A 144179-nucleotide genomic window follows, 5' to 3' on the forward strand; every position below is an offset into this window, starting at 1 on the left:
ATATTATATTATATGTTGTGTTATATTACATAAGAATTATTTTTTTTTCATAACTTTATGAAACATAATGTGCTCAGGGCCTATTTGTTCATTATTCATGGTACTAGCATTGTCTGTTTAACGAGATATACATGTACAATCATGTTGTACCAAAACGTCCTGTTTTCAAGTCAATATGCACCAAATATATATCATCGCACTTCGAGTTATTATTGTTTTATGTAGTGACATATGCTTCTTTTCATGACTACTTAAAGTGATAGCCCCATTTTACGGTCTGTATATAAAAAAAATCCTTGTTCGTGTTCGCGCTTACGTTCGAATTAGTGGATTGATGAGATTTGTCTGCTCTTCGTGAATTCCTGAAATCGGTCCTTAAAATGTCTCTTTTTCTAATGTAAATATCAAAAATTTTCAGCTCGCGCTTCGCGCTCGCATCATTTGTTTAGTGAAATACGTATGGTCATAGTAGATTCCTACAAACAAGCCTTAGAATGCCCCTCTTCAGATCTGAATTTCCTATATTTTCAGCTCGCACTTTGCGCTACTGAGATGCGTATGATAATCATGATTACTATGACTACAAAAAGCTCTTCATGTGTTTGAATGTGATTCTAACAAAATCAGCAATCGCTTGGCCTCGCATTGGATGACTATGGTGAGATATGTATACTCTTAATGGATTCAAAAAAAGAAATAGTCCTTAAAATGTCCCTGTTTGGGGTCAATATATACAAAATTTTCAGCTCGCGCTTCGCGCTCGCATCATTTTGTACATGAAGTACGTATGGTCTTCGTAAATTCCTACAAACAAGCCTTAGAATGCTTCTCTTCAGGTCTGAATTTCCTAAATTTTTAGCTCGCGCTTCGCGCTCGCAATATTTGATTAGTGAGATGCGTATTTCAATCATGATTACAATGACTACAAAAGGTGTTACATGTTTTCTAACAAAATCAGCAAGCACTTGGCACTCAAATTAGATGAGTATGGTGAGATATGTATTCTCTTATTTGATTTCTAAAAAATAATCCTTAAACTGTCTCTGTTTGGGGTCAATAAATACAAAAATTTCAGCTCGCGCTTTGCGCTCGCATTGTTTGTTTAGCGAGACAGATCCGTATTTTTTATTTTTATTTAATAGCTTATTTTGACCCTTTTTAGGTATGAATTTCAAAAATTTTCAGCTCGCGCTTCGCGCTCGCATCATTTGATCAGTGAGATACATTACATATCCGTTTAATGGCACAGTCCTTAAAATGTCCCTATATAAGGTCAATAGGCCTATACCTGGTAATTGAGCGCGCTTTGCGCGCTCACTGAGCGACTCAAAATTTTTGCTGGTGCCCCCCCAATGCCGTGACCCACGGTACGCCACTGGGAGGGGGTGTTCTTTTTTTATTTACGTTTTTATTTATAAATCATCATCAAACAAATCCTTTACATCAAAGTTCACCGATAAATCATATTTACAAAAGATTGGAGTGATCATAAAAATAAAGAAACAAATAGAAAGCAGAGTACATGCATATCATTCATTAAACAATATCATACTGTTACATGAGCAAGAACCCCTAGAATGGATATCAACCAGCAACAAAATATGAAAACAAAAAATAAGAGATTTTAGGGGGTGTTCTCCTTCGAAAAGGCCCAAAGTTTCGACAGTTTGGGGAGTTGATAACATTATTTTTTGCTTGTCGATTTCTTGATCAGGATCCAAAATATCGACCCATTCTATCACAATGGAAAACTGGGTTTTTGCAGACGAGGATCAAAAATTTAATATCAAATCCTTCAAAACAGAGCAATATGTAATACAGTAATGGTCAGAAATTACTGTCATGATTGCTTCTCTGTCGATTTTGAAAGTTGTTTACAACTTAAACTGAAAGTTTCGGGAAAAGATATATTTCATTTACTGTATTTCTATGTTTTACTTCGTCTTGAATTGGAACTATCGTTTTTACTTTATTGCACATTTTGAGCCGTTCTCATAGGAATTCCGATGCCAACCAGATTGACGAATCGGGATTGTAAGGATACTGACAAATGAGGACGCTACATAGCTTCATTCTCACGCAAAACTTTATTCATGTTATTTGGCTTATACTAGCCCGCATTCATTTATGTTTGTTGTTGTTTTATCATAAAAGAAAATTATCATAAACATCATAAAGATCAGAGAAAATGGGGGGATCCACCATTACAATTGCTTTTTTATGTGTCTCTTTCTTTATTTTGTTATTTAGTTCATTCATTTTGTTTTCCTTCCATTTTTTCTTTCTTTCTTTCTTTTATTTTTTCTTTCTTTCTTTCTTTTATTTTTTCTCTCTTTCTTTCATTCTCTCTCTATTTCTTTCTTTCTTTTTTTCTTTTTTCTTTCTTTCTTTCTTTCTTTCTTTAAAAGGATTGATCAAAATCAATTTGATGAATTTTGTGTCCGACCAAGAAAATGGTCAAAATGTACCAACTCATTGTTGGTTAGAATCTACAAATTATTGACTTTTTTGAGGACACATTCATAATCATTAATAGTAGGTGCTTGATTTTGGCAAGTACTGTTTAAGCGTGTACAAAATTTCAAATTTTAATTTCTTACTGTTTCTGAGGGTTGCGTTTACCCCCCCCCCCCCCCACGCCCCTACCATCTTCTACACTTAAAAAATTATTGAAACAACGCTGTTTACTATGCACAGTAAAAACGCTGTTTAAGATTTTAAACACTTGTTTAAACTGCTTAAACAATTACTGTAAGGTTCATATAGTAAACAGCGTTGTATAATTTTTTACTGTGTGTGAATCGCACGGTAGTTATTTAAACATTTTAAACAAGTGTTTAAAATCTTAAACAACAATGCTTAAATTCAAATATCTAATTATCAATAATTTAAGAATGATTGTTTAAGATTTTAAACACTTTGTCTTGTTAAAACTGTTTAAACAACTATACTGTGCGATTCACATAGAAAAAAAAGCGTTGTTTAGATGATTTTCAACAGTGTAGATGAGCAGAAACCAGACCCCACCTTCCACTTTTTCAATTAACTGGTAAAACGTCTAATGCTTTACGTTTTGAGCACCGGAGATTGGAGATTGCGACTCGACTTGGTCAAAGATCGAGTCGAATGGCAAAATTCGTAACTCATTATTAATCAAAGGATACAATAGAGAAATTGTTATGAGCGTCCTCTATTGTTGATAACATGATATCAGTCAAACTGGGACCCGTTGCAAAAAAAGTTACCATTACGGTAACTTTGCCATGCAATAGTATATTTGCATGGAATCATTGGATGGCAAAGAATGGTAAATTTTATGCAACGGGGCCAAGATCACTGGCACAGAAAATGTAATAACTGCTTATGGGATCCGTTTCATAAAACTTGTTATATAATAACACAAATGCAATTAACAGTTTAAAGTGCTGAAATCATTCAATTTGATGGACTAAAAGTAAACTTGTTGAAAATTGTGACTCAAAATAAGTCTGTATAAAAACGGGAGCCTGTACAATGAGTGACACGACATTTTCTCCGGCGACAAGTGCTCCAGGCTTTATTTCGTCTAAGATAGGGTTATGGTTGCAACAGGGCTTTATGTTATAGGTTTTGGGTTTAGATTTAGGATAGGGTGTATAGTGTTAAATCAAGGGTTGAAGATGGTAATACCATGGAGCTATTAAGATGGTAATACCATGAATACCGTTATAGCGTGTGGAATTTACAGCGGAGCAATATTATTGTCGCCGGAGCAAATGTCATGGAACCGTACGATTGTCATACAGCAGATAGACACGGCGCGTTTTGGATGGGGAAGGTTTTTTCCGCTCTTTCTTCCTTCGTTTGTTCTCCCCATCCGTTTCTTTCTCCCATTTGATTTTTTTCATCTTCATTTTCTCTTCCTATCGTCTCCTTTCTTTGTCTTCTTCCTCCCTTTTTATTTTCATGATCTTACCTCATCTTGTTTACTTTATTTCATTTTTTCTTGCTTGCTTTTTTTTTTCTTTCTTTCTTTCTTCATTCCTTTATCTCTTATGTTTATCCTGATTTCGTTATTGCTTTCTTCATTTTCTTTTCTTTTTTTCTCTTTTTCCTCTCTCTTATACAAAATAGAAAAGGTTGTCAGGGTTTTGTTTCTCTGGTTTTATTATCTGTCAAATCATATGATAATATTTTTAGCCTGAAGTAACCCTTTAAAATGCAGTATATGTCTGCCAAGATGATTCGAGATCAAAGTAAATCCAGAGTATTATGTTTGTGATTTTCAGATAGTGATAAAGAGAACGAAATGCCCCCCTTCTATAATTTTATTTTCATTTGGTCCAATGCCAATTCGTCCAATTGCCAACTCGTCTACTATCATTTGGTCTACCATCAGTTCGTCCAATATCCACATGGTGTACTTGCCATTTCGTTCACTCACCATTTCGTCTAATAACCAGTAGGTCCAATAACCATTTAGTCCATATACCATTTAGTGTATTCATACTAAATGTTAGTGGTTGTTAACGAAAGGTTGATGGATGGAATGGCTTTAGAATAGATTAAAGTAGAAAATGTGGTGAGTGGACGAGTTGGCAGTGGACGAATTGGCAATTTACCCTCCTGATTATCCCCAGCGTTCTGCCATTTCTAAGAATAGGGAGCTTTCGCAATTGCAACGGGGACGGATTCTGTAACATAGTAAATCTATTGAAAATACTTGTCAAATCACAACAAACATCTGCAAGGTCTTTGTCGAAAATTGGTGACCCGGGACGCGAAATTATTTTTCCCACCAAGTTCTGGACCGACATATGAATATTCATGACTTGCGTCTTCGGATTGAGAGGGCGCATGCGCGTGGACTTGGCCTCGACCAGTGCTGATCGTAAGCATTCACGTTGCTCAGAATGAATTAGCATCGTCAAATTACCGGTACCCTTACATAGTTACATAGGCCTTATAGGCTTAGATCTATATACATCCAATTCTTAAACATTTATCAAACTAGCTGCCATTAATGGCAAGACATGTGCTAGGGTAGGGCTAGCTTAGGCTAGCGCATTAACTTTACCTCAAATCTGGACATGCCTAATACTAATAGGAATAGCCGACTAATGCCATGGTTAACTTCGAACTTGTTAATTCCGAACTTTACGTTTGATTAGGTTTGGACCAATATTAGCTTATTTACCATGGTTTAATATGTCTAGTCCGTATACAGAACCAGTCCTAGATCTAAAATAAATATCTTAGTTCTAGTCTAGTCTCTAGATCTAGACTCTGATCTACGCGCTATCAGCATGGAACCACTACTAGTGTACCAAAGGGGGGGGGGGGGCAGACTGCCCCCTGACGAGTCACAACTGATCCAGGGGACGTGCCCCCCCTTGAGAAGCCAAATTAATAATTTGTAATGTCAAAATGCAACGAAAAAAGACGTATGTCCCCTCTTTTGAACATGAAGATCTTTTTTTTTTTCTTGTCAAATTTTTTTAGCTACGAAATCCTTAATTCTGGGTGAAGACGGGGATCAAGATCACTGACGTTAATTTGTGCCTGACGTTAGAATACGTTCCATGCACGCACTGGTGTACCTAGAATTTTCCAAAAGGGGGGCAAATTTTTTAGAGGATATTTCGTCCGCGAAAAAATGTGACAAGCCCCCCCCCCAAAAAAAAAAGGGTCTTCACCCCAAATTATGGATTTCTTAGCTGAAAAAAAAATTGACAAGCAAAAAAAAAAAAAAAGATCTTCACGTTCAAAAAAGGGGACATACGTCTTTTTCATTGCATTTTTACATGACAAATTATTAATTTGGATTTGGCTTCTCAAAGGGGGCACGTTCCCTGAATCAGTTGTGACTCGTCAGAGGGACAGTCTCTCCCCCCCCCCTTGGTACACTAGTGGTTCCATGCTGATACAGCGTAGATCAGAGTCTAGATATAGAGACTAGACTAGAACTAAGATAATTTTTTTTTAGATCTAGGACTGGTTTTGTATACGGACTAGACATATTAAACCATGGCAAATAAGCTAATATTTTGTCTAAACCTAATTAAACGTGAAGTTCGGAATTAACCAGTTCGAAGTTAACCATGGCATTAGTCGGCTATTCAGTGTTGTAGTCAAGGTTCAAACCTCCAAGGCCAAGGCTTTAATACCCAAGGCCAAGGCTTCAATACCAAAGGCCAAGGCATGGAAACCCAAGGCCAAGGCCTGAAAACCTCAAGGCCAAGGCATTTCAAACTTACGATATACAGAACAATGAACTAACAATACTCAGGCGGCAGACATCACACCTGGTAAAATGTATGTGAGGGAGGGGACTGAGCGAGAAAAAAAAACCTTTGTACATTTAAAACAAAAATAACTTCATGATAGAGACATATTAAAATAATGATATAGTTACCTGTGTACACATAATCCATAATTTTTCTATAGGCGATTTACATTGCAATAATTATTATTACCACGGTCATCTGATCCTGGCATTCTCAACGTATGTTTTTCTCCACTCCCTGGGACAGGGGCAGCAGAAAATTATTATGGGGGGGGGGGGTCAATGCCAAAAAGGCACCCATTTATCAAAATTAGTTTTTTTTGTGCAAACAGATACATGTATTTTAAAAATGAGATTATGAACTGCGTGATATAATTGTGTGTTTTATAGAAATTAAGTTGAGCAAAGGCTTTCTAAAGTGATTTTTAATTATAAGATAGATATTTTGCTTTAGGTTTTACTTCTCAGCGAGAAAGCATAGCGAGCAAGCGGTTTTGAAAAAAAAATCAATTCTGATGTTGTAAAACTTGATTTATGGTCAATTATGGGGCTAATCATTGTTGAAATTTCCTTGCGCGATGTTGCCAGCGCGAATCACCAGCTCAAACTTCTTGACATGTCGTGTAATAAGACATGGAAATTATTTTATTCTGAGCTGGTTTTGTAATCATGAAAAAGATGTGTATCTAACTAAAAATAACTTTGCGCTCGCTAATTCTTTTTATATACTGACCAGTAAAGGAAGCAGTTAATTAAGCAGTTAATTACTGCATTTTAAATAAGATATATACATAACTCACCAATAAAAAATAATGCGAGCGCAAAGCGCGAGCTCAAAAATTTGTGATATTCCAACCTGAAAACTGGACATTCTAAGCATTTTTTTGTGAACGGGAAGAGAACGAGTACAATAATTGATGCGAGTGCAGGAAGCGAGCCAAATATTTGTGATATTTCAACCATGGATAAAGCAACATTCTATACTTTTTGTAACCATTAGCAGTACTGTACTAAACAATAATTGATGCAAGCACGATTCAAAATCTGTGATTTTCGAACCTAAAATGTATTATGTTTTATTATTAAAGAAGGTATTTCTTTTTTTAAAAGGGCATATTTCATTTGGAAAAAAAAATCCTACAGGGATTTTTTTTTTGGGGGGGGGGGCAAGAGAGCACAAAGCGCAAGCTAAAATTTTCAAATGCTTAAACTGAAAATGAGTTATTTTTAGGACTCTTGTCAGTTTTCATATTTTTTTCTGCTTACAACCACTTTTATTAAACAGTTAATTAATCATTAATTATTTATACTTATTGATAATATTAATAATTATTAATTTTTTAATTATTTTTGTTAATTATTATTTCTTGAAACCATATTGACACAAAAACAAATACGTTGTTTATTTCCTTGAAACTGTAGAGAAATGAGATTCAATGTTGAACGATATATGATTAAAAAGAAGTAAACATTTTTTCCCCTTTGTTTTGTCAATCTGACCCCCCAAAAATATAAAATTTAGAAGAGAGATAGAGAGAAGAAGAAGTCCCACCACCAAGAATAAACTTAGACAAGGGGGGAAAGGGAAAGGAAAAGATGGAGTAAATGTGATATTATTTTTAAACAATCTATTGCAAAATTAGCTTTTCTTATAGAAAGAGGGGGACAAATTTTGTTCACTCGCTCGCTTCAATCGCTTTCTTCTTTTTTTTGACAGAAATTTTGCTCTATATATGCCATGATTGGCCCCTCAAAGTTTCTGGCTCATCATTCCATTGACATAAACCATTTGGATATGACAAAATTGGAGACTGTTTTCAAGTTTACCAAATCTTTTCAGAATATCATTAAGACTTAAAACATTCTTGTTGGCCAAAGAAAATAATACAAGGAAAATCCTAATGGAATAGAAATCAACCTTGTTATCGTTCTTTAGAGGTAGCTATGTTTAAAGTATGAAAATTGTTGTCAAAATTGCAGTCAGATGTAAAAATTATTCTTGTCATCAAAGCACTATTATCTTGATCATGACCATTATTATTTACTGTCATTATCATCATATGATTACAACACATTACCATTACATAATGCTATTTTTCATAACTGTATTCTTTGTTTGAATTTCTTGATAATGGTGACAATTACAATTGATGACACTGCTAGTACACTTACTACTGCTGCTGCTACTGTTACTGGTGATTGGTAGTATTGACCATTAGTGTTATAAAAAAAAAAAAAAAAAAACAATTGAAACATTTATAATTACTTATTTAAAACAAATGAAAGTACAAAATACAAAATGCCTTGAAAGCCTTGAAAATGCCTTAAAATTTCAAGGCTCATAATCCTCAAGGCCAAGGCCCTCTCAAGGCCAAGGCTTTGAATAAGTAGCTAGGCATTAAGGCGCCTTAAAAGGCGAAGGCCGAGCATCAAGGCACTACAACACTGATTAGTACTATAGACATTAATTAGATAGGTCCAGATTTGAGGTAAAGTTAATGCGCTAGCCTAAGCTAGCCCTACCCTAGCACATGTCTTGCCATTAATGGCAGCTAGTTTATTAAGTGTTTAAGAATTGGATATATATATATATATAGATCTAAGCCTATAAGACCTATATGTAACTATGTAAGGGTACCGGTAATTTGACGATGTTAATTCATTCTGAGCAACGTGAATGCTTACGATCGGCACTGGTATGGTCGAGGCCAAGTCCACTGCGCATGCGTACTCTCAATCCGAAGACGCAAGTCATGAATATTCATATGTTGGTCCAGAACTCGGTGGGAAAAATAATTTCGCACCCGGGACAGCAGTTCCGTCCTAAGTGCCGGAGCTGACGAAAAAATTGCGAATAAGCCGTTTGCCTAGATTCCCCGGTAGATTCCAAGACGAAAATGCTGTTTTGGTTCACAAATATCGACAAAGACTTCTTAGTGGTTCATTGTCAATATATAAGGGTATTTCACAAGACATTCTCTATATTCTTGAATTCGTCGTGCGCCGTGCAAGTGAAAACCCCCTTTTGAGTGATCAGACAGAAGACAGTTTGATTACCAACGTATTCACGGCCTAATCTGGGTGTAGGCCAATTTGGTATAGTATAAAGTATTGCGTAATCCATAAGGCTTTTGTTACATGCAGAGAACACAGGCCATTCCCTATTCTGATATTTTCCTTTAATTGGCTTCCTTTGCCAAATATGACAATGTGGTCGCTTTTCTTTTCTCTTTTCCAGAGAGTGGCTTCTCCCGGGCCTCGTTTTTGTATTTACTGAATCCAGGGTCGAAGCTTTTTTGGAGGGCGTGGTTTTTCATAATTGCATCGGGAGTTAATTCTTGATATTCTCTTGGCCCTGATGCTCATCTGCACTCACCCCCCCCCCCCTATACCGCAAAGTGAACCTTCATAGTATCATTCAGTCTGAATATGATTAATTAAATTCAATCCCATAACTCTCAAAACATTTATTTATGCTGCATCATGGCTTTGTGTTTCGTTTTTACCATTAAACTATAATTTCGCCTTTTCCAACAGTGTCGGTGGCAAAATGAGACAAAACGGAGGGGGTTATTCCTATTCTTTAAGGGTTTGATGATGAATTGTTATTACAAAAAAATCGAGCAAACCCAAAACTAATTACAATCCTATCATATATAGTAGGGGAGAGAGATAGGGTTCCCATGCACCCGAATGATATATTTTTTTAACCTACATTTTTGTAATCCGTAAGATGTGTAGTGAATGAATTTTGATGTTCCCAAAACGAAATATTGTCCCATGGGGTTCAAATTCAAGATGGCGTCCAAAATGGCCGCCATATTCATGGGATTTGGATTTTCGTACATAGATTCCGACACAAACATTCATTTGCCACAAAATTAGTGTCATATAAAAGATAAATAAATTTTCTACAAGTTGATACTATTCATGGGTGATGAAATGGTAATTCGGCTGAGATTTTAGTAAGAAAAGTGCAATTTTGAGATTTTTTTCCCAAAAATTAAAAAATTGCGAAATACATGATTTACCATAAATCTAAAGAAAATAAAGAAATCGCCTCAAAAATTTGTAGAAAACTTTCCTAATATACAATTATTAAGTGGACGAAATTCCAAATCGATGTCGTTTTTAGTCACAAACTTATTATGTCTCAAACTTGAAAATTCAATTTTCAGAAATTTAGCTTTTTTTTACTGCATATCGGAGACTTGGATATATTAATGTATATTGTCACATTTTCAACCCAGAAAATGGAAATAGGCCTTAATAACATTCGAAATTATCTATTATTTTGTTGGTAGAATTTACTACAATCCCTTTATTCTTCGATTTCAAGTCGGTTGATATAGTTTTTAAAAGAATTAAGACTTTTGGCCAAAATTTGTATGTTTTTGGTTTAAAAAATTGCACATGCACTGTTATTGATCAGATTTATTATGAATATCAGTAATAAATGCACAATCTCAACATTCGATATGAAAGATGATGTATCAACGAGAATATTGGCAGGCTTCATGCCACCATGAGTATCTTCATTTGCTTCAGATAGAAGGAAAAGATGCTGAATGTATTAAGCGATTTTGCGCTAAAGTGAAGCCAAAAAGCAACGTCGGTGTGGCAGTCACACCTATGAAAACGATTGCAAAGTGATGAATGGTATGCCATTCAAATAATACAATAGCTCTGATCAGCCTTTCGCATCGATTGTGTTGGTATGACTAACACACCGTAATGTACAGTATATAATGTGCATGGTAATAGAAATGTATCTGATTCAGAAGGATGTAAAGGGAAAAAAGGTGTTTCTGTTACATCATAAAGAAATTTATTTATTGAAGTCTTTTGGAAACATTTATAAGACACACTAGCACTGCAGGTAATAGAGATGAAGTTCTGACATATCAATACATAACTGAAAGGAACATGTCAAAGCTACCCCCACTTCATCTGTATTTTGAATCTATGGCCTGTATTCCTAAATCAGGTCTGTCTTCGAACACAAAATTAGTGTCATATGAAATATGAATAAATTTTCTACAAGTTGGTATTAATTATAGGTGATGAAAAGGTAATTCGGCTGATCTTAATAAGAAAAGTGCATTTTGAAATTGTTTTCCCCCCCAAAAAAAATTAGCAAAATACTTGATTTACCATATATCTAAGAAAAATAAAGGAATTGCCTTGAAACTTTCTAGAAAACTTTCCTAATATACAATTATTAAGAAATTGATTTTTTTACTGCATTTTACAGACTTAAATTACTATATTGTCATTATCTTTACCACCCCTTTTCACCACATTGATAAGTTTTTCTAACCTTCACCTTTTCAATCCTGGAGTCGTATACTAAATGAATTTATTTTGATGTTCTGAAAACTTGAATATTGTCCCTTGGCCGCCACTTTGACGGCCATCTTGGATTCTGACAAAAGAACTCTTACAAATATTTTGAGGGTATTCCTAGTATGAGAAATTAATTGAGTGGGTTATCTTTATTCTTACAATTTAAATCAAACAATTCTGATACATTAAAGTGCCAAAAACGACAAAAACCTCTTTCTGTTGACCAATGTAAAGAAGGGAAGGCATTTTTGGAACATTGAGATGTGTATGGCTGTGTTATTAATCTATTTAATATTTTCAAAAGTAGAAAATGTGGTGACGAATCTGTACCACGGAAAAGGCCTCCTGTAAATTGCATTTTACAACTTCCAACAATTAACTTATATCATGTCAAAATGCAAGCTTTATGGTTCTTAGGGAGGACTTTGACAAACAGACAGTCAATCTTAGAAGTCATTGGCAGGCTCATGTGCTACATTTGAGCGATCTTTTTTAGCTAAAACTTTGTGCCAATGTGATCTTGAAAGATATATTCCTGATCCAGAAGTTGTAAACTTTGGACTGGAAAAGCAATTTTGATTGCTGCAAAATTCAAGAGAATTTTATTCTCTTTGAGAAAAAAAAAAGGAATTTTCTTGGTTGCCATCCTGGCAACCATGATGGCAGTTTTGGTTGTCAACGTCACCCGGGCGACCGCTAATTTCGATTCCTGCTTTGGAGTGGGGATGGTGGATGGAATTTCCCTCACGTGTGATACGTTCCTTCTCAAGATTCCTCCGTTTGGCTTTGATACTTCGTAAGACCTAGGTTCCTCACAGACTTTGGATGCTTTAGCTAGTATCCAAGTGTGTTATCTTGGATGTATAACTCTCACTGGCTGTCCTACATGCAGAGGTGGTAGATCAGAACTTGCATGTCGATAATGCACTTCCTTCACCTTGCCTTGCCTATTCAAGAGAAAATCAGTGGCAGTAGAATCTCTCGAGAAATAGTGACTTGATAATGTGGTTCTGATGGGTCTACCAAATAACATTTCTGCTGGTGATCTAAAGTAACTTTCGACTGGTGTTGCTCTCAGGTTCATTATTGCTAGTTGACTGTTTTGGCCAGTCTGAGAACATTTTGTCAACAGATTCTTGACTGTACGACCCATCCTCTGAGCTAATCCGTTTGATCTTGGATAGTGTGGAGAAGAAGTAATGTGCTTGATATTCCACTTCTTTTTTTTCTGCTGCCTTGCTTGATGTTTCTGGCATGTTTCACTCTGCTTTATCAACTGGTCGATGTCCTCGTTGATGTTTGACAAGAACACTGTCTCACGAGCAAGTCAGCTGGTACTTTCGATTCCCATGTGTCCTAGGTGAAGCTGTCCAAGGATATCATTCCTCAGTGACTTCGGTACGATGACTTGACTTCCCGTGAAGAGTATTCCATGTGATAATCCGATGTTATCTCTATACGACCAATACTGCATAAGGGATTTCAATAACTCTTGGATTGTTTCAGGCCAACTCTTAGTAACTATCTGCCATAATGATCTAGGTATTGGATCATTAGCTGTTTCTCTCTGAAGTTCTGTCCTCTTGTGTTTTCCGAAGAGTAATAAGTCGATCGCATATGCAAATCTTTTTCCTAAGAGCAGATGGATTTAACTCTGACACCTAACGGTACATCGCATGCTTCCTTGGGATTACAAAGTCAACTCAATGAATCGGAAAGAATCATGTTGTTTCCAGGTCGGTAATTGACTTGAAACCTGTATCCTTGGACTTTGATTAAAAGCGATCGCTGTAGATGCGGCAGTGCACTTGTAAGAATTTTTTCCATACAATTTCCAGTGGTCTGTAATTGATTATGACTGTGAATTCCTTCTCGAACTGATATTACAGAAGCGTTTGATACCAGACATTAGGACTAAGATTTCCCTCCATGTTTGAGTAGTTGGACTGTGCAGTGGAAAGACTTTGGATGCAAACGCAGCAGGTAACCATCCTGAAGCAAGGCATGCTCCTAGATCTTTCATTGATGTATCCATCTCGACAGGCCTCTCTCTCTGGGTCATAGAACTATAGGCATGCACCTGATGATAATGCACATTTCAGGCTGTTCAAGGAATGTTCATGATCATCGTCCCAGATGAACGGTACTTCCTTGTGGAGAAGTTATCGAAGTGGTGCTGACATTTCCCACAAATTAGGAATATATGCTGCTAGGTATTTGAACAATGTTAGGCCTTTCTGAACATCATCCTCTTCGTCCTTGGGTAATAGTACTTGGGTAATGTGTTGGCTTCTACCTTGCTAGGATCTGAGTAGATATCTGATCTAGTGCACTTGGAGCCAAAGAAGTTGATAGCTTCTTTCTTGATTGTGCACTTGGAGCTGTTGAACACTGAGCCTTCTTGCTTTGCCGTCTCCATGAACAAGTACCGATTCTTGTCGTGTTCCTCCACGTTGATCTTGTCCTTCAATTAATGTGCTGCACTTGCGTGGTGCGTCTATGGTAGGTTTAGCGATGTCCTTGACATGAAACATCGTTTTTTCCTTTGAAACTACCAATAGCATCGAACTGCTCTGGAAATGCTTGTTCGAGATCCTCATCACTTGTGATAAGTATTTGTTCAGGTTTAGGGTTAGGTGTTGGTGTGTCATAATTGTACATTGTGATAATTCCAAGGTCAGTGCAACCTAACAACCCAATGATAGCTGAAACCTTGACATCTGGTACATAGAATGTCTATGTTTTGGACTGTAACATTTTATGTCAAATTAGTGTACCTTTACATTTAATTGGAATCTCACCATAAGCTTCAAGTTTTACTGGTGTTTGTTTCACTAATGATTCCCACTTTGAACTTTATATTTCCTTGGCGTACGGACTATGATAGTGTTAGTACTTGCACTTGAGTCAACTCTTAGGTAGAGCTTATGTTGACCGGCTCTGTGGGCATATGTAAATGTTAGCAAATGCTACTGTGCCTTCTGAATTTACAACTGTGTTTGGTCCATTGGTATGTATTATGTCAAATTATGCAAAGTTGGATAGACTGCCTTTAGACTGATAATGATCAGGATCTGTGATAGTATCGTGTGCTGTGTCCATTTCGCTGATTGGTTAGTTCTTTCGACGTTTTGATTTTGATCGTGATTTCTTTTGTTTTGGTAAACGACCATCACATACCATGTCAGATCTTCGGTCCTCTGAACTACGTTATGGTTTTTAACAATGATTACTTTTTGACTGTCGACAGAATTACCCCCAATGATTTTTACCGTGGAGAGCAAATTCCATTAATATTGACCCCCAAATGGTTCATAGTTGTCTGAGAATGATAATTGAGGTTTTTTCCTTCATTATGAAAGCAAATGGAACAGAGTTGTAAACATAAGAGATATACAATAAACAGAATATTGGCTCTTCATAAATTTAGAAAAGAGTTAGAACGTGTTGGAAAATAAACCTGATTTTTGAATACAGGCCATAGATTCAAAATACAGATAAGGTGGGGGTAGCTTTGACATGTTCCTTTCAGTTATGTATTGATATGTCAGAACTTCATCTCTATTACCTGCAGTGCTAGTGTATCTTATAAATGTTTCCAAAAGACTTCAATAAATAAATTTCTTTATGATGTAACAGAAACACCTTTTTTCCCTTTACATCCTTCTGAATCAGATACATTTCTATTACCATGTACATTCTATACTGTACATTACGGTTTGTTAGTCATACCAACACAATCGATGCGAAAGGCTGATCAGAGCTATTGTATTATATTGAATGGCATACCATTCATCACTTTGCAATCGTTTTCATAGGTGTGACTGCCACACCGACGTTGCTTTTTGGCCTCACTTTAGCGCAAAATCGCTTAATACATTCAGCATCTTTTCCTTCTATCTGAAGCAAATGAAGATACTCATGGTGGCATGAAGCCTGCCAATATTCTCGTTGATACATCATCTTTCATATCGAATGTTGAGATTGTGCATTTATTACTGATATTCATAATAAATCTGATCAATAACAGTGCATGTGCAATTTTTTTTACCAAAAAACACAAATTTTGGCCAAAAGTCTTAATTCTTTTAAAAACTATATCAACCGACTTGAAATCGAAGAATAAAGGGATTGTAGTAAATTCTACCAACAAAATAATAGATAATTTCGCATTTTATTAAGGCCTATTTCCATTTTCTGGGTTGAAAATGTGACAATATACATTAATATATCCAAGTCTCCGATATGCAGTAAAAAAAGCTAAATTTCTGAAAATTGAATTTTCAAGTTTGAGACATAATAAGTTTGTGACTAATAATGATATCAATTTGGAATTTCGTCCACTTAATAATTGTACATTAGGAAAGTTTTCTAGAAATTTTCGAGGCGATTTCTTTATTTTCTTTAGATTTATGATAAATCATGTATTTCACAAATTTTCAATTTTTTGGAAAAAATTCTCAAAATTGTACTTTTCTTATTAAAATCTCAGCCGAATTACCATTTCATCACCCATGAATAGTATCAACTTGTAGAAAATTTATTTATCTTTCATATGACACTAATTTTGTGGCAAATGAATGTTTGTGTCGGAATCTATGTACGAAAATCCAAATCCCATGAATATGGCGGCCATCTTGAATTTGAACCCCATGGGACAATATTTCGTTTTGGGAACATCAAAATTCATTCAATAAACATCTTAAGGATTACAAAAATGTAGGTTAAAAAAATATATCATTCGGGTGCATGGGAACCCTACCTCCCTACCAGACTAATAGGTTAACCATGTAAAATAGGAGTTGGACATGTCAGAAGGAGGGGTTCTAGTCTCCACCCATTTATGTTAGCTGGTAAAGTGTGCAATCCCATTTCCTTTGATAGAATACTCGTATGTCATTCATGCTATTGGAATCACGTTTGTTTCCCTGATTACACAACCATTTTCATATTTCAAAAAATATCCACACACACACACAAAACATCATCATCACTACTATACCATATAGTACCATCGAACCATATAAACCAAGACGTAACATTCGATCATCCTCACAACATCTTCTCACTGTTCCTTCCACAAATACAAATACGTATGGTCAAAGAGCCCTTTCTTTATCTGCCCCTGTACTCTGGAATTCTCTACCATGAAATATAAGAACTGCACCATCCTTCCCCATCTTTAAATCAATGCTCAAAACTCACTTATTTTCAAAATAGTCTTTTTATAATATTAAATATATTATGTTGTTAAATATTGTAAGTTTTCATTTCATTAGTGATGTAACTTGATGTATTGATTTAATTTGTTCTAATTTGTATTAAGTATTTTAGGATTAAGGTTTATTGTATAATTCAGATAAGATTTAATGTATTAGTTATTAAATATATTTTGTAAAGCGCATAGAGAGTCTTGGACTACTATGCGCTATATAAATTTCAAATATTATTATTATTATACCACCGGGAAGATCACAGACACAATAATCATGATTATCATTAGGGGATGCTACGGTCATTTACGAACACCGTACGAACGATTTATTGCTATGTATATGGTTCGTACGGCGATCGTAGAGGTATTTGTGACCGTAGCATTATGATGAACACAGGCACTTTATTTTCATCTGTATTTCCTTCCTCAATACTCGTCACCATTATCATAATTACCACGATCATCGCCACCACCATCATCGTCAGCATAATTATCAACACCATTAGTCATAAACCCTCCTCATCATCACCATTACGATAATCACCATCATTCTTATCATCATCATCATATCGTAAATAGTCATCATCATTGTCATCCTTATAGGATAATCACCATCCATGTATCATCATCACCACCACCACCAAAACCACGAACATCACCTTAACATCACCAAGATCGTGGTAATCATCATCGTCGACGTCATCACCATCACAATCAGTCAACATCATGTAGCCTATCATGATAAAACAATTCCAGTGCTATCTTCACAACCATCCCGTGCCATTGATTAATCATCATAAACATCATCATCATCATCATCACCACCACCTGACCACTTCCATCGTCATCAATATTTTCATCACTATCGACAGGAGCTTATTCAGCAGAATAAACCTGCCAAAGTCGCTCCAAAAAGCACGATAACTCATTCATATTCAGTCAGTGACAATTAGTTTGGAATTTCAAATTCATAAAAATGACAGGTAAAAATGTCGTATAGTTATTTTGGATATGTATTATTTTGCATAACATTGATACCATGACATTCAAATGAGCATTAACACTTGATTTTTTTTTACATTATGTAAAACAAATATGTAAAAACAGTTTGGATATTTTCTTTTTGGGGCAACTTCAATGCGCTTATGTAATTCGATCCGCCGACACCATAATTTGAATGTGTCCGTCCCGTACTTTTTTTTATAGCATATAGTTTTGTGAAAATTTGTTTGTTCTTTCGCCTGTACCCGTTTTCAAGGCGCCTATACCATCTATACAGTATATCATTTAATCTCAAATTAAAACCATTCAAAACTATCAAAGTACATGTTTCTAGTATGAGTTAAATCATTATTCTATTGTGGAATTGACCTATTATAATTATTGTATATTAACCAGAATTTTATTTTATATTACTCGAACAAATTTTCAAAAATTTATTAAACTTCCCAACAATTTAGTTTTGACAAAAACTGTGTATGCATAATATCAATTTGATCATAAAACATATAACTCTATTCAGCAGAATTTGTATAAAAATAACATCAATATCATATTAATTGCCGATTTAACGGCGATGTATTAAAATAAATAGTTTCTTCTTATTTACAAAATAAGACTTGATCGTTACGATTTCCTTTCTTGGAGAATCGTCCGTATGTAGTACTGATAAAATGTTTTTTAATATTCAACTTTCGGATAGTTCTTGTTATCCTGATCTCCCAAGGGCGATAGACCTTCGAATAAATCTTTTCGACGACCATAATGAACGATGTCATCGTCGTTGGCATGAAACCGAAGTTGAGTTGTAGACCAAAGTTCTTGTTATCAACCTCTCTCAAAATCGATGTCGGAGTTCATAGCTAGGTCGAGGTCGGCTTTCGAGTAAAACGATGTCATCGTCGTTGGCACGATTCCGATGTCATCGTCGTTGGCATGAAACCGATGTCATCTGTATTGACATGACACCGACGTTGAGTTGTAGAATGAGAGGTGTTTCCAAGACTTGGATGATCATCATATTTCGGGAGAGGACTATCTTGTTTGTGATTGCGAAGAAGCTTGCCATCTTCGGCAATGTCTTGGAGAGTAAGGCAATTCTTCCATGCCATTCCCCTGGAGAATAAAGAAGAAAAAGAGGAGACAAAATATATTATTGCCATCGCATTTATTTTGAATGTGTACATGCATGAAGTATAAATAGTTAAGACAAGAGAAACGTTAGAAATTACCAGAAGGGTTTTCATCAAAAGATCTGCATTCCATTCCTCAACCGTTCAATATCTTAGATTACAATAAAGAAACCACAATCGCAATTTTCTGGATAAATTTTTCATCCTTAGGATATTACAGAGAAGACCAATGTATTATTGTACTACCTATAACTATAAGTTCGCATTCGATTGATACCAGCTAAGATGACTGTCATTTACTTTGTGGTTAATCGCAATCAATCAAGATTCCATTTTTAATTTTATGAATATGCTTTTTATTCGAACATTATAATTATCGCTTGCAAAATATAGGCGTAATCGGGAAAATAATGGAGCAGTGCCAAAAAAAACTCACCCTGAAAAATCTTCCACTCTTCATCACTTGGGCCAAGTTTCCTAATCTCCTGGTTTTGACCTCTTCCTTCGTAGCCTCATCCTCCTCGTCATCGAATTCCAGTATATTATCGTCATCGAGGTCGAGTGCGAGGCTCGGTGGACCGAGGGCATTGACGTCTACTGCAGTGAACGCTGCTTTGCCGAGATGGATTGAGATCTCAGAGGGTTCCTGTCGTCGTAGAGCACGGATTGAGAGGGCGGCCACGGCCATGATGGAGACTGCGAGTGCGATGAGGAGAGCGGGAGCGATGACGGCTAGTGGTCCAGAGTCAACGGTCTCTTGGTTTTTAGATGATTCGCCAAAAGCTACAGAGATATAGAAAGATAGAAAGGGAACATTAATTTTCAATCATCACAATATTATAAAGTACTAGATGGTGACATGACTGTATGCACGATGGTTTATACTTTTTTTTTTTTATTATAGGTAATATTTTCCGTTAAAGTTTTTAAAAGTTGTAACACACAATGCTAGTTTAACTGTCACGTGACAATTTTTGCGATAATCATTGTCCAAATATATAAAAGAGACTTTCAACAGACTGACAAGTTTGACAAGAAAAAAAAACCGTTGAACGACGAACAGGGAATGCAACGAGCAATGATACAAAATCGATAAATTAAGGTGGGTCAATGAAGCTCCAGCCCAAAGCTGATGTTGAATAAGGATCATTCGATTATTAAATCTATTTGAATTATTTTATTACAAATTACAAGTTCCTAATAAAATCTTACCTTCTACAATCATTGAAGCCCATACAAGGCACCACGTCGTTATTGATGAACTTTCCATGATGTAAGAGGTATTCCTTGATTAGGGATGGATGATGAAAATAGATGATGAGCGATGGGTGCAGTGTGATACCCTCAACTCAAGTTCTCGATCGACAACTGATGTTCCGAGAGCTTGAGCCCGAATATCAACCAGCTATGTACGTCACAAAAAAATATCAAACGTCACAGAACACCTTGACAACTTTGCAGTTGTAAAGAATTTGTGTTGATTGACCCGCTTCTGAACGATCCCACGCCCAAGTGCTTGCCGCGAGAGCCCGCGCGAGAGGTGAAAGATGGAGTTTGGGCAGGAGCGACTCGGGTTCTGCTCTGGCACGAAGTGAGCCCATGCTCTCGCGAAGCAGCCCTTTATATACCCGGACCAAAATAACCCAGAATGGAACAAAAGATGGGACAATAGCAGGAACGTATTTCAATATAGTGATTTGCGAAATATTTGCCTTTCACTAACAGGGCGTGGGCCGACAAAGTTTGGTGGAAGAGTTTGAAAGACCTCTATTGTGTGAATTGCATGGTTGGTGTTCCTTTTGTTTGCGGTTTGCCTGAGCATACAAGTCTCCAGTTCACACTACGATTATATCTCTTTTGCATGCCGATCGTAATTACAATAAAAACGGTCACACTTAAATTATGCTAACCCAACCGACGAGATGTTGAATGAGAACCCTCCACTAAGGAGAGTGATCGAAGCGGATTTGGGTTTCCATCTTTGAGGAGTGTGACCGACAAGGGAAGTGAGAATATACACTCCATATTTTCCAAGGATCAGTGTATCCGAAACTCGGCCTACTCCTAGTTGAACTTATCAGGATGTTATTGGCCCGGGTTATTGGTCAAGCATGACTTGACGTCACCATGAGAATTATTTATCATTATGATCTTGAAATAATGAAATGTCAATCAGTTTATGAATTTCATTTCATGTGTCAGTTTCCACTTCAAAATAAAAACATTTGATGCATTATTATACAAGCATGTAAGTTTATTTCATTTCATTAGTTTCAACTTCAAGATATTATGTGTGATTATGATAATAAAGATTAACAATTGAATTTCATTCAATTAAATTCCATTTATTACTTTCCACACGAAGATAAAACTATTTCACACATAATTATACAACCTGAAAAGTTAACTTTGTTGGAAGGAACATACTAAAAATCACAAAGATGGCTTCTTTGAAAATGATCCATCTCAGACCCTATACTGAAATCATAGAAAAGGTTCTCTATATTCATCATCATAGAAGCTGGAGAAAATGATAAATATAACGAAAATATAATTCTAGATTTAAAGTCACCATTTCTTCCAGCTCAACTAAAATAAAGCTTCCACAAACCTTAACAATAATATAAGCTATAAATTTCAAGATCTGTTTTTTAATAGTTTACCCTTCATATCCTCATCTTATTAATATATCTGTCTCTATATAATCTGGAACGTTCAATGTTATATCATTGTCTTATTTATATTTAATTATTGCGAGGTATTGTATTATTTCATCATTAATTATTTATTGTTTTTTGATTGACGTTACATTGCAGTTAATATTTTGTGAGATATGAAAAATAAACCAAACTGAAACTGAGCTTTCATCCGATCCTCTCAATCCACGTGATCAGTCACACACTCAATTTGATTATCATGATCATCCCCAACCAATGAAAAAAATTTACACTTCTGCTCAATTTGAGAACATGATTGTACAAAAATATATTGGTTACTTAAAACTAATACATTGTTCAGTTCTTTTTTTTTTAAAGGACCTTACATTATTTCGTACAATTTTCTATTAATTCACAATATGTTAAGCTCAGGTTTTCTTTTCCTACTTTTTTTTCATAGCAAGATATGATGTATCAACAGGTTCAAATTGGTAACTTTTATTTATTTTAGAATGTTCTTATTATTTTCAAACCATCTCATCTTCACCGAGGAAACGGGTGGGCACTCTTCTGTCAAAATATACAGTCCCATGCACTAATGTGTCTTTCCCTCTTTATAGTCAAAGAATTATTATAGTTCATCTTTCGATTCCTTTATTTTGTTTTATTATGACACGATATCAGACATGAAATATACCTCAAAGTTTGTTCTTTTCAATTGCACTTAGCTAATAAAAATTCTTTATTTTTGTTGTCCAATCGAAGTCGCACACATGGGTCAATTTGGCCGACTCGTATATTGATGGTTGTTGCGTTCTCAAGTAATTTGTAGAATCCGAAGAATGGGTACATTTTTTATCAGATGTTCCTCCTCTGATAATCATTATCAGTGGCGTAACTACGGGTGGCATGGGGGACACGTGCCCCCCCCCCCCCAATCGGCTGGCCAAAAAAAAGGGGGAAAGAGGGAGAAAGGAAGAGAAATATAGTGGGAAAGAAAATATTATTGTTCATTATAATATAATTATGCATAATTACATAAGAAATATTTTTCCATAACTGTATGAAACATAATTTGCTCAGGGTCTATGTCTTCATTGTTCCTGCTGCTTGCACTGTCTGTTTAACGAGATATATAATCCTGTTGTACTAAAACCTCCCGTTTTCAAGTCAATATACACCAAATACATGTATATTTCCTCGCACTTCGAATTATTATTGTTTTATGTAGTGACATATGCTTCTTTTTCACGACTACTTAAAGTGATTGCCCCATTTTAAGGTCTTAATATAACACATTTCCTGTCCGAGCCTACGTTCGCAATGGTGGATTGGTGAGATATGTCTGCTCTCCATGAATTCCTAAAATCAGTCCTTAAAATGTCCCTTTTCTGATCTAAATATCAAAAATTTTCAGCTCGCGCTTCGCGCTCGCATCATTTGGTTAGTGAAATACGTATGGTCTTAGTGGATTCCAACAAACGAGCCTTAGAATGACCCTCTTCAGGTCTGAATTTCCAAAATTTTCAGCTCGCTCTTCGCGCTCGCAATATTTGATCAGTGAGATGCGTATGTTATTCATGATTACAATGACTACAATTGCTTCACGTGGTTAGATGTAATTCTTACCAAATCAGCAAGCGCTTGGCACTCGTATTACATGACTATGGTGAGATATGTATACTCTTAATGTATTCCTAAAATATAGTCCTTTTTGGGGTCAATATCTACAAAAATTTCAACTCGCGCTTCGCGCTCGCATTGTTTAGCGAGACAGGTATGTATCATGATCACAAAAAATTGATTATAATGTCCCTTTTTAGGTCTGAATATCAAAAATTTTCAGCTCGCGCTTCGCGCTCGCATTGTTTGATCAGTGAGATACATATCCGTTTAATGGCACTGTCCTTAAAATATCTCTATTAGGTCAGTATACCTGGCAACTGAGCGGGCTTCGCGCGCTCACAAAGTGACTCAAAATTTTTGCCGGTGCCCCCCCCCCCTATGCCGTGACCCACGGTACGCCACTGATCATTATAAATAAAATGATTGAAAGCATTGGAGGAACAGAATATAGTGGAAATTATCACTTGTTTCTTACTTGTTACTTCTCACTTTTTATGAAGTTAAAAGCAATTATTAACAGCAACAAAATTTTATGACTACAAGAATAATACTGCTAGTTCCATAGTAATTCTCCCTATTCCTGCTTGATTTCGTTGGTGTATAGTGGAATGTGGATTTGTATGGTATCTGTTTGTGTACTTTGTTACAAGTCGATTATGATGATCACAATACAGTTTTCAGGGATATAATGCATAATATTCATGGAATATTGTGAAAGCGAATGTGCATAGTTTAGAAACCACACGTCAACACGAAATACAGGATATGGTATCTGATTTTTGTTTATTATTTTTTAAATCTTTTTTTCTTTATTTCATGGACCTGGCCACGGAGGATTGTCTATTGTTACTGGGGGTGCTGTGACAATGCTCAGCACCCCCAGTAACAATAGAATAATCCTCCGTGGAGAGGTCCATGCTTTATTTCCCAGTTAATAAGAAAAATATATTCCGGAATTCCGGAACAATTTCGTTAATATCCAAGCACTATTTAGTTATTTTGCAAACCACTGTCCACATAATGTGGTATAGTTCGTCTCGTAATAAACCACCAAAATATATTGTAGTGAATTTCTGTAATTATGCTTTTCTTCCAATATAACTTTTTTTTACAGCAACTGTTACCAAATGCCATTCCCTCTTTTAATTGTTTTATTTCTCCTTTTTTTTTGGGGGGGGGGGGTGCCTAAGAAAACGGCAGACCCATTTTTCCAGTGCAATTTCTTTCCCCATTGGGCATCTCCTCCAAGATCTTTTCTCTCCCCCCCCCCCCTTTTCTTCCTTTCTTTCTTTCTCTCTCTAACACTGGCGCCCAGATGGCCGAGGAGGGGGCGTTGCTTGGGGCCATGAATCCACCCCCCCCCGCCAGAAAACTCACAACCAAGCAAGAAAAAAAAAGGAGAAAAGGAGAGGAAAACGGGTAAAAGGGTGATATATCAAATCGCCATTTTTCTAAATATTTTATGTCAAAATTATGTAGGCCCTAACAAAATTTGATCTTTATTTTTTAAAATATCTAAATTTGCACCCCCTCGCTTCGCTCGCCTTTTGGCCCAAAACACTAATGCTCTCTAAGGGAATTTCTTCGACCTTTATCTACCCGACTCCACAAATTGTACCCCCTCCCCCCCCCCCCCCCCCCCACACACTCTCACCACCCCCCCCCCCCCTCTCTCGATCTCCCTTTCTCTCTCTACTATTTTCATCTCTTCAATCCGGTTTCTTAGACTTTCTCTCTCTTTTTCTCTATAAATATAAGTGTATTCCAATATGAATTACATCTTTTTTAATCCCTTGCCTCCCAAGATATATTCTCCACTCGTCATTTCCCACATTTCCTTCTATCTCTCCCGTCCTTGTTTTTGTCCACTTTTATTCCACCATACCAAACTTACACAGCAGTCTTTTTTAAGCCTCAACTGAACCATGGCCCTGGGAAGTAGTGGTACTGGGTGTCGATACCCCATTTGTGGAGGGGTTTGACAAAAATCGTATTCATTGGGGAGTGAAAAACATTTTTTTTTATTCTTGTCAAATTACTTGTCAAAAGTCACATTCATTCCTTAATGAAGACATTTTTACCTGTCATTTTTTTTAACATACAAGCATCACCTCTTAGAATTATAAAAACGTTCCCATGTCCCTGAACTGATCTCACTCACAAACACATGCTAATCTTAACCAATCCAAAAGTGTATTGTAGATAAAATCCTTTTAAAAAACGTAAACAGACACCATGTACTTCATGAGAACCACAAGGCAAACATTATCATGACATCAAGCGTGAAATGTTGAAGTGTGAGAATTGGAACATAACTGTCGCGAACACGAAAACTGGGCCCATCTACACAAAACTAAGGAATCGATTGATCATTGCACAAACGATTTTCTTGATTGATGGCATTGATCAAATTATTATGTGCAATTATTTATGTAAAACAGTATGATTAATTTCTAAGATGTGTGTATCATGGCCTTAGAAGGAATGTTGATCATCACAGCCACTCGCAGATCCAGGGGGCACAGGCGGCCCGCCCCCCCCCCCCCCGTTTGGGAGGCACAATTAAAATTTTACATTTAAAATGCCGTTAAAACAGAAGTGCCTCCCCCCCCCCCTCCTTTGAAATTGAAGCCCTTTTTTGTGCTTGTCATTTTTTTTCGTGGACGACATACCCGTAATTTTTTGTTAAAACCTTTTTTCTTTTTTTTTGCTTGTCAAATTTTTCCTCGGGAAAATGTGCCCCCCCCCCCCTTCGAAAAATCCTGGATCCGCCCCTGATAACAGCAAAGAAATATTATCCATGGTTACGGGACGGTAGAACTAAAGTAGAAGTTATTACAACATAATAATCAAACACTGTTCCAACCCTGTAGTCGTAATAATATTGTGTGAAATGACCTTCCTTTTTGTTATTATAGGATAATGGTTGATTCGTTGTCAGGCTTCTATTTTCCCTGTTGATTCCATCCATTATAGAAATAGCCACAAATACGTATTTGTGATTAACAGTATCAAAACAAATTTCTGTAATGCTTTTTCAGAAAGTGGATGAGAAGGCATGTTGGCCATGGCCATTTACTGGACCCATTCCTTACCAAGGCTATACGGTCTACGAAATATGTCTAAATCATTTTATTTCTTTCTGTACAGTTTTTCTTGCTTTTTGAAAGTGACAGAAAAATAATTAAAAGTAAAATCCTTTAAACGTTGACTGTCACACAAATCCATGTAGGCCTTGATCAATTTTGAAATAAAAAGTAGTTTTTATGGATTTGGGGACATAACTATTCCTCTAAAAAAAAGATTTAGGTATTTTTTAACCCTTGTCATTTTTTTTTTTGGGGGGGGGGCACAAAGGATATATTTATAATTTGTTGACCTTAATTAATTTTCAATATATTGTTATACTACTTTGATAACTTTTTGACCAACAAAATTGAGCTTTTACACGTACATGTATTAAAGGGATGGTCCAGGCTGGAGTAATTTATATCTCAATAAATAAAGTAAAATTCACAAAGCAAAATGCTGAAAATTTGATCAAAATCGGATAACAAATAACGAAGTTATTGAATTTAAAATGTTTGCATTATGGCCGGTGAAACAGCTCTTGGCATGTTTCTATGAATATTCATATATAGGTGGGCTGATGAAGTCATATCCCCTCTTGTTCTTTTGTATTTTATTATATGAAATTAGGTTTGTTCAAAAAAAATTCTACCAAGATCAAAAACAATTGGATTGACAACTGATTATGTGCATTTATTTAGTAATTTATTGCCGCAACTTATTTCATCATAAAGGAGACACAGACAAATCATTTACACATGTATGAAATGATGAAACATTTGTGATTTCATATAATAACATAAGAAAAAGGAAAGTTAGTGGGGATGCGACATCATCAGCCCACCTAATGAATATTCATGACGATGATATAACTGTTTCACAAAATATTGATAAACTTTAAAATTCAATAACTTCGTTATTTCTCATCCGATTTTGATAAAAAATTTAGCATTTTGGTCTGTGAATTGTACTCTATTTATTCAGATATAAATATTTTCAGCCCGGAACATCCCTTTAATATAGATATAATAATTTAGGATCTTACGCCTTCTTCAGTAAACACAATGGTAGACCTATGTAAAATATTTTATTCTTCACGACAAACTGATACTTGTATGAATTTATGTTTCCAAAAAATGTAGAAATTTGTGAAATGGAAGAAAATAAATATTTATTTGAATTGAATTGAATTTAGTAATTGAAAATGTTGAGAATCTGCATAAACTCTCTCATTATCTACGTTCCCACGGTTACGACTTTTTCTCGCCCGGTCTCACCCTAAATATCTGTGACATTGATAAATTTTGAATAACATCAGAGCCCCGTCTTACAAAGAGTCGCGATTGATCCGATCAATCGCAACTATGGACGGCTAGCAACGTCAACATCTATTATGCATGTTTGTTCAAAATATTTTGAAGCTATGATGTATATTCATGCAGTTGTTTTCTTGAAAGTTCCCTGTGCTTCTCTTTGTTTACAAAGGACATTGTGCAAATTTCCTGTAGAAAAAATTATGATATTGATGAACGTTTTTGTGTATATTATTTACCCCAAGAAAGGATCACCAGTCGTTCTTAAAGTCGCTCTTAACTTACGAACAGCTTTCTGCAACGGCCCCCAGGGGCCCGTTGCAGAAAGAGTTGCGTTTAATTAAAACGCAAGTCAAAAAATCAATCGCAAGTCCCAAATGCGCGCTGTTGATTGGTTGAAAATCAAGTTACGCGGGATTTTTTTAGTTGCGATTGATTGCATCTCTTTCTGCAACGGGCCCCGTATACCCCCATAATAACAACAATAATAATTTTAATAATAATAATAATAATGATAATAATAATCCCCATCGCAAACTTTCAAGCTCATAAAAAGTTTTACTAAGTTTCGGAATGTGGTTTTAAAGTAGAAAGTTCATGGGTCTCATTCCACGTAAAGGCCAATAAATATCTTCCTTTGACATGGGGATCGGAGAATAAAGAAAATGAAAATAATTTGAATGGACAGGAATGGACAGCTTTCAGAAATGATTAGAATGGAATCCCGAAAGAGAAAGAGTGAAAAGGGGGAAGGGGTTGGTGGTTTGCGTTTCAAACGTGAGGGGGAGACATGCTGAAATTAGGAAAAGAGCCATTGATTTTTTTTTACGCACATTAGTAGCTTGCTTTTCGCTCCGATTGACGTACGATGACTCATTCAGCTCCGCCCATACGCCTGACTACCGAACGGCGTCCCCGTTGATACGCTACGACGTTACGAGCGCAAGATATCCGTTAGAATTCCATAACATTTAAATTGTATTGTTGCCTGTGAAAAAAGGGTTTTAACTGTTATATGTTAGGGAAAAAATTTCTACAATGGATTTCAGATGATTCTCTACAATTTGCTGAAGTAAAGGGCGAATCTGTGAATGGAGAATCCTCATTTGAATGGTAAGATTACCGTAGCAGTGAACGAAAGAGAAAGTGTCAGTAATTTTGCTAATCTATTTGGTTGCTGCTTCGTGTGACGCAAGTTGGGAGCCCAGTCCCACATGTCGTTATCTACGTGTGGTGATTGAAGCTGTGACTGTGTTTTTGTTTACTAAATAGGTTCATTATTGCGGACTGAAATAATCGCTAACTTTATAGAGGGTATTCATTTGTCTCGCAATCTACTATGGTCAACAAGGAAATTCGTGATCACTCTCGCAAAAAGTGTTCACTACACTAGCTTACAAATACAAGTTCACGAGCTTTCGAGTGCCGCTGCAACTCTTTATCATTTAATATCAAGTGACGAAAATTATCTGACATGTCTGATAGTGATAACGTAGTCTATTTATATTAATCCCCAGGACCGTACGCGGGAACAATAGGTGGGCACTGATCCGTTGTGTGATTGGTCGGGCGTTTCACCAATCAGTGCATCGATGTACGGGGCGGGCGGTGTTTTTTGTTTGTTTTGTTTTGTTTTGTTTTTTTGCTTTAACTTAAAACTAACAAGTTAAAGGCGGTCGTGGTTGTGATACGTTTTTTAAAGTGAAGAAAATAAGAATGAGGAAATTGAGCTTGTTGAGAAAATTAAAAGAAAGAAAGTGGAGAAGAAGTCTTAGTTTCATTTCAAGAAGGAAGAATGTTCAGTTCATTTTTAATGTCATTGCAAAAAAAAAAAACTTGTCTTTTCATTTTCAGAACTTAGAGAATCAGAATCTTGAGTTCATCATGAGAATGAAATATATGTATTATTTGTATGCGCGTATCGAGTGGACCTTCCTAATATAATAGCAACACTGATGTGTGTTGCTGCCCTCTACGTTCGTTGCATACAATGTTTTGAAATCGGCCGTGAATAATACGTGTGAGGAATTTGATACTGGCCCAAAATCACAAATTTTGAGGATAACCGGAGGATGGACACGGAGTGAAATACGAGTGTAGAGTAAGATATTAAGCTATTTATCTTTCTCGTTATATTTTTTTTCTGTAATTTTTACAATAAACCATCATTTCATCCCACCTTTGTGACTCGGTATATCCGAAATTGTTCACGGTCCCGAAGTTCGGGTAGGTGGAGCGTAGTGTAGCGGTAGTGAAGTGGAGTGGAGCTTGCACGAACTTCGCCTGAGGTAAACTATGGTATGCCAATGCTGTACATTAAATATCACGTTTGTTACCAAAATTACTAATTTCCATACAGTTGGAATTTATTTTTCATTAGTAACTTGGGAATAATTTTTGTATTCACCAGAGCGCTCAAAAACTTAAATTTTGGGCATATTTTTGTGTACGCCCTCTATTAGTGGAAAGTAATATGGCAAGAAAATTTAATTTTTCAATCTCTATTTTTAATTAAGAAAAAAAAAAAAAAACTTGAATTTTGGGCATATTTTTGCGTACGCCCTCTATTGGGGGAAAGTAATATGGCAAGAAAATTTTAATTTTTCAATCTCTATTTTCAATTAAGAAAAAAATAATTTAAAGATTCAAATTTACTTAAGAGCCAAGTTGTATGATGAATAGGTGTAAATGGAAACTGTCAGTGTAAAAAAATCAAGCATTTGTCCCAAAGAAAAAGAGAAAATAAGCCAAACATTGCCACCCTTATTTTGCCACACATGGAGATATATTAAAACCGAGAACAAGGTTATATCATAACCTTGTTCATTGAATGAGTGATTTTGACCAAATTTGTTGTTGTTGTTGTTCGTTCGTTTTGGGCCTGTTTCACGCCCTAGTAGTCTCCTCAGTAGACATTTGGTGTTGCGACCATATTTTTGTTGCTCATAGAAAATAACGACTTTAGTGTGTATTGGCAATGTTTCATCATCTTTCCATCCAAATTCCCTTTGGAAGGATGTTGCAAAGTTTTGAAGCATATATTGAAATTATTTTCTGATGTGTGTATGTAAATGTGTGTTTGGTAACACAAGGGCGGTCGATTATACGATCACTCACTATTGGAAAAGATGAATGACAAGGAAAAAAGAAGGAGGATGAAGAAATGATACAGTGTACCTGATTAAATGAAGGAGATGTAAAAAAATAAAATGAAGAAGGAGATGTAAAAAAATAAGAAAAGACCAAAGAAGTTGGAGGAGGATGGGGAGAAGAGTTTCTTTGATAATAAGTTGAGTTTTGTGTCAGTCTATCAAAATTTGATATATAGATCTCTTGTTGATACCATTTAGTTGTTTTCTCTCTGAAGTATTCGGAGAATATTATCCAATATAATACTGAGTATTTTTTCAATAAAAAAGAATGGTTCATTTTCTTTCACTGATCACCGACTCTCAATAGGGCATGGGTTGTAATATTTCTTCATAAATAGAAATGATATGGCCGTTGCTCCAGCCTCAAGGGTCTGGAGGAAACAGTCCTTCCTTTATGTTTTTTTTTTTGGTTATTGTTTGTTTGTTTAAAGTGGCTTTAATGGCAAATGGAAGAAAGGAAAAGAAGAAAATGAGAGACTATTGAAAAGAGATGGTTTGGTGATCAGTGCATCTCTATCAAAGCTACATGTACCCCTTTTCATTACCATAACAAAAGTGCTCAAAATTTTCATTTGGAGCTGTCTCCATTCTTTTAAAATAAAAATGAATTATGCAATACGGTACAGTTTACAGTATATTCCAAATGGCAAAGCAAATTAAGAATTTAAGATTGGAAATCATTTTGCACGACATAGGCATCCATGTACTGGTGCAAAAATTATAAACTTACCGGTATTACAAACAGATTTTTTAAAGTAAATATTTTATTCATGTGATTAAATCAAAAATTTTAACATTTACCAATTTTCTTATGTGTTAGCTGTAACAAATCTGTTGTCTGATAAGAATTTGCTCAGATCATTCAATGCTCTTCCTTTCTTGAAGTCCTTGAAGAGACAACATACACAAATTACATCCTCCAGTGCCCGAGGGATATTAGAATGATTATGACCAGTAAACGAACAATTTCCTGAACACTGTCCGATATGGCGTTGTGCACTGTTGGACCTAAATTACCCAATTTAGAATTCAATGTCGAGAGCATCCCCTCTTTGCTGGATTCAGACAAGTTGATAGTGGGATCATAGTGAACTTGTTTAAATATTTTTTTTTTAAATGATAAGCAAAAAGAGTATAATTGGATTTTCCCTAGACAAATTTATTAATTGATTAATTAATGGACTGCTGGTTTCATTATGATGTTGAAAATTCTAGAGTCTCCATGTTAATCAAGAGATGAATTGACAGTTTCCTTTAATACAATTTATTAATTGGTGGAGCACAGCATGGTTTCTTTTTGTACTATTCAGAGTCTCCATGTTAACCAAGAAGTGAATTGACAGGTGTCTTACAGTGCATTCTAAAATATACCTTATTTGAATTTAGAGGGCTAACATTGTATGATTATCAGATCCCAAAATTTTATTTTTCTAGAATGTAAAAGAGTGTATGTCCATTTTTTTTTCATTTATACATTACTTGTACCACTAACACCAGGCATGGCTAAGATAAAAGGGACAGTTTCCTTTATATCAAATTTTGGTAAAAGGGAGAAACAACTACCTGTGCTTTGAACAGCATTCAAAGGAGCTCTTCAAATGTCCATGTTCATTTTATACAAAGAAATCTTCCAGTGGAGGAATCAGGATTGAAAGTTTGCTCTAGATAGCCTCAATACTTGCCAGACCTTGAAAAAAAAACATGGAATTCATATATGTTGTCTTCAACATCATTTAGAGGAGTTATGCACGGTGTCAGAAGCACAAGTGAAGTATTAATAAAAAGCTTAGGAGTTGCTCTTTCATATCCAGAGTAATCTTAAATTTTATATTGTTCAATTAGTTCTGCATGTTAGCCCTTAAATTAAGATTTCCTCTTTGATACACTCTTTGCAATTTGTTTTTGTGACTTAATATTTTTCATCATATCGCATATTCATGCAGGAATTCTCTTCTCTTTTTTTTTTCTTTTCAGGTAATATTGTGGATGTATAAAGTGCAATCCTATAGGACCAGTGAGAAAGGACAGAATGCTGTGAATTCAAAATGGATCGAACAAGTTGAAATTTTTTCTACCTTCTTCTAAGGGATATAAACAATGAATGTGAAAAGTTGTTTATGTCTTCTCTCCTTGTAGTTTCCTGTATGGATCCTGTACCTAAATTTTACTTCACAACAATGGTTTCCTGACTGTTATAAGGAGATTCAAAGTTTATGTACTTCACATTATTTTGCGTCAATATTTCAAAATTTTTGAAAAAAATCAATTTATCAACAACAATGCTTTGTGAAAGAACAAGTTCATTGACACAAGCCACGTGTGGCAATATTGAATGGAACCATTCATCGAAAACATCAAGTAGAAGGAGAACTTGGTCGTTTCACAACAGTACTTCCTCAAACACATTTCATTCAAATAAGGAGATGAATCAAAAGAATAACGAAGGTGTAATTTCCCAGAGGACATCTTGTCTTTCATGGAGGAGAAGTTGCGTGCTTAGGTTATACAACCCAGCCATCTCATTATTTGTACTCTTACTCATTTCAGGTAACAATTCTTTCCTAAGTACGATATGAAAGATTTTAGAAAATAATGGATGATGATTATTCAGGGGAAAATATTACGCCGACGCTTAGCACGAGGTGCTCCCAAGTTATAAAGTAATAAGTATAGCCCTCGTAAATATGGAAAGTACCCCAAATGAATTGATATTGGGTTGAATACAAAATGATAATTCATGCATGAACGGGAGTTAAAATATATCAATTTCTATTTTGTAATTGATCGGTCAGAGCAATGGGAAATAAATCTTAAATGTATGAAGGCTTGTTATTGATATGACGGTAATGAGACTCAAATTGCAGTTGAGTTTTGCTCAGAAAATCTTATAAACTTTGAGCTGCCTTAAGCATCTAAGAATTCATTCAAGGTCTTGGCCATTTCAAGAAACTTATGCTCTATTCCAAATCAACATGAATTCTAAAATCAAGCATAAGTCTTTGATTATACACAAATCTGTTTAGATTTGTGTTCAGTTGCAAGTTGCAACATCCCTTTATGCTTGATTTTTTTTAATGGGGTGCCTCACTCACTTGTAATTTTATTCTCTTTCTTCCTATTTAATTGATTATGCAGGACTTGACATTAGTACCACCACAGCGGAGAAATATATTGACATTGATGCCTACATCAGATACAACTCTGTCTCAGACGCCAGCCTTAACCAACTGAGGGGTGCTGAGCAGGTGCTAGAGTTCAGCTTCCGGTACTGCCATGATCCAGGGATGCTGATCTACCAGGAGGGGGGTAACACCGAAGCAGAGAGGGGTCTTTTCTTTGCCCTAGGGGTTAATAATCAGAGGCTTTATCTAGAATGGAAGGTGGAAGCAGATTCACTGGTAGAGGTACCGGCATTTCTTTTTTCTGTCTTGCTTGTAATGTTTCAATAACGTTTGGGTGGGAGAGGGATGGTTTTTTATTTTGATGACCCAGGTTTGAATCCCACTTGATGAGGTAGTACCATTAGTCAGGCCCCTATTGCATAAAAGTTATTATGAAATTCTCTCTAAGAATGTCAAATCCTTTCCTCTGATTGGTCAAAAGTGGTGTCATTGTATTTGACCATGCCTCCAAATTAACAAATTGAGGTGGTTACCAAGGGCAACAGGCATAGTAAACAAGATTTGTGCCCATTACCCCATGATCGTCTACATACATGTACTGTAGATTATGATTGTTTCAAACTTTTCCTTTCAGCTGTATATCGGAGACGGTACATTAGAACCCAACGTGACATATAGCGTGGCCATCTTTAATCTTGGAAGTGCGTTCACCGGAACGACCTTTGCCACCATTAACAACATTGCTGCTCCGGTCAATTACTTGACCCCTGAATCCCAGAGTGCACTGGACATGACCCGAATACTGGGGGTCTTGTACATTGGGGGCTACAGTGATATCACTGAGTTGAGGGTAAGTGATTCAAAGAAATTGCTTTTAATATTTACCATTTTTGTCTGGAAGGTTGATCTTTGAAATGAGTGATTTTCACTGGCAAATCTTCCCTCTTCCAAACATTTCTACATGTTCACAAATAAAGGAAGAAGGTTTTGCCCCTTCAAGATATGATTGCTTGTACAGTTGCCATTGCTGAAAGACTTACAATCAAATCCAACTCTAGAAATCAAATGCAACTTGATTTGGAATCAATCAGATGCACATATTTAGGACTTGCAATTGAGTTTTTGAGTTTCGCTTTAATGCAACTACATCTATTTTTGCAACATAACCCTGGAACACCTTTGTATGCAAATACAGCATAAATACAAACAGGGGAATGGAGGGGCAAGAGGAAATAAAAGAGGATGGCATTAACAAAGGGAGATACTAGAAAGGGAGAGAAGGAGATGGAGGCAGACTGCAACATAAACAGCTTTAAAGAATGTGGGTTCATGACAAGTCATATGATTAGCTTTCCTTTAATTCACCCTTCTTCCCCATGATACCTCTACAGAACAACCCTTCCCCCTCCCCCATGAAAAAAAATGAAAGATTGGAAAATGATGGTGGTACTTCATGGTTTCCTACTAAACAAAAACATCGAACATGTGTGCGTGTCTTGTTCCGACCAACTGACCAGAATTCAACTTCATGTACTTTTATTGAGATTACTCATAACTTTTAGGGCTATCCCTGGGTGATTCAGAAGAGTTGAGAAAGGGGAACAGACTCCATCAAGGTTGACATTTTTCAACGAGATTACCAGCAAACTGTGATTAGGAAAGGAAATGCAATGTTCCCCCTGGGGAATTCACCAACATACAACTTCCACCCTCCCTGAGCAAAAGTGCAGTTACATTCACCTGTGGTAGAGTTCAAGTCAGAAACTGTGGTTTAGTTCGGAAGAATCAATCAAATACATACATGAGGATGCAATGGGTTTGGTTGAGGTTTCAGTTACAGGGGGCATGTGTCTAAAAAACCTATTAGTTTGAATTGATAATTTTACCCTTGTCGCTCCCTTATTGTGAAAACTGCCCTACTTTTTAAACATCTTTTGAGGAGGTTGCTTTTCTGCACCTCCTCCTTTCAGCTCTAAATTGGTGTTGTGCCTCCTCTTTCAAAGTAATCACTTTTTTCCTTGTTGGCCAACAAAAATTCTGATCAGGTTTTCAGGGATAAATGTGCCCCCTCATCTATGAAATAGTGGATCCTCCTTTTTTGGCCAGAAACTTTATTATTAGTTATTTTGTTATTTTCAAAGAATTTTCTTTGAAATTGATCCCATTGAAATGACCAAAACTAGTTCAAGTATCTCTAAGGGAGGAGTGAGGGATATGAAATATGGGTTTATTATTCAATGTCAAGGGGAAACTGCCAAAATTAATTTCTTGTGAAACACAGAGGCGGTTTGTTTGACAAGTTTGAGGTTGAGACCAAAACTTGAGGGGTAGCATTTGCTCACCAATTATAGAATGTGATGATAACGGATTTGACTAAGCAAGAATTACTTGGCATTTAAAAAAAAAAGAGGTCAACATAGACCTTCAGACTGACTCGATCACCAGAATACCTGTTTCTGAGAACTTGTCCATGCCCAAAAATACGTGATAATTATTTTCCACATTCATACCAACCCGAAGCAGACCCTTTCGGGGTATGTTCTCGAACTCTCAAAGTTACAAGCATGCGCAGAGCAAGGTTTGAGCAGCCCACGGTGCCTGCACCCAACTGCTCGCTGGGATGTTAAAGTTCTCATAATTTACTTTCACACTGCCAAAATACCACAACTTTGGAGAAAAAAGTGCCAATAATTTTGCTGAGTACCTAATATTTAGCGCTTATTTTATTTTTGGAATATTACAAGTATTTTGCTTTCACAATGGAAAAAAATTCCTGGTATTTTTTATTAGAGTAAATAGGGTACATTTCCCGACCAGAGAAAACCTGGTATTCTTGAACTTCATGGTGGTCTGAAGTTTCCTATTGATAGACTTCTGTAGGAGAGGAGGAGAGAATTGTGAAGGGGTAGAAAATCATACCTTGGGGAGTGAAGGGAAGAAGTGAAAGGGGGTAAAGAATACAGGAGGGAGGGTTTTTTGGCGAAGGGATAGATTTGTAAGCAAGAGATCTCCAGAAAGATAGATAGAAGCCTGGGGAAAGCAAGTGTGTGTGTTTATGTTTTGATAGGAAACAGTGAAAGGGTGTGTGGGAGAAAGAGAGAGAGAGATGAACAGAAGCGCATGCAAACGAGAGAGAGAGAAACAGACAGACAGCGACACACACAGACCAAGGCAGATAGAGAGAGAGAGAGATTGGGATTATGAAATAAGTGGTGTGCTCATACTCAGTATGCTGTGTTTCAAGATAGAGTTAAGGTAAATTTTAATGGATTGTAAGTCAAAATTTTGCTGTGAATCAATGCAGAGTAAATCATGTTATAAGTAAAGTGTTGTGGCCCAGTGGATTAGGCTTCAGACTTTGAAATAGAGGGCCATGGCTTCGAATCCGTCAGCAATAAAGTGATCTACATTCTTCTGTACTCAACCCAGGTGAGGTACATGTAAACGGGTACCCAGCAGGATTAATTCCTTGATTACACCAAGCGCCTTGAGCTAAAAAGCCAGGTTGATAATTAGTGCGCCGTTGAATAGGCAACTAGATAATCAGTGCCTAATAAATACTGTGAATTAATTTTTAAAATTCTTATTACCACAACTTTTTGCAGCGATGCAAAGTGTAAGAATTGACCAGTCAGGTGATAGCCCTGGTCATGTGACAGTTTTCACTCAGATATGACACCCTTGATCATCTTTACCTGTCAAGTGCAAGTGATGAGTGAAGTCATAACTGGTAGGAGATTGCCAATTACTCAATTTGCTCAACGAGTTAAAGAGTCGTGTTCAAATCACTTGAAAGTTATTTAGTACATGTCTTATATTGACTTATGGTATACAAAAAAGAATTATCATTTTGAATGTTGTATTTGTTCTTATTATCAATAATTATAGGTTTGTTGATTATACTGAATGATTACCTATAGGCCTACTAATAAAAACTAGCTTATATAAAGAAAAATATTAACAGAGTGGGCCATAAATCTGAATAACGAAAGAAAAAATTAGAGATTATTTGAGAATTATTTTCCAAGATACTGTAATTAATCTATTAAAAATCATGTAATATTCACTCCACTTTTGTATTTTGGCTGGTTTGATAAAATTACAAAATTTGTCCAGTAAAATACATTTTATTTATGAATGTCCCCACATGCAGATTTAGGGTGTATGCTTTCACATAAGCTTGTAATGAGTTGGAATAGTGATTAGTGGTGCACTTATGAGGGGATTTACCCAAACTTAAAATAGACTTTAAGAACAGTAATACATGCCATAGATGAGTTTCATGCTTGTATAGTAAAGTATAGTCATGAACATTTGAAAATAATTTTCAAGAACATACACGATAATTGCAAAGGGTATCAGAATAGCTTTAATATCAACACAAAACTCTAGACCTCAAAAGCTATCGGTCAGATATACGCATAATGGAAAGTACAGATGACCACAAATTGGTGTGGAGGAGTTTTTTTCAATTTCCGAAAATTTGATCCATAATACTTTTCCCAGTTGACCAAGATAGCTGTACCAGACCTGTTTAGATATTCAGAAGTCACCGTTTTTCAGACCCAATTATGACCAACCATAATAGGTAACTAGTGACAGATTTACATGTACTCTGGCATCGTAGTGTATTTTAAAGGCATAAATCAGATTTTAGTGGAAACAAAACAATGAGGGATAATATCTTGGGTGAGTAAATGGTACCCTGATTAAGGAAATTATTTTATTACAAAAGCTAGCTAGAACTCCATAACTGTTTTTTCTGCAAAGTTTAGTCCCAAGGCCATGTGCAATTTTTTGTTTGTTTGTTTTTTTCTTTGAATTTATTTTTGTGTGAATTTCATTTTGAAAAATGTCTGTAAATAAGTGTAATGTTATAAATTTTAATCTTCCAGCTCAGCTTTTGTAAGTGGGAAATGTTTTGTATGCAAATCATAAATGTGTACGTATGAGACAGAGAGGTAAATTAAAGAAATGCTGTGATCACATTCAGAATTGATAATTGGTATCAATCATGCTTGATATTCATTTGTTGATGGATGGGCAAGGATTTGATACAGTCTTATATTGGTCCTGATGGAATGGTAGTATACACGTACTTTGCTCAAATTAAAGCATAGTAACAGCTCCTCAAAAGATGAAAAGCATTGGATGGAGAACAAGCAGAAGTGAATGAAGATGTACCTTAATGGGATAATATTGGATGACAGGAACTACTCCTAGTAGTGCTCGATGACAGTATCGACCTTGCACAGGTGACTCAGTAGTGACCAACATCGTACCTCTCCCTGTGTATTAGGAAATTAGAAGGGAAGGGCTTGTTAGTAGGGGACTATATTGATAGGGATGTTGCAAGTTCAATGCTAGAAGGATGTACTTACTCCAGGGCACCAATACTAGTATACTAGTCTTCACATTCACTGTTAGAAGCAGATGGCCACTTCCAGAAGTTACACTCCTTAGCTCTGCCATTGGGTTTTTTGTTGTTGTTGTTCAAGCCATGATAAGGTGACAAACATTGATAGTGGTCATGTTGCTGCAAGTGTTTCCTCTTGCTTGTAAATCATATGATCTTTATCAGGATGGTTTACAGGAACAACGTTCACTCCAGCCAAATGTTTTATTTTCCTATTCTAAAAGAGGGCTTTACATGTAGGTTGACTGGGTTATAGTTAGATGAAGAGAGGAAAAACTTAAATGGGGAATCTTAAATAAGAAATTCAAAAGAATATAGAAAAGGGGGATATCCATACATTGGTGGGGAAAGGGTACCCTCTGGAGAGAGATGGGGAAGGGAGAGGGTAGTGGAAGAGTGAGAGGGTGGAGAGGAGGGGAGGGGGGAGGAAAAAAAACTTTAATTGGGAATGTTGAAAAAGAAATTCAAAAGAATATGGAAAGGGGGGATTACCCAGGCATTGGAGGGGAAAGGGCAAAAACTCCTTTGGAGAGAGACGGGGAAGGGAGAGGGAAGTGGAAGAGTGAGAGGGGTGGAGAGGAGACAGGAGATGGGGGCAAGTTAACTCTTTGTGCACTGGACCATGAACCCATCTGTACTGAATTATTTTCAGGGAGGGAAACAATGCATTGTTTGTTGAGTGTGAAATGCGAAGTTCGAAAGGCACCGAGTGTGCATTGGTGCGAAGTACGCGTGGAAAGGGTTAATGAGAATGGCTAAAACCAGAGATGGAATGAGGAGAGAGGAAGAAAGAGAGGGGGTGGAGGGGATGCCGGGATGGGAAATATGTTGGAGAGTAGAACTTAAAAAAAGAGGGGAATGGATTGAACTGGGTAGAGTTTATAGTCTTCTCTGATAACCACCAAGTAAATGGCAAGTAATATTTCATCTTTTAGAATTATCATACACATTACATGCATGTATGTGCTCTGAATTATGATTTCCCCAGATACTTGTTCCTAAGTGGATGAACTGAGCCAAACAAATCCTCCACTTAGAGAGGATGAAAAAGGGAAATGCATTCTCTTAAAGTATCTGATAGTCAAATCCCATCTTTCGTCAAGGGTACTTGCTGTGACTCACAGTTTGTCATGATTTTATTTTCTTCGCATTTACATTTATACTAAACTTTTTGGTTGCATTGAATAACTTTTTAGTGATCATATTTTCTTGACCCAGAATTTATGATTTTTCAACACATTTCTTGTTAAATTTTTCTACTAAAACCTGTATTTATTTTTAATAACAGAAAAAGAGGGGGGGGGGCAACACATAGGATAGGTTTTTAATGATCACCCCTAATGTTTGGGGGTCTTTTTGCAAGTGGATATTTCATCTCCAACATAATCATTTCACATGGGGTATAAGTAAGCAAAATTTTGTTTGAGCAAAATTTTTTGTTTGAAATAACAGAAGAAGAGGGGACACACATCACATAGACTAGGTTGGGGTTTTTTTTGGTTCACCCCTTATAGTTTGTAGGATTTTTTTTTTTTGCCAGTGGATATTTCATCTACATGTACCGGTATGTATTTTTAATCATTTCACATGGGGTATGATTAAGCTTAATTTTGTTTGAGCAAAATTAGTGAGGAAAGGAATATGTCAAATGATCTTTGAATCCATAGTGTACATGTATGTAGCTTGCTGTAGGCCTAAAATAGGACAAGACCACTTTTGTATAGGGCACATTTTTTATATTACAGCACAAATGGAGAAAATCAAAAGGACACAAAAAAAAAGATCAAAGACCATTGTAGGTGCATTTGGGTCAGTCCATGTTATCCCATGATATCTCCTTTGATGTCCTTTGATTAAAGCCTTAAGTTTCTATTTGTGTTTTATTACTTGTGTTTTTGTACTAGTTATTATCAGTCTGAAGTGAATAGTTGGCATCTTTTATGTTGGCATCGCTCCCAAATCTAGAAGTTATCTTCCAACATCAACCTTTTTCCTGAATCCTTTTGTGGATTTGCCTTTGGAAGCACAAAATAACAGTGAAACATTAAATTGTGATTCTATAGATTCTTATCCGAATCTCGAATGATACTAACAAGAATCCCAGCAGTATTTAATGATGCCAAGACATGATGCAGCAAAATTATCTTATGTAAAAATTTTGACCCCTCCCCCTTCCATCCTCCAAAATATTTTTTTATCTGTTTGTATTGCATCATTTTTTTACATTTGAAATAATAAAGATTTTATCATTACAAAAAAAAGAAATTACTTGTGAATCAAATGTTTTGATAAACTGCCTTTTGATAATTTTTATTTTATTTATGCCCAAGAAACTGTAGTATGGGTTGATTGTATTGAACATCACCAGTAAATTTTCATTCAAACTAAAGTTAGATTAGAACAACATGTAAGAACCATCAAATGTCACATTGTAAGTCAAAAAATATGATGTCAATGGAAATTTATCAAAGAAAATTGTAAGGAAATTCATGTACCCAAGTATGTTTGCTCAGAAAAGTCAATCTTGTGGGGGTGCCGTTGTCTCGTGGTTATGACTCTTGTCTTTCAATCTGAGGGATGTGGGCTCGATGCCAAGCCATGGCATATTTTCCCTCAGCAAGATATTTATCCACATTGTGCTGCACTCAACCCAGGTGAGATGAATGGGTACCTGGTAGGAATTTATTCCTTGAAACGCAACGCGCATAACATTATTAGAGCTCTGCTCTGTTACATGATTTGTTTTTGTTTCTGCAGGTGAATACTGAGAGACTAAATGGCTACCTGGTGACCTGTATCGGCTACGTCAAGACCAGTTCCAACCTCCTGGACCTGGACACCGCCTCCAGTCTGGTCGGTATCAAGGAGGGGTGTCCGGGGGACTTCTGCGCCCCTCCCACCGTCATCACCCTCCAGACCAGCTCCTCGTACCTTGCTGTGGACCAGGATCTGACGCCGGGGACCCACACGGTCCTGACGCTGAGGTTTAGAACAAGGTTGGTATTTTGGGTATTATTCTGTCAACTACTCAATTCTGTGATTCCTGTAGGCTTTGTAATGGGAACAACCATTTCCTGTAGGTAACAGGTACAAAAAGAAATACATCATATGTGTTTGTGCACTTGGTGAAGTATTGTGGCCCAGTGGTTTAGTCTCTGGACCATGAAACTGGATCCTGGGTTTGAATCCCAACCGTGGCATGATTCCTTCAGCAAGAGATTTATCTACATTGTGCTACACTAAACCCTGGTAAGGTAAATGGGTACCTATCAGGAATTTATTCCTTGAAATGCTGATTGCATAGCAGCAGCTCTGCTAAAGCCAGGGTAATGATGCTGCATTTATTGTACATCTATCGCTTAATAGAGACTTCTGAGCAAGTTTTATTAGTAGTATTACACTGAACATTGGATGTTCACTTGCTGAAATATATGTATATTTTCCTATGTGCAGTCTTGGAGGTTGTTTCAGAAAGCTGTTCACAAGTTACACACAACTTTTTTCACACGACTTGTGACTTGTTCTTAAAACTATTAAAGTTACCCCAATATTTACATTTATTTATTAAAATACAACGTGAGAAGTAACCCTCTTCAAGCTTTGACATATTCATAATAATTTTTTTCAGATGCTTGTTACCCCTTGAAAGACTGGCTGATTATTACATGCTATATATTATGCATTTTCCGTATTCCCTTGCTTGCACATGTGGGCTCTGACTCCCAAAGGGTAAACAACTACAAATTTATGTACAAAGATCAGGGCTCCATCTTACATTAAAGACTTACGATTGATCTGATCAAGTTCAATTATATGGAAATCCATCAATGTCATAATTTTTTCTTCAGGAAATTTGCACAATGTCCTTTACACAAGAGGAGCACACCAAATCGTCAAGGCAACGATGAATGTATGAATATACATTATACCTAGAAAGTATTTTTTAAACAATATGCATTTTAGATGTTGACGTTGCTGGCTTTCCATAGTTGTTGTTGATCGTATCAAACGCAACTGTTTATAAGATGGGGCCCTGATTTCCACATGAGCTGATGGGAAGAACTTCATTACAAACTAGCTTCGAGAAACCCCAGCAAGTATCAGAAATCAATTCTACTTTCCCTTTGATTTTATACCCCTGAACTTCACCATCAAGTTCATCTTTTGAAATGGAAGTAGTCATTAGTTTGGGGTGGGAAAGATGTCATCAGTGACATGTAGCGGAATGGCTGTCAAGTAGAAATTAGAATATTATCCCAAAGAAGGGGGAAACATGAATGATGCCAAAACTGAAATGTCAGGGTCAATCATGTTAGGAGATAACTTTTATTTTTTAGGGGCTATTTTTTTTCCCCACATTGGGACGATTGCAGAATTCAGGGGCTATTTCTTTCATTTTATGGGCTACTTTTTAGGGGAAACAAGCAAATATGCAGTAAAAGCAAATGTAATTATTCTGCCATCTATAGTTAGAATATTAATTTTCTAAATAATCTTAAATATTTATTATGACAGATCTTGGGGCGACTCTAAAAAGAATGGTCACCCCAAAGCAAGCATTTTGGTGGAATTTTAGGGGCAATTTTGGCTGTCATGACGGCGAAACCGCCTATCGCCCTCATATATTTCCTACGCTGGGGTCAATATCCATCATTTTGTTTTGACCATTTTGAGCATTGAATTTTGGAATTCAAGAGCTCTGGAAATTAGACTAAAAGGTTATGTGATATAAAGTTATCGGGTGAAGCTTACTGTCGTTGTATTAAGCCACCCTTTATTTCTGATTGAACCTCTTATAAATGTCAGCAGTTTGTACTATTACTCATAAAGGGACAAGAAAATACCCTTAATGTAGTGCAATAATGTAAAAATGAAATTAGGAAACATGGAGTCTTCGAGAATATAAATTTCTTTCTCTCTGCCTAAATAAAGAACATTATTTTCCAAATTTAGTTTTATCAGACCCAGTGCATTAGTAGGTGGTTTCAGACTGCCTCGAAGTTCGTCAGTTCCAGGTATTCTCTGATCAGGAAATTTACCCCGATCAGAAAATACCAGGTATTTTGGTAGTGTGAAAGCAAACTACGCGTAATTTCCCCGAAAGAAAATACCCGCTAAATAGTAGGTACTTGGCGAAATTACGAGAACTTTCGCGGGGATTTTTCCAAGGTCGCAGGTATTTTGGCAATGTGAAAGCAATTTACGGGAACTTTTAGCCCAGCGTGTCGTTGGGCGCGGGCGCCGTGGGTGGCTGCTGGGCTAGTGGTTTTGAATCTCGCGCCTTGCCTGCTTATTAGACCATACTGCGCATGCTCCTAACTTCAGGAATTTATCACGAAGGGTATGTTTCGGGGCGATGTGAATGCAGGAATAATTAATGGGTATTTTTTAGCCTAGAAATGTTCTCGTAATTTAACGGGGATTCTTGTGATCGAGGCGGTTTGAAACCACCTATAGACAAGTGTCCTTGATTGCTGTGCAACTTTGAGTTTCCCCAAAAAAGAGTCTTAGTCTTGGTTGTCAGCGTCTGACACATTTAATACCCTGGATATTGCAAGGAATGGGCCTAGGAGATAATTCAAGGATGTCACTAAAACACAGCAATCAACAGCTTTCTGTATACAGGCACTTGTGTCAATACTAGTATGCTAATACCCATGAATTTTTGTAAATCTGCACTTTCAATGTTTTAATTAATTTGTCAGATGAAATGGAGATTTTATGATTTACATATTATGCAAATATACCTGGGGGGCGTTTCATGAAAGGACTTGTCGGACGTTTTATCCGACAAGTCCCATTTTATCCGACAGTTACCATAGTAACAGTACCTCTCAGCCAATCAACATCAGAGAAAGATGTCAGATCTGACAACTTGTCGGATGAAAATGTTGATGAAACACTCCCCAGGTGTGAGGTTAGTCCGGCAATTACGATTTTTTTTTCCTGAAATTTCCAGACAATCCGAGGATGAATATTTCCCATTATAATTTTTTTTTAAATGCCTGGCATATTTGTTTTATAATATATCCCTGTTACAGGTCAGAACAAAAGAACTCTGTGATCATGTTATAATTGGTCAGTCCACATTGATCTGGACAAAATATATATCGGCCTCGGTCTAGAACTACATGTATAAAGCTATTCAGATAAGACACCTGAGCTAACTACCCTCCTAGCCTCCAAATAGCTTCACTCATATGGTGTTCCTGTTAGCACACAGATTGTACTCCAGGTTGTGTTCACAATGTACTGTTATTGCGATTATTATTATGTATACCTCAGTCAAATATCCCCTGTAGCCGCCGTACAGCCGTTGCAACATTTTTTGTACCAGCTACATATGGGTGGTTTGAAAAAAAATAGAATGAAAAACTGTTTTCGACTTGCCGTACGGCGGCCGTAGAAGAAACTGAGGTATTACTGACATGTCGTTAAAAATGCTGAGCTCAGCGGAATTAGATTTGTGTCTGTGCCGTTGCATCACATGACTTACCTCCTGATCAAACCGTCTATTCTGTGTGTCCAAATGATTGAGTGCTTCAGGGGCAATTGGACACCAAAATGAAAACCTATTCTACTCTGACGTCATATGACTTATTTTTTTAATCTCTGTTGAGTTTCATTTTTCTGGTAAAATTATGATAAGTCATATGGAAGAGTAGATGAACTTATTGGAGACAAACTTTTAAGATAAGACCATGTCAGAAGAGACCAAATAGAAAGTAGATAAAGTGGGTGTAGTCCAAGAGGCAATCTATCTTCAGGGCCCTGTCTTACAAAGAGTTGCGATTGATCCAATCAAACTCAACTGTATGGAAATCCATCAATGCCATAATTTTTTTATATATGAAATTTGCACAAATTTCTTTTCAAACAGAGAAAAATCACACTGAATTTGTAAGACATCAATAAATGAACATATGTATGAATATGCTGCATATCTATAAATAATTTGAACAAACATACTACATGGTATTTAGATGTTGAGGTTGCTGGCTTTTCATGTAGTTGATCGGATCAATCGCAAGTCTTTGTAAGACAGGGTCCAGGTGTACATGTTCGTGTATTTGACCAAACCCTTTTACCTTGTGCATTGTTCAGTAATCCTTGATCAATTAAAATGGATTTGAGGGCTTCCTATTAGAGGCTATTGATCCTATAAGGTAACAAGAAATCAGCCTAACATTGAAGTACTTGTACTTGTACTGTAAGCTTAAAGGGAGTATATCCTTTGGGTCTTATTAACTGGAAGTCTGTGGTCTACCGTGTGTCAGGACTCATCTTCGATTATTTAGTTGATAAAAAATTATTTTCACACATGGAATTTCAGTTGCTGTTGCTCCTAAGGTGAAGAAAAGGCTGCCTGATTTCAAAGTACTGATCTCAACAACATTTTTTTTTCCTTTTGGTGGTCATGTCAAGTACCAGTATATAAGTCTCTAGCCTGTGACTGACATGTGCCTGTTTTCAAGACCCATCTATCATTCTCTTGTTGAAAAATAACCCATTTCACAAATGTTTCTGAAATGTGAATAACCCCAAAATATTTTGTTGTTGATTCTATCTGGTGTTTAAAGACACTTTTCATTCCTTCAAAAATCAAAGAAAAAATCCTTCCATTTCCTTCTGAATGTTTCCATGGAGAACACCATTCTAGAGGCTTCAAGTATAAATTCTTGAATGTAGAATACCTGGGAACGAAATTCAACATACTGTATTTTCCTAATTAATGTCTTGAGATATAACTTTCCTCATTAGTCATCCACCTCATTAGGATTACAATCTCTTTTGTAGCTCATAACTCCAACGCTGAACACTTTAATTCACCTATTCTATCTTGCACTCTTCTGAAATACAAGTTCAGTCTTCACCTTCCATTCATTTCATCAGTATTCCATGTCTTTTAAAATCAAAAGGCTGTCTATGATACACAGTCAAACCTAACCTGTCTTAATCCAGGGGGGGGGGGGGGCACTCAAATTATTTTTTGATGGGGGTGTGCCTCACGAAATTCTGAAATGAGGGTCAAAGGAACTAACCACAAGGGTAAAATACAGGGTCTTGGGAACTAAATATATACCGGATGGTGTGAAAAACTGGGTCTACGTAACATAGGAATGGGATCGCGGTACAGTAAGTACGGTGCACGCTAGCACTGTGCATGTATATATGGGAGCTAGCGGTGCATGGAGCTGCTAGCGGAGGGAGTTGTGAAGCTGAGCGTGCAGCTCTCACATACGGTGCTCGCGCTGGACAATTTTAGCAGGGCAAGGGAACTGAGATGTTTCGTAACGGGGGTCTGGCGAGCGGGACGGGGCGGCTTCTGAACGGAACTTTTGTCATTCGGAGTATCTAGAGAACTGAAAATTACTCTGAAAAAGGGGGTCATCAAAGCGTCACATCCCCGTACCACCAATATATGTGAGTGCCCCCCCCCCCCCCCGGTCTTAATGGCCACCTGTCTCTAATGAAAACCTGTCTTTAGTGGCCACCAATGTTGTCTCCCATATGAATGTGATAGAGAACCTGTCTATGAAGGCCACCTGTCTCTAGTGGCCACTTTTTCTGTATCCATTGCATGGCCTTGATAGACGGGTTGGACTGTATTTCAAAAGAGGTACTTTGAATCTGATCTGAGCAAAGAGTCTCAAATTAATCCCAAGCAATTACTCCAATGTCCACATAATACAATTATGAACTTTGATGAGAGTCATAGAGAACATGAATGAAAGAAAGAATCAAGCAAGAATCTTGTCGCAGGAAATGGGGAAACGAGATAACGAATATCCAGAGGGGAATCCCGTTTTATCTTCGCTCTCTGACAGATTTTAATGTCTTGTTTGAAAGAGTCAGTTGGGTTACATGCGTTCACACAGAATAAAATGTTAGGGTGTGAATTTGTGTTTTCCCTTTATTCATGTTTCCCTTCATATGAGCATTGGTGTTAGAAGGTTGGTCTATTATTACTGCAAATACATGTACACAGAAGATGATTATGATAGATACAAATGTAATGTTATTTAATAGAATGTTATGTATTTTTCAATTAGTTACCTATTTATGATGGAATATAGAGTAGAAAAAATGTGGGCTTTGTAGTACAAATACTAAATAAAAAGGAAAAAGAGAACAATGATCTAGAACGTTAACTTAAAAGAAAAATCCATAAAAGGTGTATTTGTAGCAAAATTCTCATGCAAACTCACAAATAATATCCCTTTTTGAAGTTTTTGTTTGGTTGAAACATTTCTAATGAAAGATGCTATGATTTTCATGCAAGCAATCAAGGTTTTAAGTTTTCATTTCTTGACTGTGTGAATGAAAGAAGTTATTGGAGACAATTACAGTTTGAGTTTAATGAGGACCTTTCAGAGGGTTCAACGAGATGAGTTCCAACAGATGCCTGCTCCGTGCTGAAGAACTAAGCAAATCCAATTTAAACCAAATTATTAGTTTTGTATCGGCCGACTTTTGCATTATTGGCTCCTGTAATATTTCTTATTGGGATTACTATTGAGATACTCTGCATGAGTCTCAGTCTGAATGAGTATTAATTTCTTGTCTCATAAGAAGATGGATTTTAATCTTATCAATGCTAGTAGCACTGAGCAATCTTTAATGGGATGATCCAGCTTCATCAAAAGTAGACAAACTTTTTTATGCGAAAAGACAAATACCATATTCTTCCTATACAACCAACAAACAATTCCTGAACACATTTAAAGGGGAAGTTCACCCTAAAAAAAAATTATTGAAAGCATATCAGAAAAAATAATTAAAAAATATTGCCAAAGCTTTGAGAAAAATCCATCAAAGAATTTAAAAGTTAAAGTATAATTTTAATTACCGGTATTTGATTTTGTGACGTCATATGCAAGCAGCATTCGTACATTGGCAACAGTATAAAATCAATGAAATGTCATTTTCTCAGAAAATTGAAACAAATATTTTCACCCTCGATCGTGAAAAGAAAACAAAAATAAGTCATCAGGAACCATTAAAAAAATGAAATTCATGTATTTTGTATTATATGGGGCAACGGCTCATTTATGACCTTACAAATCCAAAACTTAAAATTCTAATAACTTTCTTAATCTTTAACGGATTTTCTTCAAACCTTCACCAATATTTTTTATTAATTTTTCTGCTATTTTTATTACAAACTTTTCTTCAGGGTGAACTTCCCTTTTAAGCTGAAGTAGAGACTTATAAAAAAAGTGTGGTTTAGAGTTATGCTTAACAGCAATGTGCATAAGAATAACTTTCTTAAATTTCTTGGACCTTCATGGTGGACAGATCCCCAGTTACGTTTTTAAAGCAATCTCAAATGGGAGATTTTTCATTGACCATTTTGTCAGGGATTTTCACGGCTCTCAGCCAATCTGATGTAAGGATTTCAGTAGGTTACAACAAATAGTGAGTGGAAATTACTGGCTAGATTTTTTTTCAAGAAATGCTCCTAAGGGCTCAGCTAAGTCTGTACGTACCTTAATCTGCTCACTATTTTAACATCCCTGACCCTAAGTTAAGAGCCTAAACAAATTGCTTCCATCAAGGAACTCCTTCCATGTTATTTCGTGTACCTGGAAATTTAAAGGGATGACCCCATTGACAGTTGCGTGAGGACATGTGCTTAGTACATAGCATGACTAATATGCCAGGAGCGACAAACCAAACAATCCAAATTGAAGCGTCTCGTCATATGTCTAGCTAGAAGTCCATGATTTAGTTGTCATGGCGTTTGTAGACTCTGAATTCACATTGGTGTGACAAAGTCCAAAAGTTCAGTTCTAGGTAAAAAAAAAAATTGGACAAAGAAATGCAAGATGATATATCATTGATATATCATCAAGTATATATCATTGATATATCATCAAGTATATACATGTATGACAGAATATCTCTATTTACCAAACCATACATTTGAAAACCTTGAATAGGAAAAATAGAGCATTCGGCCAAGCTGTTCTAATATCACTTTATCAGATTAAATATGACACACTTTTTTATTAAAAAAAACAAAATATTTGGAACTCGATAGGTGACATGATAGTAGTAAAACCTTTAAAAATCATATATACTTTTTATATCAACTGCACTCGTGCATTTGACATGACATAGATATAAGCATTCATTTGCTGTTAAGAGATATTCTGATGGGATTGAACCAGTTTCTCTAACTTTTGATGGTTTGAATGGTGGTAGTAAATTTACCTTTACTTTGCTTCCTCCATTTTAATGTTTATTTTGCAGCTATTCTGCAAATCAGACTCTTTTAAAAATAATGAAATATTAATGCAATGTTTCATTAAGGAAAGGTTACCCCTTACACATACACTATTTAATGTTGCAATTTTTATGCCCCCGCAGACAAAGTCCGGAGAAGTCTGGAGGAGGCATAAAGCGTTGCCCCTGTCCGTCCGTCCCCCCACTTGGTTTCCGCACAATAACTCAAAAAATATTTAATTGATTTAAAAAATGTTTGGTGTGTAGGTAGATGACACCAAAATACAGGCTAAGTTCGAATTCGGAGTCCGCAGGTCAAAGGTCACAGCTCATATATGCAAGTTGGTTCAAAGGTCTAAATTTGTTCATTTTATATATATGCATATATATTGGTTTCTGCACAATATTAAGTTCAATTATATTGAATTAATTTCTGATCGCATTAAGCGGGGGCAATTGTGTCCTTTGGACACGTCAAATTTCTAGTTTTTGATAAACAGTGCTTTTTCCAGGGAACAATTTTCCTGGTATCGCATCGCACTTTGCTCCACATTTTTTAAGTCTTATATTATTATAATTCATATGTAGCAGATTCTTACGTAAGGGTGTACAGAACTTAGTTGGGAGCTTTTCTCTTATGACCCAAAAAATGCTAAATCATATTTGACACGTAAAGTTATTCGCTGCTCTAACTTTATTTGCATAATCTTTAAATTGCTGCACCAATATTTTTCTTGTATTACCTGTATGTAGATGAAACTTTAGATGCTCTGATATTGATAGACTTTAAGGCTCATCCCTGTTTATTATACTCCTCGTTCAAAATGCATGATTTGCAATGTAGCCATAATATTGCAGTACAATAGGCATATGTGTTTTAGAAATGCTTTACTGATATGCATCTTAGATATTACTGCAATGTTATAATATTACAATGTTGAAGTATTGACATATGAATATGGTATCTGTTTGATAGAGTTGTCAAGTATATAGGCCTACATCCTCATTTTTTTTAGTCCCAACAGGTGATGTTTGACCATTTTTTGTTTGATTCTGACTCACTTTAAACTTAAACCTTTTCATGGGATACAAGTAGGTCACACGCATGGAGAGGCCAGGTTTTCTTTTTTCTTTCAAATATCCTGTTTGACTACAGATGGAGAATACTGAAAATTTAATTTCAAAACTTGGGTTGAAAATAGACCTAGGTTTCTGGATACAATCAACATCTGTGTGGATGATAATTTCCTGTCCAAGACATGTGTATGAAATAATGTTTTTTGCTCTTTTTTTTCTATCTCTCATTCCCTAGATTCTTGATTTAAAAGACTTTAAAGACTTTTTGAAATCATTGCTTAATTTGATTACGAGAATATGACTTTAACATTGAACTTGCAGAGTTTCTACTGGAATGATCTTCTACTTTGGAGGCCCGGCGTATTTGACCTTGTACATGAAAGATGGTAGACTCGTCCTGGGTTTGAATACAAGGGTAAGTTTAAATGTGCAAAATTGTTGGTTAAAGGATGTTTCATGTGAAAATAGGCGGTGAGGACTTTTGCTACTTGAAAAGAAAAAGAGTTACAGATGAACACGTAATAGATCTAAATGTGCAAGTCAGAAACTGGTCGAAAATCAGGTTTATGCTGATGTTGCATATAATCTCATCCAGCGGTAGGGCCGGGAAACCTCATCACGAGGTGCTAAAATGAAGTCAAACATCATAGCAATTACCAAAAGTACCTTGTCAAAGTTTGTCAGGGGGCACCTCCCCCTAGCATATGGTCATAATTGCAACCTGTTCTAGCAGTGAGCCCCTGTTTATTTTTAATGGACACTATTTTTTCATTTTACCAGTAATTTCATTTCATATGTAGTGCCTATGAGTGACAGTGTAGTTTGTTTGTGGTCCATTATTCAGGACTTTGAAGCTATCTCAAAGAATGTTTTGAAAACTTATCTTAGTCTGAACCTAATTTGTCATAATTGTAAACATACTTAAGCTTAATTTTTTAAATCTTAATTGTAATTTAAAACTTGATCTACATCTGAATCTAAGATCGACATCTGAATCTAAATCTATAACAGTTAATCTTTATCTTAATCTTGATCTGAATCCTTATTGTAGTCTTGTTCTTGATCTGAGTCTAGGTTCAGTCTTATTGTACTAGTCTTATCGTAGTCTTGGTCTTGATTCTAGTAGTAACATAATCTTCATCGCAGGGCCCGCTGGGAGAACAGTTTTCGGAACTGAAGCGGCTACCCTGGGTAAATATACCGCTATTATTATTATTATTATCGATCGGCATGACTTATTTCATTATACAACAGGGAACTGGTGAAGGGGCCTTTAACACGACAACGGTTTCTGGTTTTGATAATGGAGAGTGGCACTATGTGAGGATAAGAAGAGATGGAGCTGTAGCATCTCTGGAGGACGATACAGGAGCAAAGCTAGCCAGAGTCACTTATTGTAAGTATTAGCCTAATGGAATGAAAAATTACTAGGGCACATACCAGGGGTCTGATTCATAAAACTTGTTATAATTAAAAAAAATGCAATGTTAGTTAAAAGCTACTGAAATCCCAATCTGATTGGCTGATAGTAAATTTGTTATAGAAATTGTGCAGTAGCTTTTAACTTTTATACTGTAAATTTGATATTATAACAATTTTTATGAAACTGACTCATGAGGTAGATCATTATAGTGTTGAGTTTATCATAATATGAAGGCTTGATGTCCCTCATTTTAACAGGGGTATTTATTTCTTCTTTTCAGCTGGTTTAGCCCAGACCCTGAATGCTGGAGAGCTCTTCATTGGTGGTGTCAGGGATACTAACACCATCACCCAACCCTTCCCAGAAACCAATCTTCCGTCATTGAGGGCGTGCTTTGAAGAGCTTCGTTTCGTCACCTACAGCATCTCCTCGGAACCCCCAGAGTTGATCGATTTTGATACTCAGTTCACATCAGAAAGGTGAGTGAATTCTCATCGCTTAATTCTAGGTTCACATTGTGAAATTTCATCACCAAATACCCATTTCTCATCTAAAAACTGAGTGAGTTTACATCACCAAACATCCATTTCATATTCCGTTAAATGTGTTAACATATCTAATTGCCCAGATCACTCCAGAAAGATTGGTTTAATAATTTTGATCACGAAATACCCAGTTCACATCTGAGAAGTGAATTTTCATCTTATTTTGGAAAAGTGAGTTTTCATCTCAAATTTTCAAGCTTACAATAGCAAGATGAATGAATTTCCATCACAAAATACCCAGTTCACATCCAAGATATGAGTGAATTTTCAATGCATAGCCCAAAGCCTCATAATCATACATTTTCTGGTAGATGCAGAGATAAAAATGATTAAAACTAATCATATAGAGATGACAAGGCCTCTCTTCATGAAAAACGTATTTACGATAACGTACAATGCATAAACGCTCTAGGGACCAAAGGTGACTGCATGATTCTAGTATTATCTCAACACCAACTCTGTACAGCCAACCTCATTGGGTACATGAGAGCAATCATACGATGGTTGGAGATCATATGAACACAGTCCCTGCAGAGCAATGGCATAAGCAATGCCCCAGAGATCATGAAAAATTATATGGTTATCATCTGGGTGTTTGTAGTTCAAAGAGTTCTAAGAATTAGCATTTAATAAAAAGCCACCATATTATTCATACTGGTATTTTATCTATTTTCATACATTTATATAATTATGAAATGCCACCATTATAATTCTGTTTTTGTTTGTATTTTAATCATTTGTATGTGTTTATTTCATTGTTACTAGCTAATCAGTATATTTTATTTTTTTCTTTGGTGGGGGTGGTTTAAAATTTATCACTAAACTCTGTGGTATGTTTCACTTAACCTTGCAATCAGGCTTTGCATGAAAAGTTAAAAGATTTTGAGACATCATAATCCATGATTGATTGAACACATTGAAGAGTGCTTCAATGAGTAATATACAAGTGCATATTACTCTTATAATTATGAACAGTCTTTCAAGGATTTCAGATGAACTTCATCGATGATTCAACGAAATTGTGGAGTTTGATACAGGGTCAAGACAGATAGCAGTTTTCATAATTTTGTAGGCTCTATATTCACGCTCTAATAATTTATATGATATTTTCATTATTCTGTTGGTTTTTTTTCGTTTTAATTGTACATGAATATGGCCTTGTGAATAATTTTATCAAGCAATATGTGTTTTGTTTTAAAATGTGAATGCAAATGGTTTCGTTAGAATTATTTTTATGAAAAAAAAGTGGATGAGAGGAGAGAAGGTGAGGGAAAGAGAAAGAGGGAGAGAGATAGAGAGCCAGACAGACAGAGTCAGACAGGGACATAGAGGCCGATAGAGAGAAAAGGGTAAGTAGAGAGAGAGAGAGAGACAAACAGAAAAGTAAGGGGGAATAATCAGACCTACATGTATAATGTACATGTAGACAACATGAGGATTCAGAAGTTCATTATTTTATCAAAACCAACATTATCTTTCAGGAATGTCTCCCACGGTGGGTGCTACCCCTCCCAGCTGTGTGAGCCGACCTGCCCTGCCCCCTCCCAGACGTGTGACTTTGACTGCAGCTGTGCCTCTGGGTTCCGTCAGGTCTCCAGCGCCCCTCTCTCATGTGAAAACATCAATGACTGTTTACCAGATCCTTGTCTTAATGGTGCAACCTGTATGGATGGTATACAGGATTATACATGTCAATGTACATTGGAATTCAATAAGGGTGAGTCTGATATACAGATAATGAAAGCATAGCACACAAAAAATGATAAGCAGAATAGTTCCACCTATCATAGATGTTTCAGTGGTAATTCTTTTAATTTCCATTTCTTTTGGTTTGACAATTGATTCAATAATCAAAATTGAATGCAATTTAGATTTACCCAATTTAACATTTTTGCAGGCGTTGAAAAGTCTTGTATTTGAGGTTATTACTCAACTGATTGTTTTCTTCTTTCATCCTGAGATCGAACTGGATTTAGGCAAAAATTATAAAAGGATGAAGTGTTATTCCGACATTCCTCTTAGAATTCCTCTAGATCTTTCTGGTTCAGTGCAAGATTGCTGTGAAAAGCTGACGTGATATGCCTTTAAGTGCAAAAGGAAATACCAGTAGCTTCTAATTAAGCTTTTATCTGCTGTGAGAGTGTGACATCCCCCCGTTTACTGCTTGCTACCGTCGATCTCAAGCAAATTAGATTGATGATGATAGCACGTCGAGTGTGATACTGTTTGAACTGTGCCCCTCTAAGCTAATACTGGATGTCAATAATGATATTGTCATGGCACTGTTGGGTAGCGTCAGTTGATGAGTTGGACGTGGTGCAATGAGGACCTCTATGCAAGATGACTCTTATGGTGTGTGTGGATAGAGGCTTTAGAGCTTTTCAGTACTGATGTGAATATATTTGTATGGTGTCTGCAATGGGGATTTCTTCATTTTCGAGGAGGACATGTTGTTGGAAATCATATTTGATACTTGGAATATTCAGTTGCTTACTTGGTAAGGTGCTCTATAGATAAATATAAGAGATATTTTCTGTTAATGATTTTTGGAATAGTGTATTTGTAAATCCTATTAATTGATTTGATTAATTGGCAATCATTGCATTTTGTAATCATGATATAATTTCCCCTTTCATGAGGGCACATAGAGCCTTATTTCCTAATTTCCATTCTAGAGGGGAACTTCAACCTGATAATAAAATGGTTTTATTAAAAGCCGAAAAATAGAGAAAAATATTGGTGATGGTTTGACAGTTATGAATGTTTAAAATTTGATATGTCACAAATGAGCAAAATGTTTGTATATCATTTTCTTTTTATAAAATTTAATCGTTGGGTGGATATATCATCAGACACATCATTTCTTTCCCTCTTCTATAAGAAAAATATGTTCATTCATCATGGTCCATTTAAAATGAAATTTATGGAATTTAATGCATGATTTATGGACAGCTGCTCGCATAATAAGACATCAAAAGTCACAAAAAATTTCAAATTTTATATTTTATTCTTTGATGGATTTTCATCAAACCTTCACCAATTTTTTTACTCTTAAATCAACTTATCAGGGTGAACTTCCCCTTTAACTCAGAGAAATGCACCTTTGTTGCTGTGCGTTTACTCTGCAGCTACAGGTGGTGTCATTTTTTTCCCATTTTTGTTTATTTGTTTAAGTGATGTTAGAACATGCTCTGCAAATACAGATTTTCACTTTGTTAGAGTTTTTGCCAAAAGCAGGCCAATTGAATATTGAATTACAATGCACATGTGGTCATGCATCTGGTTGTAATTGGAATGGTAATACCCAATATTGATTTCTGCATGGCAGCAAAGCAAGGGTGGTAGAGCCCACTTCACAATGGGATTCTATGGACTGATAGTGATTGAAGCTCAGTGGGAATGGCACATGCTGCCCATTCCGAGGGACTAATCGTGTTTTGGATGCAGCAGACTGCCTCGTTAATGGAAGTTAATGTACTGGGAGCTTTGGAACAACATACACACTCTAAAGAAAAGGTGTTTTAGTCTATAATAGCAAGCACATTTCATGTCTAGGGGGTCTAGGGGCCCGTTTCATATTAAGGACTTGCAACTTTGCCATAATGGCAACTGCCATGGTAACGGGGCTCAGCAGCCAATCAAAATCAAGGTTTCCATGGTAGTTGCCATAATGGCAATGTTACATCAGTTGCAAGTCCTTTATGAAACAAGCCCTACATTGGCAGTTTATGGAAAGTCACAAACCTTGAGGACAGCAATTTGAAGCTCAAATCCACCTTGCAGTATCAATAAATGCCCTTTTAAAATAGTGTTATGATAGCATATATATAATACATGTCAGCGAAGCTTGCATCTATTTAGTATTCCTATGTTTGTTCTTGTTGATCTGTGTAAATTGAAGTGTTATGCTTCAGTGGTTCTTACTCATCTTGTATCAGAGGGTCTGATTTTTAATCTCACTACAGCACTATACTCTACTTGAATCTATTAGCATGACATCTGCCACTCCCCACCAAGAAGTTAAATGGGTACCTGGTACTAAACAAATGTCAGTGTATTTAGAATTAGCAATTTCAGCTACTTGACTGTTAATTAATTCCATGGGAGTCAAGCCTGTCCACACACCAGAGCATGGAGCAAGCCAAAAGGGATACCCTGGTCCCTGGGCAAAGAAATATCCCTTAAAAATGCACCCAGAGACCTCGCTATTGCGATCAACACCATTCAACCTTAAAGGACAAGTCCACCCCAACAAAAACTTGATTCGAATAAAAAGAGAAAAATTCAACAAGCATAACACTGAAAATTTCATCAAAATCGGATGTAAAATAAGAAAGTTATGACATTTTAAAGTTTTGCTTCATTTCACAAAAGAGTTATATGCACATCCCGGTCGGTATGCAAATGAGGGAACTGATGACATCACTCACTCACTATTTCTTTTGTATTTTATTATATGAATTATGAAATATTTTGATTTTCTCGTCATTGTCATGTGAAATGAAGTTTCATTCCTCCCTGAATACGTGGAATTCCATTATTCTAACATTTTGTGGTTCAGGCAAGGAGGTCCTAATCGTCAAATTCGTAAAAATTGAAATATTGTATAATTCAAACAATAAAAAACAAAAGAAATAGTGAGTGAGTGACATCATCGACTCTCTAATTTGGATGTAACTGGCTCGTTCATATAACTATTTTGTTAAAAATAAGCGAAACTTTGAAATGTCATAACTTTCTTATTTTACATCCGATTTTGATGAAATTTTCAGCATTGTGCTTGTCTGATTTTTCTCTATTGATTCAAATCAACATTTTTTTGGGGTGGACTTGACCTTTAAGGAGTCTGGGGGGATTCCTCCAACCCCCTATCCTCCCCTCCATTCTTCTAAGGCATCTAATAATTATGATTTTTTTTTTACAGGAAAGAACTGTTCCATCCCAAACTTCTGCATCCCTGACCAGTGCCAGAATGGAGCCACTTGCAATGACAACATAGAGGGATTCAACTGCACATGCCCACCAGGATTTGAAGGTCAACTATGCGAGACTGAAATCGATGAGTGTCTGAGTGACCCCTGTCGTAATGGCGCCATGTGTGTCGACCTTGTTGCTAGTTTTGACTGCAACTGCCTTCCAGGTGAGAATTTTTTTTTAATGTTTAACATGAAAAGTCATACACCAACTTGTTTTCAATATTATTTCCAGTATTTTTGTATCTTATTTACTTCCAAACAAATGGCATGTTGGTAACTTGTGTCATGTTAAGAAATGGAACCATGCATTATATTTGTCTGTAGCTAGCTGTTCTACAAGTAAAGTCCTTGAGCTAAGATGTTACTTTTTTTAGGAGATTGAAGAAGTATGAAGAATGGTCGAATAAAATATGAACATGAACTTGACTTTTTTTTCATTGAATAAAATGAGTAAACAGTTATGCCTATTGACATCAAAATTATATTGCATCATTTATGCAGATTTGAAAAGTTCATCTCCTAAAATTAGGAAAAATAAATAACATGCACAAAATTGTCAATTTTCCATGAATGCCAGTGCTTCATTTTAAAAATGATTTTATTTTACTGAAGACAATAGCTGATATTTTTAATTTTGTTAATCTTACTTGTAACACCTGAATGTGTTCGAATGACTAGATAACCTTTGACCTTTGTTTCAATGTCAAAGGTTACACTGGAGTTCAATGTGAGCTTGAGATAGATGAATGTGCCTCTGATCCTTGCTTTAATGGAGCGACTTGCAATGATTACCTCAACTACTGGAACTGTACATGCGCACCAGGATGGGAAGGTGAGACATTTTTTTTCTCATTCAGCTACCTCTCGACATACCTATGTAGAATATTCAATATTTTTGGATTTTTAAGCATGGCACACATTGGTATTAATAGTGCCTATTGCATTTTCATTTATTTGGTGCAAAATAAAAGAGCAATGTAGATAAAATACCTTGCTGAAGCCTGGGCCAGGAATCAAGCCCCGGACTACATCGCGTATTCGGTCGGAGTTGGCCACTCGGCTGTATCTACAGCCACAAGAATCAATTTTCATATGGGTCAGTGAAGTTAGGGAAGTCAGGAACTTGAAAAGCTAAAGACCATCAGAGCTGCTTTTAAGAGGAATTTGAATTAGCCAAGAGACAAAAACATGGAGACTGATAATAAAATGAAGGAAGAGACAGAGAGATAGAAAGAGATATACAAATGTAGGTATATCTAATATGAAGTGGAGTGGGGAAAACAGACAGGAGAAAATGAAACAGATGATGAATTGGAGAGAGAGATAGAGAGAGAGACATACAGTCAAAAGCAGGATGACATATAAATGTAGAGAAAGAGAGAGAGAGAGACATACAGGCACTCGGATGAACTAAATGGAGAGAGAGTTCCGAAATTATAAAACAAGGGATTAATTCCAAAAATTTATAGTTTTGAGGCATTGTGGAGGTAATTTAGATATCTGTCAGCACCTGTCTTCTCGCCTTCAATAAATGTGCCTAAGTTTGGTTGCATTGGCTTGAGCGTTGATTGATGGGGATTACCTGTGCTGAGTTTATTAGGATTATCAAGTGTTATTTTTGTTGCATGCATGCAATTGCTCTGAGCCTAAAATGGTATTTCCATTTGTTGTTGGGGCACAGTGGTATTTAGAACAATTTCCCCCCTAATTTGGCAGTTTAAAATTTGGCTTGGTGCATGGCTATGACCGGAGATGTGACTCTAATGTTTAGTTCCTGTGGAATAAATAACCTGTACTCGAATGAACTTAGCATAATGATTCATTGATCAGAATACATTAATGTGCATTGTCTTTTTTTATTCAAGAATTTTTTTTTATTTATCAGATTTAATTGGTTTCTTACCATCTATTGGTTAATATATGTCTTTACATTTACTATATCACTTAAAATCTTTGTGTCTTCATATAAAAAAAGAGAAAACTTCTCATAAAAAATGATGCATTCTATTTCTACCTTTCTTTCATCAAATTTTCATTTAATTTCTACTAAAGATATCCAAGTCCACGTAATGATGCACTTGCAGGATCACTCATAATCCTGTCTTATGTACACGTGTGGTAAACTTTCAGTGAAGCAATGTCATATTTTAATGAAAACTTTGATGAAAAAGTTATCGTGTTAAAATGCAAAGTTTGATGATATACAGTAAATGAATATGGTGGTCAGGTGCTCATGCTCAGGCACTTCAGCCATATTCCAGCATATTCATGAAAAATAAAGAAACAGTGAATTTCTTTGGCATGCATGTATAATAGCATCTTCCGGTTCCAGATCTGATTCAGTCTTTGCAAATCAAGATTACGTTCGGAAGTATCATTCTTTTTGTTCAATGTTTCTTTGGACATTCCTTTTACAGGGAGACGATGCGGCAGGAACATCGATGAGTGCGTCTCTGATCCTTGCCTCAACGAGGCAACATGTGAGGATCTAGTCAACGCGTATGTCTGTGACTGCGCACCAGGTTGGGAGGGCATTCACTGTGAGGGAGACATCGATGAGTGCTCTTTTGGCTTCTGCCAGAATGGAGCGACCTGCTTCCATGGCATCAACTCCTACACCTGTACGTGCCCCGATGGATGGCAGGGAAAGAACTGCTCAGTAGAGGTGGATGAATGCGCCTCTCAACCCTGTCTGAATGGAGCAACCTGTGAGGATGCTTTCCTCAGATATACCTGCTATTGCGCCGCTGGGTAAGTGTCATATGTACTTATGATTTGCGTATGTTGGATGGCAGGGGGAAAATTGTTAGGTAAAAGAATGCGCCTCGCAACCCTGTCTAAAGAAGCAACCCTTGAAGATGATTTCCCCAGCTAAATCACTGCTGGGTAAGTTGCCAGTGCTTCTTATATTTTGGAGTAATTTGCGTACAATGAATGTTAAGGGGGAAAACTGTTATGCAGAGGAGAGTAAATGCACCAGTTATAAGGTTCATTGTGAACAACTTTTGACAAGCACTTTCTGACACTTTCTTCTACTATTCAACAAAATCTATCTAAAACTAAAGATTGAAAGGTCATGAGCAAGTGGTTTATCATATCATAAATTATGTCATGTCCAGTTGCATCGCCTTTGAGTCATGCCTTAAGTTTTCAAAAAATTGGTGAAAAAGAAAAAAGGGGGTAATCATTCTTCAAAAATCACTTTGCTTGCCAAATTTTTGACATTGGGAAGGACGGTAGCAATTGTGTCCTGGGTTCAGGGTTAATTGGCTGTCACCTTAAGTGTGAGAGAAATTTGGGGCAAGATTTTTGTCAACTTGAGGGAAAAGGGGGAATAAAAACTAAAATGCTGAATTGAAAGACATGATCCATTAAGTACATCTATCTCCAACATATTAATCATAATTCTATTACCAGAATTAAATTTGATTAGTACACGGATATGATGGAGATTTTTTTTTACTCAAGCTTGTAAATCTTTCTTTTCAACAGTGTATTTTTTAATCAAGTTTGAATAAAATTTTTAAGACTTATGTTTATTTCTTTAAACTAAATACTTCTTTAAAATCTTAATATCATTCCAATGGTTAATAATTATCATGTATTTCATGTTAATTATGTTCTCTCTGAATTGTTATGTATTATCTTTATTTTCTCAATAAAAAATGATTTTTTTTTTTTCAAAAAGTCATAATTTTCATGCATTCATTTCAACTGATTTACCTCAGAGAAGTAATGAGAAAGAATAGACAGATCTCTTTTAATGTTTTCCTTGTATTAATACAAATGTATCCTTGAAAGAAAAAAAATTGGAAATTTGTTCAAATTCAGAGGCACCTATTTTTGTCCTCGAGAGTAAAACATGGAATTGTCATTAGATATATCTCAGCAATAACAATTACATTGTATTTTATAATATCAGGACAGGGGAAAAATAACCTGAGCCCTGTGACTTGGAGCTTAGCAATTGATTATTTTTCTGATTTTTGCAATTGATGATATATAAGCATCAGTACAATCAATCATTTAAAATGTTCCCAATGATCAGTAACTATGCAGGGCCCTGAAGATTAATTGACCAAGGATGATCTAAGGAGACAGTTTGAAGGGTGACATTTTCAGAAGTGTCAAGTTATAGTTCTTTTTTCTTGATCAACTTTTGAACCCAATCAAAATATTTATAGGAACAGGAACCAACCAGCAAAATGCATTTGGTGTTTGTTATATCACCAAGGTTAAACACATTAATATGCAAGAAGAAATGCAACATCATTGCACTGTAAATCTACTGCAGAAAAATAGAAAGGCTCAAGGGAAGGTGGGGAAGTAGAAGCGAGAGAAAATGTGGACATCATGGAAAATGTGTCATACATATAATGGCACTTCAACATCCTTCCATTGCCCCTCAAGCAAGGTCTTATGCCCCTGAATGCCCCTTGGGTGTTTTGTCCGTTGTCACATACCTTTCAAGAGCATCTTCAAGTACTGTTCCTTTGAGAAAGGGGTAATGATATGCACCCTTCTGATCTATTCTTAGATTCTGGGTTTGTGTGTCTGGTGTCAAGGGTACCATTGAAATGTTTCAGTGTTGAATGATCGTAGTTATCTCTTAAATGTGAGATATCTGCAAAATATGAGTGTTTTGTATCAAGAGCATCGCATAATTGTTTACTTGTTCTCTCTCAGGGTACATGAGGATGTTTAAACAGGTGTCAACCATGAAATTGCAGCAAGATTTTGGCAAATTCATGTTGGATATGCATATTCCATGGAAATGTATATCCCCTCCCAAAATTCTTTAACTTGAATATGGAACCAGCATTTCACTCTCTTGAAAGAGAAGAAAATCAAGGGGGAAACATTTGAAGCAATAAAGATGTGTATTTTTACTTATTAATTGCAATAGAATTATTTCATTTGAATGCTCAGAGAAGCAATTTTCCCCCTTCTTTTTTATTACAATAACCTGGAAGAATGAACAGGAAAATAATTAATTCCTTATGTCTATACATGTTTTCGAAGGAGCTTCTATGATTATCCGCTGCTGTAATTTGTTTTCTTATCAGGTTTACTGGAGTGCACTGTCAAGTGGATATTAATGAATGTGCCTCTGATCCTTGCCTGAACGCTGGAACCTGCATCGATGAGGTCAATGGCTACCGCTGCGAATGCCTACCTATCTGGTCAGGGATCAACTGCCAGGTGGAACGTGATGAATGTGAATCAAATCCTTGCAGGAATGGAGCGACTTGCAATGATCTCGTTGGCTTTTACACCTGCGACTGCGCTCCTGGTTTTGAAGGCGTGAACTGTGAAGGGAATGTGGACGAGTGCGCCAGTTCTCCTTGTCGGAATGGCGCTATTTGCTTGGATAGTGCCAACCGCTTCTCCTGCCGATGTGCACCCGGGTTTATGGGAGTTCTCTGCGAGGTGGAGATCAACGAGTGCCTGTCTGGGCCATGTGTCAATGGTGCCACCTGCCATGACCTTGTCAACATGTTTGTCTGCGATTGTCCTTTGGGATACGCTGGGATCTTCTGCTCTCAAGACAAAGATGAATGTGCCTCACAACCTTGCCTTAATGGAGCAACCTGTATTGACTTCTTCAACCGCTATGAGTGTGAGTGTGCACCAGGTTTCGAAGGAACATTCTGCGAGACGGACATAGACGAATGCATTGTTAACAACCAGTGCCAAAATGGTGCAACGTGTGTTGATGGTATCAACAGCCATACCTGCGTTTGTGGACAGGGATTTGAAGGCACCTTTTGTGAACAAGATATCAATGAGTGTCTTTCATCCCCTTGTGCCTTTGGAGGGCAGTGTAATGACCTTCCTGGAGCATTCTCCTGTGACTGTCCTCCAAATTTTACGGGAGTGCAATGTGAAATGGATGTGAATGAGTGCCTTCTACACAATGGAGGATGCCACCCTACACAAACCAGAGTGTGTAACAACACCTTTGGAGGATTTCAATGCTTGTGCAGTCCAGGTAAAAGCTTCAATTTAAAAAAATTGGGTGAAGAAGAAAAGAGGGGAGTTTGAAACTAGATGTGACAGACAATAGAAGAGCCTTGATAAATGAAGTTGATAAACGAGATTGGATTTATAGTCAGTTCCATTGCCTTTTATCCGACTTGCACTTCAAATCATGACATTTTTGCAATTCATATGACTGATTTCACATCCTTGTACTGGATGCAACGATGCACTAGCTTTGGTTTTAAGGAAAACATTCTTTACTCTTGTTGTGAAAGAAAATATTACTCTTCTTTTAGATTCCATACAAGATATCCATATAAATGTAGGTATTTAGCTATTTAGGGAAGGATGTTAAAGGAGAATGAAACCCTTGAAACTAGCTGAATCCATATCAAAGAGAAAAATCAAAGAAACATATTGTTGAAAGTTTGAGGAAGATTGAATGAATAATAAGAAAGTTATGAGCATTTGAATATTGAGATCACTAGTGCCATGTAGATCCTCCCATCGGCAATGCGATCAAGATCTGTGATATCACACACGTACAACTCCCTCATTACTTTAGTACTTATTTCACTTATATTCTCACTTTTATAGAGTCTATCACAAGGTTAGGTGTTTTCTTTATGAGATGACAAGTACAGAGGTTTCACAACATTATATCATTGATGAATCGTTTGTCATATGATTAGAATGAGCAAAAAGAGATGTTTTGGGGTATATTTTCAGTGTCCGAATGGGAGAGTTGTACGTGTGTGACATCACAGATCTTGGTCGCATTGCCAATGGGAGGATCTCCATAGCATTAGTGATCTCGACATTCAAATGCTCATAACTCTTTTATTGCTAGTCCTATTTTACTCAAAGTTTTGTTGATCTTATTCTTTGATTTTTCTGCTTTCACAAAAGCTAACTTGCTCCAAGAGTTTCATTCTCCTTTAAAGTATGTCTTCCATTCTAAATTCCATACGAGATGACTGTTATCTACATGTAGTCTGAAAGATGATAGGTTATTAGGGTACATCATTGTTGCTATATGCTATAATTAAGAGAGAGCAATAGGTGTGACAAATATTTAATCTTTTTAAGAATATTGTCCCTTTTTTGAAAGGTTTTGAAGGAGAAATCTGTGACATTGACATCAACGAGTGTGCCAGCAACCCCTGCCTCTTTGGAGGGGCCTGTGTGGATGGTCCTAATTCCTATTCCTGCCGATGTGGATCAGACTTCATCGGAAGCCAGTGCCAGGCCTTGGTCAGGCAGTGTAACTTCAATCCTTGTGGATTCAATTCTGTCTGTGTGGAAACTCCCTCGGGTATGTCTTAACTTCAAGCTTTTAACTGTGGGAAGGGAAAGGTAGCATCATGGATATAACAGAGCTGACAACAATTAAGAAACAACATAATTTTTGTGATTTTCATCCCAAACTATTCCATTATGCTTTTGATCGTAATTATTTTGCTTTTGAGGTAGAATAGGTATGTATACATTTAATACACACATAGTATTAGTAATGCATTGCGCCATTGTAAAATTTGCTTGCCTGACAAGGCAAGCTAGTGCTTCACAAAAGAAATGTACATGTAGCACCCTAGATAAATATACCTGACAACCATCATGTAGGGTTGGATAACTTGGCATTTATGAGCATTGTGCTTCTGTTCCATACCTCTTCTAAGAAATTTATAATAGTGCATGGCATGCACTTTTATCACAAAATTATGACTTTTGAGCTGCTGGATTACCACTTTTTGTCTCACCTGCATAGCAGAGTGAGACTATAGGCGCCGCTTTTCCGACGGCGGCGACGGCGGCGGCGGCGTCAACACCAAATCTTAACCTGAGGTTAAGTTTTTGAAATGACAGCATAACTTAGAAAGTATATGGACCTAGTTGATGAAACTTGGCCATAAGGTTAATCAAGTATTACTGAACATCCTGCCTGAGTTTCATGTCACATGACCAAGGTCAAAGGTCAAAGGTCATTTAGGGTCAATGAACTTAGACCATGTTGGGGGAATCAACATCAAAATCTTAACCTAAGGTTAAGTTTTTGAAATGTCATCATAAATTAGAAAATATATGGACCTAGTTCATGAAACTTATACATAAGGTTAATCAAGTATCACTGAACATCCTGCATGAGTTTCACGACACATGACCAAGGTCAAAGGTCATTTAGGGTCAATGAACTTTGGCCGAATCGGGGGTATCTGTTGAATTACCATCATAACTTTGAAAGTTTATGGATCTGATTCATGAAACTTGGACATAATAGTAATCAAGTATTACTGAACATCCTGTGCAAGTTTCAGGTCACATGATCAAGGTCAAAGGTCATTTAGGGTCAATGAACTTTGGCCAAATTGGGGTATTTGTTGAATTACAGCCATAAATTTGAAAGTGTGTTGGTCTAGTTCATAAAACTTGGACATAAGAGTAATCAAGTATCACTGAACATCCTGTGCGAGTTTCAGGTCACATGATCAAGGTCAAAGGTCATGTAAGGTCAAAGAACTTTGGCCACGTTGGGGGTATTTGTTGAATTGCCATCATATCTCTATAAGTGTATTGGTCTAATTCATAAAACGTGGAAATATGAGTAACCAAGTATCACTGAACATCTTGTGCGAGTTATAGTAGTTTTCAAAATCAGCACTGCTGCTATATTGAATCGCGTGATGCAGGTGAGACGGCCAGAGGCATTCCACTTGTTCTATTAAAGGTTGTCAGCTCTGATTTAATCCATAGGAATTGCAGAACTTTTGTGAGGACTAAATTAATCATCTTTAGTCCTCAAATTGGCAATGACTATTTTTTTCCATCACTCAGTATGAGAAACTAAATAAAGATGCAACACAGACCAAAGTTATCTATATTTTTAGAATGTAATTGGAAATTCAGTTTCTTTAAATTACCAATTTCTTGTGTACATGTAAATGGTGATTAGATCACGTTCGGTTTGTTGCTAATTTGGAGAGTGTGGTGATTAATGACAATTAGACTGTTATTAATTAATTTGGAGGAGGAACTTTGATGTTAGTTCATGACCCTCAGGCTTTTAAAGGAGAGTGCTTTTAACTTCTCAGCTAATCATTTTTTAACTTGATACATTTACCTTAATGCCACAGAACCACAAACAAATATTAAGTCCATAATTGTCCTTGATCAATTTTTTGACAGTCTACATGTATGTATTCACATTGGCACCATAGTATTTTTTTTCAGTACATGCCAATCTTGTATTTTGTGTGAAAAATTTTGGTCAGATGTGCATCCTGCATAAGAACTGATGTTATTTGCTGCTTTCTTCTTTTTTTTTGGGGGGGGGTGTTAAATTTTTTGATATTCTTTGTCATTTTTGTCTCACCTGCGAAGCAGAGTGAGACTATAGGTGCCACTTTTCTGATGGCGGCGGCGTCAACACCAAATCTTAACCGAAGGTTAAGTTTTTGAAATGACAGCATAACTTGGAAAGTATAAGGACCTAGTTCTTGAAACTTGGCCAAAGGTTAATCAAGTATTACTGAACATCCTGCCTGAGTTTCAGGTCACATGACCAAGGTCAAAGGTCATTTAGGGTCAATGAACTGAGACCTTGTTGGGGGAATCAACATCAAAATCTTAGCCTAAGGTTAAGTTTTTGAAATGTCATCATAACTTGGAAAATGTATGGACCTAGTTCAGGAAACTCGGACATAAGATTAATCAAGTATTACTGAACATCCTGCTTGAGTTTCACGTCACATGACCAAGGTCAAAGGTCATTTAGGGTCAATGAACTTTGGCCAAATTGGGGTTATCTGTTGAATTACCATCATAACTTTGAAAGTTTGGATCTGATTCATGAAACTTGGACATAATAGTAATCAAGTACATGTATCACTAAACATCCTGTGCAAGTTTCAGGTCACATGATTAAAGGTCAAAGGTCATTTAATGTCAATGAACTTTGGCCAAGTTGGGGGTATTTGTTGAATTACCGTCATAACTTTGAAAGTTTATTGGTCTAGTTCATAAAACTTGGACATAACTTGGACATAAGAGTAATCAAGTATCACTGAACATCCTGTGCTAATTTCAGGTCACATGACCAACGTCAAAAGTCAATGAACTTTGGCCATAATGGGGGTATATGTTGAATTACCATCATAACTTTTAAAGTTTATAGATGTGATTCATGAAACTTGGACATAAGAGTAATCAAGTATCACTGAACATCTCGTGCGAGTTTCAGGTCATATGACGAAAGTCAAAGGTCATTTAAGGTTTTTGAACTTTGTCCATTTAGAGGTAACTATTAGATTGCTGTCATAAATTTCAAAGTATATAGATATCGTGTATAAAATGTGGATATACATGTAGGGGTGATCAAATATCACTGACAAGTTTTAGGTCACATGATCAAGGTCAAATATCAATGAACGTAGTATTGTATCATTATATGAATAGTGTTTTTTGTGAATAATTATTTTATAGTAGATTTCAAAGTCAGCACTGCTGCTATATTGAATCGTGTGATGCAGGTGAGACTGCCAGAGGCATTCCACTTGTTTTTATTAAAATCCTGAAATGTGAGGATTTCAGATCAATAAACTCTGAATTTCATTTCAAGTTTGTTCCCTTTCTGTTACCCTAGGGGGTTATACATGTTATTGTCAGCCAGGATACCACGGCACAGACTGTATGATGGAGATCAATGAATGTAACTCGGACCCCTGTATGAATGGCGCCCTCTGTACAGATCAAGTCAACGGCTACAATTGTTCATGTACTCCAGGTGAATGGATTAGTTATTTGTACAGTCAGTTGCATGGACACCCGAAAATATGCCAGCTTCCCTTGCCAGAATGGGGGCTACTGTACAGAACCCATGGTCAAATCTTATGATTGCCAGTGTATACCAAGATTGGAGGGAATAAACTGTGAGATCAGCATCGACGAGTGCTCCCTCCTAACTCCATACCAGCATTACGAGATATGTGTGGATGGGATATTGTGTACTTGGATAAAGAATTATGTATTAAACTGTGTGAAAAGGAACCCATTCAATTGTAATAAATGTTTAGGTTATGATAAAGAGCTAAATGAGTTGAGTTGTGAATTTATATTCACAATGAATCAATATTTATTCATATTTTCTTCTGTAATTTTTATATGGGAGGGTTGGGTTGATGGAGTCTACACCACATAGAGAAGAGTTAGTCTGCTGTGCAAACCCTTCACTCGAGTAAAGGGGCCTGAATTGCAGCCTACCCATGCCTTGTGTACTGAAACAGCAAGTTTTGTATGTGCTAGTCTTTGCATGGAGACACCCTTGTTGATCAAAGTTTCAATCAGGGTCTGTAACTGCAGACTAGAGTAGAGTGGAGAAAGGGGGTGAGGGTGATCTCTTTGAGTTGGAGCTAAATCCAGCACCCATTGTAGTCAGGGACTAAACCGGATTTAAAACCTGGATGACTGAAACAATTTAAATATAATTTTGCAGGCAGTAAAATATAATGTTGAACTTTGATGCATACTGTATTTTCTATGAATTTGTAGGTTATGAGGGTATAAACTGCCAAATTGACACCCCAGAATGTGCCAGCTTTCCTTGCCAGAACGGGGGCTACTGTACAGAGCCCTCAGTCAATGCCTATGATTGCCAGTGTATACCAGGATTTGAGGGAATAAACTGCGAGATCAACATAGACGAGTGCTCCCTCTTTAATCCATGCCAGCATTACCAGATCTGTGTGGATGGGATCAACAGCTTCCGGTGAGTGCGAATGGATTAGAAATTGGGTCAAGGGATTAAACAGGCAACACATGATTACATGCTATTTGAGCAATCTCGATATATCTGACTGATTTGTATACATTCTGATGCTCGCATATGAAGATGATGATGATGAGCACATTCACAAATGAAAAGAATCGAAATTAATATCAAAGTAAATTTTTTTTAAGTTTCCCTTGGAAGGGCTAACCATTCTTTATTCCGTCTTGTGCCACACAGATGCCAGTGTCCCAATGGATTTGAAGGCCCTTTGTGTGAGTTCACCATCAATTCTTGCTTCAGCAATCCTTGTGTCAATGGAGCAACCTGTGTGGATGGTATATACCGCTACGACTGTGTCTGCCCTTACGGTTACACTGGAGTCAATTGTCAAATTGACACCGATGTGTGCGACCCGCAGCCTTGCTTCCATGGTGGTACGTGTGTCAGGTTTCCGAGCAACGGATTGGACTTCACATGTCAGTGTAAGGCAGGATTTACAGGTAAATGTTTTTAGTTTTGGCCATTCCCATTTTCAATCTTTTCTGCTGTTTATCAAATCATATTGTGAGATTGAGTTTTTCCTGGTTTTTTTTTTTATTTTTTTTTACTTTTCTCTTCTTTTTTTTGTTAGTATTTTTTTCATGGATGATGCATCTTTGGCTGTATTAAAGATTCAACATTACTTCAATTTTTCATATAAAGCAAAGGTTTCCAATCACGCACAAAATATAGTGGTCTATTTGATAACTGTATGAGTAGTGCTGATGCAACTAAAGCTCTAACTTTGGCTATTGATATTTTGAATGTTTACAGGTCCTCGATGTGAGGGAGACATTTACGATTGTCTGTCGGACCCCTGCCAGAATAATGGAACATGCGTAGAGAACACCAATGGGATATCGGGGTTCACGTGTGAATGCCAACCAGGATACGTGGGTCATTTCTGTCAGGAGATCTTTGTTCCGTGTTCATCAGACCCATGTATGAACGGTGCCACATGTCAAAATACAACTAGAGGTAGGAAATTAAGAGTGAAATATTTGGATGAATTGATAAAGTGATGAAAAAATATGGAAATAGGAAAACCTATATTTCATGTACTGTAATAATGATAACTTGATTTACATAGCACTTTTTACAGGGGCTTCAAGGCCAAGTTGTGATTACCCTGGGTTAGCTAGAGCTGGCGATTTACTAGCATGTACCAAATGCAATTATCATATATTTTATATCAGCTTGTTTAAGTTAAAACTGTAGGAATAGGTTTAAGATCAAAATAGTCCTGTTTCTCCTTACTGGCTATCAATAGAAGTACATTGACGTACAGTGAGTAAGAAAGGCAAATAATGTTATCAAGTATTTGAAATTTTGTGATCTGAATTAGTAGGGCAAAACTAATTTTTTATTAGTCCTGATCACAAGTCGAAAAAGTGAAATATTGTAAGTTACTTCATGACAACTTAAAGCAATAGTGTGTTAATGCTCTCGTGGCATACAGGCGATGAATTATAAAGTTTGTATAAACTGTCTCACCTACAGGCTTTGAATGCATTTGTCAGTCTGGCTGGACCGGCATGGTGTGTTCAGACGATGTGAACGAATGCATCACATCCCCTTGTGAGAACACAGGCGTCTGTAACAACATGAGAGGGTCCTACCAGTGCATCTGCGGCCCGTACTGGAGCGGGGTCCACTGCCAGAATGATGTCTTAGAGTGTTCCACCATCCCTCCCATCTGCCAGAATGGGGGCTTATGCAAGGAGCAGCCAGGGGCGGGCCCGGTGTGCGAGTGCATAGTAGGCTTTGAGGGTCCTACCTGCGATATGGAAGTAGATGAATGCACGTCGGGGCCGTGTGTGAATGGCGCTACCTGTCATGACTTGGTGGGGAGCTTTTTCTGTGAATGTGTCCCAGGTTATGAAGGTGAATATTACTGTGTAGCTATTGATCTCATTCAAGATTTTTCATACTATTTGTTCACTTAAGCTGAACAGAGTAGTAGACAAGAGAATGTTTGTATTGGAATGGAAATGCTTTTAATACCGTATTCATATATATCTATATTTATTAGGATTTTGTTTCTGATTGTTAATTCATTTGAAATGAGTTATCTACATTTGACTACATGACTATATTTCTAAAAGGGGAAATTTCAAAGTCTGCTTTCAAACTGTATTATAGTTTGCATTTTCAATACATAGTAACTCTAACGTTTGAAGATATATGAAGTTGGATAATTATGAAGTCGATGGTAATAAAAAATGATTATAATCATCAAAATTAAAACCTTGTTGCATTTGATTACATTCACACAATCTCAAAGCTTATGATGACAAAATGTTATAAAGATTGAATTATCACTTCCATTTTCAAACTTTGACATTTTTAGGATCCTTATGCCAGATTGACATTAATGAATGTGAGAGTTCTCCATGTCAGAACAATGCAACTTGTATTGACCTTGTCAATAGCTATGTGTGTACCTGCATCGATGGTTTCAATGGCACAAACTGTGGATCTGAGTTGGATGAATGCTCCTCCAATCCCTGCAGTAATGGAGGAACTTGTATCAATATGATCAATGGATATACTTGTGATTGCGCTCCAGGTTTTCAAGGTACATCTATAAGTATCTTTCAGGAGGGGCGGTTAAAAAAGATGACTTCATTGGTTATAATTTTCAAAATAAATTTTCATTCTGGGGAAATAGTTTTTATACCAAATTGATTTGAGCTTAAAACTGATCATATTGGTGTTTCATAGAAATCAATCATTATGCAATGAAATCAATTTCGAGGTCTTGAGATTTGTCTTATTCTTAAAGTTGATAGACCTGCCCCAACCCCTCCCCACTGCCTTATAATTGTGATCAAATGTGTGAAACTTGAATATTGAATGTTCGAACCTGTCATTTGGGCCAGAATGTATGAAGTTTTAAATCTCTATATCAAGCAATAATGACTACACTTTTAACTTATATCAATACTTAAAACCAATCAATTAAAAATAAGAAAAATAGAACAATCAGGAGTATGATGTTGTTTGAAGGTTTGCATGGTGGTATGTACAATCGCTGATGTGGTTTACGGTACACCATGTGAAGTGTTGTAGAAACAGTGGATAGGAGAAGAGAAGAAATGGATAGGCGAGAAAGTGGAGATTTGAGAGTAGAGTATTCTTTCTTGAAAGTAGTCCTGAAAAGGACTGTAAACCAGGAAAGATTGATGAGTTGAGAACAGCTTGAGTAGTAGAAACGTCGAGTCTCTCTACTACTCATCATCTCTACTCGCCGACTCAAGCCAGCATCTCCTCACTAGCTCTACTACTCAAGCTGTTCTCAACTCATCAATCTTTCCTGGTTTACAGTCCTTTTCAGGACTACTTTCAAGAAAGATTACTCTACTCTCAAATCTCCACTTTCTCGCCTATCCATTTCTTCTCTTCTCCTATCCACTGTTTCTACAACACTTCACATGGTGTACCGTAAACCACATCAGCAATCAGGAGTATGTATACCAAAACTCATTTGGTGATATTCTCATAATCAAACCTGATTTATAGTAGCAGGAATCATCATGTTCTCCCAACAATTGTAAAATAAGTGACCAGAATGGTTAGACGATTTTTCCATACTACGGTAGCCAGCATGTAACGGTAGCTCATAACCATTTCATGAATACCACTATGCAGTTTTAAGGCGACCGCACACCTTACGATTGGTCTGCGACCCGATTTCAGAATAAAATGAAGTAGAATTTGATGCTACTTTTGAGACTTGGAATATCTTACTGTGTAATGATCTAAATCATTGTACGAATACCTATGTTCAAATCTGTGACTATGCTATCATCCTTCTTAGAATAAAAACAAATTTAATATCTAGTCGTAATGATGTCATAGCAGTCGTACAATTGGCTACGATTTGAAACTAATTTGGCCTTTACTCCAAAATAAAGGCTTGCAGTCTTTCAAAATGGTAATATTATTATTCTTTCAATTAATTTCAACCTCAAATAAAATGATATGTTCCATTCACATTTTCAGAAAATGAGCAAAATGTGATTTGTTCCAAAATTGGATCGCGAACAGTCGTGAGGTGTGCGGTGGCCTTAAGATGTATTGATATAATTCAAATTCTTCATATTGCTGGATCCTTGTTTGTAATTTTTAAATCTTCTAGACATTATTACACACATATGCTATAAAAATAAAAATTTAACAAATCATTGGTTCAATCTTCCACAAAGCTACCACAAACACCCTTTAATATTTGAATGTCATTTGAATAGGTATCCACTGTATGGTCGAGATTGATGAGTGTGCTTCAAATCCTTGTCTGAATGGAGCAACCTGCATGGATCTCATCAATGGATATAACTGCGCCTGCTCAGCTGGCTATCAAGGTACTCAGCGCCCTGTAACATAAAGCTAAGCGATTGATCACGGGGCTAATTTCTATGATTGACTGCATTAATTATTCTGTGTACGATCAATCATAAAAATACGCCCCATGATTGAATCGGTAAGCTTTATGTTAAGGAATATTGGTTGTGTTCGTGTGACAATTTAGCATACGATTCTCTTTCCTGTGTAAGACTGGATCTTGTACCCTGTGCAGGAGATGTGATTGTAGCCAGTTGGAGGTTTAAGCTCAGTATTGGTGTTAGAGGCACAATTCAGGATGTTTCTCGTAGTTCCAACACCCAACGTGAGTTTAAAAATATAATCAAAATTCAATTGTTGATAGCCCAATGTTGACAATTGTCTTAGAACCTGCTTCATAGTAAGTTGATGCTGTACTGATTTAAGTTTCATTCCAATAACAATACATGGAGGTCATTGCTGAACTAGAAATAAATCAGTGTTTATGATCTTTGTTATGTAGAGATGGTAAGAAATTTGATATTGTTTTTTTATTGTGACAAATGGGCAAATATGAACCTTATTTCATCCTTTTAATGATTTTTTTTTTTCAGGGTTGATCTGTGATCAGGAGATTGATGAGTGCTCATCGAATCCTTGCATGTTTGGAGTTTGCCATGATTTCTTGGACTTCTATAACTGTACATGTGACCCTGGTTATGAAGGTAATTCAATATTTATCTCTCTTATTTGTGTTTCTGAGAGCAAGAGGTTCCCAAAGTTGATGTTGTGACAATCGGCTTGATGGTTTTTTAACAATACCATGAACAGTTTCACCATCATTTTCATCATTGCTGGCATTTTACTTATATTACATCATCACTAGTTGTTGTCATATTCTGCACTACCACCATACTCTCCATTATCTCCATTATCTCCATCATCATTATCAATGCAGACAGAGACTCCAACCCTCTTGCTTGCTATTGATTACTGGTCTGTTTCTTGTAACAGAACATTGATTTTTCAACACTTAAGATTGATCTATCAATTGAAACCTTCCAAGTGATTTCAAATAGGTTTTTTTTTTGCAACAATCCCCTGTTCATTTGGTGAATTACACATCTTTTTTTATTAGATTTTTTTACAGATAAGTTTCTTTCAACGACCCCTGTGTTAATTTAGTGAATTATACTTTTCTTTTCTATTAAACTTTCACTAAATATTCCAGGATTGCACTGTGAGCTAGACATTGAGGAGTGTGCTTCAAATCCCTGCAGCAATGGAGCCACTTGCCTGGAACCACAGATTAACATGTACCAATGCAGCTGTGCACCGGGTACCTTAGGTCCCCTCTGTGGTACCGTCAGTCAGGCCAGCTTTACTGGGTCAGGCTACATCCAGCTACCACCCCTGGCCCAGCTGGCCCTGGAAGGCACCAGTAGTGGTAATGTCGGTAGGCGCCGCCGTGCTGTGGATAGGGTCACCATTGAGTTCAGCTTTGTGACCACTTTGCCAGAAGGTGTTTTCCTCTACAATGAAGGGGTATGTTGCATAACTTGAAATATCATTTAATTAAAATCACACTGACTATAAACAAAAATGTTTATATTTACGAAGTTTATCAATTAACCTGGTAATCGTTATCAATTTTCTGAATTTCAACTTGTGCAACCAAAAAATTTGGAAATACAGTTAATAGAATACCAAGCATTTGGGACTCCATATACAAATAAGCTTTCAATTATATCTTTATTAGCATGGATATTTAAAAAAAAAAGAAATATGTACACTTACTATAAATGTTTCGTATAGATACATACATCAACAATAAAAAAATATAGGCCTAATGTTTTCTTAATAACCATAATGGTAGGATTCCACATTTATAATTTTCCACTATTTATATACATGAAGCACTTAATACATTCAGACAATGTCTCAAGGTAGTTAACAGATATGTTTGCTTACGTTATTTTAAGAGGTATGTTGTTTTTTAATATATTGTTTTTCTTATCTCAGTTGCAGTCCAATGGCTACATTGACCACCTTGTCCTTGAGCTGTATCAAGGTTCATTAGTGGCTTCCATGAATATCGGCAGTGAGTCCGTTACCACAACTGCCAGTGGGAATCTCAACGATGGCACTCCTCACAAGGCAGTACTCACCCTCGACGGGACAACACTCTCGGTCACAGTCGATGAGAGTAGTTGCCAAGAGGAACCATGTTCAGTCAGCATACAACCGACTGTAGCAGGAGGCCCTCTAGAGTTGAACGAGGCTTTGAACGTTGGTGGCATTGGACCAGAAGCATCCCCATACATTTTATCAAAGTTGAAGTCTGTGGAGAGCTTCATTGGCTGTATACAGGTGGGTTTATCATGTGATCAATGATGATCTAGTGCAAGTTCCCTGTGATAATTTTCTGTTAGTTGTATTCCAAATTACAAGTTGGATTAAACACTTTGCCCTAAAAGTAAAAGAAGCTTCATAGCATTTGAAGCATACTCATACATGTATATATGATAGACTAAGATTGAATAGTATTTTAATGCTTTTTAAAGTCATTTTCTTTATACCTATATCTGTATTCTATATAATTGAGCACAACGTCAAAGTAAAAAAAAATTGCTGCAGCCATGATTGTTCCTTTGAAAATCCTTCACCTTTTTCCCTACAAGCAATTGTAAACCCTTACCTTGAACCTAGCCCAATCCATAGTCCTAACCTCCAGATATCATTCTAAACCAGACACTGTTATCACAACACTGAACCCTACATTTATTTAAAGTGAAATTATGTCGGGTCATTGTTGCAGGAGAAAATGCCTGTTTGAGATTACATGTATAGGAGCATTCTATTCTAGTTCTATTTCCTTTGTAAAGTCATTAAAAATATTATTGAACATTCTTCTTTTGATCTTCATTAGGATTTCAAAGTGAATAACCAGCTCCAGAGTTTGTCCCAAGCTGCTCCCACCAACCTTTCACCTAACTCTAAAGCTACCTCTGGACCGACCCCTGGCTGTGTCATCTCCACCCCTTGCCAGACCTCACCTTGCCAAAACGGAGGCACTTGCATTGACTTCTGGTTGTCCTACAAGTGTTCCTGCCCTCTTGGCTTCGAGGGCACCTACTGCGAGATCCAGACCCTGGCCAGCTTCCAGTCCGATCAGTTCCTGCACTTTGGAGCAGATGCTGCAGGCTTGGCTGCCGAAGCGGCTGTGGATACTATCAAGTTTTCCTTCACAGCAGGTAGCCCCGACCAAGGCCTCATCATGTACATGGTAAGACGGTTTAACAGGGATACAGCTTTTTAGACAGAAATAAGAATTTTTATTTTTTCAATCCATGTTCCCAATAAAAATCCCCCTTTTCTATACAAAAGGACTGTTTGTGTACTCCTCTAAAATGAACCACAGTGACTAACAAAGTGTTATCTATTCCTGCTTCTCTCTTCCTTTATCATCTTTTCCCCACTTTCTCCTATTTCCTTAACCAATCTTCATGTATTCATTTCTTTGCAGCCATCTGGTCTGACCATCTCCCAGGCTGGGAATACCTCATTAATCATTCGGTTTTTAAGGCTTGGTGGAGTCTTGTCCAGTGAGATCCCTGTTCCAGTCAGTAACGGTAGATGGTATACAGTAGAACTCAGCATCGTTGAACAGCTTCAACTTGTGATAAAAGGTGAGTTTAAAAGCTAATTTCAGAAGATGCAATCTGCTGTGATGCATATTTGGGTATGAATTGCAATAGATCTACCATTGCTGCTTGAAAAAATTGATACATTAGACAAATTTAAATGGCTCTTAGAACTTACTTATTTAAAACTTCTCATGAAATCCTTTATCAAAGTCTGTTGCCAATTTGAAGAAGAAAAGCTGATCAAATAAGGTTCAAGTGATTTTCTTTCTCAAATGTGCGAGAAACACAAGTTATCCCACATGTATTAGCTTTCAATATAGAAAAACAAATGCATGCATATGTAAAAAGTATTGCTGTTATCCCAGATGTGTATATTTACTGCTTTTCCTATCTCTTCTTCAGTGACTGATATTGAGTCTGGAGTGATCCAGCAAGGTACAATATTAGCACCGCCCTCTATTGACCTTGCAATGCCAGTCCTCTTTGGTAAGCTACATCCTGGAGGTGTCTTTGTGCCACTGTCCACTGATCTGCCAACAACATCAAGGTAAATGTCAAAATGATTTGATGAAACACTTCCTTTGCACTTGAAAGTGTTCTGATTGAAAAACGTATTTTATACATAAATATAGAAAGAAGCACATGTTGTTCTGTTGTCAATGGTTTAATAATTTTTTATTCATTGTTTAGTTTCACAGGATGTATCCGAGATCTATTTATCAATAGCAGAGGGGTGGAGCTTCAGGAGGCCACACCGTATGGATCACGGAGTGACCCCCCTCAAGCCTCCCCAGGGTGCCCTAGGGAGGGGCAATGCTTCCCCTCCCCCTGCCAGAATTCAGGGACATGCCAACCCAGCTGGGAGTGGTACTCCTGCGACTGTACACCAGACTTCTTGGAACCAAACTGCGCTGAAGGTATGGTGTGTTTCATCTCTCATCAATCTTGTAATTAATTATGGTTGTGGTGCCCCCCCCCCCCCCTTAAAAAAGTTGTAAAAGTTTGGAAAAAGTAATTTGATCAAACCTATAAAATGATGAAACTTAAATTATTATATTTTAGAATTGACAGATCTTTTGAGTTTGAAACCTCATTTCATGTTCGGAACTACAAACTTTCAAAGTAATGAATCTTAGGAATATCAAACCTTCAGAATAACTAGTTGTAACTGTCTGAATCATCTTTTACATTCCACAGATGACGTTAATTCTTTGTCAATATTGTCTCCTTCCACAGCCTCAGCATCCACCTACAATGGGCTATCAAGCTACACTCGGATGGTATTAGACTCTGGAATCATCCCCTTTGGGGATAGCTTCTCCATAGAGTTCCGCACCAGGGACCGGTCCGGGATCATCTTACTGATGCGGTTCTTCCATCTCAGCGATGGTCAGGTAGATGACATGGTTCTTCTCCTCGTTGATGGTGACCTCCAGCTGCAAACATACTTTGAAGCAGGTATAAAGATTGATTTTTGTTTGTAGGTTACCTTGCATTGGTCTTCAATAGCCTGAAGTGATGCCACAGGAGGGGGTAAATGCCCTATGTGATTTTTTTTAAAGTAGTGAAAAAATGTAGATGATAAAAAGGGGGAAATAGAAAAAAGGAGGGATAAAATGAAAGAAAGAAGGAAAAGGAGATAGAGTATAAAAGGAGAGATGTCGGCTATGTTACTCTATAATATCCCTCTCATTCAGTCAAGAAAACATATGAAGTCACTAAAAATCAGTAGAGAATGGTGCTATTTCACAGAACAGACGTTTCATGAAATGGATCATGCATTATTCCAGTGCACGATGAAAGTAGAATTCCCATTGTTTAAGCTTCTCTTGCTGAAATGATTTACTTGTACAGGATTTTCAATCCAATTTTAACATCAAAATCTAAAGTGAGAAAAGCCACATCTAAGATACACAAGAAAACTAATCGTTTATTGATGTAGTACAATCATTCATACCACTTTTTTACTTCACTGCTGAAATAAAATCATTTATTACATTGGATTGTTTTAATTTTCTTTGGAAATCATAGACCTGAAGACACTCATTATATCCGACGACGTCACCAATGCAGAGTGGCAGACTGTATCATTCGATAGACACCAGTCCTACATAACGGTACACCATGGGGCGAAGAATTACACCCATGTAGGGAACTTCCCGATCCATAGTGAGACCAGGAACCCCATCATTGCTATGCTCTTAGGAGGGACAAACACACCAGGTACACAGATGTTTAGTGAGCTTTTAACCCGTTGGCTACTGCATACGTCAAACTCCCATAGGTTTTGTACAGGGACTAACCGGTTCCAATAGACATTGGGTTAAGATTAGGGGGTGAGAGAGTTTCTGTGTTTATGATCAGGGCATGGTCCACCAAGTGTAAAGGTTGACCTCAGATATCCATGCATAAAATCTGGGATAAAATCCTATCCTATGGGATAGTTGAACATAATACAACCATTTTTCCTAGGAAATTTGGGAAACCGTAAAGGAGAAGATTGGAGAAACAACTGTTGATTCAATTTTTATGCCTCCAACCACATTAGGTGGTTGTGTAGATAATGATGTGTGAGGATTTGTTGGTCACAGGGTCAGATGTCATTATTCTAACATTTTAGAAGTTAGGTGTGCAATATATTTCTTTTCAACCAATGAAAGAGGCATTGTTTTTCATTGTGTGAGGTCGAGAATCCATCCTCTTTTGTTTTGGGCATTTATATTTATTAGAATTACTACAATAAATTGTGTCTGAATGGTAACCTTCAACCTTCAACCTCCCACTCTGTATAGGTTCCCCACCAGACATGTTCTTCCAGGGCTGTATCCGCAACCCTACGGTCAGTGGTCAAAGACTTCACTACCTCTCGGACCAGACTAACCCCCAACCAGGCTTGACGGTCAACCGTCTCAGTGTTCAGAGTGGCTGCAACTCACTGGACGTCTGTAATCCAGATCCTTGTCCATCAACGGCTTACTGCATTGACCTGTGGAATGACTATCGGTGTGATTGCAGAGATGGATGGGAGGGAGCTGGCTGTGGCACAAGCATAGACGACTGCATTGGTAATTTGATGGGTGGGGTCTTAAAGAGCAAGAAGGTTCAATTTGTTTTCTCTTCTTTACGTAAGAATGCCACGCAATTAAAACTCCAAACGTGGTGATCATTGATGGAAAAAGTGAATTGGATTTAGATCATTAGTTGTTATTTGATATTTTGATAATGATGAATAATTGACAGATGACTTCATAAAATGCTTGACTTCTGAATATTTCCATTTTTTTTTTATTGCGCCTGAATCATTAGTTGTTCACGTTCCAAATTACATAAAATAATTACTTTGACAAAATACCAAATCACGCCATCAAAGCTTTCGCAGTTCACCATATATGATATTGTTCCAAGTTCCTTTTGATAAAACCATACCCCCGTCCCCCCAATAAAAGAATTATGGTAGAACCATGCCAATTCATGTCAAACTTCTAATTTAAACACTATCCTGTATTGCTCTGTTTTCTTGCCGATAGAATTAGAAACCTAGTTTCAGGCAGAAATCTCCAGCGGGGAACACCGGGGATTCCATTTGATTAAAATCATTTTAATGTGAGATAAAACCAATTTTATGAGGATTTGACTAATCTACAACTTTTAAAAATTGAGTTTTAGCTGTTGTTAATCCGCCTCCCCAGATTCTGGTATCTAATTTGTTTTGGAAATTAGTTGTAATGAAATTGATTTTGCAGATTATTCTTGAATAAAGAATATATTACTTATCAATTTCTTTTTTATTTTATTTTCTGCAGGTAACCAATGTCAGAGAGGTTCAACCTGTGTTGATGGTCACATGAACTATACTTGTATCTGTCCAGCTGGCCTGACCGACTCTCGATGTAATACTGAGATCAATGTTTGTGAAAACAACCCCTGTAATGCTGACACTACAGTGATCTGTACCCTTGTCTTTCCATTAGACTTCATGTGCACCTGTCAACCGGGTTTCACGGGAAAGACCTGTCTGACAGATGAAAGGATCTGTACTCAGAATCCCTGTGTGAACAGTGGGGTTTGCGCTCAAAATTACGAAAACACAGAGTATAACTGTACATGTCCAGATTTCTATGAAGGAACGGACTGCGAGATCTTCAACCCTTGTTTCCGTCATGAATGTGTTAATGGTGCTGTATGCATCAGGAATGAATCGTACTACCTGTGCAACTGTCGAGGCGGATATTACGGGAACTTCTGCCAGTTGACTGATGGTTGTTTTGCAGACCCATGCCAGAACGGAGGGACGTGTCTTCGAGATGGCAATAGCTACACCTGCCAGTGCAACCGATACTACAGAGGACGCAACTGCGAAGAGCCTATCAACCAGTGTGACGTCAATCCATGTGCCAATGGAGGCTCTTGTTTCCACGATCTGCAGATGCCAGAGGTGAATTTCACCTGCGTGTGCCTTGCAGGGTACACGGGTGACCTTTGTCAGTTTGACATTGCAGAGTGTGAGTCCAACCCTTGCAAGAATGGAGGAACCTGCATGGAGAGTTTGACACCAGGACAACATTTCTTTGTAGGTTACTTCTGCCAGTGTGTACCTGGTTACACTGGAACCCACTGTGGACAGGACATAGACGAGTGCAGCAGCTCACCTTGCATCAATGAGGGAACTTGCATTGATTTGGTAAATCAGTACCAGTGCCAGTGTCCAGTGCATTTTGGCGGGACAAATTGCCAGCTTGATCAGAGGACGTGTGGGTTAGGTTTATGCCAGAATAATGCAACATGCACAGACTTTCTGAATAATGGCTTTGAGTGCAATTGTCCACTGGGTTATGGGGGAACCCTTTGTGACATGATCATAAATACGTGCGCAAACAACCCTTGCCTGTATGGCGGAAGTTGCAGTTTTGTTGGACCATGTGACTGCACCACAGCACCCATGGGATTGACGGAGTGTGGACAGAATGAAAACTGCCTGCGCAACCTGTGCTCCCAGGCACAGGACTGCAGCGTGAATGCTGATGCCTTCGTATGTGACTGCACAGACACTGGCTACGAGGGTCGTCTCTGCGAAGAGGATGTCAATGAGTGCCTGTCACCGGGAGTTTGTCTCAATGAAGGTCAATGCATCAACGAAAATGGAACGTTCTCCTGCAACTGCTCTGGAACGGGATTCAGCGGAGACTTCTGCACCAGAAACATAAATGAATGCGAGTCACAACCCTGTCTCAATGGTGCTACCTGTATAGACAATAGACCATTCTTTGAATGCAAGTGTGCTTCTGGGTACGAAGGGCCACTTTGTGGAATCGATTCGGATGAATGCGCCAGTCAGCCATGCCAGAATGGCGGGAAGTGTGAAGATCGAGTGAACGGCTACAGCTGCGACTGTGTTAATACAGGCTATGAAGGATCTCAGTGCATAGTGGATGTCAATGAATGTGATATTGGACAAGCTGAATGTGAGAACGGAGCTACCTGCAGAAACATTGAAGGGTCATATGAGTGCAGATGCTCAGAGCAATTCACAGGTATGCTGTTTTCTTCAAATAAATTTACTTCTCATCAATTCAATTTTTACCACCTTGAGATACGTTGTATGAATGATCTCTTAGGGAAAATACAGAAATCCTATTCTTTAAAAGTTATATTCAATTGCTCTTACATGTATATGCCTTCTTCAGCGGCGAATCAATCATTCCCTCTCAAAATGTTACATGAATTAAAATGTAGTATTCCATTACCTATTTCATCTTAAATTTCAGCATTTTCATGAAATGATTTCATTCGTTGTTAGATGCCTTTTCAGTGATATATGCTGTCATTGAGTTCATAATAGGCCCTGTTTTTGATATCATTAGAACCATATTCATGAAGGTGGACTAAGTTTTACCATGGTTTAAATCTGTAAACAGCAAGCAAAAAACACAATTACTAGATGTAGATCTGTGATGACATTGCGACAGTTGATTTTTATTTTAAAAACTTTCTCATCATGAAATCATAGTTTTCTGCAACTACCTCAAGATAAGATTTAACCCTTGCCCTTTGGCCTTTTATGCTCCATAGGTACACGGTGTGAGACTGCATTGGCAGCTGTGGCATCCAACCAGATCGTAATCATTGTCCCGCTTGTCATCGTTCTGGTCCTTCTGGTTGTTCTCATCATTTGTGGATGGTGGTACCTGAGACAATCCAGGAAAATGAAAGGCAAATACAACCCAGCTAAGGAAGAGTTAGATGGAGGCATGCCATTGGCTGCTTTTGAACTGGAGACAGATGAGAGGCTTATATGAGGGTTTCTGATTGATGGATTTAGGAAGATGTGTGCCAAACCAAGAAGGAAAGAGTTGGAGGCATGTCATTGGCTACTTTTGACTTGAAACTGATGTGAGGATTATATGAGGCATTCAGATTAGTGGATTTAGGAAGATGTCTGGAGATTGATGAGAGGCTTATGTGTGAAGGTCTGTGATTGGTGGATTTAGGAAGATATGGGCAAAGTCAAGATATAATTAGATGGAGGCATGCCATGGGCTGCATTTGCATTGGAGTTAGATGAGAGGCTTATATGAGGGATTCTGATTTGTGGATATAGGAAGATGTGGGCCAAGCCAAGTAAGAATTAGTGGAGGCATGTTGTCAGTTGTTCTTTAAATGGAAACTGATGAGAGAGTGGTGTTAAGGGATTCTGATTGGTGGATTTGGGAAGATGTGGTCCTAGCCAGAAAAAAAAGAGGTAGATGTAGGCATGCTATTGGCTGATTTTCAACTGAACACAGATAAAAAGCTATGTATGGGTTCATCATCATGATAATTGATTTAAGATAACGTTTCATGAAACACTTCAGTACTAAGTTGTCATTCTCTGACAGTTTACCAGTGCATCTCAGCCAAATAATACCAAGACTTTCACATAATTTATTTAGAGCTGACAACTTAATATGAAACACCCTAGGTCAACAAGCCAGTAGAATTAATACCAGTGTAAATCCAGCTGCATTGAAGAACAGTTTGTAACTTTTTTAAAGAATACTCCTCTTTAGCATGTTCTGTTGGTAAAACAAAAGCATGACATTGGCTACATTGGATCTAGAGATAATGTCAGTTTTATATGAAATGATGTTCCACTGGCTGGTAAAGAAATACCATGACTAGAACAGCTTGATGGAGAGTGATAGAGGTTATGAAATTTAAATGTATTTAACAGAATGGGGACCTAATAGGCTATATCTAAGCAACAGAATGAAATTACACATTGTTTTTGTACCTAAAGATACGAAAGTGCTAGTACAGTATTAAGTTAGATTTTAGGAACTACTGACTGGATAAATATGTGGACCAAAGGGATAGTTAATCCTTCATGAAATTGAATAAGTTAAAAAGAATGGATTGAATTCATGATTGTTCACATTTCCCATTTATACACCTATTCACCAAAATGTTAAAACTCAAAGTGAAAATCATTACGAATACAATATATTGCAGTTGCAGCAACCAAAATTTTTCAAAAAACGATTCTAATTTTATTTCAATAATTCATCAAGGTCTATTTGGTTTGAAGTTCCCCTTTAAGTTCAAGGTGTTACTAACTACCATATACATGTATCACAGTAAAGTATGTTACTTTCTAATTTATACCAGGTGCTTGTTATTTTATATTTTATCTGACGTTGTATTTCGCATTAGAAATATTTTGATGTGTGTTCATCAATGGAAATATTCTATAAAGGCCATATCAACAATCAATGTCAAGTTTATAATAGTAAAGCTGAATAAAAGTGCTTTTTTTATCATTCACTGTGACTTTGAAGGCAGAAGTTATTTACATGCACTTCTTTAAAATAGTATTTCATCTGAATGCATTCATATATATAGTATTTTTACAGATATTTTAGTAAAGCTTTTTAATATTTTCAGGTTCCCCAACCGTTTAAAGATGATGTCTTTCTTAAGTTCTTTTGAATTCACCTTGACAAATTTTTGTAAAAACCATGCAATACACTTTCTACTCAAAATTTATTAAAATCCTATTCTATTTTTATTTATCAAAGACTTAACATTTTTTACTTAACCTCCTTATATATTTGTAATGGATTTAAAACATGAATGAAATTTGTACTTTGAAGCTGCAAATTTATTTAGTTTTTGTTCCCTGTTGTCTTCATGTCAAAATCATTTCTACTTATTATGCATAAAGGACTTCATCATTATTTGGCCAAATTCATTTCCAATATATTTTGGTGTTGCTTTTATAGCCATGTCCCTTTCATACAGATAGTGGTCAACATTTCTACTTGTATAGTGCAAGGGTACAAAATACAGATATTAAAATCAAATGCCTATTTTTTTTTTTTTTTATTCTGAAGATGAATTTATTTTATTCAAAAGAAAATATGATGGTAACAGCTTTTTTTTTTTCTTTTCTTTTAATCCCAAGTCCAAACAGAACACAGAGCGCTTAGAAACACCAGTAGTAAGCGCCTTATAAATGTTATGTATTATTATTATTATTAACAGCTCCAAAAATCTTTAGCATGGGACTGTTACACTGTCATGAGAATGTTTGTGTTGTGAGGAATTTTATTACAATATCACTCCAGGCTGCTATGACATTTGAAACAAAAGTAGTAACACAAATTTATGGCTCAGTTTTATTGTCTGCAGAGGTTTGTATTTTCACATTTTTTGTGAATATAAATATTTCTTCCAGTTCCACTTCCCAAATGTGCAATTGCCTTAATGCTTTTTTTTTTCATTTTTTATATGGACAAGTTCACCTTGACAATAGAGCAATATCAAGAGCTACAAGTATTTTCTATATGCATATTTTTGTGTGAGGATGATTTTTAATTCAAAATTCATGTGCATGAGTACGAAATCCGAATCATGACTTGAAATTGAGCAAAAATTGTTTATTTTGATGTTAGCTCTTGAATGAGGCTGAAAAATATATTATAACATGGGTATTTGTGTGTGTTTTACAGGATTTTCATTCAGGATATTGTTTCAATCTGTGAAATGATTTGAATCTGAAATATTATTCATGCTGAGATTATAGTTATAGAAGAATCATGGTACAATTTTGAAGGCTCTGCATAAAAAAATGTTGGACCAAATGCACATTGCTTGTTACTAAATGACCAAAATTGACTAATTTTAGTATTCATTAGGAAGTATTCAAAGATGTGTTACTGTTTATTAATATTCACCATGGCTGTTCAAGATTAAGGTACATATTGAAATTACATGTAGTATGAGGCTTTGGTTATTTTGGCTTGTTACATAATCATTAATGGCTCAACAATATTCAACAATACATTTGGTTTTTAGTTTTATCATTAGAGGCTCAATATCTTTTTTGTGTGTCTGTTTTTTATGTTTTTTGTTATGGCTGTATTGTTGATGTAATGAATATAATGTTTGGTAATTATCAAATGTACGTGTGCTGCCCATCTATTGTCTAGTCTATGAATATCAATCCATGTTTATACTGCTTTTCAAACTTATGCATTTCATTGTGTGATGTGAGCTTATTACAACTCTGATATTGTGAGTATATAATGATATATTTGTGTATGATTAAATTATTTGTATATATTATAAACTACATGTATTTACTTATATAGGTATTTTGATACCAGTACAAAAAAAATGCAACAAAATTTACATCATGTCTTTGTGGGAGGAGTCCATCCTTCAGTGATTGTTATTGGAATGTTGAAATATTAGGGGAAAAGAGACAAATTACTTATTTTGTAATTTACAAATATGTATCTGAAAACTCTTTATGGCAGGCCATTGAGACTTATTTACTATTTTGGGTGGTAACATCATAATCAACCCCTGTTTTGACTTTAGATTATATAAGAATTTGTCAACACTTCTCTAATGCTAAATTTCATCATATTTATATTATTTCATAAAAAAATACATAATGTAACAATTAATGGAATTCATTCTACACCCATAGATCCCTTTTTCTTTTGATCAAATTCATTTTGGGTCAGCTGCAGACTGTAATGATTTATGCTAGGTGAATGACTTGCTGCCAACTGGTGTCTGGCACTCCATAAAACTTTGGTCCGAATTCTCTTTTCACATGTATAGATTTTATCATGTTATATATTGTGCCTCATACTTGTAAACATGGACTTTACAGCGACCACTGTTTTTCATGCATGGTTGTTACGGTATGAAGTATTTCTGAATGTCAAAAACTACAATTTTTTTAATAGAATTAGGGTTAACTTATACCTTGGTCACATTTGTTCTACGGCGGCCGTACGGCGAGTCGAAAACAGTTGTTTTATTCATTTTTATTCAAATCACCTATATGTAGCTGGTACAAAAAAAAATTAAAACGGCTGTTTTCGACTCGCCGTACGCAGCATCAAATACATTTCATTTCAATTTAATCTAAATTATTAATTATTCTGTTTATGTGTACTTGAAATTATTTTAATATGTGAGTAATGAAATATAAATCGAATACAGTAAAATTTAATTACCTTGCCTTTAATGTGTAAATGTCAGACCACTAGGTTCTTGTATTGTAAAGCATTGTGATAATAAGAAATGCACAATTTCTATATCAAGTTTACTATCAACCATTCAAAGTGAATAATTTCAGTAGCTTTGAATTTTTAATTCCAATTTTTTTTTTACAAGTTTTATGAAAAGGCCTGAGATTGTATAGCAAGTAGCCATATTTATTCAGTTTATTCCTGTGTAATATCATGAAAGTAAATGTACTCTTGATGACTTCCTGTGTGCAAGAAATGGAGATTGTTGTAAATTCCATGTTTTTGTATGTCGTAAATGAATTGTAATGAAAATAACTTGTATATTGCTCATTTTTACAAGGATGTAAATATATGTCTATCTATAAACCGCACAAAATGAAGATATCTTTGAATTATTGTTGTGTTTTGGGAGTAACCATTGTTCAATTTACTTATCAATATTTGCATTACAGTTTTTTTTTTTTTTCCACACAAGCCCTTGTTCTTCACCATATCTTGCAGATTCAAATCAACATTCATTTGCACTTTTCGCTTTAACTCAATCCATCACTGAACTCGCTCTCATGTTAATCAAATAGAGAAGAATCAACATACTTAATCACAGAAGTGATTTGCCACTCCTAATTTACACCTTATCAAAGTCAATTGCCATTTAATGGAATGCATGGAAAGTAGCTTTTGCTCGCAAATTTTTACTTTTTTAGCATGGGCACAAGCGATAGCTTGGCATACAAATATTTGTGCACATAATTGGTGTGAATTTTGTTTGACCATTAATAATTAGTGTGTTAAGGTGTCAAGAAACTTTACTTTAAAATGGAGCTTATATTTCACTTATACGTTCTAGGTCAACAGCTTCATGCATTGCAACCACAATAAAGCCATCAAATTGTGGGTGACAAGTTTTATTTTTAATAATAATAATAATAATATAGAGTATTTATAAAGCGCCAAATCCACATTGATTATGTGCTCAAGGCGCTGAAATATACTTGGTATATTATTATTACCCCGGCTGTAGCTGAGCGGCCATATAGGCGCTAAAGCATTCAAGGAATAAATCCTACCGGGTACCCATTCACCTCACCTGGGTCAACTGCAGCACAATGTGGATAAATTTCTTGCCGAAGGAAATTACGCCATGGCTGGGATTCGAACCCACGACCCTCTGTTTCAAAGTCCGAAGACTAATCCACTGGGTCACAACGCTCCATTTTTGCATGCAATTGCTTATATTCATGCATACCCTTGAAACAGAAGCCGTACAAAGTGCTTGAATATTAACTTTCATTGCATTCAGCCCAACATGCTGCAGAAAACTATACAAAAAGCACATTCTTGAATTTGGTTTTAGTTCTTCATAATAATCTTTATTTCAGCCTTCAAAATAGATTACGTTATCAAATAATGTACACTAATCAACACCTAACAAAAATATTACATCAATTGTGGGATAGGTAAATGTTTTGAGTCAGAATCACCCAAAATATTTGATTCCATTCGTGACCTAACTTTCATTGTTCAGCTGCAAAACATTTGTTATAATCTGTCCCCTCATACATTACAATTTCTAGAGATGTTTCTCCTCGGCTGGGAGGGTCAAGACAGTGCTCTCTCATAGGCTGTCAGCTGATGTACAAAATTCAAGATTCCAAGGGGGTGTGTCGCATCCATCCCCACTCATTGAAGTGTGACAGTATTTTCAAAAACTCTGTAAACAAAGTCATGGTGGCCATGAGTGTTAAGGCCACCGCACACCTTACGACTCGTCTGCGACCCGATTTCAGAATAAAATGTAATAGAATTTGATGCTAATATTGAGACTTGGAATAAGTTACTGTGTAATGTTCTAAATCATCGTACGAATACCTATGATCAAATTTGTTACTATGCTATCATCCTTCTTAGAATAAAAGCAAATTTAATATCTAGTCGTAATGACGTCATAGCAGTCTTACGATTGGCTACGATTTGAAACTAATTTGGACTTTACTCCAAAATAAGGGCTTGCAATTTTTCAAAATTGTTATAATATTATTATTTCAATTAATTTCAACCTCAAATAAAATGATATGTTCCATTCACATCTTCAGAAAATGAGCAAAATTTGATTTGTTCCAAAATCGGGTCGCAGACCAGTCGTAAGGTGTGCGGTCGCCTTTATGTCTGTGAACAGAGATCCTATTTTACTATCTCTATTTCCACACACTACCCCTACATAATAATGTGCAGAAATATACATGTGTAATATTATGAATTAAAGATATGTCAACAAACCTTCTGACGTCACTTAAGCAAAGTATTATTGTATTATATTACTGTAAAGATCCCATAAAGAACAGGGAAGGTTCAGATCAGATGATGATGATTATGCATCAGGTACATGCAAAATAGCTGACAGATATCAATATAATTTCTAAATAACCTTTTTCATACAAAAAATAAAACATACAATCGTACACTCTAAACTATGAACACAATGATTCATTCATAACTTTTATCATGGCAAATAAGAGCATTTTTAAATAAAATGAATAAACGCAGGTAAATTTATTGCTTGAGTTGAATATTGGAGGACCCCTGCATGACTTGAAGACAAAGCCTTATTTTCGTTAGCTTTCATGGAAATTTTTACCCAGGGTAGCATGAGTTGTATGAAATAACATGTAATGCAATTTAATTCCTCACAGGAAAACCATAGGAAAGGCACTAGTTAATTTCACTATCAACAAGACGAGCTTCTTATTAGAAATAACGGGAAGTTGATATATTTTTTGTATAAGTCTTCCCTTTTTTATAAGACTTTCCTTCAATGGTCAGGCATAACTCTTAATTCGTGGTTCTAAATCAGATCTCGTGCCTTGCAAAGACCTTCCAATGTCAATATATTTTTTTAAGTCTTTATCTTTTTACAAAACTTTTCAGCCATAGTCTCGCCAAGTAGACTCTATTTCTTGGCCATAAACCAGACTTCATTGTGCCTCGAAAAGACCTTCCAGGGTGAGTCATATCCCGCTGTGTAGATGTAACCGTGATCGTAGTCCCACTCATCCTTGAGGTCGGCAGCCAGGACTCCGGCATTGAACAGGTCTTTCGTCTCCGACATGTAACCAGGGAAAGATCTACAATTAAATATAAAGTGAAGTGAAGTTCTTGTTTATGTGTTAAAAGTGATGATATCTGTTAGAAAAGAAATCAGTAGGTTCCCCCCTCCCCTAAAAAAATGATGATAATTAAGTATAACAATAATAATAATAAAATTATAAATTTAAAAATAAATAAATGAAAGAAACAGTACAAAAGAACAAATGACAATTTTTTTTTTCAAATATATATTGTTTCATGTCATATCCTTTCAATTAAAGGGGGAAAATCCTTATGTTGAAAATATTGAAAGAACAGTATTGAACATAAGCATCATTATACTAAGTATACAGATTGACTATAAAAAATGACCACACTTATGTGTGCAATTTTATTTACTCATAATACTACTCTTGGTGCTTTGTATCACAACCAATCAAGGGTTCTATTAGTTCTGAATTCTGATTGGAAATAATATCAATAAATATTCAGATATCTATATATTACCTGACAAAGATCTTGCTTTGGCGCTCTGTCCTCAGGAAAATATCTGGATTTTTTGGTTTAGGGGCCGTAGCATTCTGATACTTGTAGGGAAGATAGAATGACAGGGTATAGTCATCGATGAAGTGCCCAGTCTTGGCATCAATCGTAGCTCTAATGGTGACAGGCACTGCCATTTCAATTTTAACTCCTTCAAAAAGAGAAAGATAAAGGGTGATTATTAAACACTGGTTGCATAATACACTCACCTTGGCTGCCTTTGCTTGATAGATTTTCATTTCTTAATTTTGTTTTAAAAGAGTAAAAAAAAAGGTGTATATTTATTTAAGAAAGTATTAAGTCGGAGGCAGGCCACAGTAGGAAAGGTTTGGGCAACTGCCCCCACATCTACCCCCTAATTATTATTCAAGTAGCGCAAAGGAGAAAACAGGGGATGGGGGAAAGATTTATTGAAAAGAGAGATCTGGGTCATTACTATACAAATTATTTGTACCTCTGATCAATTGAAGACAAAAAATATATATCATCTAGGGTTGTCTAGCACGGTCGCAACCCTCCCCATTAACAAAATGCCTGTGAGTTCAACTTGGATAAAGTTATAAATTTGCCATGAGTTGACTTCAATCCAATTGAATTAAGATTCAGCCTGGAATTCACAATTTTAAGAGGCAGGAAATAAAAGGACCACATCCATTTTGTTTATAAAAAGACGCTCCAGTATTTTGTAACATTGATAGGAAAATAACCATGCAATTAAAAAAATATATATAAATCCTGTGTATGTCACACTTACCAAGCTCATTTTCTCCCTGGATGTAATCAAAAAGCTTCATGAACATTTGCTCTTGAGCTTGATCAAAGGCGACCCCAGACAGAGTGGTGCTTGCCCAGTTAGATACTGAATATTGGCGCTCCTCCCAGGTCTAGCGAGAGGTGGAGAGAGAATGAGAAGGAGAAAATGAAAGAGAGACAAATACAAAAATATTTCTAAACACAATCGCAATCAAATTAAACTGTATGTTCTATGGATTACTAGTACTTGGCCTAAATATTAAGTCCTTGTTTATCTGTGCTTCTCTATGTTTATTTCAATATGAGCCATCATATGAACAAAACAAATATAATTTGATATCTTGCATTACTAATTAGACCAATAAATTGAAATTGACTTTAATTGTATGAGGGTAGAGAATGAGACTGAGAGAGAAGGGTAAGGAGAGGGAGGGGGAGAGAAGAGGGATAATAGTGACGGGAGTGAGAGGGTTAGAAAAGGTTAGAGGGGAGAGAGAGGGGGGAGAGGGGTATCCTAATTAATATGTACAAGGTATTGACATCGTTGTTTATATTCTTTCATCAATGAGACGTGAAATGTGCCGCAGAAGCCTGTATTATTTCTCGATATTATTTCACAATGTGAAATCAAACCAGTGATATAAACTTTATATCAATACTAGTTAATGATAGATATGTCATCAAATCATATCAAATATTTATACCACATAACCTCTACATTCTGAACTGGCATTTAGAAATAATGTTACATTCCCCAGCTACAAGAGACAAATCTAATCTAATAAACCTAAACCAAAAAAGGACATTGCGTACCTGATGTGTGTCATCAACGACAGAGTACTTTGGACAGTCGAGGCCATTGCAGAAAGAGGGCGGCCCATTTTTCTTGGTTGCTGTGTTTCCATGGTTACTGTTCACAACACGTCCGTGAACAATAAGAGACATGGATGCCATGACAAACAGGGAAATGATCATATTTGACTTCATATTCAATAGTAGTTAAGTGTCTTCCTTGTAGATAGAATCTGCAGGAAAGAAAATTAAACGGTACATCGGTTATAGTGTAACTTTCATGGATATGACGACAGTAAAATATAGGCCTAAATCAGAAGTCCTCATTTTATTAGAGGAATATGGTGCTGGGAAGCATATCAATGGAATAATTATGGATGAACAATAAAGGAATAAAAAATAACTTTTTTAAAATACTGAGAAACGTTGAGTTAATTATTATAAAATATGTATAAATATTTTGAATGATGAATAGGTGTATAAAAATGAACATATTTACAATGATGAATAGGTGTATAAAAATGAACATATTTACAATGATGAATATGTGTATAAAACTGAACATATTTACAATGACGAATAGGTGTATAAAATGAACATATTTACAATGATGAATATGTGTATAAAAATGAACATAGTTACAATGATGAATGTGTTTATAAAAATGAACATATTTACAATGATGAATATGTATATAAAAATGAACATAGTTACAATGATGAATGTGTGTATAAAAATGAACATATTTACAATGATGAATAGGTGTATAAAAATGAACAGATTTACAATGTATAAAAATTAACATATTTACAATGATAAATGTGTGTATAAAAATGAACATATTTACAATGATGAATGTGTGTATAAAAATGAACATATTTACAATGATGAATAGGTGTATAAAAATGAACATAGTTACAATGATGAATATGTATATAAAAATGAACATAGTTACAATGATGAATGTGTGTATAAAAATGAACATATTTACAATGATGAATAGGTGTATAAAAATGAACAGATTTACAATGTATAAAAATTAACATATTTACAATGATAAATGTGTGTCTAAAAATGAACATATTTACAATGATGAATGTGTGTATAAAAATGAACATATTTACAATGATGAATAGGTGTATAAAAATGAACATAGTTACAATGATGAATGTGTTTATAAAAATGAACATATTTACAATGATGAATATGTGTATGGAAATGAACATATTTACAATGATGAAAATGTGTAGAAAAATGAACATATTTACAATAATGAATTTGTGTATAAAAATGAACATATTTACAATGTATAAAAATGAACATATTTACAATAATGAATACAAAATTGTATTGTAAACGTTCATTCACTCTACTGTATTATCAACAAGCAAATTTCATCAACAAATGATTTATATTACTATTCCATGAATGTTTATATATATATATATATATATATATATATATATTCATTTATAGATGAGAATATATAACCAAGATGACACAGAAAAGGGGGAAAGAAAGGACAATTTAAGTGAGTGCAGAGGAAATAAAGAATATTGAAGAAATATGTTGTAAGTAATTTTGTTAAGTTAAAAAGATTCTAGCTTAAGTATAATCAGACTTTCAGTATGATTTTGATATTTTTAGCCTAATATCGACATCCACATCAATTAGGTTAATTAATACACTGTATATTTAGCTTTTCGTATAGAGCTTAATATTTCCACCTGAAAGTATACATGTAAATACCAAACAAAGTCGAATTTTGTTATAGCGTAACTGTTCTCAGTGCAAACGAACCGCTGACAGAGACTCAGAGAGTGATTCCTATTTGGTTACAGCTATATTTTAATGATTTAAATAATGATTTACATCATGATTTACATTTAGTAATATGAACATGATCACGATGAAAATAGCTTGGTTACTTACCAATGTTTTCTTTTACTTCAGCTATGGTTTGTTGAAATCAAACGTTAGATCTAGGACGAGGGTTCCAGGCGAGTACTCAGTGGTATACCGTACTCAGTACAGCAAGTATGTATATCATATATATGTAATAAGGATGTATTCCTTTCTAGCGCTAGCATCACCGCTCATTACGTCGTACGTAGCAGACGAAAAAACAACACGATTATTTTCGTCAACAGTCCGTGAAAAATATTTTTGGTTCACAGTCCAATTAGAATTACGATAACATAGGCCTTTAAATCCAAATTTCCTCTTAAAATGTGCATTTTATAAATTATGTGAGAAATATAATCTCTTAATTACTTAATAAAATGATAAAGCAGGCTTTTTACATACTTATTGATGAATTATTAATAATCTACGACTGGAAAAATTATAACCGCATTCTACCGTTTATGCAACCTCACGTGTACTGCTCACTGATGCGTAGCTTAGCAGCGTGCGCTATTCATTCAAGCAGGGAGTTTTTTTTATTCAAGCAAGGCATTGTTATTGAGATAGTTCCCAAGTTCCCACTAAGATTCAAATGTTCACTAGCTAGACATTTGTGTACAGTACGTGTTTCTCATAATTATCATGAATGATAAACATGCAAACATACATTCGCTACACGGGACTAAAAGAAGTTACCGAGGGTTCGGAAGTGTTGATCTGAAAGAACATCACTTAGTAATATTGTCTTTCAATTTGAGGTGAAATTATAATCGTCGAAACATTGACCCTAAAGGGATATAGGAGGGGTGCTGGGGTTGCACCATAAAGCAGCACCCTCCCACACACACACACACACACCTGGAAATCTCATTAATTCATGTCATTTAATTGAGAGCGAAAACCTTTTCCTTTTTGCCACAATTACCTTCTTTTTAGATTAAAGCCCCCTTTTTGTGTGTTTGTTTAATTGTTTGTTTGTCAACAAATCTAAACCAGCACCCCTTCTTTAACATTCTTTCCCAGGCTCCTGAGTCTTTATTCCTTCCAGCAATATATTCATTTTCACTTGCATGCTTGTGCATGTTATTTCTACGTTTTTGGAAGTTTATATTTGTTGTGTGATGGGCCTATTCATTTCATAGTCACCCTTATAATTATTGTAATCTCATTTTTATTTTTATTATACCTCTAACCAGTGAGTCAATGAGTTTTCAATAAACAATCTCGACTTTTTAATCCTAAGTTTTGGTAGCTTTAATTTAACAACTTTATATATATATTTTTTTTCATTCTGAAGACTCATTTCGTTATTGATAAAGTGACACTTAATTATTGTTTCCTCTGTATATGAGCATTATTTTTAAATGACTGAAGCGATTTTTTTTTTCACGGCTCAGTCACTACACCCACCATAGATCTACACCCCCTTGAAAGATGTTCTTTGACACCATTCAGTCTTCCAACTACTAAAAATATGCATCATGAGCCAAATAGACCAGTTCTTAGTTACTTCATGGGCAATTTTGGTCAAAGGACCTTTCATTTCCTTCATTATGATTGGCAGATTTCAAAGCAAGATGATTATGTAAGCATGCCTTACATAACAAGATAAAGAAATTGAATAGACCAAGTGACTAGAATAGCACACCAATGAACGCCCTATGAACATGATGAAGGTAATTTGTTGCATTTCAACTTTGGATGCATTGGCATGTTGTTAGAACAATGTACTTGGCCAACTTTGAAATTCCATGAATTCCAGTCGCTATAGTGGACGTATTGTTGCTTTTTGTAGATCTAATGAAAAACACAATACAAAAGAATGTAGGAATAATCAAGACATCAAAGTCGGTGTGCTCATCTCATTAGATTTTAAACCACCGTGTCACTTTAGTACAATGACCTTCTGATCATGCGCAGAATTGAACTACGAAATGGCTTACATATCGCATATATCGCAACAAAACCATTATCATGATTATAGACTTATAACAGCCATCGGAAAGAAAACGTCATGAAAGGCCTTATCACTAACATAATAAATTTTGGTAGATGATAGTATACGTTTTACCTACAGCCCCAAATACATAGCCCTTGACGCGGGGGTGCCCGCCCCCCAAATTGTTATCGCACCCCCCCCCCCCCCCTGATCGGACCGCCGGACTTACACTACTGGAAATGAAGCGCAGGGGCGTGATATGGTGTTATGATAGGGGACAATTTAAATTGAATTTATTCCTTTTTTCTTTACAAGAGTATAAATATTAACTATCAGCTCAAATCCACATTTAAACTTGAAAAACGCATATTTTCCATTCTCTTTCTTTTTATTTTTTTAATTTTCTTCTCCTTTCATTTTGAAACATCATAGGACGAAGATCCTTTGCCAATTCCTGTATAGCCACCACTAAAACATGCCATCAATAGCTAATCCAGATTAGAATTGCATGGTATTCATACTAATCGGCCTGTAACAAGGTTGATCTCGATTCAAATATTTGTGGTCCTGGTCTTGCGTTGGCGTGTCTTTCCTTATTAGAACCTAGTAAGTAGGTATATGGACCGATTGAGCTCGAGGGGTATAGAATTGCATTTCTTATAAACCAGTTCGTAGTTGCTTCATGGACAATTTTGGTCAAATGACCTTTCATTTCTTTCATTGGGATAGGTAGATTTCAAAGCAAGATATTACGTAAGCATGCCTTACATAGCAGGATGAAGAAATTGAATAGACCAGGTGACTAGAATAGCACATCAATGAATACTCTATGAAGGTATTTGTTGCATTTCTACTTTGAACGCATATTTATAAGAGCATTTTGTACGATGTACTTGGCAAACTGAAATACCAGTCATTCGTGCATGGACGCATTGTTGTTTTTTGTGGATGTAAATGAAACATAATTAAAACGAATATATGAATAATCAAGACATCGAAGTTGGTGCTTATCTCATTAAATGTTAAACCACCACGTCACTTGAGTACAAATGACCTTCTTCTGATCATGCGCACAATCTTCTGATCATGCGCAGAGTGGAACTACGAGCTGGCTTATTAGAGCCCAGTAAATACGTATGGACCGATTGAGGGGTATAGAGTTGTATTTTTTATTCCCTTGCTCCCGTTTTTCACTACTTGAAAATTCACAGAGGCGGTTGTCCCCCCCCCCCCCCCCACTCCCGTGGCACTGCCTCTGAATTCGTTTAGCCAAATGAATAAACTATAATGTAGACAATCATCTGCCAAGTCTTCGAGTCGTCTAAGAAAACTTTTTATACAGCTCATATGCGGATCCAGGGGGACCCCGAGGGGCCCGGGCCCCCCCCCCCCCCTATTGGCGGACCAAAAAAAAGGAAAGAAAGAAAAAAAGGAGGGAAAAGAGAAGAAAAAAGAATAGGAGGAAGACGAGTGAATAAAATAAGATGAGGGGAAGACTTGGAAAATAAAAAGAATCTTTCATGTCACTATAATTTTCGCTCGCGCTTCGCGCTCGCGTTCCCTGTTAGGTGATTTACATACATGTATCTCGTTCAATATGGAGCTTAAATATCAAGTTTGGAAGTCATTATACAATATATATTTCACCTCGGAAATCGAACTTTCATTATTTTGTGTGGTTTCCAAATAATTTTTTAAAAAGTGCTCTGTAAAAATGAAAGTCTTATGGTCTGAATATTAAAATGTTAATATCATCAGATTTCTCACCCTCATTAGGCATCAATGAATAAGATTTAATAATTACATTGTCCGTTTTGTTTCATCGCTTAGCAAGAGGAATAGGAAGATAGTCATCATTTTCATATGATGACATGTCCTAGGGATGTCCCGGTCCTATGTCAAAACTCAATGTAATGATAATGAAAAATATCAGCTCTTTATTAAGTGCGATCCATATCCACCTCACAATTTTCCTACAAACTGCTTGAAATATAGAGCTGAAATTGACTTTTTTTTCAGATCGGAATATGAAATGGTTTAAGATTGCGCTTCGCGCTCGCTTTGATTTTCATGATAACAGATGTATTTAGAATACCTAGGGCTAAATATGAAACGCGCGCGCATCTTTATTCAGATACTCAACTTGTTCTCTATGTAAATCATTATCCAGTTTCAGAGCACAATATCAAAATTTTATGCTCGCGCTTTGCGCTTGCAACATTAATGTAGGAAGATTTTCTATAACTCATCCTTTTCATGATTTAAAAAACATGAATAGAGTGTCTCGTTGTAGGTCTAAATCTCGAAATTTTCCGCTCGCATCAATTGTTTATATACCTATATTCTTTTTATGTTTCAAAAAGTGCTTAGAATTTCCATTTGTTTAGGTCAAAATGTAAAAAACAAATGTCAGCTTGCATTATTCAATTGTTGAAAAATGTAACGTCTTCATGCCTAACTGCAAGAAGTCTGTTACAGATACCTTTTCCATCAGTTCATTTCTGCTCGCACTTCGCGTTCGTAGTAATTATTTAGTTGTATGTTCATCTTTTTCAGGATAACAAACATTGCCCAGAATGTTGAAGTTTTTGGAATAATACATTAAAATTTCAACAAAAAAAATATCTCGCGCTTCGCGCTCGCATTATATGAATAAGGATTATTAAATTATATATTCATGTTGATTTATTTAAGAATAAAGCTAGGAAGGTACTATGAGGACTTCCCCTTTAAAGAAACAAACAAAGGGGAAAATATGGCTGAAAAAAAATCCGGCCCCCCCCCCCCCTATTGGCGAAGGCTGGATCCGCCCCTACACATCGCATGTTTAGGGTTTACATTTCGTCAGTCCAAAGTTGTTTGCAATTACAATATGCAACAAAACTCCAATATCATTTAGCAACGTTAGTTTAACGTCTGGAATTTCAATTATGACGTGTGATATGCCACATTGCTGCAATATTACTGGACAACATAAAGTGCAGACATCGTAGGATTATGTGTATCGTAGCTTCTATGGGGGGGGGGGGGGGGCTTCTACCAATAATTCTCCAGCGTTGCTCCAACGTCATTCCAGACCTATCCAAAAGTTTTTCAACATTTCTAAACATAATTGTGTTCCATTTGTGTAGCGCAGCTAATATAATTGCATATACTCTCCTGCGCCTGATATTTGATATCATTATTTTACCCCGGCTGTCTATAATGAGCCGCCGTATAGGCGCTAACGCATTCAAGGAATAAATCCCACCCAATGCATACACCTCACCTGGATCGAGTGCAGCACAAAGGAAAACATGGCTGGGATTCGAACCCACGTCCCTCTGATTATATAGGCTATTTCAATCCATTTCAGTAACTCTGTCTAGTATTCCGTACAATGGTCTTTTTTTCCTATCATGAAGTTAGGCCTAATATCTGATATCCCCTTTTTCTACCGGCAGCCCGAACAACTCGTGGCAGATCGTCCCATGCAGGCGCTGTTCTCGACTATAAAAATTGGAGCATCTAGTTAACAGTTATTCAATCAAATGAAAATGGCTTATCGTGGGTATCAGAGAGTATATACGTAGAAGACTTCACTAACCAAGCAGCTATAGCCCCCCTGGGCATTTCTTTCAAAAGTATAGTGGGAAGTATATTCATCTTCGGTCGTTCCCTGGGAGCATTTCATAAAAGGACTTGTCAGACGTTTCATCCGACAAGTCCCACTTTATCTGACAGTCACCATAGTAACAGTGATTCTCAGCCAATCAAAATCAGGGAAAGTTATCAGATCAACTTGGTCCGGTAATGTTATTACCGTAATTCCACTGTTTATTTGCGTAGATGGCGCTAGACTCAATTTCGTGAGCAAGCTAGCTAGCTACGAGCAGCAGCGCAGACGCTAGGCAGCAGCAAGCCGAGCCTCGCCGCCGCCGCCGCGCCGGGGGCCCGCGCTTTAGCGATGGAAGAGAAAGATCTTTCATTAATCGCGAATCGCGAAACTGTATGCAGAACTACACAGGTCGGCTCTCAGAGAAGTTCTCCCTCTACTTGAAGCTTTCCTTTGGATGCATAGGGATTGAGCTGAGCAAACGCTAATTCTACTGGATTTACCTTCATTCAGGACAACCCTTTTGTTATCTATTGCCTTGTCGGGAATTTAGCGAGCAATTGATCTCCAATTTTCGGTAGGTTCAGTTTAGATTATTAACCCAGGACAGGGACGGGATGCGAGTAACCCAGCCTCCCAGGTGGGCTCAGCGGCGAAGCTCCGCCGCGAATCGGGGCCGGGGAGCCGATCATAGGCATAGCCATAGCCAGGCCCAGGAGGCTCCTGACCTAGAGAATAAAAATCATTCACTATTGTGTTCTTACTCTCCACGGAGCCAGGGATTGTGTTCTTATAGGGGGTGGTCAAAATGGAATTTTTCGCCTCTGAGATTTCTACTTTTCTATACTTATGGCTGTAAAGATCTCGCCCTCCAGTCCTGGAAGTGGAACTAGCTAGCTAGCCTAACTAACTTCTAACTAAGTCTAAGTTCTATTTCTAGATCTAGCCCACCTTGTTTATTGCCAGGCCATAATCGTAGACAATGCCATGGTAGATGTATCATTGATACAATCAACAGACATATTCACAGTTTAAATCTAATGTTTATTAGTTACACTTACAGTTAAATGTGAGCTTAGACGGTAGAGGATGAGGTTAATAGTTTGAATTTGCCTAGACTCGCTCAAATTAAATGAATTCTAAAATTGAAACAATTTCATTGTAGGTAGACATCTATTCTAGAGTCTAGTCTAAATTCAGTCTTTTGTGTGGGGTGTTTGATGAGCTATGAGTGTGAGTTAGAGTCGGCCAAGTCTGACTGTCTTTCATGCCTTCTGTGGTGTGGGTTCTGTGATGGGGGGGGGGGGGAGGTGGGGTTGGGGGTATGTTTGCACACCTATAGTAATCCTTTTCAAGGTATACATGTACATCTAGGCCTAGTTCAAATTCCAAAAAAATTTGGACTGAAATTCTTTTTATCTGGTTGCCCGTCATATTGACCATTTTTTGCCATCATAAATGTTCTTTTTGTTTTTGTTTTTCTTTTCTGTAATATACAGTCTAATGTCTAATTAAAAAAAATCCAAAAGATTATTTTTTTTCTCTCTGTTTTCTTCTTTTTAGGCCTCTGAAAATTCATTCACTGAAAAAATTTGCATGCAAACATGCAATTAATTTGCTAGTCTGTTGTGAAGACTCGTTGATCAAAGTTTCACAGTATGTACCGGCGGATGACATCAACCCTACCCTGTCAAATTTGCTTTATTTTTAAAATTCTAAATCCTGATTTGTTAAGCTTTAAACTTGAAAAACTGTGAGTAATTTTTAAATATTGAATTGTATCAGATTGACACAACTCCCTTCATATAGTTGCACACTTCACATGACCTTACTGTATTAATGTTGATGAAATAGTTGCTTGAAATGATATTTGTTTGCTTCCCGACAAGGGCATTGGATTGAAAATTAAATTTTTATAAGATAGATGAAACAATTTTTTTTAAATAACTTTCATATTTCCCCTCCTCTTCCATCCCTTTTCTTCCTCAGCTTTGATTGATCAGTGGATGTTTTATTCTGCGCCTTCGGTGTCTCATGTAACTTTGTGTCTGTCACCCTCAAGACTCATGTGACTCAGAGTCCCAAGACCCGGACGTCCTTCCTCTCTCTTCCTCCTATGCGCTAATCTCCAGGAGGCCTTCTGTGCTCTCTCATTAACAAGTCACCTCTCCTACACGGAGATCCATATTCCGTGGAATACGTGAGGATTGCTGGCAAGAAGCAAACAACATCCTTTTAGGGACTGATTTGAATCTCAAACTCCGAGAAGTTTTCCTAGAGTTTTCTAGCAGGAGTCATTGCTTGTGGATTTTTCACGGAACATTCGGATAAACACGAGATGTATTAAACTAAAGCTAGAGAGCGGACGGGAGGAAAAGTTGTCATGACTGTGCGTTTCATGTCAGATGCTTGATCCATCCTGAATTATCCAAAGTATCTTTGATGAATTTGAGGAAAAGTAGATCATTCTTGCACTTGTTGCACATTCACAACCGTTATCTACAGGAAATACAATAACGGATGTTGCAGCAGAGTTCTGGAGACAAGTATGGGGAACAATTCACAAAAATAATCCTTGAATAATTGGAAGTTATCGGAATCATTGGATGACGTTTATCCTTGTATTTTATTTTGTCATTTGGAATAAATTGGATCGATAAATCAAGATGCCATCAAGACGTAATAAATACAATTTAGTAGAGGATGCCTACGATACGCGTATACCACTTCACAGTGAGGAGGCATTTCAACATGGAATACACTTTCAAGCAAAGGTAAATATGCATATGATTGAGTCCTGTTTTTAATTTAATTAAGATTTAAATTACAGAGAGATTATACTGACACTGCTGTTTATGAAGCACATTTCTTTCTTTTGGTTATTAAGAATTAGCCCAGTTTTATCCACAGTACATTCAGATTATGAATCAAGAAACTATATTTGATTTTATACATACATGTATTTGTTTAAAAATAAATTAACAAAAAATTCCTTAACACGGAAAGCCAGCTACAATACAAAGAGCTGGCTGATGTTAAAAAAAAGCATACATGTATTTCTGGAAATATCAATAGTGTATGTTTATGCTGTGGCAAAAATATAGGTCACACACTTTTTCAAGAAACAATTATAATTTAAGTACATGTACATACAGTACCGGTACTGTACAATTAACCTTACTGACATTACATCCGAACTTTTAAATGAATTTGATTGAACATTATATTTGTCCTCTTTATACTATTACTTAGGTCACATTTTAATTAATTCAAGCACATAACATTGTAGGAAATACATGAGGACGACGGGAGATTTAGCCCTCGTGATGACCCAAATCGCCCCTAAATTTCATTGATGCCATGCATTGGGGGGGGGGGGGGTTCTTTTATACAATTGCCCCAAGATCTGTCTCACACAATATCCAAGAATCAACATTCTGTATTTAGAATTGCATTCACTGCATGATTGTTGGTTGCACAAAAAGTAGCCCTTGAAATGAAAAAAATCAGCAATTACCCCCCCCCCCCCCCGAAAATGTGGGGGGAAATAAACATTTCTTACCCTGGTGGGTAATTTCTACATGGACACAGCCATATGACCACTACCACCCATCACCATGGTACAGGACTTTAGTGCATGTAGAAATGTCACTATATTGTACACATACGTGTAGAAAAATGAAAGGCAACTCTTATTTTTTTCTTTATCACTGATTTGTAGGATTCCTGTAATAGGGTCTGTGTATTAAGGAACTGAATCTCCTTGGTATTAAATAGGGACCACCATTTCCAGCAGGCGAGATAAGACAAAGTGCACATGTACATTAGACAAGGCATCAAAATCCTCTAGAATCCCAATTTTTTTTCAATGAATAAAACAATATTTCATGTTATTATGCTCAGTGGTTTCTCTTCATGCAACTTGTTCACAAGTACGCTGTATAACGTGTTAATACCAAGTGATGATAGTCTTCTGCTAATCTCAACTCCACAAACATGCCTTCTTTCCTCCTTTTTGGTTCCTTCTCATTAAACCCTTCATTTCCTGATTGTACGCAATCCTCTCGTACATGTACTCCACTCCTGGATGAGCAGGTTTGCCATGCTAAAATTAGATTGCCATAATGCGTAACATTGGGTGCAGCGATTAATGGATGGAAAGATGAAGTTGAAGGACAGAAAATTGCCATGGTTACTTCACTATTTGAAAACTGCATCATATTCAGGGTGTGAGAAAGGATACACCTAGCTTGCGCAAATGAATGAAATGATAACGGCACATTGCCTTGCATTTGAGATTGCACACATTTCTACATGTAGGTCAAGTTTATGTAAGCAAAAATTAAGTTGGGACTACATGTACACAACTGTACGTGTAGTTGTAGACCAATCAAATATAAACTGTAATAATAACATTGTAGGAACCTCTCTCATATTCCCTCCATGTAGTATGAAGTCTGTTGGTTTGTTTAGACTCTTGATTATCCCCATTAAAACGTGTATAGAAGGGAATTTATTATAAAGATCACCTGTTGATAATGACCATTTCTCCTGTCTGCATTGGACAGTGTACAGGGTTCTCTCAATACTTTTTGAAATGGAAGAAAATACATGTATGAAAGCCTACATGTACATTGCTAATTAGAACAATCGGTACCTTGATGTGCTCTGCTCATCCTTTTCTGCTACCTTTCTTAGTCATTAACTTGGGTTAACTCTTCGGTTTAAAGTGTAGCTCAGACAGTGGAAATCTATTTCATGCAAGGAATTGGTATTTTATACCGGATTATCTCATGCATTGGTTGCACTCTTGCCTTCTTCTACCCATTACAGGTACATTTCTGCATTTAACCTTTAGGCCTACTTGTTAAATAGGATTATCTTATCTCTTATGATGGTCACACTTTCACCTGTGATCTTTCTCACGATTACCCCCATTACCCCGTGTTAACAAATTCATAAGAAGCTTATAACATTTCTCGGCTCCCTGAACACAGATTAGTGGCAGTCTGATCGAGCTGGTATGAAAAGGGTGGTTTGTGGTGGATTTTCACAGTTCAGAGTGCTCTACAATGTAGGCCTACATGTAGATCAGGGCCCCGTCTTATAAAGAGTTGCAATTGATCTGATCATAACTATGGATGGCCAGCAACGTCAACATATAAAATGCGTGTTTGCTCAAAATTTTTTTCTAGATATGATGCATATTTATAAATTCATCGATTACTTGACAATTTGGTGTGTTCTCCTTTGTTTTCAAAGGTCATTTTGCAAATTTCCTGTACATGTAGAAAGTTATGACACTGTTGGATTTCCATAGAGTTACAATAATTGGATCAATCGCAACTCTTTGTAAGATGGGGCCCTGCAGGTATCACGTAAATTGTAATGCATGATATGCATACTGCATATTTTAATGAGGGTTGAACTGAAATGGTGAACTGAACTGAAATTGTGCAAGATTATGCAAATTATTGAAATAGTGCCACAAAGTTAGAACAAGGTTTAGATATTCACAGAATGAATTCTTTGTGCACAATTAACGATCTTGCCAATCCGTGAGAGATCTTATCATTGGGAAGTTTTGAATTACATGTAGAAGGGGATGAATACATGTACATTTGTGAACGCTTTATGAGACTGTGCAGCTTTGGTTTTAAGGTTTGAAACTTTTATTCCTTATACATGTACAACATACTGTGTCTACATGTAGGCCTGTATTGAATTTTAATTTGTGAATTATTCATTTGCAGGCAGGCCATTATGGTGTTTGAAGTTCCTGACTATTGTAATAGTGCACCCTAGACAAAGCAGGAAATGTTAAGTACCCCTAATATCAACAAGTAGCAAATGCATTCCTCTACCCGGAGATGTGACCGCGCCGGGTATCAAGTCCATCTCGGGGAGAGATGTGATGGTATTTGAGCAAGCATCTTAACTTTATCACGATCTTCCATCGAAGGAGCGATGAGTCATTGGGGCTAGCGGTGTCTCTTCTATTTGCTCAGGGAAGTTGATGAATATCCTGACTTTGCTTGGTGGGTGACTCGCTAGCCTGCTAACCTTTAGCGAGCAGGCGCCCCTTTTCAATCTCCTCTGTCGTGACTTGGGATTGGAAAGGAGTGTTCGGCAAAAATATATTGACATTTCAATAAAGATATTTGTCCCAATGTTTGCTGTAAAGTACCTGTAGGCCTCATGATATTTTGTATAGATTGTACTTTGCTATTGAAAAAAACCCTCTAAAATGCTAATTAGCCCAACCCCTCATTAAAGCTGGGAATGGGCAGGTTTATGTATTATGAAATGAAGGAAAATATTATTTTCTGTAAAAAAATAAAACCCAATTTGATCCTAGAAGTTTGAAATACTATACAATAATGCACAAATATAGTGTAGACATACATGTACATGTATGCTGCTGTACTTTCACAGAGAGAATTATTTTTTTAAACAGTCAATTGAATTTGATTTCATTTGAAGTGTTGATTTGAAATCTTAATTTCAAAACACAATATTCAGAAAACAATGAAGACACAGTAGAGCCGGGGTCACGCTTTATCTTCGTACACATACAAAAATGAACATGGGTTAATTCTGAAGGTCATTGCTTTGAGCATGAATTGAACACCTTGATGTAAATTGTTTCTTTTTCAAGTTCCCATTCATTGCTTTAGTCAAATATTTACATGAAATTGTGACAGTCAGACAGTGTTATGACCTTGTGGATAGATGAACAAAATGATCACATTGCATTCACCCCCCAAAAAATAGTTTGTGGATAGATGAACAATATTTTACTTTGCATTTATAAAATTTGTTTTTTTATTGCTTTCCTGCACAGTGCACAATTAAATTCAATAGCAGTGCACATGACATACACAGTATGCGAGAGAGAAAATAATTTGATCATCGTTTGCAGGTGTTTTTAGGAAGTTGTTTACGCTTGGATTCTATGAAGAAACAATGTGACAAATGTCCATGTAGAGGGAGTGACCATGGATAAGGCCTCCCTGATTGAAGTTTCTATTGGAAATCAATAATTTGTTCTCTCATTCATTGAATACCTGATTTGGAATGAAAGAGGGGGGGGGGGGGGTAAGAACTTCAGGAAGGAAGTCAATTTAAAAACAGGTCAGGGGGCCGTTTCATAAGGCTATTCGTATAAAGTTAAGAGCGACTTTAAGAACGACTGGTGAACCTTTCTTACACACTAAACCATTGCCAATGAAAATACCGTTTACCAATATAGAAAGGATCACCAGTCGCTCTTACATGTACATGTATGTAAAGTTACGAACAGCTTTATGAAACACACACCAGATGTGCAGACTGCAGAGTACCTGTACATTGTATGTAGTCCTGTCTTGTAAGTTGGAGCTCAAGTGCTTAAAGGAATGGTCCGGGCTGAAAATATTCATATCTTTAAATAGAGTAAATTTCTCAGAGCAAAATGCTGAAAATTTCATCAAAGTCGAATAGCAAATAACAAATTTATTGAATTTTAAAGTTTATCGATATTTTGTGAAAATATGCACATCGTCATGAATATTCATTAAATGGGCTGATGATGTCACATAGATCTCCACTTTCCTTTATCTTAATATGTTATTACATGAAATCATAAATGTTTCATTTTTTTCATACTTGTGTAAATGATGTGTCTCCATTATGATGAAGTAAGTTGTGGCAATAAATAACTAATGCACTATAATCAGTTGTCAATCCAATTGTTTTAGTTCTTGGTAGAATAATTTTGAATAAACCTAATTTCATATACATGTAATAAAATACAAAAGAACAAGTGGGGATATGACATTCATAAAGACGTGCCTAGAACTGTTTTACTGGAATAATGCAAATCTTTAAAATTCAATAACTTTGTTATTTGTTATCCGATTTTGATCAAATTTTCAGCATTTTGCTCTGTGAATTTTACTCTATTTATTGAGATATAAATATTTCCAGCCTGGACCATCCCTTAAAGTGCTCTAACATTATATTGATATGGATTATGGGAAATTCATTTTAAATTGAAAAACCATGAGTGGCACTTGGCATTGGCTGTCAGGAATATAAAGTATTGAGTTTGTACATGTAGTTTTTGTCTGGGGCAGTCTGCTTTTCTTTATTTCATTGTGCTTCCTGTAATGTTCTTGCAAATTGTATCCAGACTTTATGAATGAAGAGTAGGCCTACTGTACTCATAGCAGATGGACCTACATGTATCATAATATATACCATGATAGTATATTATTTATTTTAATGATTAGAAAAGAGTACAGTAGGCCTGTACATGTACAATGTATGTTAAATATAATATATATTACTACAGTACATGTGCATGCATTCCAATATGCTTGTGGGGAAGAAATCACATCAGCTTTCTTGAATGAATATTTTGAAATTAATGCAGAGTTATTGGCTCCAAATTCAATAACTTTGTTATTTGTTATCCGATTTTGATCAAATTTTCAGCATTTTTTGCTCCGTGAATTTTACTCTATTCATTGAGATATAAATATTTCCAGCCTGGACCATCCCTTTATTAAAAAGTGCTCTAACATTATATCGATATGGATATAAATATGGATTATGGGAAATTCATTTTAAATTGAAAAACCATGAGTGGCACTTGGCATTAGCTGTCATGAATACAAAGTATTGAGTTTGTACATGTAGTTTTTGTCTGAGGCAGTCTGCTTTTCTTTATAATACAGTTACAATGTACATATACTTTCATTGTGCTTCCTGTAAATGTTCTTACAAATTGTATCCAGATTTTATGAATAAATAGTATCATACTCATAGCAGATGGACCTACATGTATCATAATATATACCATGGTAGTATATCATTTATTTTAATGATTAGAAAAGAGTACAGTAGGCCTGTACATGTACAATGTATGTTAAATATAAAAGATATTACTACAGTACATGTGCATGCATTCCAATATGCTTGTGGGGAAGAAATCACATGACAGCTTTCTTGAATGAATATTTTTAAATTAATGCAGAGTTATTGGCTCCACGAGGCAAGTAGTTGTTTATACAGACCCGCCATGATTATACTCCAGGGCATGCGGACTGAATTCAAATTAAAGTCGAGATTCCAGAGTTGATATCATTATAATGTGTTATCTTTCCCCATCCAGGCTCCTGGAGGCTCGAGTCTATGAAGGAAACTGCACTTTGAGTGTTCAATGAGCCTAGTATTAAAATTTTTATGTATTTTGTTCATGAGCATCTAGGAGATGCATGTAGTGTTTTATTGGAAATTTTTTAATTCAACTTTCAAAACACTGCATTTTCTTTTTGTGCATATGAATATCATCATCATCCTCTATAGAGCTTGATTTTTATTTATTTTTTCAAATACAGTATACATGGACAAATTTATACTCAGACAAGTTGTAAGATCTGACAACTTTCCTTGATTTTGATTGGTTGAGAAGCACAGTTTCTATGGTACATGTAACTGGTTGGTAGAATAGAACTTGTCATATAAAACATAAACGAATGGAATCCAGTGGATATCTGACTGCTGTTGCTTCATTACCTTTTGCATTGTGTCAAAATAAATTTTGAGAAAAAATTGAAAGAATCAGAATTTAATATGATATGAAAGCATATCTCATTTCTGTGATCACAGGAAGGTTTGAACACATGCATTATCACATTGTATCAATTATAATCATTCTTGCTTGACTGATCACAATTTGCAACTAGGTGAAAAACAAAGGCTATATATTTTCCCTTTCGTACATGTATACTATTATTTTGATTTTAGTCATTAGTTATTATTTTGATGATAGTTTAGGTTAAGAGTTTTTTATTTCCAGCATACAATCCACTCCTTTTACAATAATATGATATGGTACATGGAGCACCTTGTCAATTTTTATGATGTAAAATAATCATAATCATAATCAATTTCGGGTATTGTCATAATCATCATCATCATCTCCACCATCATCCCCATCATCATCACCATTGTCACCAGTCACCACTACATGTATATTCATGATCATCATGATCACCTCCACCACCATCACCACCACCATCATCATCATCTTCATTATGATCATCTTTATCATCATCAACACCGTCATCATCATCATCATCATGCTCATCATCATGCTCATCATCATCCTCATCATCACTATCATCCTCATCATCATCATGCTCATCATCACCATCAACATCATCACCATCACACACCACCACCACCACTACCACCACCACCACCATTATCATCACCATTACCATCATCCTCCTCCTCATCATCATATCATCAATGCTATCGTCATCATTGTCAGCATTATATTTTTCTTGAACATTTATCATCAAATTACAAACTGGTTACGCAGACACTCTGTACACATATGAAACTAAATTCCCAATGTCATGGACGGTACAAAACAATGGATTGTCAATCGCTGGCCTACACCAGGCCTGCAATTTTTTCTGACTCAACTGTGTTTAGTGATGAGACTAGCCATTTTGATTGGCTATCACCCTGCTCATTACCTCCATTGATTGATCCCGCCATATATCCATGTGGTCAGTCCATTATCAGCCGCTACAATCATTACACACATATTACACTTCATGAATTGCATTACTGTACTCTTTGGTAGTGGAATGCGAACAGACGAAAACGAATCATATGTTTATTTAATTACGGTAGACCAATGTCCCAGTCATTTTTTTGTTTTATGTTGAAGTGCCCCCCCCCCCTGAAAAAATGATGTGGAGTTCATATTGGCGTAGTGACAGCCCAATGTACTGTAAGCAGTATTAGAATTTGAGCTGTTGGAATCATTAGCTGCAACACATCACATTACATCACCATACTGTTTCAGGAATACTCATATGATTATGAATGAGGAAAATAAATCTGTGGTCCCTATACAGGTTTCGTATGTGCAGCTGGTTTTTCAGTTTGATGGGCGACAGTGCTTGCGTACATGTACAGTGTACCTGAATGAAGATAGGGAGTGAATTCTCATAAAATTGTATGCAAAATATTAAAAAGAAAATTACATTTTTTGATATTTGATGAACACCATAAGCATAAATGTAGTTTACAATTTCAATTTTTTTTTAAATTGTTTTCTTTTTTTATGCATAGGAAATCTGAGGTACAGTACATGTATTTAGTTACCTGATTTTATATAAATATATCAAATTTTGGTCAGCCTATTTGCCATAATTTCACTGTTTAGGAAAAATTGTATATTAATCCTGATGCTAGATTGAACTTCATGTCCATGTAACGGTAGTATGCCCTGTTTTGCTCAATAACTTCATAAAAATGGAGTCTACAATGTAAATGACACAAATTTGCCAGTAAAATGTACAGTATGGTCTTTTTCAGTATTATACAAATGTAAAGCCTATGTAAACTAACAATATTCCATAAGTGTGTAGTTTAATTAGTATTGTATGCTGAAATGCCACGAATTGTGTCCAATTCATGAAAATACCCCCATATACATGTACCTGTAGAATATTATTGATATACATTTACATTTTCCTCTGTTTTTACAATTTCAGTATATTGGTACCCTTGATGTGCCCAGGCCAAGCAGCAGGGTGGAGATCGTAGCAGCCATGAGAAGAATAAGGGTGAGATTATTTATTGTATTTTACTCTTAAAACTTGGCCCTGCTCAGAATATTTTGCACGGTTCTTGCCTATTTTTCTTTATATTATTAGTTTGAATTTGAGTATAGATATTATATGACAGCAAATTTGTGACATACATGAACAATGTATGGGGTGTTTAGAGAAAACTTATGTTCAATTCCAAATCAGTCTCACAGTTCAGGGTATTTCTTTGATAGCACACGAATTTGGAGTTGATTTGCATTCAGTTATAACTCAAATTTTGCAATGTCTCGTTATACTTGGACTTTCTTACCACTGAATTGCAATCGAATGTGAGTCCCTCCCAATGCCCCGTAACATCTCTCAAAATTCAAGGAGTGGATGCGAATTTACATGTATACTCAGGCTTGGTGAACAGCTGACGGAACATGCTAGAAAAGTGCAGAATAGAACTATCTGGCCCATGGGACTGCAAATCTGTTTGCTCATTGGGGTGCAGAGTGGTTATGAGCAGATATTACACGCGGCAAACAAGCGACATTTGCCTGCCATGTTTCATCAATAACGTCCAATCATTCCGTCCAGAAATACACCCGGTGATATCATGCACAGGAAATGTGTCATAAAAGAGCACAAATGGTGCGGAACGTTTGTAGAAAGAAGCTATCAAATATAGTCAAGGTCCCGTACAAGGCCATTCTGAAGTTAATGAGACCTTGGATGAATAAAGTTCAGTTTGTTTATTTATTCAAGTTCATGTACATGTAGAATGACACAATTGGATTAAAAGTAGGGCCAAAATTCTATTTTACCTGGGATCATTTTTAAAATGAAAGTGTGTGAGAAAATTTAACGTCATCTTGGATTGTATTAAAGATAAATTCCAGTTGTGGGAACGATCTCAAAATGACTCTTTACAGAATTTAATATAATGATCACCAAAGTGTCTGTTTGTGTGAATAAAAAATATGTGCCAAAGGATTCTGGAAGAAATTGTGTAATTGCTGAGAAATAAGCAAAATAAGCGTGGATTCGGTCACTTCCGTCGGGTCTTTATTCCAGCAATAATAATAATACACTGTCCCACGTGTGCCTATCTGTGTTGGCGATCTTCAGTGTGATCGTTTTTTAGCTAGATATTATGATTTCACAAAGTTCAGTTTATGTTACTGTACCAGATCTACATGTAGATCCACGATGATATATCAATACTTTACTTTGGTTTTACAGACTTTCTCATGAAATCAGTGTTTTACTGCAACCACGTTCATTTAGCTTTAAATTTAATTTCATCCCTAATAGACTGAATGAAATAATTTTATTTTCTACTCTAAATTAATGGACATACATGTACATGTAGGTACTTGTACTCTTCCATCATTCATCCATACACACATATGCTTACTGTACATATATGTAGGCCTACATGTACATACATAAATGTAATACTATATATCTGAATAGTAACAATTGTTTTTGGCATTGCTTTTAATTTGATAATTTACAATAATATGGCTTAGTTTTTAATAATGCAATTATTTTTCACCCCAAACTGGCAAACCATTCAATAATACTGATGTACAGTGTACAGGAGTTATTTTTTAATGAATTATTTTTGATGATGATTATTTTGGAAGAACATTTCAGTAGTGATTCACTTGTTTATTTATGGATCTACCCTCCAATCTAGGTCATTTATTGGCAACAATTAGTGATCAATGGGCATTGTGTTTTTACTGAAAATGATGGGGGACTTTGATGGGAGTAATTCATGAAACATAATGTATAATTTACACAATGTACATTTAGTCAGTGGGTTTTACTGACAGCTGTTATAAGCTACAGAAAACTTTGCTTCTCATTGGCTCAGAACAATTTAGACACTGTTCTCACTACCCTCTTAAAACTAGTTTACTGGAAACTAGTTTAACGTGTAAAGAATGGTTGAAGTGGTCTTTGAAGCGATCTTCCAAACCAGTTCGTAAAAACCACCTTGCGATGTAGTTTTCAAGATCGCTTTGCCTCGTTAAACTGGTTTTAGCATATAAGTGAGGACACAACTGTTCTTCGGGAAGCGATCTTCGCACATTTTGAGCGCGCAACTCTACACACTGTGTAGAATGTCTACGCTGTGGTTTCGAATTTTGCGCAAAATGTGTCACCCCCACTGAGAGCATTTCCACAGCAATAAGGCCACTTTACTTAAAGTGGTTTTGAAAACCACTTCCAGCTGATCAAATGGGAACTGTAGCAAAGCAATCTTCCAAACTGGTTTCCTGAAGCGATTTCCAGTAAACTAGTTTTAGAAAGTATAATGAGAACAGTGTCTATAAGTCAACATCGGTCACTGAAAGATGCTTTATAGAACACTACACAGATGTGCAAGGACATCATGAAGACATTCATCATCATGTATATGTACATGTATAGGAATATTGCAATTTGGATTAATTTGGAAGAAAATAATCTATTTTCTTTATTGCAATTATATCTTAAAACCCAATATACAAATATTGCAATGAGTAGATTCTGAATCTTGAAAATACATATAGATGTACATGTAGGCAGAGTTAACTTTACTGATGAGTCTAAAAACAGCAAATGATGACTTAATTCTTTTCCCAAATAACACCAAAGTACAGATCTTTAAGAAAGTCACTTTCAAGCCAATCCATTTCATCATAATCTTTCAACTCCACTACCAGTACATACATGTACATACCTTTTTTATTCATCCTGTACTGTGCGCTTCTTTCATTAACCAACCTGCACATCTAGGGTTCCCCATTCACGTTTCCTTCAACGTTTCTCCTTTCCTTTAATCCTGCCAATAAAAGTGAAATCTCACCTGGTGGTTTATGTGTACATGTAGATGTAGGAAGCAGGGAGAAGGAAACAGGCACGTTCTCTTGCCAAAAGGCAATCTCTCCGCCCCTACATTAACAGTAGAAATGCTTGAAAATTGAGATTTTCAAAATAATTTTTTGATTTTTTTTTAAAGCATATTAATTAGTATTGATTGAAATTGGAAAAAGGATGTTTCACTAAAAAAGGAGGCATGTTTTAACTGTTTTCAGACTTTACATACGATAGGTTCATACATGTAGCCATACAAGGTGTTATCGTTATCATTGACGCATCAATTGTTTTATACACACTTTCCATTACCAACATGGTATCTATTCCCAACTCCCTGCTATTACATGGATATCTCAATTCCTACAGAAACAAGTAACTTCTATGTATGTTTTTTTTTTGGGGGGGGGGGGTGCAAATATAAATCCTGCAGTAAAAAAATGTTCTGAAGATACACTGTAGGCCTAAACCCCTTGATTTTAAATGATCAAGATTGACATTTTAAAAATATATTTCAAGAATTCAGTCTTGTGGACAATCTCTGGTCAAATCTATGTGTATCTCTATACGGTGTATGTAATATTTAGATGATTTTTAGTTTTAATTTCACTACCAAATAATGAGAAAAAGAAGTGTGATGTCACACTTTAAAAATTGACAATTCTTTGCATAAAACAGTATAATGCCTTTGAATAGTTTATTAGTAAGGAATTAAAACACAATCAGTCTACAGGGAAATGGATAAAATACAGAGCATATAAGGGTATTTCTTTGGGGCTTAATGCATCTAGCATTGACAAAATAATCCTACAATTATTTGTTAAGAACTATCCAAGATTAATGTCTGTACAACAGGGAAATCTTCAAATGACAAGCCTTCTGGCTGTGGTTTATTTCAAGGTACTTGCTCACCACTAGGAGAGCGAGTTTCATGATGAAAACTATTCCATATTTTGATTTGCGATCCATTGGACAGTACCATACACATTATAGATCAACCATGTAATGAAATGTACAATTTTAAGTTTTATAAACAAATATTATATAAAATATTTTTATTCTTAAATGCAGGGAACCACAAGTGTACAGTATTAATTACATATAGAACAATATGGATGATGCATGATGGATGCAATTAAAATATGAAATCATGATGGATTGATTGATTTTATTTGTCAGGTATATTACAAACAGGTGAAAAAGTATAATATAAAACATTAAAAAAATACCATGACAGGATAGCACATGAAAGCCTACAAAAAAAAATGGCTTATTTAAAATGGGGTCCTCATTTTTGGATATCAATTACTTCATCCGTAGTCTGAATTCATCCCTCAAGTTAGTTTCTCTATCACGTTTCTCTGTAATTTTGCTGTCTATATCAGTGGTTATTTGTTCTGTTTGCCAATATGTTTGAAATAGCCCTTTTTGTATACACCCACTCACTACATGTATGTACAGGGATTGTTTTGAATAGAAAGACATAGCCTACATATAGTTTTAATTTAAACAATTTCTTTTAAAATAGAAACTTTTGATACTTTGTAGTCAGAGTAGACTATCAATTCTATCAGATGACTCACACAATGATGATCATGGCTATCGTCACTGTGATCGGCTACGTTAAAAGAAAGGTGTCCCTGGAATCGATTTCCCAAATAGATCTCCAAGTGTCCATTATCATCAGGGAAACTGTTCTCTGAATGCAAATCAGGTCCTCTCAAGTAAATGCCGGAGATGGGTGAAAATCGAGAAACCAGATCAACAAAACACTGTCACAAGTAGTGATGGAATGAGACGGGTAAGGTCTCAAATAAAGGCATACAATGTTCATGCCATCCTGTATGAGAAGTGTTCAAAACGGGCCTCTACTAAACTAAAGGAAGTGATATGGTACAATTACCTGCTGGAATTAAAAGATGGTTCTGCTTGTAAGTTTAAAATGGTTGATAGGTTTAAGAAATTTCATTTCTGTTCCTTTAAATGGCTAGGGTATATAAAATTGTTATTATTATTATATAGGGTATAGGCTATACCTGTATGTATATGTACAGTGTACATGTAGGTGCATTTTTACTTTTTCCCAATCTAAGTTTTTTGGGGGCACAATTTAATGCCAAATTATTTAACAAAGAAATCTTTTTTTATTTTTTATTCTATATCAACTTTCATGATTTTACTGTTGCTTTGTGACCATAGTGTGGTAATGTATTCAGTGCTTTATAGGCTTTTTAATGTATATTATTTTTTTTAAGTTCAAGCAATTTTTCCACTAAGTAGGCTACACCTCTACAAACATTTTTTCCAAACCTCAATGCCTTTCATACTCACTATAAAGTAGTGTCTTTATTTTTCTTTAATGGGGGAGATGAGTTATAATTATTGCAAATTTCAACATTTAGACCTGAAAGGGATGGTCAATCCAATTGTTTTTAGTTTGTGGTAGAACATTTTTGAATAAACCTAATTTCATATAATACAATACAAAAGAACAAGTGGGGATATGACATCATCAGCCCACCTAATGAATATTCATAAAGACATGCCTAGAACTGTTTCACCGGAATAATGCAAATCTTTAGAATTCAATAACTTTATCTGATTTTGATCAAATTTTCAGCATTTTGCTCCGTGAATTTTACTCTATTTATTGAGATATACACTGTAGATATCTCCAGCCTGGACCATCCCTTTAAGTTTTTAGCAGCTACTCCAGGAAGTGGCATAAAGTAGTTCAGATCCAGGGCATTTTAGCTAGTTTTGCCATTTGATTTACAACACGAGCTCGTCATTGCCAAGGTTTGTAGTCCCTTACATAAATCACCATCTCTGACCCATAAAAACACGTGTCAAATTCATCATAAATACCACTTCCCATACCTCTTCATACTCCACTGATTTCGGACCTGCCGAAGTATGACAAATTGGTGCTGGAGTGGGAGAATTTTCATCTTTAATGAAGAAGAGATGGTCATTAGTCTAGATAAACGATGGAGACTTTAAAATGTCAAAATAAAGATCTTGATTAATGTCCCTGTAGGCAGGCACATTATCGCCTTGTCTTTGATGTTACAGTGTACATTATAAAAATGAGAGAGAAAAAATTCGGGGACAAGAGGAAAAACAAATGGAGCAGGGGAAGAAGAAGGGGGAGAAGGTGGAGGAGAATAATATGCTTTTCACACTGCATTTCCTTGACCGGACTCCATACTATCCTTAACCCCAGACCCCTTTTTTTTGCTTTCACATTGTCTTTCTTAACCCCATACTATTTGCTGAGCCGGGGTTAATGGCTTAACCCCGGAATATCACACAGCTCATGAATATTGATGATTTTACCATACAGAGCGCGAATAACGTGCAATTTCGACTTCTGTGATTAGCTAATGCAATAGCCCCACTTTTCCTTAGCCCGGTTTCGTTTCACAATGCATCTCTTAATTGTGGTGCTAGCACCAGCCGGCTAACCCTGCTTTTTTGCAGGGCCATATAGTACCCTACTATTTACCACGCTTGCCCACTTTGCTAAAGTGTAGTGTGAAAACAAATTGGGCTAAGCTTAACCCTGGGAAATTGGTGGGGCTAAGACCCCCCCCCCCTTAGCCCCACCAATTTCCCAGGGTTAAGGAAAAAAGTGCAGTGTGAAAAGCATATACATGTAAAGAGGAGGATGAGAAAAAAAAAACACTTTTGCATATCTACATGTAGGTATTAGCCTATTACACCATTGTAGATTTATAAAGAAAAATATTAAATGTTATGATTTATGCTGAACTTTGTCTCAGGCTATAGTTGCATCCTCATATTACTTTTGGAATTCATTTTAAAATTCTAACCGTTGAACAGCTGAACCATGGGGATACTTGCTGAACAGTAAAAAAAATACAGGAATTCTGAATTTTGCCTGAATACAACCTATTTTGAAATGTTTCTGTTGGAATTCTATTACCAAAGGGTAAAGCCCAGTGGAGCTAGCTTAGCTATTTGGTATCACCAGGGGTCCGGGGTATTTGTTGTAATATACCACCAGCGTCCAGCATTCTTTACTAGTGTGGTCAGACCATTGGAATGTCAGCGAAAGGCTCATTACCTTTACCGTGACCTTACAATTGAGGTCAAGGGATATGGAGCCCACTCTTGACATCCCTACAAAAAAGTTGGTCCACCATGTACTTACTAAGGCCGTCTGCACCATCCCGAGTTTTCAAATTAGCGCGCTATTTCTGATCCGGCAAATTATCCCGATCAGAAAAATCTCGAGATTGTTTGCAGTGCAGACGCAATTATCGCGCTAGTTTGTAGGAATAATCTCGAGATTGCAATCCCAAGTCAACTCGGGTTTATTTGCAAAATAGCGCGCTATTTCACGAATTATCCCGCTAATTCGTCGGTGCAGACGCACTCGAGATTGGACTCGGGGTAATTTATTCATAACGTCAGTCCATAATGCAATTCACGTTCCACTTCCGCCTTGGTCAAAACATAAACACGTGCGAAAGTCAACTTTATACATGCGAATACATTATCGCGAATAGCGTTCATCAATTCCCCAATCAGCAACGATGGTGTCCCACCAGTGAAGGATAGTTGGGAGAGACCAGACTGATGGGGGAGGCGCTCATTATCGACGATGGTCATAGTAACACTGACAGCAGTGTCGTCTTATTCCTTCGCAAAATGTGAGCAAATAGCATTTCTTTCCCCCCCCCCCCTCTCTCTCTCTCTCTCTTTCTCTCTGTGTCGTTGCCTCCTTCTCCGCCATCGGGGCCATCATATCATTACTTCATCACTTCTCCACACGCTGAGCGCGGCTGAGCTGAGAGGATTGTTGCATAACACCGATCGAATTCGGCGAAAGTGCTAGTGAAATCGCGGGAAGTTATTCGAAAGCGCGGGCCGTTGAAACTCCAAGATCCGAAAGTGCGCATGCTCTGAATATTGGGTTTGTTGCCTCGCTCGAGCAGGAATCTCTCTTATTGCGATGGTGGAGACGGGGTTTCTTGAATCTCGAGATTAATCGCGAAGAGGGCTGATCGGGCTAAAATCTCGAGATTGAGCAAACTCGGGATGGTGCAGCACCGCCTACTGTAAGCATAATATGCCCCCCTCCCAAAAAAAAAAAATCAAGCTCCATATTTCAGACCAAGGTCTACAACAGCAGCGGGAAGTATTTCATGAACCATCTTGTCAGTGATTTTCACCATCTAATCTGTTCTGAGCCAAACAGATACAAGGATTTCAGTAGTTTTGTGCTCTGACTTGAGATTGTGTCCCGATTTAGCCAGTTCAGGAAGCTTCCTTTCCATTAGCCCAAAGGAGGGGGGGGGGGTTGTTGCTTGAATGTTGAAAATTGTAAATGCAAATAGATATTTAATGTACATGCTTATTGATATTGCAGAAAAGTGAATTTTATGTTTTGAAAATCATCTTTAATTTGGGCTTATGAATGAAATTATTAATGGTGTCCTCTTTCAGAAATGAAAGCTAACTTAATGATATTTCTTAAAGATGTAAATTCTGTTGTCGGTATTTCCAGTCGCAATCACTCCATTTTGATTTAGGCTCTTCTTGAACAGGATAAAACAAGACATGAAACTGTATCTTTCACATTTTTAGTGTGATCCATGAGAGGAATGGCCTCCAATTCACAAATTATTTTATTGAATTGTGAATTTTGTTATTATTCCTTAATTTTGAAATGAATATCCTAGTGGCACATCAGGATCAGAGATTCCTGCCTGAAGATGGGAAAGTGATCCTTCCTTTCTTGGAGGTGCAGAATCTTTCTTTTTACATTCCCTATAACATCAGCTTTTCTTTAAACAGACAGAAGCCAGCTTTGCGCAACTGATTTAACACAATTAAAACCGGGCCAAGCAAAATACTGTCGGCAAATACTGCGGCATACAAAGGGCGCTGGCGAAACTGTGAAAGTTTGTCAGCTCTGAGCCGTGAGCAAACTGATATTAAATGCACTGCAAATGAGGCATGGGGGGAAAGGATAAGAGAAATGTGTTGATTCTTCCGTAAGGCAAATATGGCTTTTACACCACTTGGAAGATATTTTCTGGTTCAAGGAGGTTCAAACAGACATTTCTCTCTTTTTTTTATAACAACTCTTTTTTCCAGCTACCTCACACAACAGTATAAACTATGAATGTACAAGTAGGTCATGAATATTAAAGTTAGACCTGCTTATTTTCAGGTTGTCAGTATATTTTTCTCTTCTTTTCTCCCCTCTCCATTTTTGGCTGATGCTAACAGGTGCGTCATACGCACAGAGGTTCTCATACATATCAATGTCCATCCTTCCCCAAGTTGCCCCTTTCCCCTGCCATTTTTAAATACCATTTTACAGGGAACTCATAGTAGGCGTAAATGTATAGGCAACTACAAACACAAATTGATCACAACAATGTTCATCCATTGATATTGATAATTGATTTTCTCATTAATTGCTTTAATAAAGTTAATTTTTGTTTCTTTGATATTGTTTTGGTAAGTGAATTTATATCGAAGTACATTTGTTTCTCTATTTGTAGAAAAATATTTTAATTTCATGCACTTCTTAATGATTACATGCATCTGTATGTGCAAGTCCTGATTCAGAAAATGTTGGCCTCATGGCCTGTGTATTTTCCAACTCTGCTAAAATCTCTACCTCTGGATAAATTAAAAAAAATACATGTAAAAGTGTATGTAGGCCCTAATATTCAGAAAGCTTCATTTTATTGCTAGGAAACTTCCAGAAATTCATCTGACATGTAAGAGGGCATAAACCATTGACTTGCATTGTTTAAAATGTGTCCTGCAGTGCCTGCATACATATTTATCATGGGAAGTAAATTTGATAATGTGGTAATTTGATTTATGGGCACATTTTCTCAAACAAACAGAGCTCCCCTGCCGGCAAAACTTGCCTCGCTAATGGAAAATTAGTTCCTAATGTGCTTGTTCTCGTAAAAGAAAGAGATATGCCAACGCATTGCTATCATGTATGCGATATACATCATAAGGGAGCACCTTGCTAGATCATTTTTACAAGGGGATGCCATCATGGAGACATTGCCCTTGTTTTAATAGGGGATTTATATTACTATAAATATTTACACATGTTATATTTTGCTTGTCACATTTTCATATTTTATTGAAGGGGATCTACATGTATCTTTAGTTGATATGCACATTATTTTCTGTGAATACAGGAAAACACCACAGAGTAGTAGTGTAGCAGGAGTAGGGGGGGTGGGCAGGGTCAATGTACTTTTATTAAATTTCCACATGTCTTGTGGTTAACTGAATTATGAAAGGAAATGTCTCTAGTTTAGACTTTATAGCTGTATAATTTATAAAATGTGTTTGATCTTACATTTGTTGGCTATAACTTAAAAGAAAACATAATAACTGGTAGTGTTTTCCTTCATAAATTTGTGTCAGACCGTAATAAGTGAAATTTAAAAATGTATTGTAGAAATTATCATTTTTTTTTCATCAGGAAATGAAAACTACATGTAATTTGTTTGTTTATTTTTTTGTTTAGTTGCATTGTGTATGTCTCCATTGTCCTTCTATCTTAACATACAAAGGTGGCAGATTATAGATGCATTCCTATGTGTGATAGCGAGATGAGAATTGATAAAATGGGTGTGCTTCTATACTTGACTGATATATACAAATTGAAATGATGGTATCAACACCTCCATATTTTTCAGGGATGGAATTTGACCTTTTAGCAGAGATCCCTTGTCTGATCGTGAGAAAGTTACCTCGCATGACCCCTCCCCCTTCCTCCCCTCATGCACTTGTAAGCATTTTCCATTGCAAGGCTTCAAAACATAAATACATCTTATGATTTTGATTTCCCCTTTGTATTCTACTTCTTCCCTTCTCTCTCTATCACCCCCCCATCAGCCTTTCCTACAGCTCCTTCACCCCCTCTCTGTAGTCTGCAGAAACAGACCCTACTTGACATTTAAATCAACAAGTGGGTCTTAAGATACATATAATTTTCAAGGGGGCTGAGGATCATGCAAAATCTTTTTTTTTCTGGGGGTGATGCACCCCAGCAAACTGCCTAGTCTGCAGGCACAGACCCTGATTGAAACTTTGATCAACATGTGTATCTCCACTCTCCACGCAAAGACTAGCACAGTATACAAAGCGAGAGAGCCTTCAGTACTTAAAGACCCTGACCGGTGTAAAAACAGTCATATATCAAAATAAAGGTAATGATTCATACAATACAAATATACCAAAAATATTACATATATCTCCTTCCATTTCTGACAAATATTAAATAAAAATCAAAGAAACTGCTCCTCCAAAGTACGCTTCGATTGAGCACCCCCACGTCGCCTGGAAATGATGACGTCACGTTGTGTCAGGAGGGTTGTGATTCCATAGGTTTGTGTACAAAAGCATTGGGTATTTTCTTCCATTTCCATGTTATGAATCCATATTTTTTTTTCGTTTTCAGATGAAAATGGCACTCAAAATTATTCACTGTTCAAATTGTTGTAAACCTACAACTATTCACTACCTTTTTTGTGATTTCTTTGTTTGGCTCTTATTGGGCCTAAATTGCTATGTCAGGAAAAATTGTTATACATAATCTAAATGCAGATAGAATTGAAATCTGCGCCAAATAAGCAGGAAATAAAATATGGCAAAAACTAGTTCAAAACTGTAGATTTCATAAATTCAAGCTTGTGGGTAAAAATATATGTGATATCCCTCTGTGATAGAAGTGAAGAGAATGAAATGCGTTATCTGGAAAGCAAAAAATCACCCAGTTTTTCTGTGTACAAACCTATGGAATCACGACGCTTCTTACACAACGTGACGTCACGGTCTCGAGGCAGGTGAAAAGCACAATAAAGCCTATTTTCTAAGCGGGGTTCGAAGCCCGATAATTGGAATATTCACATGCAAAATACTCAGCTGGGAAGCGGTGAAAATGCATAAAGCATACCTTGCTGTATTTAGTAGCTTATAAGCTTTCGATTGGTATATAATTTATCAATTTCATTTTCGGGTCCGGTCTGGATCTTTAAAGAGATGGTCCAGGCTGGAGATAATTATATCTCAATAAATAGAGTAAAATTCACAGAGCAAAATGCTGAAAATTTGATCTAAATCGGATAACAAATAACGAAGTTATTGAATTTTAAAGATTTGCACTATTCCAGTGAAAGAGTTCTAGGCATGTCTTCATGAATATTCATTAGGTTGGCTGATGATGTCATATCCCCACTTGGTCTTTTGTATTATATGAAATTAGGTTTATTCAAAATTTTTCTACCAAGAACTAAAATAATTGATTGACAACTGATTAAGTGCATTAGTTATTTATTGCCGCAACTTATTTCATCATAATGGATACACATTATTTACACATGTATGAAAAAATGAAACAATTTATGATTTCATGTAATAACATAAGAAAAAGGAAAGTGGGGATATGACATCATCAGCCCACCAAAATAATGAATATTCATGACGATGTGCATATAACCGTTTTCATAAAATATTGATAAGCTTTAAAATTTAATAACTTCGTTATTTGTTATCCGATTTTGATGAAATTTTCAGCATTTTGCTTTGTGAATTTTACTGTATTTATTTAGATATAAATATTTTCAGCCCGGACCATCCCTGTAGGCATGAGTAGGCTGCAATTCAGACCCTTTACTCGAGTGAAGGGTTTGCACAGCAGACTACAAACTGCCCCTCCCGAATCTACATGTATCTCTCTCTCTCCCTCTCTGTCTCTCCTTGTTGACAGCCATTAAACCATTCTCTGATCTTCTTTCCTCATCCCTCATCTTCGTTAAAATGACAAGATAATTCAGCTGTAAATTTGTTTTTTTAATGGAAGATTAAATCATACAATAGTTTCATGTTCAGATGCACTTGTGAAATCAGGAATTTCAAAGCTTTATCTGTATTGGGCATCTTGGCTATAAGATGATAATACTACACCCGGTCATCATTTCTAATCATATCGCACAGTGATGGAATGGGACCCTGTTTGATACTATTATATTTCCAATATTAGATATCCCACAACCATTTCCTCCAGCTGTCACCCTTTTCTCTATCATTTTCCTCCAGCTTGTTCAGACTTTATGCCACCACTTCACAAGAAAGTTAAACTCCCACCTACATTTATGCATATTGTGCATGCATACTGAATCATTGTTACAAATAAGACAATTCATTTGACAGTAGGTGAATGTGAACACATTGTAGAAAAAGGACTCTTTCATGAACTTTTTTATGGATTTAGGCAGGCAGTCTTTTGAGCTGTAAGAGAAAAGCAAAGAACCATCATTGTTTTCAGATGTACCTTTTCTTATGCCATTTTAAAAAACCCATTAATCCTGCTTTATGAAAAAGGATATACACACCCTTTCGCCGCAGCCACAGCCACAAAACCAACTCCAAACCAACCAATGATAAGCCATTCCAAGTAATGTGATAGCTTTGAACGGTTAAGGTCCTGTAAGACAAAGGTTAGCGATTAATTGTACGCTTGGTTTTCACGATTGATTGTACAATGCAGTCAGTGTAATCAATAGTTAGAAGTGTTTTATGATGATTGCTATTAAAGATTTGTGTTATGGGGCCCCTGTAGTATGTTTCGTTGGTGTAACAGTACTGTAGCATTATTTTGCATGCATAAGGACTTCTCTCCTCACTCTCTCTAGGAGGCCGTTCTCATTACGCTTTCTTTTTACTGCAAACCGATCTAGGAAACCAGTTTTGAAGATCGCTTTGCTGGCGTTCCCACTTGATAACACAAAAGTGGTTTTCAAAATCACTTCACGTAAAGCGATCTTGTGGCTATGGAAATGCTCTGAGTCGGGTACACGTTTCGCATGAAATTCTGAACCGCAGCGTAGCCATTCTACACCTGTCGTGTGGAGTAGCGCGCTAGCAAAGCGATCTTCCAAAGTGGTTTCCTGAATCGGTTTCCAGTAAACTAGTTTTAGAAAGCGTAATGAGAACGGCCTCTTCGTTATAGGAAGGTAGTGAGAACGGTGTCTAGTTTCATTTATGGCTGCAGTTTTCCTTCCTCCCTTGATGACGACGTCACAGTCCGTTTGAGATCTAGGGCCTACATGTTAATACCAAAATTGAAAATCTCATATATCGCCAGCCGATTCCGTAAATAAAAAGTACAGAAGGATGTTGAAAGAAACTGCCGCTGAAAGAAGCCTGAAGACAATTTAATATGGCTGCCAGGACTTCTGCATGCGTAATTGAACATGGGCCAGACATAAACATGTGATATCGGATTTTGAAATTTGATTTTAGGAAGATTGCAGATGTAGATGTACTAGTCATATTTTAATTATGATTTGATCTAGTATGGGAAAATTCTGTTTTCCCATTAAGCTTTATGAAAATTTGATTTGTATGACATGCACGAAATTCTGAGAATGTGATTTGCTCTCAAAGGTCTCTAATGTAGTTATCAATATTATGGAGACTTTGGTTTGTCCCAATTTGGACATCTACAAGTTTGTTTAATTCAAGGAATGTATGTCAACCAAGTAGAATTACATCATTAGACCAAATAGGAATTCACAGTGTCAATCCACCACTATCACAATGTTACAACAACACAGCAAAAATGCTGTTTAAAATTTTGAAGGTAAAAATGGTAGTTAAAGCAATCAATTATTTCATGAGAAAGTCTTTGAAATCAAGGTTAATTGCCAAAATATGATCATACATCTAGCTCTGGTACATAAAACTTTTAAAAATAAACTTATCTTTGGGAAATCAAGAAATCCGAGCTCAAAACCGATAATTCTGATGATCACTAATATTGAAAAGCATATGTGGGACAATGTATTAATATTGGTTGGAAAAATACCCAACATAATTATGATGGAATTCTGTGCATATTTTACTGATTTCTCAGCAATTATGTCTTTTCTTTGAGAGCCACTTGGCACATATTTTTTTATTCATACATGCAAACGCTTGGGTGGTAATTTTATTGGATTCTGTTCGAACTGATTTTGAGATCATTACCACAAATGGTATTTTTAAGCATGTTGAAAGTTTTCAACAGTTTGTTCTATAAAGCTTTACCAATTGTTTAAATGTTTAAGCAACTGTTGTTTGAGTGACAAGCTTAAACATCATGTTAATTAATTTTTTTTACTTTGAAGTAGGGTCTATAGCAAAACAACTGCCTGCTTGAAAATGTATGATTCCACTTGACTGATCAGACTGTATCCATTTTGACAGAATTCTCATAAGATATAGCTTAATTGTTGATTTCATAAACATGGAATATTATATTGTATATATTGAAGGATTTTAAGCTTGAATTTGCATCTACTTTGAAATGCATGGAAATGTTATCCATGTAAGTATTAGGTTTTATCAAATCCTTTATAGGCCAGGTACCTTTATTGCAATCAGTAGAGATTGCAGACACTGTGGTGAAAAAGCGTTCTATAAAGCATCTATCACATGATGTTCCACATAATATGGACAATTTGGTGTTAAGAAAATAGTGACCACACACTTATGCTATCTACATGTATATAGTTTCCTTGCTTTTAGCTTTTTAACTCATTATCGTGCCAAGTTTTCAGTAGTTCCAATTGCTATTATTAGAGCTAGAGGGGCATACTTCAATACTTAACCAACCTTTTTATCCTTATGGGAACGAACAGATTTATGCTTATAAAGCAATATTCATTAATTTATATATTATGATGAATGATACAAAACTTCAGTGTGCAATTAGCTAAATACTCAAAAGTTTGATTAAAGGTCAAGTCGACAGAAAACTGTTGATTTGAATCAACAGAGAAAAATCAGACAAGGATAATGCTGAAAATTTCATCAAAATCGGATGTAAAAAAAGAAAGTTATGATATTGTAAAATTTTGTTTATATTTCACAAAATAGTTATATGCACAATTTAGTCACATGCAAATGAGAGAATCGATGATGTCCCTTACTCACTATTTCTTTCTTCTTTTTTTTCATTGTTTTAATTATGCAATATTTCAGTTTTTACAGATTTGACAATTAGGACCAACTTGACTGAACTATAAATTTAAACACATGTTCAGGGGAAAATAAAACTTTGTTTCACAGGACAATGAGAAAGTTAGAATATTTCATATAATAAAATACAAAAAAAATAGTGAGTAATGTCATCAGTTACCTCATTTGCATACCGACAGAGATGTGCATGTAACTAGTTTTTTAAATTAAGTTAAACTTAAAATGTTATTTTACATCTGATTTCAATGAAATTTTTGGTGTTATAACTGTTTGATTTTTCTCTTTTTATTCAAATAAACTTTTTTTTTAGTGGACTTGTCCTTTAAACTCTACAGTGACAAACACCAAGTCAATTTCCCCTTTAAAGAAAAGTCTAAATCGCTGTATACCTGTATGACAGCAAGTAGCATTTTGTGAGAGGATTTATGGATCCCTAAAATATCTTTTGACACTGGATGATTTATCGTTTGATAGTATACAGCCAATCTGTGGCTGTGACCAAAGATTTCAATGCTGATGAATTGCTCAAGTTATTAAGAGGCATTTCCTTTGTGTTTTATGAATTAATCCTCAGGTACTCAGCTCAGGTGATGCCATCTAGTCATAGTATAATGATTATGACTTTGATGACTATTGGTGTAAAGATTAGATGATGCATCTGAAAGAAATCTACATAGGAATATGGGCCTACACTAATCAAAATAGTTTTAAAAGTCTAATTAGTTTATTAAGATAAATATCCATTTCTGGTTGATAACCTGTTGTGTGCAGGGAAAATAACATTTTTGAATGATCATATTCTGATTATTTATTCCTATGCATTTCAAATTAGATTACTTACATGTATCTTTTGAATTCAGCAGCATTTTAGAAAGGCTCCTCTTTATCAAAATTACAAGGTTTGTTTTTTGAAATATTTTTGGGGTGCAATACCCTCTGAACATTTTTGGCTATTGACATTGAAAAATACAGATATTCTGATAAATACAATTGTTAGTCCATTCAACGCCAAAATGACGAGGAATTCATATCATCTTTGTTGTGATTTCATTTCCTATAAATCATTCCTAAAGAAACATCATAAATCAAATTTCATGAGTGGAATTCTCTGCAAGCATGAATACATTTTTACCCTGAGGCCCAATAGATTTTCTCACAGAAACCCAGCATGGTGCAAATACTACTACAATCGTATGACTAGAAAATGTGATGCTTACAAAGTACGCTGACCCCCTTGAAGAGATCCCACCGAGGGGAAAGTGCTATACACTTACAATAATATCTGTATCATAAAGTCATATATTAGGGTTTGTTTAGCACTAGAGAGGCACAACTCCATGTTGAAGTGTACTCAATAACACCCTTCTGGCTCTAACAGATGAACCCTAAATTTCTACCAATCATAAATTGGTTCCAGATTCATATTGTCGTCGCTATGCCTGGGAAAGCTCAAGACAGGTGTTCTAATATTTTCTTGAGAAATGGAGACAGATAGACAAATTACTTATAAATTGACAGGGAAGATGGCATGCACAGATGGCCGAGAGTTGCTTTTAGGCCGCTAATTCAGTTTGTCCTGGATAATCTTGATCGTTTGATGATAGTAATTTGAAAGAAGTGTCTATTTTTGGTGGCTGCATATTTCATATTTCCATTTCATTTTTTTCAGTGGAAGGAGTAGTCCTTATCACCCATCAGATACTGAGTCTTATGAGATACGAGTGAGAAAACCAGTTGAATCTCTGTGTGAAAACAGAAAGAAATACATTTTCCTTTAAAGATAAATTCCAGTTGTGGTAATGATCTCAAAATGTGTTTGAACAGAATCCAATAAAATAGCCACCCAAGTGTTTGTATGAATAAGAAATATGTGCCAAATGACTCTTGCTGACAAGCACAGAATTCTATGAAATGTCGGGTATTTTTCCAAGCAATATTAATACACTGTCTCACTGTATGCCTTTTTGTGTCATTGGTCATCAGAATTATTGGTTTTTAGCTAAAATTTCATGATTTTACAAAGATAAGTTTATTTCAATGAACCAGATCTAGATCTATGATAAAATTGTGGCAATTAACCTTGATTTTAAAGATTACATGTATAATTGTTTGCTGTAACTACTTTCATTTACCTTTATAAATAAAACATTTTTTTTTAGGGGGGGGGCAGCTCACATATTTCATCATTGAATGAAAGTTGTTGATATTGTAGTAGATGATGATGCCATGGCTACAGTAACTTTTACCTGTTGCTGCAAAGATGCTACCAAGTCTTGATCAATTTTGAAAGTCACAAAGTGCCTCTCTAACGAGATGACGTACGTTCTTTTCCTCGGTGTTTTAAGTCAGACTTGAGCTTTCTCCTGCCCATCCCATGTTTGTAAATTCCTCACCCCCTCACGTTTTGGGGGCACAGCTAGGGTTAATACAGGAGTGGGTGGACCTGGGTTAATGCATTCTCAATTGCTTGAGAGGCTGTAAAGGGAGTTTGAAGCAACAAGAACATGTCTAAATATTTGTGAAGTCGGCATGGAATGGAATCTGACCGATTGCATGGATTTTATTCGCACCCACAGACAGAGTTAGCTGACCGACCAATGATACAAGACTTGATGCCAAATGTATCCCTGAATTCACAAAGTATCGTACTCCAATAGTGTAAATTATAGTATGGGGTTAAGGATAGTATGGGGTTAAGATAACGTGAGAAAAGCCTGTTGGTTTAAATGTCTCATACATATACTTATAACCATCATTTGCTTGTCCTTACATGGATTTTTCATCTGCATAAGCAGGGCTCGACATTAGCAGTGGCCCGGGGCAACCAAAAATGAGAGGAGGGCCCCCAAAATTCTGCAAAAGCCCACACTTGGTGGTCCAGTTGGGCTACCAAAGTTTGATAAATTGTAATGGGATTGTTTTCTATTGTTTTAGGGCCACCAAATTTTCCTTGCGGGCCACCAAGAACGTGAAATTGATAATTTTGGTGAACCATTCAGGCCACCGAGAAAAAAAGTTAGTGTGGAGCCTTGGCATAAGTACACAAAACATTTTTTTTTTAAATAGTCATTTTAAATAGTGTTACTATGGTGAATGCAATAATTGATCTTGACAATTTGAATTTTTCTTATCTTTCTTTGCAGTATGAATTCAAAGCAAAAGGAATCAAGAAAAAGAAAGTCAACCTTGTCATATCTGTTGATGGCATCCGAGTTGTCTTACGGAAAAAGAGGAAGGTAAGATACCATAAAAGGAAAAGACCGAGCTAAATGCAAGTATGAAAATATGAATAAGAAATACAATAAAATGTTATAAAATTTGTCTTGAAAGTCACAAGAAATACACAAGGAGATTTTGATATAAGAAATAATCATTCATCCTGTTCTATCCCAAACCTCAATAACTTCAAATTTTCAATCAAAATTTTCGTCTCATATGAGATATTCAGGATCTTTGGTTCAGGATGGAAATGGAGAGAGGGGTCAAGTGCATGGCCTGACCTCTCATACAATTACCCCCTTGGGATTAGACCAGGTGGGTGTTTCATAAAGCTGTTCGTAAGTTAAGAGCGACTTTAAGAACGACTGGTGATCCTTTCTTACGCACAAAACCATCGCCAATGAATATACCATTCGCCATAAGAAAGGATCACCAGTCGTTCTTAAAGTCGCTCTTAACTTACGAACAGCTTTATGAAACACCCACCAGAGGCGCAGCTACCCACCCCATACCCTTGGTAGGTGGTATTAGGTCCTTGATCTTGATCTTGATTTGTGACCCCCCATTTAATCTCTAGACCTCATTAAACAGAAATGGGAGGGAAGTTGGGACCAAAACAAAAATATTTTAATCTGTCAACAGATTTATTGGGACATAACAACTTTGTTGGTCATTTTTCATCTGCTAAATAATCAGCAAGGGATTCGGGCAATTCATGGGGTTAAAGTTAATTGGTATCTTTCTGAAGACATGGTAAAGCTAAAATCTGACTTGTGTCTAAAGTAGTTTGCCATCACCTACCCAGACTGCATGGCTCGCTAACACTTGTGAATTCTTGAAAAGTCTTCTGCTATTGGGAGTGTCAACTATTTATTATATTGGCACGTTCCCAATCCCTTTGCGTGACATAAAGAAAGAATATTGACCATTCATATCAACACCAGTTAGAATTGGCATTAAACAGCAGTCCTTTCAGGTCGTAAATTATTCATCCATATGGCACCTTTGAAGGAGTGGCATATTGTAAATATGCTTTACTTCAAGTTCAATGGCAAAAAGTTTGAAGTAACAAAAATATTCTTTCTTGTAAAGTTTTTAGTGTCATGTATGCATATTGTGTGTCAAGGGAAGAGTGTTTTGAATAAAACATTCCTTCCCTGAAAAAAGATGTATGATGGAAATAGGCATATATCAAAGTATAGTAAAACTTACAATTTTGAAAATTCAAATTTTGTTAATATGTAACTTAGTTCCTTTTAGTATTGAAGGGCAATATAGTCTCTCTGGAGATAACAATTCTGCATAGTGGCTTTTGGCTTGCTCTTAGGGACAAAAATGGCCTTTCTGTCAATATGATTTTTCTCTCTATTTTGTGACAGAAACAGTATGTCAACCATTTTTCAGTCATGTCACTCGTTATTTTTTTAATCACATTTAGATGCTACGGACAATAAAATAATAGGTCATAGAATAAACATGGATAGTAGTTTGATATCATCATAGCCTTTGAAGAATTAAAGATAGTATGTGATAAAAAAAGTAGGCCTTTGTGTGATTCTTTTAGAATATCATGTTCATTTATTATTTCATTTCATTGAAATTCATCATTTTTTTTAGAAGAAGGAGTGGGAATGGGATCAAGACAGACTGATTCTCATGCAACATCCAATTTACAGGTAAGATTATCTCATAATCTCTACAGACAAGTTTTATCAAAGATGAGAATGTCTTCTCAACTCATCATCATCAATCTTGCCAAATCTTTTGGAATAGTGTCATTCTGATTGAAATGTCATTTTGATTAGAATAAGCAGATTGAACGAAGGGATAAAATCTGCTCATGAAAAGTATCATATACGGGAGAGAAAGAGAAGCTGAAGAAATGAAATGCTTTTTTTAAATTTTTTTTATTGAGTATAAAGCAAAAGAGTTTGAATTGATAAAAGGGGACAGTGTAGGTAAAGAAATGTGCTGCATTGATGGTAGAGGGGTAGGAGGGGAACGAGAGAAATAATAGAAAGCGAGAGAGGGAAAGATTATTGGAAGAAAACAAAGATGAAGGAGAGGATGTTAGGAAAAGAGGAGGAAGAGGAGAAAAATAAAGTAATATAGTATGACAGAGCGGGGGCGGTGGGGGGGGGGGGAGAAAGGCAGAAAGAGGTGTGAAAGATCAAACAAGAGATAAAAAAGAGGAAAAGATGGAGGAGGAGATCAGAAGGAAGAATGCGAGGGAGTAGAATGAAGTTGGAAGATAGAAGAAAGAGAGAAGTATCATAGACTATTCTCTGATCCAAAATGACATTTGATTTCCTTTTTTTTTTTGTATCAGAAGATTTGATTAGATGTACCTGATTATTCTATTCTGTCCACCTACACATCTGTTGAAGAAATAAGGGTTGATTTTCTCTATAGATCTAAAATATCCATTCAAATTCAAATCCCTATCTTTGTCTTCTCCACTGTATCCTGCATCCTTCCCACTCTCTCATGAAACCTTGACTCATCTATACCCTCTTGCCCTTCGACTTCATGTCCAACATTTCCAAGACTTGAGAACAATCCAATCAAAAGAACCCAGGATCTTCGTCAAAGTCAATTTCAGATCACTGTCAAGAAATGCATCTTGACTTGCCCCTCTTGATGACACTGCACTCCATTCGCCCCCCTCCTCTGCACTCTCACAGAAATATTTAGGCCTTCATTTCGGATTCTGAGCAAGGGCGAGGGTTAATTGCAAACTATGTCTCTTCGAACTTGTGGTGCAGGTAGACAGGGGCACCGGCAGATCAGAAGCATGTGTTTTAAAAGTCAAAATCAAATTTGCCCGAGATGAGGCTTGCAGAAATTGGATTAGCGGATAATGGGTTTTGTTGTGGAGGGCAGACAGAGGAGCGTGTTTCCCAGCTGTGCATCCGCGTAAAGGAATGCCTCGCTTTTGTTCAATTTGATGGGAAAGGGTAAGGGCATGGTTTTTTTTTTTGAAGGGTTGGATTTTAACATCTGTTTTCATCCAGGGTAGGAATACAGTTATGTTTAGCCCCATGACGAAATCCGGCAGACGTTTGTGTTACCATGGAAACTGGCTTTGTATGAGGTTTGGAATTAATTAGAGGGATAGAGAACTCGCCCTGTTATACATGATGCTGATGCTTTTTATGTGAATTTATATTTTGGAACAGTGCTAAGCTAATCCCCTCTACCCATTTGCCTTCGGTGTTTTAGAGTTAATATTCGGTGGGAAATATTGTAGTCCAAATTCCCCATAGCATGGATCTAACTCGAGTTTCTTCATCTTAAGTTATACCCCAAGCAGAGTAAAGAGGGGAAACAGAGAGAAACAAATCAAGAACTTTTGCTATGGGAATGTCTTGAAATTGGAGAGATTCAATGTCATTTTAGGAGAAATATAGTTGAATTGTGGATTAAATGACAGATCAAATTGAAATATATACCCGTCACTTGTCAAAAATTGAAAATTGAATCCCCAAGAGACACATGATCTAGGGAATGCTTTAAACAAATCCATACAACCTGTGTATATGCTCAGGAGATTCCGAAAAATATTTCTTCCCACATTTGATTCAAGATTTCCATGGTAGCTACTAGCTACATGTTTTCGTATAACTTTAAAAGCAGTATTTCTTGCTAGAATTCTTGTATTGTCTCTAGTCTTGCAGATTTGCAAAACATAGATGAATGTCTGATGGTGACTTCTTAAGCTATGTATGTTACTAATGCTGTAGACCTACCAGATGAAAATGAATAGCACAGGATATCTTGAGTCTATTGTTACGCAAATAAGGTTTTTATCTCGTATATTGCTTTTGTTTATTTTTTAGGTTAATGCAACATGAAATGAGAGTCTTCAAGTCTCTAGTAGCAAACCCTGTTTTATAAAATCTTGATTGTCAATGGCTGGTTTATACAAGCTACTTATATTAGGCAGTTTGATTGGCTATTAAAGGGGAATCCAGCCTTGGTCATAAAATGTTGTGTTGGGAAGGAGAAAAATGAATTAAACAGAATGGTGAAAGTTTGAAAGAAATCGGACAAGCAATAAGAAAGTTATAGCTGTTTTAAAATTGAGATCGCTAATACTATGTAGATTTCAAATTGGCAACTGGGGAAGTAAATTATGACAAGGGGCAAGGACAACTTTCCCATAGGCCATGTACTTTATTATCAGGGATTTGTGGTTTTCTCCTAAGTCCCCATTCCCCTGGGGCAGTTATCTACATATAACCCAAGTAGTATATTCTTTTATGTCCTCATGAAAGAAAAATATGATTTGAAATAAAACTTTTAGGAAAAATGACATTTTAGCCATAATATGTATTGGAGTACATGAAAGAGTAGTCCTTGCCTTACATCACTATGACATCCCATATGCGACCAATTTGAAGTCTCCGTGGGTATAGCGATTACCAAGATTTACAATTTTTAAAAATTCATAACTTTCTTGTTGTATGTCCAATATTGTTCAAACTTTCACCTATCAACTTGTCTGATTTTTCTTTTCCTTATAAAAACAAGTTTTCATTTGGGTTGGATTTCCCTTTAAAGATCACAATGGACATATATTTCTAGCATTTGTCATTGATGACATGTATTGTTATACAGGGCCCTGGACTTTCTTAATCGGTATGACTGAGATTTGCATTTAACCTCGACTTGACTGAAAAGATTCTATTAAAAAGTACAGATCAAATTGTATAATCCAAATCAAATCAACTCCATCTGATCCATATTTAGATTAGATTTTAGATTTGATAGCATTTATTCCATTCATCATAAAAACAAATACAAGGCACATACAAAGTTTATATAAATTACATGGGAAAATTGCAAATATTACAATGATAAAATCTGGGAAACAGTTGAATAAAGTACATGATTTATTAATGAATGAGGAGGCAACTAGAAAGGGAAAGCCTTATTAGCGCTGCCACCTTTATAAAATCTGGAAACTGAATATATATATATGATATTGTAAAAAACATGATGTAATAAATACTGAATACCAGACATAAACATTGAACATAAAAGGGGAAAATACAAAAATATATATATATATATATATATATATATATATATATATATATATATATATATATATATATATATATATATATATACATATATAACTAACTTGCTGCAATTTCAAACAAATGCAATCAAATTGAATACTTTGGAGAGGGATGAGGACACATTTACTTCAAAGAAGTTGGGTTATAGTGACAAAAGAACTGCGAAGCCCCCACTGCTTTCTGTAGACACCTGCTCCACAGTGCCCCTTCCCAAATACATGCGTGTTATACGAGAAATATCCTCTACGAATACTTCCATTATTCATGATCTCTTATCCGCTCGTCGTCACGGATTTGTCACACTTCTGGCCTACAGGGTTGTAAAATTTACATCAGTTATGAGCAGGATTAGCTCCTACAGTGATCGATCATTCTGAGGACAATGGAAACGAGGCATGCTAGAAATTTGTCTTGATCCATTAGAAAGCAAGCAAAATGAAGCAAATCAAGATTTCATGCAGAAATAGACTTGATCAGTAACATCTATATCTTTGAGAAGGGTTTCACTTTTCCCTCAAATTATTGAAAGTCTGGCTTGTATCTTTTGTTTTAGTTTCAATCAGCCATCTGTGTTTTTATCCAACATCCCATTTCTTAATCATTTTCAAATTATACTGAAAGTCTTCATTTTGTGGTTCCCTATTTTTTACTCTAAAATTATCGGAAATCTGGCTTGTATCTTTTGTTTTAGTTTCAATCAGCCATCTGTGTTTTTATCCAACATCCCATTTCTTAATCATTTTCAAATTATACTGAAAGTCTTCATTTTGTGGTTCCCTATTTTTTACTCTAAAATTATCGGAAGTCTGGCTTGTATATTTTGTTTTAGTTTCAATCAGCAAAGTGTGTTTTTTATCCAACATCCCATTTCTAAATCATTTTCAAATTATGTTTAAAGTCTTCATTTTGTGGTTCCCTATTTTTTACTCTAAAATTATCGGAAGTCTGGCTTGTATATTTTGTTTTAGTTTCAATCAGCCATCTGTGTTTTTATCCAACATCCCATTTCTAAATCATTTTCAAATTATACTGAAAGTCTTCATTTTGTGGTTCCCTATTTTTTACTCTAAAATTATCGGAAGTCTGGCTTGTATATTTTGTTTTAGTTTCAATCAGCCGTCTGTGTTTTTATCCAACATCCCATTTCTAAATCATTTTTCAAATTATGTTTAAAGTCTTCATTTTGTGGTTCCCTATTTTTTACTCTAAAATTATCGGAAGTCTGGCTTGTATATTTTGTTTTAGTTTCAATCAGCCGTCTGTGTTTTTATCCAACATCCCATTTCTAAATCATTTTCAAATTATGTTTAAAGTCTTCATTTTGTGGTTCCCTATTTTTTACTCTAAAATTATCGGAAGTCTGGCTTGTATATTTTGTTTTAGTTTCAATCAGCCGTCTGTGTTTTTATCCAACATCCCATTTCTAAATCATTTTCAAATTATGTTTAAAGTCTTCATTTTGTGGTTCCCTATTTTTTACTCTAAAATTATCGGAAGTCTGGCTTGTATATTTTGTTTTAGTTTCAATCAGCCATCTGTGTTTTTATCCAACATCCCATTTCTAAATCATTTTCAAATTATGTTTAAAGTCTTCATTTTGTGGTTCCCTATTTTTTACTCTAAAATTATCGGAAGTCTGGCTTGTATATTTTGTTTTAGTTTCAATCAGCCGTCTGTGTTTTTATCCAACATCCCATTTCTAAATCATTTTCAAATTATGTTTAAAGTCTTCATTTTGTGGTTCCCTATTTTTTACTCTAAAATTATCGGAAGTCTGGCTTGTATATTTTGTTTTAGTTTCAATCAGCCGTCTGTGTTTTTATCCAACATCCCATTTCTAAATCATTTTCAAATTATGTTTAAAGTCTTCATTTTGTGGTTCCCTATTTTTTACTCTAAAATTATCGGAAGTCTGGCTTGTATATTTTGTTTTAGTTTCAATCAGCCATCTGTGTTTTTATCCAACATCCCATTTCTAAATCATTTTCAAATTATGTTTAAAGTCTTCATTTTGTGGTTCCCTATTTTTTACTCTAAAATTATCGGAAGTCTGGCTTGTATATTTTGTTTTAGTTTCAATCAGCCGTCTGTGTTTTTATCCAACATCCCATTTCTAAATCATTTTCAAATTATACTGAAAGTCTTCATTTTGTGGTTCCCTATTTTTTACTCTAAAATTATCGGAAGTCTGGCTTGTATATTTTGTTTTAGTTTCAATCAGCCGTCTGTGTTTTTATCCAACATCCCATTTCTAAATCATTTTTCAAATTATGTTTAAAGTCTTCATTTTGTGGTTCCCTATTTTTTACTCTAAAATTATCGGAAGTCTGGTTTGTATATTTTGTTTTAGTTTCAATCAGCCATCTGTGTTTTTATCCAACATCCCATTTCTAAATCATTTTCAAATTATGTTTAAAGTCTTCATTTTGTGGTTCCCTATTTTTTACTCTAAAATTATCGGAAGTCTGGCTTGTATATTTTGTTTTAGTTTCAATCAGCCGTCTGTGTTTTTATCCAACATCCCATTTCTAAATCATTTTCAAATTATGTTTAAAGTCTTCATTTTGTGGTTCCCTATTTTTTACTCTAAAATTATCGGAAGTCTGGCTTGTATCTTTTGTTTTAGTTTCAATCAGCCATCTGTGTTTTTATCCAACATCCCATTTCTAAATCATTTTCAAATTATACTTAAAGTCTTCATTTTGTGGTTCCCTATTTTTTACTCTAAAATTATCGGAAGTCTGGCTTGTATATTTTGTTTTAGTTTCAATCAGCAAAGTGTGTTTTTATCCAACATCCCATTTCTAAATCATTTTCAAATTATACTGAAAGTCTTCATTTTGTGGTTCCCTATTTTTTACTCTAAAATTATCGGAAGTCTGGCTTGTATCTTTTGTTTTAGTTTCAATCAGCCGTCTGTGTTTTTATCCAACATCCCATTTCTAAATCATTTTCAAATTATGTTTAAAGTCTTCATTTTGTGGTTCCCTATTTTTTACTCTAAAATTATCGGAAGTCTGGCTTGTATATTTTGTTTTAGTTTCAATCAGCCGTCTGTGTTTTTATCCAACATCCCATTTCTAAATCATTTTCAAATTATACTGAAAGTCTTCATTTTGTGGTTCCCTATTTTTTACTCTAAAATTATCGGAAGTCTGGCTTGTATATTTTGTTTTAGTTTCAATCAGCCATCTGTGTTTTTATCCAACATCCCATTTCTAAATCATTTTCAAATTATGTTTAAAGTCTTCATTTTGTGGTTCCCTATTTTTTACTCTAAAATTATCGGAAGTCTGGCTTGTATATTTTGTTTTAGTTTCAATCAGCAAAGTGTGTTTTTTATCCAACATCCCATTTCTAAATCATTTTCAAATTATACTGAAAGTCTTCATTTTGTGGTTCCCTATTTTTTACTCTAAAATTATCGGAAGTCTGGCTTGTATATTTTGTTTTAGTTTCAATCAGCCATCTGTGTTTTTATCCAACATCCCATTTCTAAATCATTTTCAAATTATGTTTAAAGTCTTCATTTTGTGGTTCCCTATTTTTTACTCTAAAATTATCGGAAGTCTGGCTTGTATATTTTGTTTTAGTTTCAATCAGCAAAGTGTGTTTTTTATCCAACATCCCATTTCTAAATCATTTTCAAATTATACTGAAAGTCTTCATTTTGTGGTTCCCTATTTTTTACTCTAAAATTATCGGAAGTCTGGCTTGTATATTTTGTTTTAGTTTCAATCAGCCGTCTGTGTTTTTATCCAACATCCCATTTCTAAATCATTTTCAAATTATGTTTAAAGTCTTCATTTTGTGGTTCCCTATTTTTTACTCTAAAATTATCGGAAGTCTGGCTTGTATATTTTGTTTTAGTTTCAATCAGCCGTCTGTGTTTTTATCCAACATCCCATTTCTAAATCATTTTTCAAATTATGTTTAAAGTCTTCATTTTGTGGTTCCCTATTTTTTACTCTAAAATTATCGGAAGTCTGGCTTGTATATTTTGTTTTAGTTTCAATCAGCCGTCTGTGTTTTTATCCAACATCCCATTTCTAAATCATTTTCAAATTATGTTTAAAGTCTTCATTTTGTGGTTCCCTATTTTTTACTCTAAAATTATCGGAAGTCTGGCTTGTATATTTTGTTTTAGTTTCAATCAGCCGTCTGTGTTTTTATCCAACATCCCATTTCTAAATCATTTTCAAATTATACTTAAAGTCTTCATTTTGTGGTTCCCTATTTTTTACTCTAAAATTATCGGAAGTCTGGCTTGTATATTTTGTTTTAGTTTCAATCAGCCGTCTGTGTTTTTATCCAACATCCCATTTCTAAATCATTTTCAAATTATGTTTAAAGTCTTCATTTTGTGGTTCCCTATTTTTTACTCTAAAATTATCGGAAGTCTGGCTTGTATATTTTGTTTTAGTTTCAATCAGCCGTCTGTGTTTTTATCCAACATCCCATTTCTAAATCATTTTCAAATTATGTTTAAAGTCTTCATTTTGTGGTTCCCTATTTTTTACTCTAAAATTATCGGAAGTCTGGCTTGTATATTTTGTTTTAGTTTCAATCAGCCGTCTGTGTTTTTATCCAACATCCCATTTCTAAATCATTTTCAAATTATGTTTAAAGTCTTCATTTTGTGGTTCCCTATTTTTTACTCTAAAATTATCGGAAGTCTGGCTTGTATATTTTGTTTTAGTTTCAATCAGCCGTCTGTGTTTTTATCCAACATCCCATTTCTAAATCATTTTCAAATTATGTTTAAAGTCTTCATTTTGTGGTTCCCTATTTTTTACTCTAAAATTATCGGAAGTCTGGCTTGTATATTTTGTTTTAGTTTCAATCAGCCGTCTGTGTTTTTATCCAACATCCCATTTCTAAATCATTTTCAAATTATGTTTAAAGTCTTCATTTTGTGGTTCCCTATTTTTTACTCTAAAATTATCGGAAGTCTGGCTTGTATATTTTGTTTTAGTTTCAATCAGCCGTCTGTGTTTTTATCCAACATCCCATTTCTAAATCATTTTCAAATTATGTTTAAAGTCTTCATTTTGTGGTTCCCTATTTTTTACTCTAAAATTATCGGAAGTCTGGCTTGTATATTTTGTTTTAGTTTCAATCAGCCATCTGTGTTTTTATCCAACATCCCATTTCTAAATCATTTTCAAATTATACTTAAAGTCTTCATTTTGTGGTTCCCTATTTTTTACTCTAAAATTATCGGAAGTCTGGCTTGTATATTTTGTTTTAGTTTCAATCAGCCGTCTGTGTTTTTATCCAACATCCCATTTCTAAATCATTTTCAAATTATGTTTAAAGTCTTCATTTTGTGGTTCCCTATTTTTTACTCTAAAATTATCGGAAGTCTGGCTTGTATATTTTGTTTTAGTTTCAATCAGCCATCTGTGTTTTTATCCAACATCCCATTTCTAAATCATTTTCAAATTATGTTTAAAGTCTTCATTTTGTGGTTCCCTATTTTTTACTCTAAAATTATCGGAAGTCTGGCTTGTATATTTTGTTTTAGTTTCAATCAGCCATCTGTGTTTTTATCCAACATCCCATTTCTAAATCATTTTCAAATTATGTTTAAAGTCTTCATTTTGTGGTTCCCTATTTTTTACTCTAAAATTATCGGAAGTCTGGCTTGTATATTTTGTTTTAGTTTCAATCAGCCATCTGTGTTTTTATCCAACATCCCATTTCTAAATCATTTTCAAATTATACTTAAAGTCTTCATTTTGTGGTTCCCTATTTTTTACTCTAAAATTATCGGAAGTCTGGCTTGTATATTTTGTTTTAGTTTCAATCAGCCATCTGTGTTTTTATCCAACATCCCATTTCTAAATCATTTTCAAATTATGTTTAAAGTCTTCATTTTGTGGTTCCCTATTTTTTACTCTAAAATTATCGGAAGTCTGGCTTGTATATTTTGTTTTAGTTTCAATCAGCCATCTGTGTTTTTATCCAACATCCCATTTCTAAATCATTTTCAAATTATACTTAAAGTCTTCATTTTGTGGTTCCCTATTTTTTACTCTAAAATTATCGGAAGTCTGGCTTGTATATTTTGTTTTAGTTTCAATCAGCCATCTGTGTTTTTATCCAACATCCCATTTCTAAATCATTTTCAATTTATGTTTAAAGTCTTCATTTTGTGGTTCCCTATTTTTTACTCTAAAATTATCGGAAGTCTGGCTTGTATATTTTGTTTTAGTTTCAATCAGCCGTCTGTGTTTTTATCCAACATCCCATTTCTAAATCATTTTCAAATTATACTTAAAGTCTTCATTTTGTGGTTCCCTATTTTTTACTCTAAAATTATCGGAAGTCTGGCTTGTATATTTTGTTTTAGTTTCAATCAGCCATCTGTGTTTTTATCCAACATCCCATTTCTAAATCATTTTCAAATTATGTTTAAAGTCTTCATTTTGTGGTTCCCTATTTTTTACTCTAAAATTATCGGAAGTCTGGCTTGTATATTTTGTTTTAGTTTCAATCAGCCGTCTGTGTTTTTATCCAACATCCCATTTCTAAATCATTTTCAAATTATGTTTAAAGTCTTCATTTTGTGGTTCCCTATTTTTTACTCTAAAATTATCGGAAGTCTGGCTTGTATCTTTTGTTTTAGTTTCAATCAGCCATCTGTGTTTTTATCCAACATCCCATTTCTAAATCATTTTCAAATTATGTTTAAAGTCTTCATTTTGTGGTTCCCTATTTTTTACTCTAAAATTATCGGAAGTCTGGCTTGTATATTTTGTTTTAGTTTCAATCAGCCATCTGTGTTTTTATCCAACATCCCATTTCTAAATCATTTTCAAATTATGTTTAAAGTCTTCATTTTGTGGTTCCCTATTTTTTACTCTAAAATTATCGGAAGTCTGGCTTGTATATTTTGTTTTAGTT

General features: G+C 35.9%; 3 protein-coding genes across 5 annotated transcripts; 1 reads left to right on the top strand and 2 right to left on the bottom strand.

The window, feature by feature from the left end:
• Window positions 1-17821: 17821 nt before the first annotated feature.
• On the bottom strand, window positions 17822-20557 carry LOC129277153 (uncharacterized). Its single transcript, XM_054913365.2, has 3 exons — window positions 20171-20557; window positions 19395-19741; window positions 17822-18941 (listed from the first exon to the last, which is right to left on the bottom strand). The coding sequence occupies exons 1-3, from the start codon at window positions 20226-20228 to the stop codon at window positions 18861-18863; spliced, it is 486 nt and encodes a 161-aa protein (XP_054769340.2). The 5' UTR covers window positions 20229-20557; the 3' UTR covers window positions 17822-18860.
• Window positions 20558-28559: 8002 nt separating this feature from the next.
• Window positions 28560-89224, top strand: LOC129277154 (protein eyes shut homolog). The gene is made up of 33 exons (XM_064110173.1): window positions 28560-28736; window positions 32750-33322; window positions 33911-34179; window positions 34532-34747; window positions 42071-42309; window positions 51941-52034; window positions 52874-53015; window positions 53323-53521; window positions 55069-55304; window positions 58512-58727; window positions 59273-59395; window positions 60981-61314; window positions 63630-64555; window positions 65657-65860; window positions 69185-69325; window positions 70090-70306; window positions 70547-70809; window positions 71123-71326; window positions 71849-72232; window positions 72699-72926; window positions 74599-74712; window positions 75286-75396; window positions 75903-76216; window positions 76694-77041; window positions 77601-77957; window positions 78198-78360; window positions 78721-78865; window positions 79009-79235; window positions 79555-79776; window positions 80350-80541; window positions 81111-81383; window positions 82122-83849; window positions 84388-89224. Exons 2-33 carry the CDS (start codon window positions 32989-32991, stop codon window positions 84612-84614), a joined length of 9390 nt encoding a protein of 3129 aa, XP_063966243.1. The 5' UTR covers window positions 28560-28736; window positions 32750-32988; the 3' UTR covers window positions 84615-89224.
• A 1314-nt stretch (window positions 89225-90538) lies between these two features.
• LOC135156832 (heme-binding protein 2-like) lies at window positions 90539-96098 on the bottom strand. 3 transcript variants are annotated; one of them, XR_010295880.1, is made up of 6 exons: window positions 95949-96098; window positions 94038-94249; window positions 93226-93355; window positions 92436-92622; window positions 91003-91966; window positions 90539-90602 (listed from the first exon to the last, which is right to left on the bottom strand). XR_010295880.1 is itself a non-coding variant. In XM_064110465.1 (5 exons), exons 2-5 carry the CDS (start codon window positions 94209-94211, stop codon window positions 91792-91794), a joined length of 666 nt encoding a protein of 221 aa, XP_063966535.1. In that variant the 5' UTR covers window positions 94212-94249; window positions 95949-96098; the 3' UTR covers window positions 90539-91791. The 3 variants fall into 3 exon arrangements, 1 of the variants encoding a protein (XP_063966535.1); XR_010295879.1 differs by having other exon boundaries at window positions 90539-90614; XM_064110465.1 differs by having other exon boundaries at window positions 90539-91966.
• Window positions 96099-144179: the final 48081 nt, after the last annotated feature.

This window comes from Lytechinus pictus, chromosome 15 (assembly GCF_037042905.1).
Source record: "Lytechinus pictus isolate F3 Inbred chromosome 15, Lp3.0, whole genome shotgun sequence".
Classification (NCBI taxonomy): domain Eukaryota; kingdom Metazoa; phylum Echinodermata; class Echinoidea; order Temnopleuroida; family Toxopneustidae; genus Lytechinus; species Lytechinus pictus.

What these genes read in the sequence shown, in the direction of transcription:
- LOC129277153 (XM_054913365.2), bottom strand. Translation starts at nt 20,228, where the DNA reads ATGGAAAGTTCATCAATAACGACGTGGTGCCTTGTATGGGCTTCAATG. An exon ending in GGCTTCAATGATTGTAGAAG is followed by an intron (nt 19,742 to 20,170) that starts GTAAGATTTTAT and finishes ATATCTCTGTAG; the next exon opens with CTTTTGGCGAATCATCTAAA. An exon ending in AGAGTGGAAGATTTTTCAGG is followed by an intron (nt 18,942 to 19,394) that starts GTGAGTTTTTTT and finishes TTTATTCTCCAG; the next exon opens with GGGAATGGCATGGAAGAATT.
- LOC129277154 (XM_064110173.1), top strand. Translation starts at nt 32,989, where the DNA reads ATGTACTTCACATTATTTTGCGTCAATATTTCAAAATTTTTGAAAAAA. An exon ending in ACCTGCTATTGCGCCGCTGG is followed by an intron (nt 61,315 to 63,629) that starts GTAAGTGTCATA and finishes TTTTCTTATCAG; the next exon opens with GTTTACTGGAGTGCACTGTC. An exon ending in CAATTGTTCATGTACTCCAG is followed by an intron (nt 69,326 to 70,089) that starts GTGAATGGATTA and finishes ATGAATTTGTAG; the next exon opens with GTTATGAGGGTATAAACTGC.
- LOC135156832 (XM_064110465.1), bottom strand. Translation starts at nt 94,211, where the DNA reads ATGAAGTCAAATATGATCATTTCCCTGTTTGTCATGGCATCCATGTCT. An exon ending in TCGTTGATGACACACATCAG is followed by an intron (nt 93,356 to 94,037) that starts GTACGCAATGTC and finishes ACCTCTCGCTAG; the next exon opens with ACCTGGGAGGAGCGCCAATA. An exon ending in CAAAGCAAGATCTTTGTCAG is followed by an intron (nt 91,967 to 92,435) that starts GTAATATATAGA and finishes ATTTAATTGTAG; the next exon opens with ATCTTTCCCTGGTTACATGT.